This window comes from Silurus meridionalis, chromosome 28, assembly GCF_014805685.1.
Source record: "Silurus meridionalis isolate SWU-2019-XX chromosome 28, ASM1480568v1, whole genome shotgun sequence".
Lineage (NCBI taxonomy): Eukaryota > Metazoa > Chordata > Actinopteri > Siluriformes > Siluridae > Silurus > Silurus meridionalis.
In genome coordinates, this window is record NC_060911.1 from 14,930,768 (window position 1) to 15,031,825 (window position 101,058).

Sequence of the window (101,058 nt, forward strand, 5' to 3'; positions counted from 1 at the left end):
CAGTTCAGATTATTCTGTAATAATGTCTAATTGCGATTTTCATTATTTCATCTTAATGCTTTTTGAACTGACTTACTGTAGTGTATATTAGGATCACTGTGTCCACATTCAGCTTCTCAATTTTAGTTTGCCATTCTGGTATAAAAATAAGACGGGCTGCATTAAACTTACAGTGACAGAAATATTTAAAGCAACCACAAACGCCAGTGCAAAGACTTCAAGAGATAATGTACAACTTATACCAAAGCACACCATTACCGGGATTGTCTGGATTAAAAATATCAGGAGGTTTAAGGAAACAATTTCGAAAGCCTTTTTCCTGGCAACGCTCACTCCACCATCATCTCTTCCCCTTGCTCCTGGCCCTAGTCTTCTGAGACCTCTGAGGAGAGAGAAAGTGCAGAAGAGCATCCCGATCAGAATCGTAGCATACACAATTGCAAAAGAACTGAAGGGAAGTTCTAAAAGCTTGAGCATGGACATAGTGCCATTTATAATTGAGTAGATCCATGATATAGCTGAAATTGTTAAGCGATACTTCATCGCTTTATACTTGAGGAAGGTAACCGGGTGGACGACTGCCATGTAGCGCTCGAAACATATGCAGCACTGGAACAGGAAGCGAGCCATCAAACAGGTGGCATTAATAAATATTATTGGATTATAAAAGCAAAGATTGTCCACATTCACATAACAGAGGATGAGGAGCGGCGCTGGGATGGCAAAGAGGATTTCAGATGCAGATTGGCTCAGAGTGAAAATCAGAGATCCATCCAGTCCTCCAGCTCGAATTAGGTGGAACATGACACAGATGTTTAGAGGAAGTCCAACACAGAAGTTGACGTTCTCAATGGACATAAAAATGGGTGAAGAAAGACCTAGAATCAGTGGATTCAATCCGGTGTTATTCATCATCCAGAAAGTTCCAGGTGGCTAAATGTAGAGATGAAGTGGTACAGCATTAATCTCATGGTCAGTAAGGGTGTGTTGGTGTGATGTAGCTGTTACAGTTCTAAATAAAATAGTAATGGATCATTGATTTCAAATGAATGGTTTATATAAAGTTGTGGGAATTTTGCCATTTCAATCTCTTTTTTAAGTGCAGCTTGTGATGCATTATGGAGAAACCACTGATCTACTGCTTTTTTCATAGTTCAAGCCCCAGCACTGCCAAGCCACGACCATTGGGCCCTTGAGCAAGGCCCTTAACCCTTTTTGCTCTTGCACTCCTTCCTTCCTTTCTTTTCTTTCTGTCATAGCTGCTGTAATAATCTGGTGGTAAAATCATATATATATATATATATATATATATATATATATATATATATATATATATATATATATATATATATATATATATATATATATATATATATATATATATATATATATATATATATATATATATATATATATATATATAACTTATATAAATACTTGAGAACTACTGCACATTTGCCACTCTAGAAAAATTTAAAAGAATCATCACTTACCTGAGAGGAACTTGATGGTCTCAGATGTGAGGTTCTATATGACAGGAATGTGTAGGTTATATCTGCACCCAAGCTTATGTGATACACAACCATCTTACAATCATCGCTTTATACCTGATGATTGTCATCTAGTAAAATCTCTTACATGCAAATCAACATTTCAGAGATATTTATTAATACTGGCAGCACATGCAAATGAGTACAATTTGTTATTAACACTTTGAAAAGTTTGTGTTTTGACTGGTTTATAGCAGAGCATTCAAGATCTTCAACTCCATTCCATGGAAAGCAGATCTTAATGGAGACGGCTTTGTGCACTTTGTCTCATGGAACTGGTTTGGGTTTTCTAAATGTAGAACTTGCTAATATAGTCACAATTAATGATAATTGTTCTAATAATAAGAAGAAGAAGAAGAAGAGGAAAAGAAGAAGAAGAAGAATTTCTAATAATCTTTGCTTGTCTCATTAGATGCTTTCACTCTGGATCAGGATCAGCATATTTTCATGTCTGGATAATAAAAAGAATAAATGCCAGAGACTGGATTCTGATCTACTCTTCACGCTCCTGCATTAGGAGCATTATTCTTTTTTGTTCCATCAACAGTTTTTTTTGGACACTCAAGATCAGAGACACCAAAGTAAACTCCAATTCACTGTGAGAGGTCCGTCTCAGCCATGAGGTTCTGTATATCATTTGTGTTGGATGATGGAATTGTATTGAAGCATAAATTTGTCTCTCTCTCATTTTAGAGCTATCTATAATCTCTGACTATACAAACAAATGACCATGATAAACCAGACGGTGTGTCATATTCCTTTAAAGAATAGAATAAAGAAAAATATTGTTATGGTGTTGTAAATGTAGAATACTTAAAACCCCTTAAAAAAGCATTATACAGGACACTAAATTATCCAATAATCGTATCAACTACAATTCATTGAAATTGGTATATCTACATTGAAGGCTCTTTTGCCAGATTCCAGAGTGACTCAGCTGTTTGGAAATCTACTGGAAATTAATTTCACCTCCTTGGTTCCAGGACAGAGAAGAGTCTGGAGCGTGGCATACATTTAGCAAAATATTTCTTAATGGTACTTTAAAGGTTTGTTGGAAAACCAAATGATCCCAACTTCCCTAAAGGATTTAGGTTTTAATGAAAGTAGTTTAACAGAAATGTTTTTATGAAATACATTTTTTTAATTTTTTGTCTTAACGCAGTCATGGTATTTGAACTGTATTAGTATATATTTCGGTTGACATCTTTACAATTTTAACCCCTGTCCCCGTAATTATTTTTTATTTTCTCAGTTGGCAAAGACTGACAAAATGACCAACCACATTAAACACAAAACAAACATAAAAGTGCTTTTAAAAAAATATAAATAAAAAAGCGGTTGATCTATATGACCACAAATTAGCATGTGTGATATGTTGTTTGCACTGCCATGGAAATTGCCTATTTGCAGTCCCATTGCAAGTACAAATTATTACTTGTCTATGAATGATTTATACCTACTGGAATTTACTTAACAATTTGTTTACAAAGTGTTCTGATTTTAAAAAGGAAATATATATATATATATATATATATATATATATATATATATATATATATATATATATATATATATATATATATAAACAGATTGTGTGTGCTGAAGATACAGAACATATCCAGATCTGCAATTCAGCTGAGGTCTGAACTGCAATGACTAGCCCAGATATATTCAAACTCCACCATATACATGAACTCAGTACACTAGAGTAAAATATGTAAATGCCTCTGCTGATGACCGAATCCAGGTGTTTCACCCCCATCCACTGCTAACAGGTGCATACAATCAAAAACGTAGCAGTTTCACAGCAGAATGTTTTTTCCAAGCCTTGGGTTTAAACATATTTTGCTTGAGTAATTTTTTGAGCTCGAGCTTATTTGAAAACAGTTCCTGTTTCAGCAAGACGATGCTCCTATAGACAAAGCGACCTCCATGAAGCTCATAGTTGTTGGTGTGAAAGTTGGAGTGGGAGCACTTGAGTGTCCTACACAGAGCCTTGACCTTCTCAAACCAACTGAACCCCTCACTTTGGCATGAAGTGGAATTAGAGACCCCTTTCTTTCTGCAAAATCAGTTTCTGATCTCACTATTGCTTTTTGTAGCAAAATGAACACTAATCCCCCCTAACCATAAGAGAGAAATCTATAAGGACCATCCCAGGAAAGAAAGACCAAGAGCTACCTCTGCTGCAGAGGAAAAGCTTATTACAATTTCCAACTTTAGAAACCACCAACATACATAAATCACAGAGTTCAAGTGTCAGACATATTCCAACATCCACTGTTCAGAGAGTGTGTGTGTGTGTGTGTGTGTCAGGCCTTCATGATCAAATTGCAGCAAGGAAACCATTACTTCTGAATAACAACCAACAGAAGAGACCTGCTTGGTACAAGCAACACAAGTAGTGGACATTATATCAGTGGAAAATTGTTCTTAGGTCTGATTAGTCCAAATTTGAGATTTTTGGTTCTAACCGCCATGTCTGAGGGTAAATAGATGGTTCCTGAATGTGTAATTCCCACTGTGAAGTATGGAGGAGAAGAACAATGACACCAAACACACCTCTAGGTTATACAAGAACTATTTGTTCATAAAGAAGAGGGATAGATCAGATGATCTGGCCACCACAATCACCCCATCTTAGTTAAGATGGATTGGGATGAGTTGGACTGAAAAATGTGAAGAAAAAGCAGCCAACTAGCACAAAAGATCTCTGGGAACTCCTCAAGATTGTTAGAAAAATCTTTCCAGGTGACGACCTCATAAGGCTGACTGAGAGAATCCCAAGAGTGTGTAAAGCTAAAGGTGGCCACTTTAAAGAATATCAAATATAAAACATATTGTGGGTTCTTTAACACATATTTGTTTACTACATCGTTTGGATTCTTTAGTAATAATGTACAATGATGAGAATGATATAAATTGAGAAAAAACACTGAAGAAGAGGGCGTGTCTAAACTTTCCACTGCTAATGTATAAGCTTAGGTCTACAGTGATGTAGCGTTGGAGACAACTTTCATTAATGTGACCAAAAAAATTATAAATCAATTCTTTAATTAATTTTAAATTAAATTGTCTTGAGTGAATATTTTAAATACATTATTAAATACATATATTGCTCATTTGCCAAGTAATTTGTGATAACATGAAAAGCAACAGGAGCTGAAATGCAAAAAAGACTGTGTATTATATATATATTTGCATATTCAAAGGGCAGTGTATGGAAAAAAAGTCAATGGCATCAGTGAATAAGCATTCTTTACATCTCAGTACCGCGTTTCAGGTTTTTTGTTAGTTTGACTTTTATATTCTATATATTACACATTGAGTAAAAGACAGGAGGTGGAGCTGGAGGTAGCAGAGCTGAAGATGTTGAGATGTTCATTGGGATTGACGACGATGGACAGGATTAGAAACGAGTTTATTAGATGGACAGCGCATGTAGGACGTTTTGAAGACAAGGTGAGGGAGGTGAGATTGAGATGGTTTGGACATGTGCAGAGGAGGGACATGGCGAGGAACGCTGAGGATGGAGACACCAGGAAGGAGGGAAAAAAGAAGAACGAGGAGGAGGTTTATGGATGTGGTGAAGGAAGACATGCAGGTAGTTGGTTTGAAAGAGGCAGATGTAGAGGACAGGGGGTAGGGAGACGGATGATCCGCTTTGGCGCCCCCTAATAGGAGCAGCCGATAGAAGAAGAAGATTCTATATATATATTACACTAATGCGATATTCTAAAATCAGTTTGATTGATCCTTATAATTTTTGCCAAATTATAGTTTTTTTTTTAGAATAAAAATGTTCTGTAAAAAATGTAAAAAATATCTAAAAAAGCAAGCATGTATTAATTTTGACTATAATGAGAAAGATTCAAGATTATACACTATAAATAATATATTGTTAATGAATAACCTGTAAATTTTAATAAATTGTTCAAATTCATTAGTTTAATAAATGTCAACATTTATTAGTTTATTTAATTGCATTCATACAAAAAGCTAAATAGCTCAATCATTTATACTATGGCAATTAATAAGAGAAATTAAGAGTATTTATAAGTTTACATTTAAAAAATCCCTAGTAATCAGGTTTATACAGAACTATATATATAGAACACAATATATAGTTTTCTATCAGCGCTAATGTATATAGATCCATTTACTAATTCAGTGAAAACAGTAATAAGCCTTGTGTAATATCTGTAATATGTGTATTTTGTAGTTTAGATACTTCTCAACTGGTAAAACCAAACTCATACCTTCATCCTGTATAATAATCCTATTTTAAATCAATTACATTCGACTACAAATCATAGATCTTATAACAAAAAAATACCATATAAGTGAAAGTTACTCATGCACTTTTGCTACCGGACCATCGAAAGCAAACACTTGGTGTTTTCTTTTATGGGATTTAAACTTTCCTATCCCTCTGCAGATAAAGGAAAGCCTGAAAAAAATGTCCAAATTTGCAAACGGAGACAGAGAAAAAAACTAAACCACAGTAAGAGGAATAAGTGGAAAATGCATTCTGAAAAACGGAGAATATAATATAAGGCATGTAATTGAACAGCAGCTTTATCTGAAGAACAATGACAATAAAAAATGCCTTTTTCTTCGTGTCATTCTCCTGCTTTCGTCTGTTGTCTCCTGGTCCACTGCGCTTCAAAACTTTGAGAATGGAAAAGCTGAAAAATGTCCCGACGCAAACCGCCAGGATGAGAATCCCTAACAGAATATGAGGGTTAAAATATAAGGTGTTGATCACGGTTGCCACCAGTGTCACCACCCACAGTACAACCAGAGACATCAGTTTGTACTTCATCACTTTGTACTTCAAGTAAGTTAGAGGATAAACCACAGCCACGTAGCGTTCAAAACACATACTACACTGAAACAGTGGATATCCATTAAGATATATATTAGTTAAGAACATAATTGCTTGATAAATTAGTGAATTTTTCGAAAAATTTAACAATGTAGTTGTAATGGAAATTGGAATTAGAAGGATGCTGATTAGGTCGATGCAAAGAATATTAAATATGAACAGTTCTGTTTCCAAGGCCGAGTTTCTGATTACGATCCAGAGAGCCCACGGCAGTGTTGGCAATGACAGGATGATATCTAAAAGCCACATTACCACCACAATAAATGTCCACATGGATGAATCACAAGTTTTGCCAGCAGTGTTGTTGGAAAACGTGGCGTTTATGACATCAGTCATGTCTGTAAATAAATATTTAGCGCGTCAGTTTGGAAGACAGAAGAATTATTACAGACAAAATATCAAATCAATAACTATGTTAAAGAACATAAATGTCCACCTATAGAACATGTAATATTACTTATTTAGATTTACTATAGTGTATAAACCCTCCCTGAAATGACAAACTAACCCATCCATTTTTAAAGCACCACATTTGAATTTGATTAAGTGATTTCTTTTTCCTACTTCAACAAATTCACTTTAACTGTCCTGATTTACAGAAACTATTCCTATTCTATTCCTATACTATGCACAATTTTACTAACAAAATTCTTTTTCTATTATATAAACAGAGCTACATCTGAACAATGTAATCGTTTATTTTCAAAGTGATTTATTTTCATATTTCTTTTATAATAATTTCTACCGGTAAATAAATTAGAAATTACTTAACGTACCTGTTGGATTCATGTTCATTCTGCACAAAGTTTAAAAGTCTGCTTGTCCAAGTAAAGTGGAATAAATTTTGATTGACTCGGTATGGAAACATATCACTTCTGCGGTCGATGGAAAGCAGGTGACGTGACATAAAAAATATCCAAAGTACCGCAGTCAATCATTGTGACAATGTTTTTCTAAGCACACAACACTGAAGAGGTGTGAAGGAGGTAAAGATTAAATTCAAATCGGCATTTTTCCATTTTAACCACTGCTAATGTACACAGGGGCATTTATTACATTTACATTTACATTTGCGGCATTTGGCAGACGCCCCTAACCAGAGCGACACAAAAGTGCTTTGAGTCGAGTCTCTTATTACTTTAACCAGTGCTAATGTACATGGGGGCATTTACTTCTTTAACTAGATGGTTTGGTTTAAGATTCAGGTTTATAACCAGCTCTAGGAGAACTTTAGTACACTTGTGATTTTCTCAAACAATAAAACAAATGTCAATCAGCGGATTAGATATTCTTTACTTTTCCCCAGGACGCCTAAAAGGTTTTATTTTTGTATGTATTTTAAACATCAGCCTGAACTATAATTACCCTCACTGTACTTCACTCTGATCCAAGTCTTTTATTAAGATTAAGATTCAGTTTATCTTGATTCGGGTTTTCTCTTTTAATCCATAGCTTTGCCTTGTTCATGTTGCTTGGTGACCACCTGATCACTGCATGCAACTTGATCTTGTTCCTGGATTAATCTAAAACGAATATACATTTTTTAAAACAGTGCTAAAATGCCGCAATGGTAAAATAGTAGTCAGAAGTTGGTTGGTTTGGGGGTTTGATTCAGGAGAACAGCGACACCCAGTGTTTAAACCATGACGTTTGACTTCTTCTGTGAAAAAAATGGAGAAACCAGAATAAATCATGTTGCATCTTTTTCTAATTTTATTGTAATTTACAAACCATCAAAAGTTCAAGTAAAAGCATATTAATAGTAATATTTTCCTGACGTGGAGAAACCTGTACATTTTAGTAACCAGGCTGCAGTAATACATTGTTTATGTACCTTAATACAAAACTACAAATCACTGGATTGCACATCTGGAACTGCAATTTTGTAGATATAGATATATACAATATAAAGATCTCTGGTGCACAGCTGTGGAAGTCCTTCAAGAAGTTTTTAATATAATTAAAATTTGAGCATGAAGTTCTTGTTAGGACAAAAATGTCTAAATTGTCAAATATTCCTGATTTGACTTCAGAAATAGTGCTTGAATGAATATAATAGATATCAATTGAACATTAGTCTTTATGCTGTTAATTTAATTCACAAAAAACTGTTTAAAAAATATTAATAAAAATAATCATCTCTTTATATAAGATTTTACAAATTAGACCTAAAAAATTAAAAACTAAGTCATTTGTTTCAAAGAAAAAAAAAATCTGGAAATAAAAGTGATTGATAAAATGTAAAACATTTAAATATGAACAGAATTATTAAATATGTATCTGTTATTCCGTCAGGATTGGGAGGAGATCCTGGGGTATGAGGTAGGCTGCTTACTCAATCTTCTACTCATGGTTTTTTATCTCTGCGTTCCTCCTCACTGCGTCACCTTCACCCTCCTCAGTGTAAACGCTCTTCTTAAGACTTTAGGATGTTTTGTGGCAGGATTTTCGATGTGTGTTCAGTAGAGTGACGTAAGGAACCCCGATGAAAGCCCAGCGCTCACTGGGCCAGAACCGAAGCACCGGTTCTCTCTCAGGAACCTCGCTTTCAGCGTCGAAATATGCGAAACACACACAGCACAGGTAGGAGGCCACGCAGATGAGAATGTGCCTGAAATAAACACTCAGCAGTCAGACATGAGGATATTCAGACCTTTATATACACACACATGAGACTGGATTTTCTTTCTTTTCTCTGTTCTCTTTTTTCTGGCTTCCAAAACTGAGAATATGAGATAAATCACACGCACAATCAATAAACTGGAATGTAAACTGGAACGTACCAAACACTGTGTAAGTAGGGGAAGTTCATGTTGGACCAGATATCACAGAAGATCTTGTCACTGATCCAGCACAGTAGAGCGAGAGACCACCACATGGCTGAGATGAAACCCAGCGTAATCACACGCTGGTTCTCACACCTGAAGGGGTGTGGGGTGGTGGGTGGGTGGGTGGGTTGATAGATAGATAGATAGATAGATAGATAGATAGATAGATAGATAGATAGATAGATAGATAGATAGATAGATAGATAGATAGATAGATAGATAGATAGATAGATAGATAGATAGATAGATAGATAGATAGATAGATAGATAGATGAAAAGAGAAAGAACAGAGATTAATTGAGAGAACGAGAGATAGAAGGAGTGATGGGGGAGAAAGCGATGGAGGGAGAAAGAGATTTTTGATAATTGGTTTAGAAAAATACATGGTGCTCAAATTTTTATTTGCTACAGTACTCAGAGTGAACAATTAACAATAGAACAATTAACTCACTTCAGTTTCAGCTGTAAAGATTAGCATTTTTTGTTAAAGAAATTGCACCTACAAAATCGTTTTTTTAATTTAGCGATTACAGTGGAACCCCGTTGTACGAGCAAACGGAGATACGAGCAAACTCGCTCGCAAAATTTTACCCTGTTTCACGAGCACATTTCAAAGGCACGAGCAAACCCACGCTGCCGGTTCCCCGTTTTTGGCGGAGGGTCGCATCAGTCGCTTAGTTGATGACGTATCACTCGGTCGCTCTCGTTGTTCAGTGCAGCATAAACGTAACTGTGGCAGTGGGGGCGTGGCCAAACGGCGGTTTGTGAATGGAGGGAGGGTCCGGGAGCAGATAGGCAGGGGATTGCCTCACCTGAAGTTAATGTGACCTAATGATTGTTCTCTCTTTTCAAGTGATCAGAGGGTGCATTAAAGGAGGAGAGTGTGTGTGTGTGTGTGTGTGTGTGTGTGTGTGTGTGTGTGTGTGTGCGCGCCAGAGACGTGCTGCGTGGGGCACTAAGCAGACCAACACAAAAAAAAGTTTTATATTTTTATTTCACTAGAAATCTTGAAAAATGTCTCCCAAGAAAATCAGTGATGGTGCTGTGAAAACGAAAGTAAATAGAATTACCATGGAAACCGAGGAGGTTACGAGCGTGGGGCGTGTCTCACACTCGCAATCAACCACTATCACATGAGTAAGTGTTAAATTATATTTATATTACGGTCATTTGCAGTGTATTTGTTTTTAAAAATAGGCTACAAATACTTTTTAAGTGCAGAAATAAGCGATCGGATGAGATCTCGGAACGGATTAAATCACTTTTACATTCATTCCTATGGGGAAAATCAGTTCGATCATACGAGCAAATGGACACACGAGCAATTTTCAAGAACGAATTCTGCTCGTACAACGGGGTTCCACTGTATTATCAGCACTACTCTGCATGTAGCACTTTTTCACGTTTTTTTTTCTGTAGCGCCCCCTACCGTCAACCTTTAATTAGGCTGAGAACCAGGTTGGATAGCAGTTAATCCTACAGAGAATAACCTCAATCAACCAACATATAATAGCGGTTAAGCAATATAATAAATTCGTTTAAAAAAACTGTTGATAAATGAATTGTTTGAATAAATGTAACAAAGAAAAGAAAATCAATAAAGACAGGAATTAAATAATTTTCCAGGGTGTAATTCCTCTCCTGCGCAGATATTCGCCATGTCAAGAGTTGAGATACAGAGAGGGCAAAAACTTAATTCTGCTCCTTTCACCATCAGACTTCACATGATGGAGGTCAATAGAACTCAAACTGCCAACATCCCAGCATATTCCACACAACACACACCTAAACCTGGTGCAGGAAGTGTGGAGGCTTAAAAACAGCAAATGGCTTCATCACTCAAATTAACCAAAAAAAAGCAAACAGGTCACCTGAACGCCAAAATCTCCCATGTGATCCTCCCACCAAGCCGACGACTTTCCAAGCATCATGGGGTGCAAAGTCGTCCCTGGTTCTGCTCAGCAACGTCCCCCAATAAACCAACTACAGTGAGTCTGATAAAGCAGTCAAACGAAACGCTCTCTCGCGATCGGGTACTGAATATCGTGGCGTCAAGATTAGAAGAAACCAATCCAAATAAACTCTTGTATAAATGATTTCACGCAAAAACCTGGTGGTCACATCACAAAAGCGTCCAAAACCCCCCGTGAAAAATCCCCTTCTCCAATCAGCCTCCTCATTACACTCAAACAAAAACTAAACAAACCTGGACAGGCAAAGACACACTGAACCAATACATCACTCTTTCTTTCTTTCCCCTTTCTATCGCTCTCCTACTTCTCTTTGATCTTCTATTCAGATTTGTTTTTTTACTTCACTCTCTACATTTTCTCAACAAAATAATTCAACAACAGCAAAACATTCTTTTTATGGGTTTTTTTTTTATCTCTAATTCTTTTCTTTCAGTTAGTTTTATGTTTCTCTCTGTTGTGTCTCAGGAGGTTTATCAGTCAGAGGTCGAGACATTGGGAGAAGCTCAGAGTTGGTCGGATTGAGGAGAAATGAGTCACCATTCGCTCAGAGACTGGACATGAACACAGAACAGCTGGTCGTGTGTGTGTGTGTGTGTGTGTGTGTGTGTGTGTGTGTGTGTGTTTCACAATGAGTGATGAGGAAAAAGAAAAACACTGCTGAAGAACGAGGGCAGGAGTCAGAGCTCATGCAAAACAATCCGTGTGGCATTCAGAGAAATGACCACCATCAATAACACGAAGCTGCTGAGGTTCTGCTGCAACTCGCCACCGAGAAGTTCACGTGAAACGATGACTTTCACCAGGTCTTTATCTCGGATCAAAGAGAATATTTTAAACTCAAATAAATTCAGTGATGTTTTCATTTTTTTTAATAAAAAAAGAAATCTCATCTCCATCTCCCTTATCTATTTATATCTTTCACTCACATTTCTTTTCTTTCCACCGATCATTTTTTTTTTTACAAACTTTGTTTATTTGGTTTTTCTTTAATTTGTTCATTCATTTATTTGTTAATCTGTTCATTCGATTATTTACCCATTTATTGTTCATTCATTTATTCTGTCATTTTTTTTCATTTATACATTTATTCATTGGTTCATTTAATCATTTGTTTGTTTGTTTCTTCACTTATTTGCTAATCTGTTCATTCATTCGTTTATTGGTTCATTCTTGGAATAATTTGTGTTTACGTGTGTTTTTGTGTTGACGTGTGTGTGTGTGTGTGTGTGTGTGTGTGTGTGTGTGTGTTGATTCTCTGACCTCTGCAGTTCAGTGATGAGGAGAACCGTACAGGGGAACCCCAGAGTCATGAGACACACAGAGTTCATCACAGGCTTCATGAAGGCCAAACAGGTGAAGACGAGAGAAAGCAGAACCACCAGCAGCTTGAAACGACACCTGAGGAACCATTTCACACGTCACTCAAACTGGAGACATAAATATAAACCAATCAGAATGCAGTGCGAGAACATTTCTTTGTGTTTGTACCTGTCTCTCCGGAACATTCTGGGCAGGAACCGTTTGGGGAACCACATGGCTAAAGCGCACATTAGCACCCAGAGGATGGAAAGCTCGTCCAACATCTGGCCCAGGAAACTGAGCGTAGCGTGAAAATACGCCGAGCTCATGCCTACGGGAGCAAACCACATAACGACTAATATTTAGATTATAATTTAAAAATGACACGTAACTGATGGTGAGATATTTTTGCTATTTGAACTTCGAGAAGCTCTGATGTAAGTTGGCCGTTTCCGAGCTTGGGAATTCTTATGAACTTATCCTCTGCAGCAGAGGTAGCTCTTAGTCTTCCTTTCCAGGATCGGTCCTCAAAAGAGAATATTTCATCCCATCATTTGATGTATTGGAGACTGCGCTTGGAGATACATTTAACTGATGTTCTGAAGCACATTAAGAAGTGTCCAAACAGAACCAGCAGTGGAACAATGGTGGTGCTGGGATTTAAACTCAAACTTATGACTGGAATTTGTGGCTAAAATAAAGAGTTCAGGTTCAGCGCTGCCTTTTTGTCCACCTTTAATCATTGTTCTTTGTTGATGGTCTGAAGTTCAACGTTTGAGTGAAACCTGAGATGAAGCCTCCTATGCTTGTAAACTGAGAGACACTGTAGAATCTGATAATGATGATGTTGTTAGAGACACGGGTTATAAAAAGTGAACAATGAACAGTTGGGTTGTTGTCCAGAGCCTCCATGGAGATGTAGAGTTGGAAGTGGAGGTGGTCTCCTAGAACCCATTTAATGCTTGTGGTCTGATATACGGACATCTCCTAGTAATCCTGACTCCGCCCACCAGCTATACATTGTGTACTTTACACGTTTTCACGCTCTGGGGATGAATATCACAAACTGCAAATGTTTATCATCAGTGGAGGAAGCAGGAGGCCATATCTCAGAGGAAACGTCTCCAACAGTTACTGCATTATCTCCACACACACATACATACATACACACACACATACATACACACACACACACACACACACACACACACAGAAATTAAGGGAAAAAGATGTCCGACACTTCAAAATAAACCCAAAATAAGAGTGGAAATGGAGATCTCATCACATCTCCACGTTTTTACGTGGAATCTGATGGTGAGGTGAGGATTTCTTCTCGCTCAGCAGAATTCAAGCACGCCAATCATTTTATACAATATAAATTCTATCACATTGTACACATGAGAGCCTTGAGCGCCCACGTCAGCCCCACGTCAGCCCCACGTCAACCCCTCGCTCAGCGTAAAATATCGACTCCTGCTCATCACTTTTGACATTTAATCACATCTCTCTTTCTCTCTCTCTCTCTCAAACACCTGACAGAACAGATTTATCAGATGTTGGTGATGGGATTTATGGAAAATGAATCGATTTTATTTATGTAACGTTTATCTGCTTACCAACGACCATGAGCAGGAACCATATGACATAAATCCCACGGTTATAACACACAGCGTACTGGCGGAACAGGTGCATCAGGAGAGGAGGCAGGACGAAGAACAGCACGTTACTGATCTGAAATCACGAGGAGGAGCAAAGTTAATACAAGAAGAACAGGAAGAGAGAAGGAGATGATGAAGAAGAAGAGGATGAAGAAAAATCTCTCTGACCGTGTTGTAGAACTCAGCGATGTTGGGGTGGATGAGATAATTCCCTTCACACCAGTCAATTTCTGAGCTGCCAGGTTGGAGCTGATCTCTCCAGCTCTCAGAGCTCACCATCCTCATCATCATCATCATCATGTTCCTCATCATGTTCCTAATTTTCCCCTTTCTGCTGATTGTCTTTAAATCTGGATCATTTCTTCTCCTCCACCAACTCCTCCTTCTGCATGCTCTCAGCTCTCAAAACACACACACACACACACACACACACACACACAGTCACACAGAACAGAATGAAAAGTTGAACCCTGTGTTCTCTGTGTTCTCGGTCACTCCACTGCCACCACAGCGTCCACATGCGCTGGTCACGTGACCTCGGCTGCCAATCAAACACACGCTTTATTCCCTAAACAATACTACAGCAACATCTCCAGCGGCCTGCATGACCACGTGTTCCATCACAGCAGATCCGTTTATTTCAAACTTTGTCACACAAGTAAAAAAGATTAAAAATAAATAAAGTAATAATAAAATTTTATTTACTTTTAAAACTTTCCAGTTAGAGGTAGAGACAGAGGGGGCGGAGCCTCCCAGCCTTTAGACACAGTAATAATAGGATTTGTTCATTCGTAATCAGATTTTACTACATCATATAAAAACAGAATAAACATTCTTATAAGAGCTTTTTTATATTTATGACATCACAAGTATGATCGCTTTTTTATTAATTAATTAATTATCATTTAAAGGTTATTTATCAACCTTTCTGTCTAGGGACCCATTTCACTAATTAACAAAAACAAAAACAAGAATGTATTAATAATTAAAAAAAATAGTAAATAAATGTATTTAAATTGTCTTAATCAACCTTTCTGTCTTATTAACTAAACAAATAAACAAACAATAATCGCCACCATAATGAGTTTGTTCATTTTCTTTCAAACGAAAACTGTTTTTTTTTTTTTTTTTCTCTTTGGATCTGCACAAACCCTCCTGACCTCCTACCTCTGGAAGTTTCTCTTCAACTGGTGCAGCTGGAGATGGTTTTACATCTACAACGTGAAAATCCAAGTTCCTGAGCAACTGAAGAGTTTTGGGGGTTGATTTGGACTGTCTTCAGGACACTCTGTGCACCCAGATGAGGATGAGGGTCTCTTTGAGTCTGGTTTCTTCCTCGTGCCATCTGAGGGTTTTTTTCTTTCCCATATTCGCCACTGGATTATTCATTACATTTACAATTTAAAAAACTGTACACTCTGTAACACAACTCTGTAACACAACTCTGTAACACAACTCTGTAAAGCTGCTTTGGGACAAAATCCAATGTTAAAGTCGCAACACAAATAAAACTAAATTCCAATTAATTAAATTAATAAAAATAGCATGCAATTAATTCACCAAGTAAGCGATTCGTTGTTAATTATAATAATTGTTGTTTAATTAATTTGATGATAATAATAATATTATTATTATTATTATTATTAAGGCGACAGGAGCGTGTAAAACTGATTTGTAATTTGGGGTTAATTATAATTCAGGAAAAAAACAAACACGTGAGGGAGGAGGGCGGGGGGAGGTCTGGTGAAATCTCGCGATACTTGGATAGTCTATGTGAGACTACGCGGAGGATTTCCGGTCTCTTTCCCGTGGTGGACTCCTGTACTGACGGTCCTCCAGAATGAAGGTGAGCGTTCGGAAATCGGTGTTTTTCGACCCTTCTGTCCGGTAACCCGCGATAAATATGAGCGGATTCGGGGAGTTTACACTCTCCAGGGGCGCGATGGGGCAGTTAGAGGCGTGTGGAGGAAACCCGCGGGGAGGATGATGACGGATTATTATCCCGAGTGCTGAACACAACATGGCGGCTTTCTGCATATAGGAGTGTGTGAGAGTGTCGGTGTGTGTGAGAGTGTCGGTGTGTGTGTGTAAGTGTGTGAGTGTGTGTGTGTGTGTGTAAGTGTGTGTGTGTGTGTCACCTTCGGTGTGTTTTGGGAGAAAATGTTAAGTGTAAAGAATCGCCTTATATACGCGTCACATTTAGCTAGCAAGCTAACACACACACACACACACACATGGAGCTTAAACCGGGTTAAAGTTATCCTGAGTTAAACTGATCCTGGTTCAGACCTGAGGTAAGAAATCTAGAAGAGTTTTGAGTGTAGAACTTTAATTCTTCTCTCATTACTGAGTGTGTATTGATGTGTTGAGTTTTAATGAAGTATTTGGTTCCAGACCCCATGTTGTAGAAATCCAGGATATTTTGAATCGCAGCCCACATGCGCGCGCCGTTTCCCCTTTTTATATCGGTGTGTGTGTGTGTGTGTGTGATGGTTCAGGGTTCGAGTTGACCTCAGGATGCTCTACCTTCAGACAGGTTCTAGACCTCCATCATGCTCATTTATGTGATCTCTCCTCCAGCTGAATATCTCCTTCCCCGCCACCGGCTGCCAGAAGCTCATCGAGGTGGATGATGAGCGCAAACTGAGGACCTTCTATGAGAAGCGCATGGCCACCGAAGTGCCTGCTGACCCCCTGGGTGATGAGTGGAAGGTGAGGATCTTTAACAGTGGACCTGCGCGCGCACACACACACACACACACCTTGTTCATGTTGATAATTGTAGAAATGTTTGGTGCATACTTGAGGAACCAGAAGAACGTTTGCATGATGAGCAGCTGGGTGGATCTGTGCTCACCGAGCGAGTGTCTCCCGTGTGTTTCAGGGCTACGTGGTGCGCATCAGCGGAGGAAACGATAAGCAGGGCTTCCCCATGAAGCAGGGCGTTCTGACCAACGGCCGTGTGCGTCTGCTCCTCAGCAAGGGCCACTCGTGCTACCGGCCGCGGCGCACCGGAGAGCGCAAACGCAAATCCGTCCGCGGCTGCATCGTCGACGCCAACCTCAGCGTCCTCAACCTGGTGATCGTCAGGAAGGGTGAGAACCTGTGCTGTGGAGCAGCTGCTGATGTTCCTGCAGGGTGTAATGATGGTTTAGGAAGCAGTGAGAGATCTTTGGTGGGTTCTTTGGATCAGTAGTGTTCAGGGATTGGTGGAGGTGTAACGATACACAGGTCTTTTGGAATTTGTTAAATTTTTGGTTAGAGTGTTAAATTCCCGTATTTGAAACAGGGCCCATAGTTAATGACAGTGAGACTTTTCTCGGCTGTGTGGTTGCTATCAGAGATGATTTTACTGGTCACCAGTCTGAGCAGTGTTGGGAATCTGGTGGGCAGAGTGCAGGGTCATGGTACTGTGTGGTGGGGCAGACGGGGTTAAATGGCCCCAGTAAGAGCAGTTTGGTGTTTAAGGCTTAAACCCGACCTTATGATCAATACCACTGAACTGCTATCGGGGTTTTGCCTGAACTTTCATTCTGGAGGTTGTACTTTTTTTTTTCTGTACACGTGTGGAGGATTAACGTTCTGACTCACCGTGTGTGTTCAGGTGAGAAGGACATCCCCGGCCTGACCGACAGCACCGTGCCTCGCCGCCTGGGCCCCAAGAGAGCCAGCAAGATCCGCAAGCTTTTCAACCTGTCCAAGGAGGACGATGTGAGGCAGTACGTGGTGCGCAGACCCCTCACCAAGGAAGGTGAGTGACTTTAGAGACTGAGGTTCACCATGCTGGATAAACTGATGAACAGTTCAGCGTGAGGCTCATGATGGAGGGAGATCCTGGGCACACCAGTAGACCCTTTCTGGCTGGTCAGTAGCTTTAAAGGGGGGACAGTGTGATGCCATAGTGAGAGTGGAGCTGCAATCCGGATATCGGCCTGATTCTGTACACACGTGACCGGTCGAACTGAGACGCTCCCACACGCATTCTCATACATATCAGACTGTTGTCTATAATGCACAGTATTGTTCGTTTCATAACTCTAACTCTGCTTCCTCATCAGGTAAGAAGCCCAGGACCAAGGCTCCGAAGATCCAGCGCTTGGTGACGCCCCGTGTGCTGCAGCACAAACGCCGCCGTATCGCCCTGAAGAGGCAGCGCACCCAGAAGAACAAGGACGAAGCCGCAGAGTACGCCAAGATGCTGGCCAAGAGGCTGAAGGTACGAGATCAGAGCAGCAGATTTCTCACGCTCAGACTGGAAACGTGCACGTGTTTAAATGAGAACGGTTGAGTAGTAATGAGAGTTTGGGTCTCACCTCTGTGTTTCTGTTCTCTTGTGCAGGAGGCCAAAGAGAAAAAGCAGGAGAAGATCGCCAAGAGACGTCGCCTCTCCTCCCTGAGAGCCTCCCAGTCCAAATCAGAGTCCAGCCAGAAATAAAAATTCAGCGTTTGTACATCACAAATAAAACAAAATGGTTTTGCTCATTTCTGCTCTGGTGCCTTTTTTTCCTTTCATTTCTTCAGAACAATCTCAGGGTCAAATGTTTTGTCTGAACTATAAGACTTCAAGAGTGAGGTTTAAGATGAATTCTGGCTTTTCTTGGAGTTTCTGTTTTAGAATTTAAATTACTGATACCTCTATTTCTGGTCAGGATTTGGTTTCTTATGCAGGATTTTTTTTTTTAGATCCGTTTTCTTATTTCTGCTTGAAATCTGCAATGTGGCTGCAGAACTGGAAAAAAAATCAGTCATTTTGTCTTCACACCACAAGAGGCCGCCATTTCACGTTCTCAGTCTGAATTCAGGATAAATGACTGCGTCCACTCCTAAACTGTGTGACTGCAATCCGAATCCACGTGCAGTCACGCCCACGTCTCGCTAACGTGTATCCTGAGATTACAACTGGGTGTTACGCTGACTGGCAGCCTCTGAGCTGTGAACTTTGTGATGTCGGAGGGAAATGGTTTAATCAGGTTGTCTGACCCACAATAAAATGAGGTTGAGGGTCTTGAGCAGGTTTGGGATTGACTCGTGTCAGAATCCACCTTCATTCAATTTCAATGGGTGAAGAGCTTAACATCCCTGTTCCTAATAAAGTGGCCGGGCGAGTGTATACACAATCACGAACATTTTAGCACGTTTTTATATGTTGACGTGCGCGGGCGTTTGCGTGTTTTTTTTTTTTTCCTCCCAAATCTCTTACGTCACACACACGCCCCCTTGTTAAAACCGTAGCACTTATCCCAGACAGTGAGAGAGACAGCGATGTGATTTGGCCATAGCACGTGTACAAAGCGCGTTCACGTGGCGGGGGCGCGCGGACACGAGTGCGAGCGCTGGTGGAGAATGTGAGCGGTGTTCCTGCGGCTCCGAACACAGCCATGGAGCTGGAGGTGGAATCCGCCGAGTGAGTATCATGTACAGGAGTGTGTGTGTGTGTTTTTTCCCCCCATGATGGTTCTGAAGCTCCTGAAGATGTTCCTCAGTTGTGCGTGCGGGGTTTATAAGCCCTGAATGAGCTGGAATACAGATGTTCGTGCTCGTGCCGCAGAGTCACTCTGTCTCTTTACAGCTCTGCTTTTAATTGCTGACACTTTCAACTCAGCGCGCGCCTTCATTCATTCATTAGCAGGATTATAATTATTTTTAAAGCGCGTGCTGATTTACAGTTTATGGGGAAAAGCTCATTCATCCATGGATGGATCAGTTGATGGATGGATAGATATGTGAAATGATGGACAAATTGTTGAATGCATTAACGAATAGATCGATAAAAGGATGGATGGGGTATAAACAAAGGGCTAAATGGATGGAAGGATAGTTGGGTTAATAGATAAATAGAAAGGATGGGTGGCTGGGCATGGAGAGAGGGCTGAATGGATGGACGGATAGTTGGATAGAAAGATGGGTGGATGGGCATGGATAGAGGGCTAAATGGATGGATAGTTGGGTAAACTGATAAATAGAAAGATGGATGGATAAAAATAGATGGCTTTCTTTACCCACTGGATCAGCTGTAAATGTGAACATGATGTAGAAAGTTGTGTTTATGGATCTCTGCAGGTTCTTCTGCTCTCCTCATGTCTCTGTGTTGTGTCTCGGGCATCTCATTAACCTTTTATCCTCCGAGTGATCCGTTTGATTTTCCCACCTCCAGTGACGTGCTGAGGGAATGATCCTGGTCTGTAGAAAAGAAAGCTCCAGACTTCTGCATGAAGGAACACAGTGTGGGAGAAGAAACCTGTAGCTGCAGGGTTTCCTGAATTACAAATTAATATCAATGCATTAATCCAACAATCAAAAATATTTTATTTAGAATTTAAATCAAGAATATTAATGCTTAGTAACAGTGTGGGCAAATATCTGTTTATTTTTCAAATAAATATTTAATTAAAATTATTTTTAGATTAAATGTCATGAATTACACTGGCAGATCACTGGGATTAGTAAAAGCGAAATGTTTGGTAACAACCTGGACAGATTTTCTCTAACCAATTAAACTAAAATATTAAAAAACGAGTTTTATTATTATTATTATTATTATTATTATTATTATTATTATTATTATTAGTCTGATTGTTGATGTTTTAGCTACCTGAAGTTCAAGAAGTACATTTTGTAATATTAATAATATATTCAAATGAAGATTGTTTTAATTTGTTTTAATCTGTTTATTTTAATAAAAGTGCCTGGACCCCTATGATTGCTGCTGCAAGATGTTCTTGGTCTCGCTTATATTTATGATGATTAGAACTAACACACAGCTTGTGTGTATGGCAGTGTGATCCGGCTGATCATGCAGTACCTGAAGGAGAACAATCTTCCGCGCACTCTGGCCACGCTGCAGGAGGAGAGCACGGTGGTCCTGCACACGGTTGACAGCATCGAGAGCTTCATGGAGGACGTGAACAGAGGCCAGTGGGACGCGGTGCTGCGAGCCATCCAACACCTCAAACTACCCGACGAGCTGCTCATCGACCTCTACGAACAGGTGAGGATCTCCGAGAGGAGCTACAGGAGAGCTGAACGTGGTGGAAATCCATCATTTATGCAAATGACATGCGAATTCTCCGACTTTTTCGGTGAGCATACGATCACACACAGGCTCGGAATGCAAATGCAGCACGAGCCATATGGTCCAAAAACATCTCCAAGTTTTCTTTTCTCGTTTCACACATCCTTATTATTAATATCTGCTTACTGATTGACACCAAGGTTCAGAGAAATGTCTCAACCTTCTCAGAAGTTCAGGTCAGGTGGAAAACAGTGCTCATCTCACTTTTATTTACAATCTGAACGTCCTGTAAACATGTTGTTCTCCCACAAGGTGGTACTGGAGCTGATCGAGTTGAAAGAACTGGGAGCGGCGGGATGTTTACTGACTCAGACGGACCCCATGATCATGCTGAAACACACTCAGCCTGAACGATACGCCAAGCTGGAAGCTCTGCTTACCAACAAACACTTTGACCCCAACGAGGTGTGTGTGTGTGTACGCAACTTCTAGAACTTTTCCAGAACCTTGATCGAGTACCACAGCATAAGGTTTCATGAATGTTTGGCTCCACCCACTATGTCGCTGATGGTTTTACAACTGATTGGCTGCATTGATATTTGGTATGCCATTAATCACTTTACAGAACAATTTAAAATATTTATATATGCAAATAGAAGACACGATTTCACAATTGTCTTTTCGTTTTTCATTTGAATCGTACGTGGGATTTTTCTTTTGACCATTCACAACATCGTTCACCCATAAACAACAAAAACTCATTTCATGACCATCACAAGGCAGCATCAACGTATTACATTTATTTTACATACAATTTAAAATATGCATGAATTCGCAATTGTCCATATCTGGAAATTGTCCCACACAGCAACTGTGAAGAAACGAAAATAAATAAAAATGTACCTACTGAACGCGTTCCGAACTCGTGACTCTTTCATCAGTTTATCGCATTGGATCGTTCAGGTCTTTGATGTACACTTCAAAAGAATGAATGATTTAAATTGTGCGCGCGGTTTAGCGCTAAAAAAAAACATCCGGTCTGAGAGTCGCTGGTGATTAAAAGGCGTCGTAGAGGTGAAAGAATGGACAGATGAAGACCTCCCTGGAGTCGAGTCAGTAGACAAGCCGAAACTCACGTGAAGTCACAGCTTTGATGACATCATCATTTCCCAAGTTACATTTTTGCTTCAGTCCCGAGACTTCAATCCGTCCAGCCTTCACCTTCTCAAACTTCTCTCCATCACACACCTGCGCCTAATTTCATTATCATTTTCTTCCATGCCGTCCATCCTCCTAGACCTCTGACTCCTCCTACTTGCTGCATTGCATTTTGGGTTGTGTAGTTAATTTCTGTACAGTACTTTCTCAGTTTGTCATCAAAATCCAGCTTGTGATGTGTTTTTGTATTGTGATGTTGAAGGTTTACCCAGAAAACAGCAACAAGGAGACGCGCAGGTTGGCCATCGCTCAGGCGCTGGTTGGAGAGGTCAGTGTGGTTCCTCCATCTCGCCTCATGGCTCTGCTTGGACAGGTGCGTTTACAAACTCTAGCAATTAATCTACTAACAGATACAATTTATGGATAAAAGTATTGGGACATCTGACTTTCCAGCTGTATGTGCTTTGACGTAATTGTATAGAACATCTGTGGATGCAGGAGTATAATATTTTCCCAAACCATGAAGATCTGCTTTTAGGAGTGAAAGATCTCCTGCTGTGTTGAACATGGATGAATGTGAACCCCAGGCCTCCTCACCTCACCTACATCAGCCCCTGACTTTATTAACACCCCATCACTGTGCACAAATCTACATAAAATCTAGAACATTGGAGACCTAATGTGGAATGAGATGTTCAAAAAGAATCTTATGGTCAGGTGTCTACAAGCTTTTGGACATGTAGTGTATGTTTGATCAATTTTGTGTAATCTGACATGTAAAACTGGGCCGTAGGACAGGGTGTGATCGATCCGTCTAGGGTATGGGGTATTAATCCAGGTCATGATGGATCTTCATTTACAAATCCGACACTGTAAATAATCACCCAGATCGAAAGTCTCCACAATGAAATCAAATAATGAAGATCTGGAAATCTGCCTGAGCTTCTGTCTTCTCCACACAGGGGCGTCTGTGCGAGAGCGCTCTGTACAGGTTACAGGAGACCAAAGCACTGAGGCAGTTCGGATCATTAGCCATGCTGGTAAGTGAAGCCTGAAGAAGAGCTTCATCACACACCGCTGGTCTAACTCCTGTACGAGAGAGAGAGGAGGTTCATCTTTATCTCACCCTTCCAGTCTCTGAAGTGGCAGCAGCACCAGGGTCTTCTGCCCCCCGGCATGTCCATAGACCTGTTCCGGGGCAAAACCATGATGAAGGACCTGGAGGAAGAGCGCTTTCCCACCCAGCTCAGCCACCTTCTAAAGGTAAAGTCACCGATCGCTGCCAAGAAGCCACGAGCCAGAAATGCTATTATAGCAAACATCTGAGGACGTTCTTGGAGAGCCCGGAGAATGGAAATGCACAGGCCATCGATCTTTTTGTTTTTATTACGCAAATCAGACAAGAAGTGAGATGCAATGTTCAGTAAATACATGATGTCGAGACGGTTAGACGTGTGAAATTTAGGTGGACCGAACCATTTGGTGGTAGAATAAGGGGTGGAACAAAAATAAAATGGTCTTGTTGGAAGAGGAAGAGACCAGGGATGGAGAATTCTACAGTCCTTCAAAGTGTTTTTTCATCTCCTAACCACACACACACACCTGAAACATCTAACCAATATCTTCAGAAGTACTTTATAATGACTGGCAGGGGGATTAATTAGTGATTAGGACAATAAAGCCCCGCCCATCTTTGGTTATTATTGAAAAGGGAATGTGTTCGCTGGTCTTTTTTTCTCTCTCTCACATTCACACACACACACTCACACACACACACACTCACACACACACGCAGAGTGTAATAATTGGTTTTCGAGGCCCGAGGCTTGCTGTCAGATGGTCATCATGCTGACTCACTGCAGCGTCTGATTGACAGCCTCAGGGTGACAGTAACTCCGCCCACAAACATACCTGACCTTTCACCCTCTGTAGCATTGATCTCGTTACTGCGTGGGCGTATGCTGACTTCATGCTAAATTGCTTTCTCTGGTGGCCAATTCTCAGCTTCCCTCACCCACACACACCCACACACACACACACAGAGTGAGGATTAGGTGTGTGTGATTATGGTGTAGAACCGTCATTTCCCAGCTGTAATATTTGTACATATTTGATTTTCATATAAAGTGCAGCAGTTTCGGAACCCAAGAATGGATTATTGCACTGTGATATTATTATAAGAATATTTGCAGTAACAACATCCCAACAGTACATCCCATGTTCATCCCAACAGTCAAATAATTGGTGAAAGAATGAGATTTCAGTTCAACATAATTTAATAAAATTCTATTATTTTTTTCAAGACATTGTTGGACATTACCCCAAAGCCTTTGTAAAGCTGATTCAGCATAAAATCTTTAGAAATAAATAAAGTGAATTTATAATTGTAAGTTTGTCCCATATATGTTTATCTTTAATAAACGAGCCAGTGGCAAAGAAATATATATATTTTTTTACATTTTTGTATTTCAATTGTGTGTGTGTGTGTGTGTGTGTGTGTGTGTGTGTGTGTTGTAGTTTGGCCCGAAGTCGCATGTGGAATGTGCTCGGTTCAGCCCAGATGGTCAGTACCTGATTACTGGGTCAGTGGATGGATTTATTGAGGTGTGGGATTTTACCACGGGAAAAATCTGCAAGGTGAGTCCAAGCTTTTCTTTTTTATTATTACTACAAAAAAATAATTTCCTGTACACACACACACACACACACACACACACACACACACACACACACACACACACAAAAAGTCTAAATAGAGTTTATAAATAATGCTCTAAAAGCAGCTTAGCTCCTCCCACTGACTTTTGTATTATTTATTATTATCTATTATCATTTGTATTATTTATAATGTAGAGCTCTTTTAGAAAAGCAGATATATAAAACAATTATCCTCTAGAAAGAGGAAAATATTTAAAAACATTAAAAAATATGCAGAAATGAACTGAAACACAAAAAATAATAATTTACAGAGTAGCGATGGGAGGATCGGATCATTTTGGGACTTTGTTTTTCACGTCTACGTACACCAACGTTAACTACAGTGCATATATTTTAGGTGTATAGAAGAGTCGAGATATAAACTACTTAATTCTGTACATAACCTACAGAGATTTTGTGATGCTTTGCAGTAGACAATAATCGAGTCACTCTGAGACTCGTTCTTCTGAGTCAAATGAAAGATGAATGAATCGTTCATGAACGACTCCAGAGTTACAAACGAGGAAGCTGATGTGATGTGTAGGTTCCTCCTCATACAGGGACGTGCTCGAGTCCAGCATGTGTCTGTTCCAGGTGATTCGCACTAATATACACTAGGTGTTTGCTCCTCATGCCACTGAGCTTGGGGTCCTGAGTAGGAATTCCGACTTGAGATGACGTTCCTCAACTTTAATATTATATTTGTGGTGTCCTCCATATGAGTTAAATTACAGGAAGTGAAGTGAAGAACACGCCATCTCTTGGTGTCACGTATAAACCACAATGTCATGCACGTGCACTGCTTCCAATTCTCCGTGTCCTTCCAGAATCAGTGTAAAAAAAAAGTTGCTTTTATTTAAAAACCCAACACTTCTCCGTGCGGTACCGCGTACCTTTCTCTCTCCCCTGAACGAACACGGATCCAGCTGAACCTCTGAGGTGTGGAATGTGGGTCACCCCGAGCCTTGCTGACGTCCGTCCTGCACACTTGCGCACTCCAAGGGCCCAAAATAACGGCAACCGACTTACAGCGTGGAGTCGAGGAGGGAATCACTGTGGAGTGTTTACAGCCGTCACACTTTCACTCCGCGGCTCAGGAGTAAAGACTGTGTTCTTAATAAAAACAGTGAGCGCTATGTGGCAAAAGTTTGTGGACACCCGAACATAAGGTGGTATGCGCTTCTTTTTGAGCATCCCATTCCACATTTGTTCCCCAATGACTTTTATAATAAGCTTCACTCTTCTGGGAACATGTTCCACTACTTTTTGGACATCTGTGAGACCTGGGGTGCAGTCAGCGTTCACGTTCATCCCAAAGGTGCTCAAAACTGTAGGAGATCTTCCTCTCCAACCCATGTACAGTAAAGCATATCTTCATGGAGCTGGAACAAAGGCTTCCTGTACAATTGTGTGTCCAACAGATTGAAGGGGTCCGACATATGGCTGGGAAAGTCAAGTGTCCCTAAACTTTTGTCCGTATAGTGTATTAACAATTATAATACATTTCAAATAGAATTAAAATGTGCATTCAAAACTAAAGGCAACATCACATCATGAATATTTATTGTTCATGAAGGTTTAATGAATATTAATTAAAAAGTCATGGAGATTGAATATTCATTAGATTATATTAGCATTGTGTGTGTGTGTGTGTGTGTGTGTAGGATTTAAAGTACCAAGCTCAGGATAACTTCATGATGATGGACGAGGCGGTGCTCTGCCTGGCGGTGAGTCACGACAGTGAGATGGTCGTGTCTGGGGCTCAGGATGGAAAAATACAGGTACCTCCATTCCCACTTTTCACCTCCATCAGCAATCTTGACCTCCACCTTAAAACCCCATGTTGATATTAATTGGCAGCCACATGCCTTCATGTGTAAAAGTGCTTTCGAAGTGGTGCCTGGACCACGAAGAGTTCTGTCCAATTGATCGTCATTAGTGTAATGTCAGTTTCAACACAGTGCTTGGCCCCCTACGATCGCTACTCAGTCTGGTCCATTCTCCATCATCAGAGATGTATTCTTATTGTCGTGTGAAATGGATGTTCTCGTTTCTCCAGCTGTGGAGGATTCGTAACGGTCAGTGTCTGCGCAAGTTCGAACGCGCTCATGGCAAAGCCGTCACCTGCCTCAGCTTCAGCCGTGATAACGCTCAGCTCCTCAGCGGCTCCTTCGACCAGATCATCAGGTCTGTTTTCTCTTACACACACTTCTACGAGTCAGTTCTTCTGAGTTTAAAAGGACAAGCTGGCAGTTAATTTGCTTCTTGTAATTGCCTGCTGTCACAGACGCTCGCTGCCGGTGTGTGTGTTTTGTATAGGTTTTAATTGTGTTTGAGAAAAATGCCGTTCTTTATCTGAGACACTGGTGTAATGCTGACTCTGCACAAACAGAAAACTAGAGTGCTTGCAGGAATAAATGATTCTGGAACAGAATAAAAACCTAAATAAATTCTGGGCTATAAATTGAATAATTTGTTAATATTAATGGCAGCAATACCGGGGTTTTATTGGGTAATGAGTCCCAGCTTCTCTAATAGCACAATGTAAAATTTGTGATATATCCACAGCAGGGATCAGCTCCACAGCATGTGTTCACCAGACCATCCACTGTAGATGAATATCTTCTGGTTAGAGTTATGGAGGACGTACAGTGACACATGCATGTTCCTTTTGTTTAGGTAAAAGGCAAAAAAAACCACACAAGAATTGGACATTGAGTACAAATGTGACAATTGTGTTAGAAGGGGCAGGTGATGTTACAGACTGTCTCACTTCCACACAAACATGGAGGTGGAAGCTTAATGGTTTGGGGTTGTTTTGGAGCAGGGAAGTTTGGAGACTTATTCCTGAACCAACATGGCTCCTATTCCGGACACCATGCAATTCCACCTGGACTGCGGCTCATTGGAACCGACTTCACCGTACAAGAAGATGAGCCGAAGCGTACATACGTTCAAGCTCTGTAAGCGTTAGAGAGCAACGGGTTATCTGGAGTATCCATTATAGAATGGCCCAGTCAACACACACAACTGCTCTGGGATAAAATGGATCATAAAGAAATCTCCAACTAGTGAGGAACACCGCAAGTTTTCCAAAAGGCACGTGTCTCAGAAACCATGAGACTCGCCATTTCCACACGTTTCACAGGCAGTGTATTGTCTTAACAAGGATTTCTGGACCTGAGGGAACAAATCCAGTGAGACGTTCATATGTCTGTGATGAACAGTTCTTATATGGCGGACAAACCGAATGGGATCGACTCAAAGGGCAAAGTCAAATTAAATTACTACAGTGCTGATGAAGCGTCTGATCCAATATGGCAGCTGGATGAAACCGGGTTATGAGTGCAGAGGAAGAGTATGGTGACGAAGACTGAGGCACACATACCGACTTTCTCCCACTCTCACCGTCTCTCGCTAACCAACCTGACGATTGCATTTCTGCAGAATCGGCGCTAGGCTCCTGGTGTGTGTCTGTGGGTGGAAGGAATTCTGATTTTCCACGTGCCCTCTGGCAACGGAGGAGGCGGAAAGAAAGATAGCATGTTTCTATTCCTATTTTAGGCGAGCGAGATGAGTCTGGAGATGCAGCTGCAGCTTTGCTATGTCAGTTTCTCAACAAGACGGAGAGACAAAGAGCAGGAAGAAATGATGAGGGCTGTGATTAGCTTCTTATTGAGACCCAAAAGCTCTTTATTCAAGACGAATCAGATTTTCCTGGCGCGCGTCGCAACGCGTAAATGCCGAACAGGCACCAAAAGCACATGAATGCGTTTTAATTTGTAGCGAATGGTGAGGCATCTTGGGTTTTGAAAGACTAATCACTTTTTAAACCCATTAGACTTCACGGATTGAAATCAGGAAAGATGCTGAAGGAGTTCCAAGGTCACACTTCCGGGATAAATGATGTCATCTTCTCACACAATGGCCAGTTTGCTATCAGCGCCTCAGCAGATGGCACAGTGAAGGTAAATCTGCATTTCATTTGTATTCAGATCCTGATGGCGATTATACGCCTCCCGTTTCCTCTCCTCAGGGGCATTAACACTGGTTCTTTCCCGCTCAGATCTGGAATGTGAACACGGCTGAATGCACAATCACCATCAAAACTCCTGACGTTCCAGAAGGATCCGACATCACAGTTAACAATGTTGTTCTGGTACCCAAGAACCCAGAGCACTTTGTGGTGTGTAACAGGACCAGCACAGTGGTCGTCATGAACGTCCAGGGCCAGGTAACTACCAATGATTGCTGCATCAATGAGTATAATTGCACGTTTCTCTGGGTAAATCTACCTTTGTGACTTTACTGAGACCCCGTCAGCTCAAATGGACTTGAACTAAAATGTTGTCTTGAGATTTTGGATGAGAAAAAGGATGGAGAGCTGCTGACTTGACACTATTAGCTCTTAACTGGTGACTCGACTTGAACTCGTATGCTGCTGTCTCAAGACCTGTATGATCTACTGACTGTGAGACCAGATGTAACCATGGCGCATGTTTTGTTTCCTCATCACCTGTACCGGTGCTCTGCTGTGCAAATCAGAGATACCAAAGCAGCCGAATCCCCACAAACAGTGACAACAAAATCAAAATAGAGCAGCTCAAAATCCTGTTCAGGGTTACTGAGCTGAATTTAGAGAGTTCACAAATTCAGACAATGCTGTGGACTAAACCCGAGAGGAACGTCTCTCCCACACTTTCCACTGCTCGCTTGCTGACTCATTCGGTCTCTTAACCTCCTCCGCCTCCTCAATCTTCAATTCCATCCGCACTCTTGCTCTCGTTCTTCCTCTCTTCCTCCCTCACATTCTCTCTCTTTTTCTATTCCGTAGGTACTGAGGAGTTTTAGCTCGGGAGTGAGAGAGGGAGGAGACTTTGTGTGTTGCACGCTGTCTCCTCGCGGAGAATGGATCTACTGCGTGGGAGAAGACTACGAACTTTACTCGTTCAGCACCATCACTGGAAAGCTGGAGAGAACACTGCCGGTACAGTTGTGTCCTCTGGGCATCACTAGTTTCTAATCTCTAAAGTAAATGCATCTGTTCGTGAACTTTGAATGCGCCGCAGAACAATTTATTACCGTAAAGAAACTTTTGTTCCCAAATTGGCGCATGTGACGAGACACAGCAACAGTGAACCATGAGCTTCACCTCATTATTTCCTGCACACTGACAGTCTGGACAGAAACCCTCGCTTGTTAGGCGAATCAGCAGATTTAACATCGCTAGTGACCTGTCCATGTACGTGGCTCTCTTCATAACATGTTAGCATTGAGGGGATGAGGGGAGGAGTCGATGATTACATTTGAATTTTTTATTTACATTTAATTGTTTAGCGATTTTTTACATTATTGGAACAAAGTGGCTTCGTCGACATCCAGGTCTAGAACTGAAGGTGACACTCCCTTAGGCTATGTCTACACTAATCTGGATACATTTCGAACGGTATTATAGTCTGGATACGGCTTCGTGACTGAATGAATCTCCACAAAACCCAACGGAACATCTTCCTAGAAGAGTGGAGGTTAAAGGGGACATTTAAAAAGCATATCAATCTTTTGGTGTTTGTCCATATCTTTAAGTACTTTACATACAAACACAGCAGAAATTATTCTACTGCCAACTGTATAGATAAAAAAAATCACAAACCACGTCACATTGTAGAGCTCGAAAATTTCTCAGCCAGACCTCAACAATGTGTATTGTGAACGTTCCTCAGTCTCCAAGCTATATTAAGCACAGATGCCTTGAATTCCTCCACCTCCGCAGGTGCACGAGAAAGACGTGATTGGCATAACCCACCACCCTCATCAGAACCTCATCGCCACCTACAGCGAGGACGGCTTGCTGAAGCTCTGGAAGCCTTGAGCGTGAACTTTACAGTCGTCGTTCGTGCTGGTCTGTACATCCGAGATGTTTGGAATCATGTGTCAGTTTTTCAGGTTTGAAAGTCTTCCATTCCAGAGCCGATGAAGATCACTACAAACTTAATCTCCACTCTTTTAACACGTCTGAGTAACGCGATCGGACCGTGTCTTGTAACGTTAAAAATAGAATACGCCAAGACTTCTTTAGATGTCGTAAGAAAAACGTGGAAACACTTCACACTATTGGTGGTTCGTGACGTTTCTGAATTGCATGAAACCGGAAAATATAATTACGATCATTTCGCTGTGGAATTCAGGTACGATTGTCGATTGAATACTTCCTTCTAAAAAATCAATAAAAAAAGGGTTAGAAAACAAAAGAAGGAATTGATCCTTAACGTACATTTTAGAAACGGTCCCTCGGCTGTATAAACACTGCACGATCGTATCCACATGATGTGTGTGAAAACTTCTGTAGTGTCGGTATCTGCATGCCAGCAGTAAATCTCTCTGTATGAAACCTCGATCTAACACGGCATTTCTGCTCCAACCTTCACATTACTGATGCGTTTATCTCTTCAGGAAAAGCAGTGAAAGACGACCATGATGTAGCTAACACAAGGCACTGGGCTGCATTCACACGCTGAGGGTTTTTCTTTTGGGTTGCACCGAGATTCCTGACCAATCAGATTACAAAAGAAAACCAGCTGCCAAAAATCCGCATGTATTAAAAACAACCAAGGCAGCGCGTTTCTGATAAATCATTCACTGTATTCAACTCAACACTGTTTATTTCGGCCAAAGCTCAGTTTTTAACTCAATACACCGAACTAACGTCGACTATATACGTTGCTAAGTGCAACATTATTTCACCAATGCAGCCTCAAATGCAGATTCGCCTTAAAAACATGAACATATGATGGGGGGGGTGGGGCTTTCAGAGGTTCAGTTCATATTGGAGAGTTGGAAGCAACTGTCAATCATTCCAGAGTTTCCTGCCAATCGTTCCAAAAGCTGTGTTTATTAGAACACAACCATATTGGAGTTTTTAAGCGATACCTTGTACTGTAACTTGTCCCTCATTAACATTGTCAGGATTCTCTTGATTTTCCACCTTCAACACTACAGAGAAGACAATAACCCCCACCTCCTTACCCCAGTCCGCAATACTGAGGACAATTAAGCTCGTCGCTAGGCAAGTTAAAGAGCTCGTGTGGACTGCTAGGAGCGTTGTCGTGGTTACAGCGTGATTGAGCACTGATGGGGGAGCAGGAGGTTAATGCCAGCAATGATCTGGACATGCAGGGAAATGTTTTCAGGTGTGAAGGATTGGTGTGTTTTAACACTTGACCCACACTTGCATGAGAAATAACTGGTTCTGTAACCACGGGACTGTGTGTGTGTTTGAGCAGGGTTCTATTTCATTGTTTATTTCTGTCTAATTGCTCTGGTTTCTGTTGGACAGCAGGTTCTGGGGAGTTTACTATGTAAATGCGTCAGGTGTAAACGCAGTACTGTAATTCCAGCTCTCCACAGGAACCACTCTGTAACGCCTTCATCGGTGCATCATCAGGCTTCTCCCTGGCTATTTTTTCACTGCACACATTTCGTCTCTGAAATAAACTCTGTGCATGTCATGCAAAACTTCAACTGTCTTGTCGTTGTCTTCATTAAAGCCAAATTTTCTTTAACTAGAGCGAAACGATTTACACAGTCCTCTGAGGAGAGAGTGATTTTTTTGCACATGGGGGCAAAAAAACCCAGAAAATGTAAATTATTCAATTTGAATGTTAAGTATGATGTAAAAACATTTTTAATGCAAATTGTGGTTCACTGTAGATGTTTTGATATAAAAAAAGGAAAAATTTAACAAAATGGAAACTAAATTGCAACATTTCTATAAATCATTTCAAAAGACAAGTAAAGCAGAAAGGTTTAATTTATAAGTTAAAATACAAATAAAGTGGATTATTGGTCCTAATAAAATTGACCGTAAAAATGACAAGAAACAATAAACAAACAACAACAAAAAAGTTATTTTCCAAACAACACTTTTTTTTTTTTTTTTTTAAAGTTCCACGTGTCCTTTCTCGTGATGGAGTTGGACGTGTTTTTCTCCTTACCCGTTAAGGCCTCGCAGGTTACAGGTAACTGATAAAACAACATTTGGTAAAGTAAAAAAAAAGAAAAAGCCTGACCGTGTTGCATTTGATTGTTATTGTAAAATAAGCGAGTGCATTGATGCTGCATTTCTCTGCTGATCTGCATAACCAAGTAATGGATTAGTGTGAGAAAAATGCTGATTGGAACTAATTGGTATTCACATGAAAAGGCCGCAAATAAATACAATAAGTCAGTAATTTTACAGTGCAAACGCTGCTACACCAAAAACAAAACAAAAAAAAGGGCTTCCTTTTGAGCGGAAACCGTTTTTTTAGTTCACCGTGCCGTTAGAGCTCGTTATATAACCCTCAATGTTTTTATGTTTTTTTTTTCCTTTTCATTTCTGCACTTATTTATGGTTTCAGCTTTTGGCTTGTTAAATCACAGTATTGTTAAAATAGTACAAACAAATAAACAAACCCAGCATGGCTTTTAGTTTCTGCAGGTTCTCTAATATTTAGCAGCTTTAAATGAAATCTCGGAGCTCTGCTGTGTTTTAAAGGAAATTAAAAAAAAGAACAGAATAGATCTGTACCTGACTCACCTGATCCTGATCTTCTCCACACCAGACTCACTCACCTGGTCCTGACTCACCTGGTCCTGACTCACCTGATCCTGACTCACCTGATCCTGACTCACCTGATCCTCTCTACACCTGATAAACCAGATTCTCCCAGTGATAAAAAAAAAAAACCCTAATAATAACAATAATAAAGGTTTCATTTACTTGATAACGGTGATCTTTATCTTTCTTGTCGACAAATTCCGGTCACAGAGTTCGATCTAGACAGTGAGGTGTGTACGGTCTGAGTAGCGAAAGGAAGCTCTATGAGGTTTGGCACTGTACCCCTCCTCCGGGGTGGAAGTCGTCCTCGTCCTCCTCGATGTAACGCTGACGGCGGCGCTCCTGGGTCGGGTCACAGTCCTCGAGCTCGGCGTAGATGTACAGGTCATCGTCCATGCTCTCTGGCTCGCTTTTCTCCGACGCAGAGGGGAAAAACTGCTCCAACTGCTTCAGCTTGTTCATGGGGAGGAAGTTCGCCTCAGGGAAGACGACCTGCAGAAACACACAGGACACTTACTAATGAGTCGTGCCATGAGAGTGAAAAAACAGATCGGAAATAACGTATATGTAAGGTAAATGTTTTTTTTTTAGTTTGTATTAGCTGTCTATTAGAGGTCGACCAATTAATCGGTTTTGCTGGAACCATCGGCAAAAATCTATACCAATAGTTTTTCCAGGGTCCAGTCCTCTATCATTACAACAGCGGCCTCTAGAGGCGTATCTCTGATGCCACATGCTGTTTGTTTTAAAACCTACATTTCCCTACACTCCCTAAACCCTAAACTCCTGTTCTATAATGCTGATGATCACCTGAGATTCAGCCACAGAAAATAAATCACCTGGAGAAAATGCATTCATGTACAGGTATGTGGAATATTTGGAGTTCCTACAGAGATGTTCATCTCCCTTACCGCAACACTGAGGGAGTAAGAAACACATGGCTGTGTGGGCGTGACTTACTTTAAAGAGGATGATGAGTCTGCCTTTCTCGAAAGGGCGGCGGTGCAGGGGCATCCCCTCATTCAGCACACACTTCTTATCACCTGGTCTGATCAGCTCACCTGCTCCATACACCGAAAAACATTCAGGGAGAACGTTACACCGGAGTGTGTGAGGTGATGCGTGTAAACACGTATACACCAAACAACTGTAACACACCTGTCTTGAAGAACACTGACCTGGGTGTGAGGTGATGAGCAGAGTTCTGTTGTTCAGCGTTTGGACGGGTTTCTGGAAGCCACACAATGACTCTATGAGCTGAAGCTCCATGGTCATGATCAGATCCATGTCCTGTCTAAGAGAAGAAAATCAGATCCCACATCAATCAATCAATCCACTCTGTTTTGTGTTAATATCAGATATACCCCGTGTGTGTACCTGGTGAAGACAGGATGTGCCTTCTGCTCCAAGACAATAATGATGTCACCAGGTTCAAGTCCCGGTTCCTGGTCTCCTTCCCCATGGAAAACAATCTTCTGTCCATCTTTCATACCTGTAACACACCTCTGTGTCAGGGAAACCTCCTTTACTTCACTCCATCGGTTTACCTGTGTTAACCCTGCCCCCCACTCACCTTTATCAATGTGCACCTCTAGGATCTTCTTCTGACGCAGGATTTTGCGCCCGGTGCAGGCTTTGCAGCGGTCGCGGTGGCTCATGCGCTGGCCCTGACCCTTGCAGCTACCACAGATGCTGGAGAGCTGCTGCACCATCCCAGGGAGTAACTGATGCAGCCTCACCTGGACACCTGTCCCCCTGCAGGTGGGACACACCTCCACCGCACCTTTACGCCCCCCGCGGCCTGACAGACACACAACACACCGCTGAACCCTGCGTCTTTTTCACAGATGGACGTTTGCAGATGATCGTTTTACCTTCACATCGCTCACAGATGACGTTTTTCTGCAAGGCCAGTTTTCTGGTGGCTCCGTTGTAGAGATCCTCCAGTGGCACGGTCAGCTGATGCACGATGTTCTTTCCTGAAGACAGGAGACGAGGCTATCAAACCCTTCAGACATTTATTATACATGGTTCTACACCAAACCCTATTCAAAATATTTCAGGAGGTTCCTTTGAAAGTTCTTCTGGTAAAGGTATGTGAACACCAAAAAACCTTCAGGAGAGTGTGAAGGAACCAGATCGACTAAAGATGGTTGTTCTACCATAATTGTTGGGGTATTTTCATTTTTCATTAAAGGGGAAAACGTGTACCTCTCCTCTCCCGCCGCATGCGACCTCCTCCTCCGAAGAACATGTCGAAAATGTCCATTGGGGAGCTGAAGCCTCCAACTCCACCTCCTCCTCCTCCATTCCCACCCTCCTTAATGGCCGCCTCTCCTCCTCGATCGTACACTTCTCTCTTCTGCGTGTCAGACAGAACCTCGTATGCCTGAGAGATCTGTTTAAACTGGAGAGACAGGAACCACTCGCTGTGACGTCAGAAACAAACCCCGCCTACTTCCTGTTACCTCTCAGTGCGACACGAATAAATTAAACACACACCCACCCACACGGTGTGCAAAACTACACCAGGTCAAAATACATGCAGCATTGAAATATACTATATTATGAGCACCCCATGAATATTTAAGAGCATGTCATGAATATTAATGAGCAGAGTCAAACACGCAATTCCTGTTCACTACACAAATAAAAAGCAAAAAATACGTGCCGTAAAATAAACAAAAAAAATACAACACAAATGCTGGTGAAAGTCGATGGTTTTTAAATGCTCAATTATTTTATATTTATCATATAATTCATTTATTAATATTAATTTATTTTTTTACAACATAAAATGATTAAATAATATCATGGATAAAGATTTGTAATGATTTAGCATCAACTAGTTCATACATACGGCTACAGAAATAGACGAGGAATTAAATCCAGGTCAGATTTCGCCATCCTGAAACACACACACACACACACACACACACACACACACACACACACACACACACGTTCCTCACCTTCTCCCCCTCGGCTGGGTTTTTATCCGGGTGGTATTTCAAGGCTAGTTTGCGATACGCTTTCTTCAGCTCGTCAGCACTGGCGCTGGGATTCACACCCAGGACGTCATAAAAACCCGTCTCCTTCACCATGATGTCCACCAACAAGATTCACCTGCAGAGGGTAAAACAAAAAGACTTTTTAACACCAAAAACACAGCAGATCATAACTGCTTCGTTTTACTGCATGTTTCCAGGTAACAAAAACTAAAGTAAAACTCTCTGGTTTACATTTTATTTACATAAAGAACATGAGGAACGTTGCAGCTCCACCAGGAGAACGAAGAGATTGGGGTGGAGATCCCAGATTTGGTCAGATGATTGCTCAGGTGTGTTCGTCAGGGTACTACCTGAACCACCAGGAGATTTAGGGGGGATTTATATATATATATATATATATATATATATATATATATATATATATATATATATACACAAATATCATCAGAATCTTTGGGAAACTGACGATGTCAAATGGAAACTGTGTCACAAATCCAAATGCTGTTTGGTTTCTACCCCCTTCACCACATACACATGCCCCCTGTGATGTGAAGGAATGAGGGGGCATTTTATTTCACTTTATTCATAAAAACATCATTCATAAAGCAGTTGATCAGAAGGTTTAAATGGTATAAAAGCCATTTTATAGGGAAATAAAAGTGATTTCAATGAGCGGAGGGACCTGACTGGGGTGTGTAAACTTTTGCTCTCCATGGTTTAAATCTCTTGCTATTTGCAGCTCACTGTAAAAGCTGTTTTTTTTTTAGCAATTTTGTATTAAATATAAGAAATAAACCTCATTATATACAGAATAAAATCATTTTACTGAATATAAAGAGGATTTATTTCCCCGTGTGTAGAAAAACCTGAAACAATCAAATATCACACTGAAATTAGAACTGATACAAACCAGAATCGTGTTTATTTTATTGTTTTGTTTCTGTACTTAAACACAGAGATATAATAAATAAATAAAAATCACATTTCTGTGGTAAAATACACGAGTGTTCTCTGAAGCAGGCTAAATCCCAAGACTAGCAAAAAACGCGTTAACTAGCGAAGCAGGTCAAAACCATCCATAACCTTAACTACAGCTTTAAACATCATTATCAGGTTATTTTTCAATATCATTCCTCTTACTGTAAAATGTAGTACAATCTGTTTTCTCATCGAACTGGATTTTCTCCTCTATACCTCACACACACACTCGAAACGTCTGGAATCTTCTCAGAGGATTTCCAAAAGCGCGAGACCGGGGACGGATTGCGCATGCGCAGCCCTTTACCGGAAATAGAACAACACGTCAACCGAGACGCCATCTTGGAGAGGTCAATGATGCGACAGTTATACAACAATACACACACTGTGAGGTTCTTGTAAATAGACATCAATCACACAAAAACATTATAAAAATAAGAACCAAATTTTACATGCAACTCAGTTTTTTCCCCCAAGAGTAAGTGCTGTTTCCCAAACCTCTAGAACACAGGTTCCCCCTAAACACCATCACAATGCTTTGGAGAACTTTGGGTGACGAATGCTAGGCTAGAACCGCTTTCCTGCGGTAAGATAACAAAAAAAGGAGCTATCTCGAAGTGACATCTAAAGTTCATGAAGAAGACTGAAAGAGTCGGATTAATACAGTCGTAATGCACACAATCTAAAACTTGTGTTTAGGAATTTCACACTGCGCATGCATTTACTGCAGACAAAATAACACATTTTCTATGATTAATTTATTAATTTTTAAATTATAATGTCATAAATGTGTAAAATAGTGACATTTCTATTTTTAAGAGCATAAAGAAGGGGAGAAAAATTCGACTCCGGTGGGACTCGAACCCACAACCTTTGAATCACTTCTCCAGTGTTTGACTAGAAGTCCAATGCGCTATCCATTGCGCCACGGAGCCACCTGTTGAGTAGTTATGGAATTATTCCTATGAAGCTAAAGTTGCAGCGGTTTCTTTACTTAGGATGTTGTTTTATTTATTTATAGTCGATCTTATTATTATCTCGAAACCATTTTGTGCTCTTTATAGGTACAAGTGAATGTCCTTTATTACCGTTAAGGTTTTGCAGCGGCTCTGCAACGATACAAATAATAAAGCGGCTAAAATGTTGAATAAAATCAAATTCACAGCAAAAATAGAAAACTTTTACAGCAGCTGGAATCCTGTTTAATCAAACAAATACAAAACATATTTTCTCATATTTTTATATATTAAATATTGTATTTCAATTATATTTTATTGTTTAACCCTCTAGTATGAGACTTGTATCTATGTACCAGTATGACGCGGCTAAACTCTGAAGCCCGGATAGCTCAGTCGGTAGAGCATCAGACTTTTAATCTGAGGGTCCAGGGTTCAAGTCCCTGTTCGGGCGGAAGTTTTTTTTTTTTTTTTTTTCGCCCCATATTTTACAAACATTTTTAAAACTACGTTTTCACAATTCATAGAGAATGAGAAATAAATTTCATTGCGGTTTAACTTTCCGATTCTACGGTTTGCTTTCACAGATCTCAAACAGGGACTACACTAAAATAGGTAAAAAAATAAGAAAAAAATGGAAATATTTCAGTAAAACCTGCTTCTACTATATTCTTAGATCTCAATACAAAGCAAACAAACAAAGAATCAGGAGGAACCAGGACCATGAGGATGAGGAGGGCTGCAATTAAACAGTTTTAGATTCGAGTTTTACTCAGTGAACAGATGAGAACTGATAGAACTATAATAAAGAGACGCCCAGTTATGAAGATCTCCTTTGAGCCCGGTTCAGTAATGAGGAATTCATTTATAATAACTAATTTGTAAGGACCACCTCTGTCTTGTTCCTGTCAATCACCACATTAACATTAACAAACATCTGCACTCTGAACCATTGAAAGGGAACCAGCCTCTTGTGTGTGTGAGAGCGGGTAGAAACCATCTCAATCATGTAGTGTATATGAGATAGATAGATAGACAGACAGAGAGACAGAGAGAGAGAGAGAGAGAGAGAGAGAGAGAGAGAGAGAGAGAGAGAGAGAGAGAGAGAGAGAGAGAGGAGTATAGTGTCTGATCTTAATGAAGAATTAAAAGACTCAGATTTATACAATAGAAATACTTTTAATTTCAGGTTTTATCACAGGCTTCATGTCAACAACATATTTAAAAATGCAGATAATTCATCTCTGCCTTCATTAGACGCAGTCACACACACACACACACACACACCCACCCCTACCTGGAAAAATAGGAAAAAAAAAAAAAACACAGACAGTTTTATGATGGATTAAAATAATTATGAGCCCTATATATTCTCTCTCTCACACACACACACACACACACACACACACACACACACACACACACACATTCTGTGGACAGCGACACGATGATTGAAGTAACTTCTACCTGGACAAGGCAGTGATCCTGGGAAATAAACAAAATATTTATTAGCACAGACGCACCCAAACATCTGTATCACACCCACACATCTGCATCATCAGAGATGTGTATCGGTATGAACTATTATCAGGTATCCACCTGCGCTACAAACACACACACACACACACACACACACACACACACACACACACACACACACACACACACACACACACAGCTCTGGTCATCCAAATAACGGTAACAGTGTAACCATAGCAACCATCATCTTACTGGTTTGACCCAGGACAACTGAGGACTCACCCACACACATGACTCAGGAGCTAATGAAGCGGTTCTGATACCAAAAACCCAGAAAGCAGCTAATTTACATATTTACACTCACTATCAGGATTGCTGTGTGTGTGTGTGTGTGTGTGTGTGTGTGTGTGTGTGTGTGTGTGTGTGAGAGAGAGAGAAGCTCACTGTAGTTTCTCCTGCAGCTGCTCGAGCCTCTGGCGGTCGACGTAGCGAGAGAAGAGAGAGAGGAGGTTGGGCGGGGTGAAGAGAGGAGGAGACAAGGAGGAGGAGGGAACCTGGAGCAGCTCCCTCGTTATTGAGAACACCAACTCCGTCCTGAAACACCACAGCGTTACAGCGTTACTCACAACCAACAATGGAGGAGGAAGAGTGTGTGTTACAGGTGATAATGATGTAGTGATGATGTGCAGATGATGATCTCACCAGCGGTTATCATCCATGAGCTGACAGTTGGGATCGGAGCTCTGCATTCTCTCTCCCTCGCTCAGGATCAGGTAAAGCAGCGTCACACCAAACTGCAAAAAGCACAGTGTTACACACACACCTCTCACTTAGTAACAATAAAAACATTGTGTGTGTGTGTTACTTTGTTTTGCAGCACGCGGGGAAAGTGGCCGTCGCTCCCCTGCAGCTCCTGCAGCAGGTCAGTGAGGGCGGAGCTCGACATGGAATGGATCACACCTGCAACCGGCTCCACCAACCAGCACAGCACCTACACACACACACACACACACACACACACACACACACACACACACACACACACACACACACACACACACACACACACTTTTACTCAAAATGCTGAAAGTAATGGCCCCTATTAAAGAGTAAGGAGTTTGTGTGTAAAGAACACACCCAGAATGGTGAGGTCATAAAAAGTGGGTGTGGCTACCTGATCATGCTTGTCCTTCTTGGCCAGAGCAGGAAGATTGCGAGCGATTCCCATGACGACCACAGCAGCTTGGGATGAAGGCAGGAAGGGGAGGAGCCTAGCGATGAGGCGTTTTCCTTTACGCACAGACATGATCATCAAGCACTGCTCATCATTCACTCTACACACACACACACACACACACACACACACACACACACACACACACACACACACACGTTATCGAATGACGCTGGGAATTCCCCACATTGGATTAATTTTATTAATCAGGATCAGTCATGGATGAACTCCTCGTCTCGTCTCCTCACCTGTTGTCCCACTCCTTCTCTCGCAGCGAGTTGTAGAGCTGCAGCATGTTGGTTTTGTGCTGCTCCAGCAGAGCTTCTCTTTCCTCTTCTGGGGTTTGAAGAAACTTCTTCTCGAAGTCCTGAACCTCCAGAAGCAGACTGTACATCTACACACACCATCACACATATTTAAAGCACTGATGTCCACTCTAAATCTTTCTAAAACTTTGCTTACATCCTGTCGGAATGTTGACGTCCTGTAAATATTCTACAAAGCAGGATATGAAACTAAACTAAGCAACTTATGTCATATTCAAATGTAAAATTCGCATCTCATACTGGAAGTGAAAATCAAGCATTTATGCAAAAAAAAAAAAAAAAAAAAATCATACTGCCCCCTACTGGCAGGAAGCTGTTCTTACACCAGACTGCAAGACAAAAGCTTGGAAGGTAATAAACGGAATGTTATGTAAACTCAGTGTGACTGCTCACCTTCTCCACAGTGTAGAGGATCTGCCGTCTCTTATTCCACACCTGCTTCTCTCTCTTCTCCTGAGCAAACACAACCACATTCGTTTTAGAAAGAGATCAGACTGAACACACAAGTGCGAGCGAGACGTAAAGCTCTAACCTCGTCATCGGTGCGACTCGTCACCACGGCGTCTATCATCTTCCTCGGATTGTTCACACTGGACACGGTGAGCTTACCCAGAGAACCGGCGAACTGCACTGTACACACATACACACACTTATTAGGATGTTTCTAAAGCAAAACGCATTAAGGGAGAACCGTGCATGTATATATATGTGTGTGTGTGTGTGTGTGTGTGTGTGTTTACCTGGGCGGTAGGTGTGCTCAATCTTGGCCACCTGAGGAGTGATGAGTTTGGTGGCATGCTCCTTCCTGCTGCTGTCTCGATCTCGCTCCTGACGTTTCTCCATCTTTTCATAATAATTCTAAACATTCAGGTTAAATGAAAGTCAGGTCACATCCCGGGATTAGTGTGTGTGTGTGTGTGTGTGTGTGTGTGTACCTGGTAGTAGTAGTCGTCCAGGTAAGGATCAGTGCTCTGCAGCTGCATCATCTGAATGCGAGCCACCCATTCCTTCTCCTTCTGAGTCATCAGATTACTGTAGGGGTCCCTGATCCTCCTGTCCCCTCCTCCTCCAACTCTCGCACCACTACCGAGAAGATAGAAAGAAAAAAAAGAGAGAAGAATGAGACAGTCAGAAGGACACACAGATCACCGCCTCAGTAAAGTGGAAACCTGTTCCAGATACTACACCCTGCACACACAAAGCCTTCTGCTTGCATGTAAAGTGGGCGGAGCTAACCATAACATTCAACTAAACCTGACCTTCATGTTGAACTGCTTCTTTGCCACCCAGTTAACCCAGTTATCACAGCTACACCAGTACGGGGTCATTTCTAAAACACTTACTTAAAAAGCTGTCCTTTAAGCCTCCTCATTAGAATATCAGGCCACACCCCTTAACATTTCTGTGTAAAATATTCACTGGCCGTTTTCAGAAGACGTTGCAGTGTGCCCTCTATCATGTCGTGTATAAACACACCCTCTGCTCTGCATCCTCTGCGTGAGCATCCTGCGGTGCTGGGGGTGGAGGTGGGTGGTGTTGTGGCGGATAGGTGGAGGGGCGTGGTTAGGATGAGGGCCGTGAGGGCCGTGAAGACCCACTCTAGGAGGCGGCTGCCCAAAGTAAGGCCTAAAGCCTCCAGCAGCACCAGGCAGCATGGGAGGAGCAGGACCACGGGAAAATGGACCCACCTGAGAGAGAGAGAGAGAGAGAGAGAGAGAGAGAGAGAGAGAGAGAGAGAGAGAGGTAGAGGGAGGGGGTTTGAAGCCTGCACGTATGTGTGAGGAGGAGTCCAAGGAGCTTGAGGAGGTAGAAGAGTGAAAGAGCGTGTGTGTAAGTGTGTGTTACCTGAGAGTTGAGCAGTTGTGCTCGCTGTATCTGAGAGAGGACAGGAGCGACTCCAGCCGGGAACGGAGGACGACACAGAGGAGAGTTCTGAGAGTGAAAGAGAGAGATGGAGGAAGTCTTTTTAAAATAGTGCCAAAACAATACCAAGCACCTTCCTGGTCGTGTGTGTGTGTGTGTGTGTGTGTGTGTGTGTGTGTGTGTGTGTGTGAGAGAGAGAGAGAGTGTGCACGCGTGCGACTCACAGCCATGTTCAGCAGGGTGTTGGGTGAGAGGCGCTCGGGGAAGGGAGGAGGGAAACGGTGAGGAACTGGAGCTCTGACATGCACCGCAGTCGGATGGTGAATCTAAGGAATGAAGAAAAAAAAAAGTTAAGAAAGCGTAAAGCAGCAGCAAACTAGGCCCAAAACGGTCCTTACCATATTGTGGGCGGAGCTAATTTCAACTAACGAGAACACAATATTGTAATTATTATGATTTTATTTGCAAAGAAATTCACTTATTAGCAAATCAAATTGGGAAACTGAGCTACACCGAGACTTCGTGTCAGCAAACTGGATAAAGAGTCCTCAATGGCGACCCGCATGGACGGATCAGAACCGAGCACAAAAGCTCGTGTACCTGCTGATTCAGGGCGTGGCTCATGGGCTGTTTGGGCGGAGTTCCGATCGGTATCGCTCGGACAGGAGGACTTCCAATTACGGGTGAGGAGGAACGAGGGGGCGGGACTCTTTCAGACAATCACGCCCCTCCTCCCTGCTAATTGGAGGAGTCCGTTTTGGAAGTTCTTTCATCATGGACATTAAAGGAGAATCCTAGAGAGGAAGAAATCAAATATAATCCGGAAGTTATTACATCTGTTTTATTTCAATTAAAATAAGTTTTAGAGAACACGACTTAAATAAACTAATTTTACAGAACAAGTAGTGGGTTTTTCTTGTTTTATGTTTTTTACAGGACACAGTGTGTGTGTGTGTGTGTGTGTGTGTGTGTGTTTTACCTCCATGTGCGTGACGAGTCCATGTGTAACACTAACAGGACCAAAGCCTATGTTGTTCTCCCAAATACTGTGCGAGTTCATCTGCTAAATAATAAACAGTGAGTGTTAATGACCTTCAGGGTGTGTGTGTGTGTGTGTGTGTGTGTGTGTGTGTGTGTGTGTAAACCTGCTGCAGTGGCACTGTCCCTCTGTGCAGGAGGTGTTGTTGTTGCTGGTAGCTGAGCAGCGAGTGGGACATGCCACTCAAACCCGCAGGTAAAGCCTGATTGGTCAGTGCTGACGGGGGAAGGTGGGATCTGTCCAGCTCGGCCGCACCCACCTCTGCGATGGCAGGATCCGAGTCGAGGATGAGGTGAGCCAAAGACTCGGCCAAATCTCCCCCGGCCTTGTCCTCAGAGCCGAGCAGAGAGAGGGAGGACGTGGAAGGAGGGGGAAGAGAAGACGGGAGAGGGGGAAGAGAAGACGGGAGAGGGACGCTCTCGGGCGGAGGAGGGACCACGGACGACGCGTCGCCTCCTCCCAATAACCCGTCTCTCTCATCCAGCTCGGCCAGGCGTGCATGCTCCTCCTGCCAGTCATCATCTGAGGAGGAGGAAAGGTGGAAGAAGAAAGACAGAAAGAGAGAGGAAATAAATGTGCACTTTTTATCCCGTTTATTCACACTGTAAACGAAACCTTGTTGAAAGGCGCAAACGCTGCAGATTTACCGATGGCTCCGGCACCAAACGTGTCATCGTTGAACTGGTCGATTTCCTCTTCTTCCCCTACCAGACCCTCCTCCTCCTCCTCCAGGGTGCAGTCATCATCAAAGGACTAAAGGGAGAGGAGAAAAACAGAACATCGGTTAGAATCAACTCATCAGACCAAAGGACTGATCTAATGTCCAAGCACAAGTCTTATGGTTGTTGTTTTTTCTGAAGTAATGGTTTCTCTGCCACAGTTCGAGCACGAAGCCCGGACTCACGCAGGATCTTCTCAACAGTAGATGTTGAAACATTTCTGCGGCTTGAAGCATTTATTTCAAACGTCATGGAGTGTGAGATTCATCCCCACTGACATCAAACTCCTTTCACTCATTCATCTAACAGACACTAATAATCCTGTAGGGTCTCAGGAAATGTATAAATACAGATTTCAGATCAACTTTTACTTGTTTAGGTATTTGATGTTTAAGGGGTTAATTAATTAGTTCATTAATACCTACAATTATTCTCAGGATGAGGGTTTATATTAATATTTTAATTACAATATCACAGCTAGTTGTTTTAGCTGGTTTATAAATAATAATAATGTTCATTAGAACACTGGTTAGTGAGAAATAAGACTCGTTAACCTGTTTAGCTCGCTAACTAACTAGTCAGTCTATTACACGAGTTCACTCAGGGCTGGAAAGAATATAATTACGTTTAAAATGACTTTAAATATGAATGTATTATAAATATTAAATCATTTCCACTTTCGATATTCCATAAAAGTGACACCGGTGCTCTTAGCCTAGCTTAGGCCTTTTTCCCGCCCGTATTTCCGCACATCCCGCCTCCTGTGCAGTGATTGGCCAGCTCCTCAGGCTCGTACGCGCTCATTGGACACTCTGATTGTATGTAAAAACAACTAACCAATCAGATACTACGATACGGGATTTGCCTGAAAACGGGTAGTGGGAAAAATAAGAAAGGCCTTTACGCAGGGCCTTAGCCGGTCCTGTCGGTAAACAATGACATGGAGACGAGCTCGCGCGCCCGACAAAACGTCTCCGGTTCGCTCGCGCGGATCAGGAAAAAAAATCCCTGCAGATTAAACCGAAAACATAGAAATTAAAAAAGTGTTCTTTACCTGAAAACGGAACATGTATGGGGTCTAAAGGAGGTGTTCGCAAGCTCGATTCCCCCCCGCGCGCATGTTACGCAGCTCTCAGAATCTCCGCGTGAACGCGCGCGCCGCCGCCAGCTCGGGAGCGCGCCCTGCGCCGCCATTTTTCTACGTCACGCGCTCAGAACGTCAAACGCACAGGACTGTACCAAATAATAGGACTGTACCAAAACAAAGTCTATTAGATTATTCTTTATACATATTTATACTACACACAAGTTTGTAACATGAACATTTACATAAATTATATTAAAATTACACTGTTTATATAAGAAATATACTCAATCCTACTTAAAGGAAAAAAAATCTGTGTATAAAAAAATCATCTAGTTCTAAAAATTCATTTATTTTCCTAATTTAGTTCCAGCATTTGAACATCTACCTTCTGATGTGCTTCCAAAATCCAGTCCACATATCAATGCTGATATTATTACTGATACTGACCATGGACTCCTGGCCTCTGGAGAAGATCATCAGGTTCCTCCATTAAACCCAGCACCAGGTCATTCTGAACTGTGTACCAAACAAAAGGTCCAGCAGGAGCTCTGGTGCCTGTTCCAGCCAATGTGCACTCCAGCATCAGGTCTACCAGACCATATAATAAAAACATATATATATTTTCAAAATATATTTACATAAATATTTTCTAGAAATACTTTTTTTCCTCCATATTTTGTAAAATATTTTTAAAATCATAAAAAAAGATTTTGCCCTCCATATATTTCAATCCAAGAAAATAAATTCACATATAACAGTTTAAGAAAATATTTATTTTATGTCTAAAACATATACATATACAGTAACACACTTCACAAATCAAACAAGGAACATTATATATATATATATATATATATATATATATATATATATATATATATATATATATAAAATCTAATAAAAAATGTATTGATACTTTGATCTCCATCCTCTAAGGTTGGAAATGTAGTTCCTCGACCCTAAAATATATTTTGAAATGTTTCATCATTTTTGGTTTTGGTTTAAATGAAATATATATTAACATTCAACATATTTTTAACATATATTTTAAATATATTTTGTTAAAAAAAAAAAATGTACCGTATGGGATGGCCGTGCCTTACATCACATTGTCTGCAGGACAACCCAGGAGCGTTCATGAGAGCTCTTAGAAGATTCCCCAGAAACATGGGACTGGACCAAATCCCAGTGAGCAATCCACCTGCTGTTCCCCACGTTCTGGTGAAGCCCAGCTTGAGTTTGCAGACCTGCTGAAGTCCCTGAACCAGCCCTCAATAAAGTTGATAAACTAATAAAACAAAAGGTCTCATGGAGCTTTTTTTTGGAGTTTAATAGAATCTTTAAACCGACTCAAGGATTATTTAAAGGTTGAAAGGTCCCACAAGCCTCCACAGGGTCTCCCTCGTCCGAATCATTGTACAGACACGTACCTGGTGATGTTTTGAAAATTGTGACCTTAAACAGCAAAAGCAAAATTCATTTCTAAAACCTAAAACCACAAAACACAGAGCCAAAAGTGTGTTTTTGTTTGAAAGCAACTAATGAAACTAAAAGTGACAGTGAATTTATAAAAGCCTGCCTACCACCTCCTCATTTCCCTACAAGCTGTGTAAGACACTGATATTAATATTAACACTGGTATTATTATTAATATTGGCACCAGTCAGTTGCTGATAATGATCTAAATACTCATAATGATGCCCTCACCTGTTTCCTCCATCCCTGTCTGTCTGTTCATGTTCATGCTTCTATCTTCTCCATAAAAAGACAAACTCGGTGCTAATCATAATATACGAACCTCATGAAGGACTCCATGCACATGAGAAAGAAGAAACCAGATGGGCGTCACATGATCACAGTATACAACCACACTGACCGAGAGACAGACAGCAAGTGATCGTTAATCATCAGAGCCATGCAGGTAATCGAGTGCGAGGAAAAGTCCGAGAACATCTACGCCAACGTAGAGAGGCTGAGAGAACTTCAAATCAGAGCGAAATCTTTGACAACATCTACCTGAATACAATCACTGAGATTCCAGGTAAAAAAAGATATCTACAAATTCTAAAAAAAAAAAACCCAAACACATTTACAATTATTTTAATATTTAAAATGCAATTAAAATTATTCAAATTATTCAAATTATTAAATATTTATTTAAAAGTGAATTGTAATAAAAGGGAAAAAAAAGCAATCGTTTATTTCACTGTCAAAATGAACACAAAGTTTTTATAATAATGTAAATTATTCTTACGAAAGAATTTATATTTATATATATTAATAATATTTTATTTATACAGTACCAGTAGTTTTGACACCTTCTCCTTCAGTGGTTTTTTCTTTATTTTTTATTCTTTTTAACATTGTACATTAATACTGAAGAATTCAATCTAAGAACACGTATGAAATTAAATTGTAAACAACGACGTGTTGAAGATCCAAGAATATGTTTAATATTTTCGATTTTTTAAAGGTTTTGCTTTGATGGCAGCTTTGCACACACTTGGGATTCTCTTGATCAGATTCAAGAGTTCCCAGAGATGTTTTGTGCTTGTTGGCTGCTTTTCCTTCACTTTTCAGTCCAACTCATCCCAAACCATCTCACCTGGATTTAGATGGTGATTATTAAGGCCAGGTCATCTGATGCAGCACTCCATCACTCTCCTTCTTGTACAAATAGCTCTTACAGAACCTAGAGGTGTGTTTGCCCTGTTGGAAAACAAATGATGGTCTACACTAATGTTCTGTAGACATGTTCTGTCAGACTTTAGATTTTTTTGTTTTTCTGCCCAGGTTTCACATTGAGTTATTTTTGTCTGATGATCGATCATAAAAATATAACAAAACACCACGAAAGCAGTAGTGAGATTGTAACCAGATCCCTTTCGCAGGTTCTGCAGGTGCATCTGAAAGAAGAAAATCGAAGTTCCCCAGCCTGTCTGCAAGGCGTCTGGGGTTCCTGTGTGTTCTCCTGCTGACTGTAATCATTATACTGTGTATAAAACACAGCATTGACACGCATCAAATGTGGAGAGATCATGAGAACATGACTGTACAGAGAGACCAGTTACTGACCAGGTATAACATCGTGACTATAGACAAGAACATTTTACAGAGCAGTTATGACACCATAAACATGGAGAAAAACAGGTTACTGGACCTGAACAACAACCTGACTTTGGTGAGAGATGCACTGCAGAAGAAACTCAGTAAAATGAGTGAGTCGTAACTTCTAAAGATATCAAACTAACCGAGAACCCCAATCATTCCTCCACCAGTTTAAAGCTCTGATGTTATTGTTCCTGCAGGTTTTTGTTTATATCCATGGAAGAGTTTCTCATCCAGCTGTTATTTATTGTTCTCCAAGAAACAAAGCTGGGAGCAGAGCAGAAAGGAGTGTAAGAATGTAGGTGCAGATCTGGTGATCATCAACAGCAGAGAGGAACAGGTGAGTGGAACCCAGGGAAGAGATTGGAAATCAATCCATATTTGTGAAGACATCATTTATGTTTCCAGCTGTAGCAATTTGTTTCAGATTTCAAAATGAAAATGTGGATTGGACTGACTGACCAGGACCAGGAGGGACAGTGGAAATGGGTGGATAACACACCTCTGGAATTTGGGTATGGACCAGTCAAAAGTTATTGATTTAAGATGTGAGTCATAAAATCCAATATTTATCAGTAGCTGAACAGTGAACCTCTGGTTCTTTCATCTACTCAACATGAGGTTCAGAAAGGTGAAGATCTGATTTAAAAAAAAAGTAACAATCTGTGTTTAGATGATTATTAGAAAAGTGGTAAAAAAAAAAATCTAATCCCAGCACCACCAGCAGAAGAAGAATGTAAGTTTCCAATCCCACCACCACCACTGCTGGGCCCTTGAGCAAGGCCCTTAGCCCTCATCTGCTCAGAGTATAAATGAGATAATTGTAAGTTGATTGAAATAAGGGCATCTGGTAAATGTCATAGCTGGAAATGAATTGTAGAGCCTTTTCTGCATCTCCTGATGTTCACTGTGTCTCCTTGGGTTTTTTAGGTACTGGAGGAACAGTGAGCCGAATGACTCGGGTAATGAGGACTGTGCTGAGCTTGTATCTAATAATAACAACACACCAGACTTACTCAACTGGAATGATGTTCAATGCACTCATGATCTTTATGGGTTGTGTGAAAAGAAGATGCAGTAATGAATAACGGCTCAGACGAGTGTCTGCGTTCAGTCTGTAGATGCTGAAGTAATGTTGAGGGCTGCCTCTCTCTCTCTCTCTCTCTCTCTCTCTCTCCATTATCATCACTTGGTCTTTTCTTCCCTTTTGCTACGTATGATGCTACTCATCCCTTATGCTAAAAATCTCTTTAGGAAATGACCTTAAAAATAAAAACCCGTCAGAGTACATAAAAGTGATGCTTAAAAAACCAAACCAAACGAACGTGTCTTGTATATCGATTATTTTAGTGACCAAATTGTGATTGAGTAATTGGATAATAAGTACGTTTTCTTTATCAAAAAGCAATACTAAATATACAAGAGAAAATAAGAAGGGTCTCTTAAAAGAAACAAGTAATTTGTGTCCTTTTTAGAGAAAATTAAATTTTTATTGACTGCAGTACATAGATAAATCCAATAGGGGGCAGAAGACAGTCTCAGATTGTTTTCAACAGGTTTTTGAGAAAAGTTTTGTGCAGGTGGTGCAGAGGTTCTTTCTTATTTCTTGCTGAAATTGCAATCTGTGAAAACGAAACCATAATTTAATTGCCATATTATATCAAAATGCAAATACAAATATATAAATGAAAAAAAATCATAAATAAAAAAATATAAAAATAAAATTTAAATTACTCTAAAAAAAGGTAACTGCACTTTACAGTGTTTTCTTCATGTTTTAATTTAAAATGATCCCAAACATTGGAAACTGTCTTCTGTGTTACCTGTCCAGAGCGCTCCAGAGATTTTTGTATTTGAATCACTCGAGTTGCTTGAGGAATCATTTTAGCCCTACTTGTAATTAAATAAGGTTAGCCACTTAGCTACATGCTTCAAGGTGTTGCTATGCTAAAGGATGGCTAAGGCCGCAGCTAGTTAGCATGATAAGTGGAACAGAATAGTTCTGGATGTACAATTTTATGCCATTGCTTTTGTAGTTGCTGGTTATGCAATCTGACAGAATACATCATGATTATTGTAACCAAGATACATTTCAAATGTATTCATATTGTGTTGATAGTATATTTTTGATAAAAATAATGATATGCTAATTCATTCTATGTTAAACATATATGCTAATCAGTGTCATTTTACCCTGGAACACACGGAACCCAACTCTGGACCGACCTACCAAAAAATCACACAAGAAAACTGAACATTCAGGGGGAATTATCTTTATCTTTCTTCTCTTTTTATTTTCCCATTATTTTAAAGAGCTCTTCCTTTTATTGTTTTTATTATTTTTGTTGTAAATATTGATTATATTGATGATTTTGCACTGTTGTTGAAAAGGCAATAAATTTGTCTCAACTAGAGCTACTCTTGTGAATTGGCCTAATTTACATCTCATAGAAACTAAGTAGATGTTCGTGTTTTTCTTTACTGTATTGGTGCCATAAATGCTACAATAAATAATATCTATATTCATATATCTAACATGTCTATAGAGCTCGTCCCCAGAACATTCTTGTGACCCTGAAGCAACTCTTCCACAGCTGTTCCAGTGTTGGGTCACGACGCGGTGTTTGGGCACGTCTGGATTAAATCCCTAAAATTTTCTCCATAAAAGCTGTTGAGATATATCCTCGTAACGAGTTCCTAATGTGTTACTTCTTCCACAGCTGCTCCACACTTCCACTTGAGATCCATGTTTAATGGTGTACAAATTCGCCCAATAAAATATGACAGAATGTTATTTAAATAGATATTTATTATTTGAACAAGAGTAAAAGTAAGTATATTCATTTCACGTTTGATATCGTCTCCGGCCGCAATCGGTTCAACGCTCGATTCGAAATATTCGCTCTAGATCTGGAATCCGTGTTTAAAAAGTCTCAAAAGAAATACTGCGGATTCTGAAATGTGATTACGTGCATGCTGTGTTTAACACGTGGTGTCGAGAGGGAACCGATGCTGTAACCTGTTTTAGACACAGGGTTTGAAGAGTGTGTTCAGACAAAACCACACACACATTTGTGGCTTTTCTTTGAAATGCACAGGAAGAACCAGTGTGTGAAAATATACTGACCTGCTTGAGTTTGTCTGGTATCTGCATTAAACTGAAGAACATATGCACCATACTGTGTGCTGAGTGATTCTTCTCTGATCAAAAAAAAAAAAAAAAAACAGTTCAGTCCAAAAGAGAAGAATAAGTTTGAGGAGAAACAAATGGCAAAGTTTTGTACACATAAAGTTCCACATTTAGTCTCCATTTGCTGCTATAAGAAGCTCCACTCTGCTGGGAAGATGTTCCACCAGATTTTGTGAAGATTTTGTGGAGATTTATTCAGCTATAAGGGTGTTAGTAAAGTCAGGTTCACATTCATCACAAAGGTGTTCAATAGGGTTGGAGCTCTATAGCAGATCTTCCACTCCAACCCATGGAAAGCAGATCTTCATGGTGCTGGAACAGGTTTGGGTCTCCAAATTTAAGTGAAGTGAAAATTTCATGCTACTGCATAAAAATCATTTGAATTTGTTTCTAAACATTATTTTTCTTTCTGTCTCTCTGTACATGTGGAATGAGAGTGACAGGAGAAGATGAAACCATAATCAGGTCTTACTGTTCACTTTATCTTCTCTTTCTGATGAAAACTAATTGTCAGAGAAGATAAGCAAATCATCTGAGAGATCACTTGAGAACATCGTTGGCTCATACCACACTGTTGTGGTCACAGACAGAATCTCGTGTATTTTCCTGGATGGAGAAAAAGAATAGGAGAAAAAGAGAGAGAGAGAAATTAGTGTATCTGAGAGGAACACTGAGTTCATTCCAGCACACTATAGATGATGATTAAAGTGTCAACCATCATGTTCCTGAGAGCAGAAACAGTTACATTTGTTTCAAAAAAACTTCTTCAGACTGATACCTGTCTTCTGTAAAACATCTGGATTCATATTTCCTGCTCACAGCAATCACCACAACAGTCATCACTGACATCACAGCACACACCAGTGGCATTAACACTGTGCTCATCACCGGAGCCTCCACATCTGGAAGAACATCTGGAAAAACATCATTTTTTTAATTAGAATGATTTATAACTGAACATCTAAAGCTGCCATCAGTACACGTGTCCTGCAGAGGTGATCTCCTGTGTGCTCTAACGTGTGTGTGCTTTCTGAAACATGGATATAAGTGTGTGTGCAAGGAGAAGATCAATAACAATATTCTCACATGTTCAACCCGTCATCTGGTCTCGTACCTGTGTTCAGAGAGCAGTGGTGTGTGAGGTTGATTCTGGTTCTTTCATTACTGACTGGATTGGAGGACACACAGCTGAAGGTCTTTGATCTGAGATTATCGCTCTTCTTTATTTCTAGAAGAAGATTCAGTGTGATGTTGCTGCTGCTGGTGTGGTTTAATAAAACATCATCTTCATACAAAGACAGCATCAGTCCTCTGCTGTTCCTCACAGAACACAGCACTGAACAGAACTCTGAAGAAGAGGGGGTGGTCTTCATCACCTGAGGAGCTGAAACTCTCTCTGTACAGAAACATGAAGATCCTCATGAGTTAGAAATGTACTGTTCTTCACTGTTTCTCTCTAAAATCAAGAGAGAAATGAACTCACCGTACACCTCCAACTGATATTCCTGTATTCTCTTCGGGTCTCTAGTGCTCTCCACTGTGTAAAGTCCTGAATCATCTGTTCTCAGGTCTGAGAGAGTGAAGAGCCCAGTCAGACTGAGCCACTGAAGACGATTCACAAACTTCTCACTAGAATTTGTGTCACTCTGTTTATTAAACACCTGTCCAACTGTGTCACCTTTATACATTAATGTCCCAGAAACTGGTACACTGGTACTAAATGTCACAGATTCTCCTACAGCATGGATCAACTCCTGACCTGAAGATCCACCAACAGATCTGAAGATCTCTGAAAGAGAAAACAGAACCGAGAGTCTGATGAAAGAGTCGTAATAAATCACATACAAAGAAAACTGCAGAGAAATCTATAATCTTATAAATCACCCAAATTATTCACCAAAAAAATGTCTGATTCTGAATAAAATTATGATAAAAATTAGATCACAGGTACATCATCATCATCATCATCATCATCATCATCATCAGCCATAACAACTTACTGTTTCCTGTTGATAAATTGGAGTTTATTTGTGATCTCGGTGTTGTACATGTGAACACTGGATGTGGGTGAGGGAACTAAAGCTCATGTCCATGTTACATCTCATCTCATTTCATTTCACTTTCTCTCCTTTTTACTAATAAAATTTAAATGTAATGAATTTTCAATTCTGTTATTTTTCTCTGTAAATGTTGATCATCACAGTGAAATATTCAGAGCAGGAACCTGCAGCTGTGTACAGAATGAAACTCTCTCGGCGTGTGGTGAAGAATCTACAGCACACACTTTTCATTTATTTCTATAATCAGTAATAAAATCTCTGAGGAGAAAATCTTACCTGATATGAAAAGGAAAAGCAGACGATGAAAACATCTCCTCATTCTGCTCTACACTTTATTTATTCAGCAGGAACGCAAAGCTGGAGGATAAACATGAGGTGGAGCTTCAGACGACTGACTCACTTTTCAGACTGCTGATCTTTCAGATCTTTCTCAGTATTTCTCTGTTGAACTTCCCTTTTCTCACTCTCTTACCATCAGATTTCTCTCTTAACTATCTACCTTTTTTTATTTTTAATAAAAAATAATAATAATAATAAATAAATAACAGCACAGTACCAATATCACCACATGGTGTTTATGAGCAATAAAAATAACTTTTCACATAATTTTTAACTTTCAAAGCCCATCATGACCCATCATGAACATCATCACTGCCCCAACGATGATGATGATGATGATGGAATCCTTCAGTGTACTTTACATTCGATGTTTCCTAAATAAATCTTGGGAAATAATTATGTAGTTTAATAACATTAGGAGATCATGGTGCTGATGCTAACACACAAATACTGTATACTATTACACTATACGCACCAGTAGCAGTATCAGTACAGGACACCAGGTGGCAGCAGATCGTAGGTTTTAATCATATTTGAAAGAGCGGAACGGGTTTTTTACACCGACTCAATGAATGAATAAAAGTTAAGGATTATATCTTATATATGTCAGATTGTAAACTAATTTAAACACTAGATTGATTGTTTGTGGGGGATTTTTGAGTTCTTGGTGTGTGGTGTTGAATCAGGGAGCCGAGAGCGATAAAAAAGATGGCACGTGTTTGCAGGAACACACTGATACAACATGCAATTCTGAGATAGAAAATTCTGTTCAAAATGTATTCTAAACCAATTCCGTATTGTTCTGGTATCACAGTGTGTCATCATATTTATATATGAACAATTATTTAGTGAGGGAAATTTTGCATTTTGAGAGAATATATTGAAAAGATATTACAATAAGTATGGATTTTCATGGTTTCTCCTGGAGAACATTGCTATTTTTTTGTTAAACATTTCCACCCAACTCATTTTATCCAGTTCTGTTGAAGGGAGCCAATAAACCTGGGGTTTAATGTGATATTATATGCAGCAAAACAAATGAGAAATACTGTAATAGCACATGCAGGCCACATGGTTCTCACGTGGTGCACTGTGTGAAAAAATGTGAGACCATTAACCACACACACACACACACACACACACACACACAGACATACAGACAGACAGACAGACAGCGAGTCTGTGAGGACAAAACCACATATTTCGTTTGAAATGCACAGGAAGAGCTGAAGTGTGAAACGCCTGTCCTGCTACAGTTTAATGCTACATCCTGCACCACGTCTTATTATAATTATAAACTCTTAATCTCTTCATCTCTGCTACAAGTGTATTGATATGGTATTAGAGTATGATGTAGAATCAGCCCTGTGGTCACACTAGGAAATGATCGAGCTGCTGCTTGTAGTGATTCACTGCTAATGGTTGTGGGTGTGGCCAGTTTATTTAGTTGTTTTTATTTATGTTGATATATATATCGTCTATATCTCAAAAACTGATGCAACAATTAGATAAAAATCGCTTATTTGATTCACGCCACATCGAGTAGGATTTTATTGTTGTTTCAGCGATCTACAGTTCAGTACGCAGTGTCACGAAACAACGTTCCCACAGAACCAAGGTGCCACAAAACCAGACAAGATTACGCACAACACACACTGACTAGGACACTACATGAAGTGCAAAAACATTGTGTGAAAAACAACACAAAACAGAATAAAAGCAGAAGTTTATTAGTGAAGCAGTGACAAAACACAGCAAGCACCTTAGGTTCATCAGAGTCAAAAAGAACCCAGGGCAGTTCTTCTCAGATATTTTATACTTTCAGCTTGTAATGAAAATGGAGTTTCACTTTAAATTCATATTGAGTGTAAAAACTGAGTGATGGCCAAAATGGTCAGCTGATGTTATTGTTTAAATGGTCACGGTCACGTACACATTTACTGAGAAACGTTCCTTGTTTTCTAAAATCAGTATTCTGTGCGATATTTAAACCATTTTAGGATACAGCCCATTTGGTGTTTATCTTGCTGTGGGTCAAGGCAGTCTGTAATGTGGCAAATGAGTTTGTCCATATAATAATAAATACTCTACATGTTACAGTGTTTGTTTAGCGGGAATTTGAGAAAACAGTTCCAATGAATTTATTTATGTGAGTTCACACTAAGAATTCAACCATTACATCAACCAAACATTATAACTGGCTCATTTACTGTAATGTGCTGAAGACCATCACATTGATATCATCAACATGCTTAAAATGTTCCTGCTAGCCTTTGGATTTTCAGGAAATACAAAAAAAGGTTGACTAGAACTCCAGTGCTTATGTAACTCCACTGGCTCCCAGTCTCATGTAGTATTAAAGTTCTTTTATTTTTGCATAAGAGCCCACACGGTCACCATTCAAGGTTCATCCAGACCATCAAGGCTGTGGTCACGTCACATTATGTGAGTATAAGTCATGCTTTTAAACATATTGATTGGTATTCTATTAAAATCTCCATCAGTGAACAGTTGATAACCTAAAAAATGATGGAACTTTAATTAATAAATGATTGGTGTTGAGGATGAGGATGGATGTCCTTCTGAGGCTGGTTCCTCTCAAGGTTTCTCCTCATACCATCTCAGGAATAAACTTATTTATTAACTTAAAATTTTTTGGTACAAGACTTTGGTCATCAGTTGTTTTTCAGTGTGATTTATAGATAAATGTCTGACTGAAGACGAAGAAGAAGTCTGACTAAAATATTCTTCTTAATTCTATTTTCCTTCCTTGTCTCTGTATTAATGAGTGGTGAGCAGACACCTAAAATTAAAAAATTTTCTGCTGTTGAGTTAAATAGAAGAAATCAGGAAGTGGAGAAACGTGGTCTGCACGCACCTCATGTCCGCTCTAAACCATCATTCTGGCGTCAGTGTTTATTAATATAAACTGTTATATTTGATCTGTAAAGAAATTCAATTGCTGCTTGGTCGATAAAATCAACTGAATAATAATAAATAAATAAAAATCATTGAAGCCATTCAGAGATGTTGAAATCAAGTCGCTTGTTGCTTTATTGTGAAAATGTTGTGGAATTAATGACAGAACTTCAGGGGAAAAACATTAAGCAAATCTATAACCTCACAACAACATTTTACCACACACACAAACACAAATATAAGAATACACACAATACTCAGTGGAGAGATTTCCCCAGTAATACTGGTTATTCAAATTAATATGCAAAACGTGACGTGAGAAAAATCCAAATTCACAGCAGTGTATAAAGATATCTCAGGATTATGAGGGAAAAATTGTTACAATGGCAGTAAAACATAATAATGTGATGATCCGGGTGTAGGTGTGAGGTGTTACAGGTTGTTGGTGAACGATGTGGAGGTGAAGAACGACCCGAGGAGAACTGGAGAGCATTAAAATGGTGTAAGGCCACACCCCGAGCTGTGGATTATCACGTTACCATGGTCACTTCCCAGCACTGAGGCGTTAAAACTGTCATTGCTGTTTGCAGAGTAAACTGTGTAGTGTAGTTGTGCTGTTTCTCTACCAGTAATGAAGCTGTTGGTTTGAACGTCTGGTGTGTTTTTTGGTATTTTCTGTTCGATTTTGTAAATTTAATTTCTCCCGGTTGTCAAATTTATCTTGTGCTTTTACCCAAGTTGCCATATTCACCAATAATCCTCCATAGCTCTATAAAGAAATGCCTGTAATATCCGTGTCACTGGATGGAACATGTTTATAGGTTTGAACGCATACCTTCCAGCCAATCAGATTTGAGTATTTAGACTGCCTGTAATATAAAACCTGTCATTACCACCAAGCAGATGGTCTGATGATTGTTGCTTTAGCTATATGAGGATGGATTTATAACAATTGGACAGGATAATGGACAGGTACTGTGTTTCCCACTGGCCTATGAACCCTCACACTTGAATAAACGATGTCACGTGTATGTTTGTGCAGCTGTTAAATTTTCACACTACACGCATTGTATACTGATACTGTGAGCACAGAAAACCTGGTCTTTCTTTTGTACTCATCACTCGTTTCGTGATCGTCACCCATTTTCCTTTTTTCACTTCCATGTTATGTTTTTTTTTATTATGTGTGTTGCCTTGTGTTAATCATTTGTGTTTTTAAACAATTTACCCACTTTTATTTTCAGATTATTGCATGTTTGGTGTGACAATTGGACCATTTTGACCTGAAAGAGCCTGGCTTGATCAGAATGCTTAGGATTATGTTCTTCACAGTTTGTAATATAATAACTATAATTCATCTTTAACTTCTGTCGCATTTCTGCGCCAATAAACTTGAGGGTTCTTTTTTCCTGGATTCCCCTTAACTGAATTACCCGGACTCGCTCCCACACAATAAACAGGGAACTGAATACATTAATGACTTTTTTTTTTTTTACAACCACATCAGATAAAAGAACAGCTGCACACTGAGCTCTACATTCTGTACACCCGTGTGTTTACATTGGCAGAATAAAGAAGGTTGAAAATAATAATAACTCACTATTTATTCAAATAAATAGTATACATTATGAAACAAAGACATTGAAAATGAAAGAAGGCATTTAAGTACAAATGCTGTTTAATGGACAATTTAGATAAATTTTTAAAACTGATCTAAATTGAAATTGAAATTGTTGGAATTAAATATTTTTATGAAATGTCTGGGGCCAATCTTTTTATATAATACAGTAAAATACTTCAGTTCCGTTCAGTTATTTTCGGTGCCATCGGACGTTCTTCCAAATGTAACCCGGTCATAAACAGTTGTTAGTGGACATGCTTCTGAGACATCCTCTGAGGCAGGTTCTGGTATATTTGGCTGAGAAAGAGACAGAGAGAGAATTCAGTGCATTTATATGTCAGTAACAGTGACTGTTATACTGTAACTCAGTGTTTCTACTCTTTCTAATCCGACTCTTTCATCAGAACTCGTTACAGCACACTGTACACATTGATAATGGTGTGAGAGTTAGACATCACAGAGTGCAGAAACAGTCAAATGCATTCAGACCACAGACTAGAGGAAGAAGAGCTGTAACCACAAAAGTCTCCATCTTGTAAAACTCAGATGCTTTGTGAGAAGCACTACTGCACAGCACATTCTACTTCGGTATTTATAGTAAAATGTTTATCACTGACTGTCAGTCCATCGCTTACTGACCTGCGTGGGTTTTTTATGATTTATCACCGAATAAAAGACTTCGTCAGTCTGTCCTTCAGTTGCTAAGGAGTCTGCAAAGATAAAAATAATGTTTTGTATGGGTCAGTAATGAGAGACTGACAGACACTGACTCATACTGATCACATGATAATCAGCCTGGCAGACAGTAGATCAAGAAAATAGGGAAATTATTGAATAAATTATTTTTATGCGGCTCTGTGTGTATTTTCTGGTGTGTACTTTATTTATCTGAGATAGAAATAAATTCCTAAATAGCAAAACAGGAATCATCTACAGGGTTTCAGGTTCAATAAGACGTGCAAAGAGACGGAGAAGGACATTTCACTTCTGCTTTTTTGTTCCCTCAAAGGTGATCAAAAGACTAATACCTGCCTTGTGTTCGCCGAGGCGCTGCGTTCTGTTTTTTTCTGTAAAGAAACACTACCATCACGATCACCAGCAGCACTGAACCCAGAGAACATATGACAGCAAGGACCACATGGTTCCGAGAAGTTGTTTCAGGTTATCATCTGTAAAAACAGAACATTGATTAAAACACACACAAAACATGACGATTAGAGATGATCAAGTGTCATTTTACATTAATAACACTGTTCTGTGTAAATGCTTCATGATCACTGCTAATCCAGTTATTATTCATATTTATACCTGCTTTTAAATGAGACATGCGGCTATTTAACGTCTCTAAATTCAGCCTTTCACTGAAAAATCTCACATCCTAGAAGATTTAAAGTGTCCACAGGTGCGAAGATGAAACCTGGTGTGTGTACGTCAAAAGCTGATATTGGGGGAAAATGTGCCACTGTGTGATATGTCCTTTATAAAGCAGATGTATTGTTTGCATGATTGTTTTTATTAGTACCAAAAACCACCTACAAGTTTCAACTGAAAACGAAGCGTATTTTGATATAAACTTCTTGGACGTGAATCAACCTGTTCCTCAAGGGTATTTCAGCCACACCCACACCCACACACACACACACACACACACACACGATAATGCACTACATGGCACTAATGATTAGGGTGGTATCAGAGATACAGCTACAGGCATTATGGTGGATGAGATATAACTATTTATCTCACATATAACGGGTCACAGCACCGCATTTTCATCCGTCAGCAGTTTAAGTGATGATGGAAAAGTGTGTATATACAGAACTGAAAATAAGAGCAAGTAATGGGATATTAGGAGATGTAGATTATAAAGTGTGGTATCAGCAGTTCAATGGAATTCAATAGAGTTACAGGTTTATCACTCTTTGAGAGAACTTTCTCACTCTGCTCATTTCAGGGTTTTGTAATGGAGTCATAGAGGTTCATCTCATTTGTGATTGGCTCAGTTGATGAATGCTCTATAAAAGCAGTTCTGTGAGTAGTGCAGGTTTCTCACTCTGATCCATTACACATTATTTTACAGCTCATTGATTACAAAATCACCTTATAACTGACAGTGTTGTGTATTTTACAGTCTGGTCTCCTACCTGTGTTCAGAGAGCAGTAGTGTGTGAGGTTGATTCTGGTTCTCTCATTGCTGACTGGATTGGAGGACACACAGCTGAAGGTCTTTGATCTAAGATTATCGCTCTTCTTTATTTCTAGAAGAAGATTCAGTGTGATGTTGCTGCTGCTGGTGTGGTTTAATAAAACATCATCTTTATACAAAGACAGATTCAGTCCTCTGCTGTTCCTCACAGAACACAGCACTGAACAGAACTCTGAAGAAGAGGAGGTGGTCTTCATCACCTGAGGAGCTGAAACTCTCTCTGTACAGAAACATGAAGATCCTCATGAGTTAGAAATGTACGTTTCTTCACTGTTTCTCTCTAAAATCAAGAGAGAAATGAACTCACCGTACACCTCCAACTGATATTCCTGTTTTTTCTTTGGGTCTTTAACGCTCTCCACTGTGTAAAGTCCTGAATCATCTGTTCTCAGGTCTGAGAGAGTGAAGAGCCCAGTCAGACTGACCCACTGAAGACGATTCACAAACTTCTCCCTAAGATTTGTGTCACTCACGTTATTAAACACCTGTCCAACTGTGTCACCTTTATATATTATATTCCCAGAAACTGGGACACTGGTATTGAATGTCACAGATTCTCCTACAGCACGGATCAACTCCTGACCTGAAGATCCACCAACATATCTGAAGATCTCTGAAAGAGGAAACAGAACGAGAGATTAATGGAAGAGTCGTAATAAATCACATTATTTTATTTAATGTAAAATAAAACATAAATCATTCAAATGCACTAAAACCTTCCTATGTGTTTATTACCCATGGATTTTTCTCATATTCTCAATGTGAAATTTATGGATTTGCCTCAACACAAACTTTAACCTTCTACATCTTCCTAATTAAAAAAGACGACTGTTATTAGGACTAAACATCGAAAAACTCAGTAACATTTTAACTTAAGTTACAGTCATGCTTGAAAAATCCAGTAAATGATTAGCTACATTTTAGTGTGTTATCTTGAATTTTTTGTCAATGTTAAATAGTTTGTTGTAAAAAAAACACCTTAACCTCTCAGTTTTATTGATCAGGGCTGAAACAACAATTGTGTTAATTGTAATATTAAAACTTGTTGTGTAGCTTTTTTTCCCTCATGACTGTAACTGGTGTATTTGGGAAACAAAAAAGACAAAATGAAATTGAAATGTAGCCTGTATGAAGGTGAGACTGTAACATTATAGAAATTAAAAAAACATTTTAATGTTATATTCTAAATTATTATATGTTCAATGAAGCACAACAAATATACATGAAATCTTGGGCTAACAGATTGTTAGAACACAGGATCTTAACTCAAGTGTCCTAGTTCTTCAGAACCTGATACTGTCTTCATCTATATACTATAAAATATTATTATATTATTTATAAACCCAGGTGATGGTGCTGAGTTCCATCTGGCTTTGTTTAAAGAATGAAATGAAACTCTTAACCATCTCCACGCATCACCTGAGGATTAGAACAATCACACTTCTCATTTCCTCACCTGTACTTCTCTTCTCACGACACTGATCCTTCCTCATACGAGCGAATAAATACTTCAGTGTTTAACTGTCATCTAAATAATGCATGATGCTGAAAGAATAAAGTCACTTTAATGTGGTTTATTGTGGTTGTGTAGAGTTTTGATTTCGAGGTGGTGGATTTTGTTCAGGTTCCTGGTCAGTATTTAATAGTAGTTAATATACTTTCACTTCTCACTGATGAAGGAAACAGAGGGTTTGTGTCCAAACCAAACCTGAATATTTTGGGTCTTTAATGAACAAAATATCAGAAATATTGATTAGTGTTAATTGTATAATTATGTGTAATTCTGTGGTAATTATGAAGCTTTTTTGAACTTCAGTTAGCATTTCCGTTAGCATTAGCTTCTCAGTGAATAGGATAAACAGACTTTGGCGTGTGAGAAGACGGATAAATAATTGAATTAGTCGAAATTCATTTAATCTGTATAACGATTTTTACAATGGACATTGTCTCGAAGAAGCTTTACACAGCAGTTATAAGATTGTATAAAAGATAAAAATCTTCTCCTGAATCTTTTTGCTTTCTTTCCCTAAATGTATTGAACTTTGAACAACTGTTAGCACAGTTAGCATGCTAATCTCAACACTTCACCCAGTAACCCAGATATTTCATCTTCTACAGCATTAAATTACCTCAGAACTTTCACATACTCTGCTCGAGAACATGTTCTGCTCTTAATTTTTTTATATTTTACAGTTTCAGTCTGAGTAATGTGATGAAGCACTAGTAGTAATGTGACACCACTGTTTTCAATTTCACTTTTTGGATCATTTTATAATATATTTCTTTGAAATGTTTCCATCTCTTATGGAAATCCTAAAAGCCATGCGTTATAATATTTTTTTTCTTTAGAATTTTCTCATGTTTACGACTTAATTGTCTCGTGAGTGTTTTATCGCTATTACGAGAAACCATAGAAACGAGAAACCGCCATGTGCGCTGCCACAAATGGCTATAATTACTATCCACGATGCTGCTTATAGAACATGCTCTTACAGCGAATATACAAAATGAGGTACTCGTGAGGAAACAATGTTGTCGTTATGTCAAGATCAGGAGAAAATTTGTCGTAATAACAAGAAAACAAGAAAGAAAAATGTATTATATATAATGCACGGCATCTTAGGACTTCTGTAATTTCCAGTTCATTTACACTGTTCAGATTTATAACGCTAAAAGAAAAGAAAATGACTAATTGTATTGTTCAACTGTTAAATTAACTTTAAACGTTATGTATTTTTATTTTATTAAAATTGAAGCAGGTGGTTCAGTTTACGTCCATATGACACAACTTTCTGCTTTTTGATATTAAAAAAGCAGACTATGGTGTAAGTTGTCCAACTATTTAAGAGCAAAAAAAGATAAGAAAAGCAGACACACTGCCGCAGTAATAATAATAATAATAATCCATTGCTGCACAGTATAATACTGTATAATTCCTTGAGATTACAGTATGGGTGTGTATGGTGGTAATTACAGAACTCTATGGTGTGTGTGTAATTATAGTAAATCTGTCATAATACAGTAAAGCGTCTACTGAAAAAATCTGTATTTTTAAATCGCTTTCTACAGTAAGTTTCTCCTACATCATGTACTAATCAGGACTCATGTATACATCATTAAGATAAAAATCATCCACTTTCTGGTGAGTCAATTTTATAATGATATTTTTGTAGCTACTGGTTTACGCAAAGTCCTACTTTTATTCACTGCAGTGATTCAGCCTCCTGCGTCAGTTCATTTATAACCCATGATGCACTTCATACCTATTACACAATGTTTTCCACAGAGCGACTGATGCACTTTAATTAGAAATTTACTTCACAATTAAAAAATAGAAGAAATGAGTTTGACTGGTAGAAATATTGTCTCCTGTGTTCATCCAGTTTCAGACCTCAGAAAGTTTCACGCTCAGGTGACTGTGCAGCTTCTCCTTCAGCTTCCGTGCATTGTTTTAATGCAACTATGCAACAGAACCGAGACTTCATGCACACCGTGGTTAACCGTCTCCAATCCCACCATGATGTTTACTCGCCCACTGACTTTCCACTCTTCACGCAAGAAGTCTACATGAAAATCCAGTCTATAAAAGCTCATTCTTTCCCAGTCAAAAGAGAAATTGTTCTCATACTGTGCTTAGAAATACACAAAGCAGGCTTCTATGCTCTGTGGTGAACCATAACGATGACAACTTTTCACGTCCTATTTCAATTTCTTCACAAAACTCGATTCAGTGCCTCTTCTCACCCGCAGTGTGTACACAATTGGGTTCTTGGGTTCTTACTTGTCGCATCTGAGTCTGCATTCTCAGGTACTTTTGGGTTGCATGCACAATTGTGGCCGATGTGGTGTTTGATAAAGCACATCTGGAACAACTGATTCTGTCAGAATGTTAGCTGGTTCAAAAGTAAACTCTCACTCGCCCCATATTTATCTTCTTATAAAAAAGAAATGTCTCTTGTATGGTATTGTAAACACGACCGCTTCTTCTCAAAAGGTGCATCAATGCACTACCTTCATTTTCTTACTTTATTCTTTCTCTATAAGCTTCACAATATAAAATAAGTGTCTGTTGAGTGTGATTCTCATGACACCAAGCAGCTACGCTATTATTAGTGTAAAACTGGCTGCTTCTGGGGAAAAAGTCTACATGGTTGATGAGTTAATATAGAAAACACTTCGGAAAATATATGCAGAAGATTTTCCCCAAAACACTGAAATGTGTTTGTACGTGAAGGACTTTTTTTCAACAAGGGCGTAATGTGTTTACTGTAAACACTTCATTAGGAACTGTGTTCCATATCTGTTCAGGATGCAGCTTCATTTTTCCATTCTTTAGTGTTTCCTCTTCTTTTTTTTTTTTTTATCTCTCATAAATGATCTTTTCCTGTTAGTAATTTTCTTAACAGCACTACGCAAGCTGCTCAGACCCTCAGGAAATCCTGTTTGGATAAAGAGGCACCGTGTATAAAAGTAAAGAGACCGAACCTAAAAGATCAACATAATAATGTGGAAGCAAAAACGACAAAACGAAACCATTCCTTGTTACCCTCTGTGTCATTTGAATAGCAAATATAATGTGCATCCTTCAACTGAAAAAGAACAAAGAGAACTCCGATCCTGTTCACCATGCCATCTGATTAACGATTTTATTAAAAATAAAATGTAAAATAAATGTGTGAATATATTACATTTAATTTGTTTATTCATTTAAACCCCATAGTAGTTTTATCTTCATGATATTCACCCAAATAATAATGTTATAAATGTTATTGCTCTTTGATTGAATTCAAGGTTATTTTCTTTCATGTAGTTCTTTTATCTGACTATAAAGACGACCTCGTTGATATTGATACTGCAGTTTGTCTTGTTCGCTACTGTAACAGGAGCCAAAGCGTCAGTACAGAAGGTCAAATAGCAACCGGTTTTTATTTGTTTACAGGCGACTGAGAGACATTTTAGTTCTTACTTATCTAAAAGAAAAAAAAATAGGATCTAACCAAAGAACTCAAGTACTTCTAATGTATAAGAGAAGGAAAACACTTACGTGATAGAAAGAGGAAAAGTAGAACAAAACATGTCTTCATCTTGCTTTACAGTCCAGACTTCATTTTTACTTTTACACAACTAATGTCCACAACCGAACAATGAAATAAACACAAATATATTTTAGTTCATTTTAAGCAGTTGAAATAATGAAATGTGCTGGAATAAAGAAATATTCTGAAAGGATCGTATAGCACTAAAAGCATCACTAGTGGGTGGAGCCGTCGAGGGAGGGTTTTTTCCACTGATACAGATTTGCTATTCACCAGAGACAGAATCACATGTTTGGCCAATTCCAGACCTCAGAGCATAAAAGCCATGCGCTGATTTCACCGATCATCTATCTGTAGAGAATGCAGCCTGAAGGACTGTTTACATGTCCAGCAGAACACACAGTCAGCCATTCGAGCTTCTCCTCTACACTGAGCAGCTCCATACAGACATCAGCAAACAAAAACTCCTGCTGTTATAATATAGTGATGTACAGATATATTTTAAAGAGTTTTCATTTTGGATTTCTGAATTGATTTATTTGTATTGCAGTATTTACGCACTAATTGTTTATTAATTTGCTGTATTGAACGCTGATGATGGACTGGTGTAATTCAGAGAAAGCAGGGGACAGAAAAAGGACGTCCTCCTTACATACACAAGCAGCAAAGCCAAATACGCTGTTATTATACTTTATGAAATCTGAGCACAATAAATAGTTATATTAAAAGTTATTCCAAAACACAGAGTGAACGCTGAAATCTTCTTGCCTTTTACATGAAAAAGAAAAATCTGTGATGCATCAGTGGCACACTAGCAGTAGTTCTGTTTCTAGTTGAAAAAGGTCTACCAGTTGAACCAGGGGGATTCTTTTTATAGTAAATGGATGTTTCAGCAGGGAATTAAATCCACTGAGAGAGAGAGAGAGAGAGAGAGAGAGAGAGAGAGAAAATGGGAAAAAGATCCCCACTTGAAGTAAACACAACCATTAGAGTCAGTCTGTATCTTATCACTAAGGAAACACACACACACACACACACACACACACACACACACGAGTTTAATAACCTACAAATGAAAGGGAGTTAAAAAGATGAAATATTTCTCATCTCTCAGCTGTAGATGTGAACAACAACATTTACAACATTATTACACAATTATTATCTATTTGATTCACTGGCTAATGTTTCGTTCTTTTTGTAAACACTGATCTCTATAATTAAATATAAACAAAATAACGTCAATATTTTGGAAGCAGGGGAGACATTTGCAGACCAACATCGCCCTCTACCGTTCATAAATATACATCACGTGTCATTCATTCGCTGTTTCTCCATTTATTTATTTATCCATTATATACTACACATTTACAGCATTTACTGACCTCAATTATTGATTTTTTCAAGAATTGATTTTATTGTTCAAAAAATAGATTTGAATCATACATGTAACTTCTTCGTGATCGCAAAAGGGAAAAAGTAAAACTCTTCCGGAACGCGGAACAAAATCTCTCAGAAATACGGCAAAAACAATCAAAATACAGTCTTCATAGCAACACAAAAAACAAATTCAGAAACAAGACTTACACTGGGGAAACTCGACACTGGAAAAAATAAACTCGGAAACGAGCCACATGACATCAACAAACGCGCACCAAACAGACACACAGGGAAACTTAAATGCCCATCAGGGGGGTATTCCAGAAAGCTTGGTTAACTTACCATTTGATAAATCATAACCTCTGGGTTGATTTACCCCAAACAGGCATACCATGAGTATGTCGGTTCCAAAACACCTGAGAAGAGTTAGTTTAATCAACCTCCAACTGGTTACCCAGAGGTAATGCGCGTGCACGGTGCATTTATAAAGACATTCTCAATGGATCGCCGATTTCACGAGTCACCATGGAAACTCAAAGCGGAAAAAAGAGAGCAGTGTATTTCACAGAGGCGGAGTTTACAGAGGCGGAGTTGAAGGTTTTAATGCACGCTTATGAGGAGTTTAAGCCAATAATATTAAAAAGAAGCAATACAGCTGCATCAGCTAAAGCAAGAGAGTTGACTTGGCAAAAAATACCGGACAGAGTAAATGCGTGAGTGTATTAAATTACAAATTTGGTATTGGCTCCCGTTTTATTATAATGCAAAATAATGAAGTATGACTTATACATCCTTTTGAATATGTTATATCACTATGAAAGCATTTACTTTTCCTGCAATTTATTTTTTTAGTTTAAAATAATAATGTATATTTCTTATTTAATAAGCTGTAATCCTCCTGGAGCCACAAGAACTTTAAGCCAAGTCAAAATGAAACACAAAAACATTCTTCAAATAGGTAATATTTGATTACACAATTACTGAACTATTATTATAACAGGATTTAGTATATTCATTCTGTCATGTAGCTAATAAAAAGAAGACTGAAGCCCGTCTAACTGGCGGGGGTCCACCACCACCTCCCCTCACGCCCTCTGAGGAGCTGGCTCTGTCCCTTAATAAAGGGCGACCAGTGGTTGCTGGCATTCCAGGGGGCAGTTCATCACACACACCATGCACCACAAGTGATGGTGAAAAAATTGTGAAATGTAAGTTTACCTCTATGATTTGTTTTAATTTTTTTGTCCTAATAAATTACTATCTCTGTCACTTAAAGGCTTTTTGAACAAGATAAATTTTTATGTAGGGTTATTTTTTTTAACTGCATATGATGTATAGGCTACTGTGATCTTACTCTGACATTTTACTCTTTTCATGTATTATTTTCTTTGATAATATTGAGAATTTAATGGGTTGTGTGTTCTTATAGATACTGATGGATGTATTGTATTATTGGACCCTCCAGAAAGAACTGTCACAGTTGTAAGTGATTTGTTGTCGGGTACTTTTAGTTGCTTTTAGGTATTTTTTTTTGCCAGATAATGTATACTTTGAATATTTCTCCTGTAGGATGAAGATGATGATGAAGAGACCACATCTGCTGTGACAGAAGTGGACAATGCTGGTAGATCCACTGAGGTATGATGCATACCATTATAATGTATGGCCCCTTTTTGCATTAGAGTAACAAACTGTCATTGTCCCTTCACAGTACATACCTAGGGATTTGCCCACAGATGAGGGTCCTTCAACCTCAGCACACAATCTAAGCAGGGTAAGAATTTGTGTCCAGGTGTCCATATTTGAATTTTATTGTCTGACCAAACAATTTCATTCATTACATTTTTTCCACCTTCCTAGTTGCCAGCAAAGGAGCTGTATAAGGTCCATCTTTAAAAACAAATAAGAAAAAGTGACATGGAGATGGACCTTATACAGATTCAAATGGAAGAGAAAAGACTCCTCATTAAAAAAGCAGCACTGGAAATTGAATTACTGGAGCATCGCCTTAAGGTGAGAACTTGTCTGAATATTAATCTGTTGCATGTTAAAAGTGAGTGTGAGTGAGTGAGTGAGTGAGTGTGAGTGAGTGAGTGAAAAAAGCAATATAAAAAAACATTTTATTGAATTTTATTTTATTGTTTTTCAGGAAATAAAGAAATAAACTGCCTGGCAGACCAGTGAAAAAAATTAATAAAAGTGATTTTGACAGACCCTGTCTCTCAAAAGTCTTCTGTCTCTGTTGGCCTCTAAAATCTGTAGGTGTTCCTCTGGGCCATCTTCCTCAATACAAGGACGGTGGCTCTCTCCTCTTATAGTGGCAATATTGTGAAGCACAACACACGCTACTATAATGTCGCATGCCCTCTCTGGACTAACCCGGAGCCCACGCAGACTCTGAAACTGAGATTTGAGGATCCCTATAGTCATCTCCACCTTGGCCCGTATTCGGCTGTGAGGCAGGTTAAACCGTGTCTGTGGTCCAGGCTCAGGTTCAGGGTAGGGTGTCATTAAATAGGGCAGACAAGGGTATCCTCTGTCCCCCAGCAAAAACCATTTTACTGTCCTGTAATGATTGAAGTGTACAACACAAATGTAGTAAAAAGGAAAAAAAAAACAATTGTATAAAGCAAAACATACCCTGCTGAAATGTCTGGTAAATTCTGGCATCATGCACAGATCCTGGCTATTTTGCCTCAACATTGGTAATGATTTGGGTTGCCTCACATACACAGTGGCTGGGGATGGTTCCCTGACCGGGAATCGAACCCGGGTCGCAGCGGTGGGAGCGCTGCGTCTTAACCACTAGACCACCAGGGACCTATAAATAATATGACTAAATATTAAAAAAAAAAAAAAAAAAAAAAAAAAAAAAAAATATATATATATATATATATATATATATATAAAAAAAATATATATATATATATATATATATATATATATATATATATATATATATATATATATATATATATATATATATATATATATATATATATATGTGTGTGTGCCAGACATACTGTACGAACGGCTTTACACACAGTCGCCTTTCCCACATGCTCTGAATCGCCCACACTGTACAAAAATGTACAAACCGCGGTTTTTCACATTTGCGATATGCGGTTTTAAAAGACATGTTAAATAAACTAACGAATCTTTTGAGAAACGATAACGCTCTTTCAAATATTCATTAGGGTATGCAAACATCAATACGCGGTGTTATAACCCTCTCCCGACGAAAAAAACCTCGTATAATTTGTGCTTCTACGTCCAAAGGATCCTCATCAAAAGGGCACGCCGAAGTTACACTGAAACATAACCTGCTCCCGAGCAGGTTATCTTCAGAGAGTCAGTTGCTATGGTTACATACATACCCAGAAAGTTACCTCCGTTTTTGGAACCGAAAGTTGAGGTTATCCACGAACTTACCCTTAAACATACCCAGGTATGTCACATAACCTGCTTTCTGGAATACCCCCCAGGGTAACAGGATTCAGATATAAACAATTGGAGCTAATCACGGACACTGACAAAATGGCGACATCTGGTGGGAAAACTGGAAACACAGAAAAAAAAGAAAAAAAAAGATCCTGACAGCATCTTAAAATGCTTTTTTATTTAGATCATTCATTGGGTTCGTGACATCAACAAACATGACACAAATCTTCGATATTAACCAGACAGTATCAGGAGCCTCTTTGTGCCCTCATGAGCAAGTTTACAATCACTGCTGTCTTATAAATTTAGGGACCAATCTGTCCACTTTCACTCAAACACTGAAGTCAGTCAACTTTAAGTGTAAACAGATCAGTGACTTCCTCTAATATCTGAGAGAGAGAGAGAGAGAGAGAGAGAGGTAGGCAGAGTGACCAGAAAACCACACGATTTGAAATTGAAATATATGAAATAATTTACTCCAGATTGAGGCGTTTGCTCTGTTTGTTTTTCCACATAACATGTAAATTTGTCTTTAAAAAAATATAACAATAAAACAAATATTTCAGAGAGACGCTTGTCATAATAGAGTGGTTCATAAATGTTTACAATGTTTTTTTTGTGTGTGTGTGTGTGTGTGTGTGTGTGTGTGTGTGTGTTTATTCAGCAGATTTCAGATTTTCCATTTTCATTTTATCGTTCACAGATACAAGCAGCAATGTTAGATTTTATATGAATATTTCATATCAAACACACTTGCATATGTAGGCCAGGTTTGATGTTGCTGCTGGAACACTGGCCATTTCCTGTGGCTTCTGTGGGTTCTAAAGACTCTCGTTTTATAAACTGATGTGCATTTTGTTCTTGTGCTAGCTCAGGTGACCAATGACAGAGACAAGTTACTAAAGTGGACCGTTGAATAATCTTAATTTTGTTTTATGTAAAAATAATAAATAGAATAAAATTTGTGAGTTTCAGCAGATTTGATGCACCACTGGCAGGTGATGTGAACAACACTGATTATCTGAGCACAGTGCCACGTGTAATGAGAGTGGGATATACAGTATTTGAAATATCAGTTCTCAGAATTATTCAAACAATAACAATACTGTGTGTTAGTGTAAGTTCTGGGAGACTTGTTGGACCAAATTTGAATGACTGGACGACTGGGTCAGAGCATCTCCAAAATGACAATGTCCCAGAATGCAGGTGTTAGCAGTGCTCAAATGAAGGGGGCTGGGGGAATCCGGGAACCCTATAAGTCATTAGGGACCCCCCCTATCACAAGTAAAAAATAGACTTTATTTAACAGTTTATTTAGACGCTTCGTCATGTGTGTGTGATTATTAACTAGCAGAGAAATGAAAAGATGTGGCATAATGGCGGCCTCTAGTGGACAAAACTAGACATTAACACTGAGATATTATGGTATTATATTAATGTAATACCAGTTAATTTCATTTATGTAAACACTGTATATCCTGCACTTGCTGTTATTGCACTCTGGTTAGACCCAAACTGCATTTCGTTGCCTTGTACTTGTACGTGTGTAATGACAATAAAGTTGAATCTAATCTAATCTAATCTAATCTAATAATGTAAGTGGAGATGAGATGGTCACACTGCAGGAAGTGAAAAGAACCACTATAACTCTTCATACTGGGATTACTGGAATTCAGAGTGATGCTAAGATCCTGTGGTCGTATGGACATGAGAAAGCAGAAGAGATCATATTGAACATTCAGGTGTTTAATAGACAAAGAGAAATCAGTGAGAGTAAATTTGGAAATTTTCAGTCAAATACTCTTATGACAAAGTGTGATTATATTTAACCCCAGTTTGTTGTTTTCTCAGCTCCTGTATCTTCTTCATACATAACCAGGCACACTGGATCCCGATGTTCAGTGTTATGTTCTGTAAAGCATCACAGAAACATGAGTCTATCTTGGTTTAAAGGAACAGAGATATTAAACCAGACCAGTGATTCTCCTAATGACAATAAACTCACTCTTCCTTTGGATGTAAATGTGGAAGATAAAGATGTTTAAAGCTGTGTGTCAGCCAATCCCATCAGCAGCCACACCATCACACTGAACATCACAGAGATGCGCCCACAACACCCTGGTATGAGAACATGACTGAAATGTACAATTCACAAACAATCCCAAACATGAGAAGGAAGTAAAAATGCCCCGTGAGTGCTGCAGCTACATCGAGTTCCTGATTCGATCAGTGTGTTGTGTTCTAGTGCTCTTTTAGCTCCACTGGTGCACCACTTTTTAACTCCCAGGACCAGGAATCAAACTCTGTTCAACACCAAAAGATTTAGACACTCTGTCACTGATGGGAGATGAACAAAACTCTACAGACTCCAAATGGTAAAGGTTCAAGACTTTTAATCAAATCCAAAGTCTTAAATTACAAACATATAAAAAAGCAAAATAAATTCTCAATTTCTCACGTCACTCAAGTCGCTAACTTTCATTAACAGTTTATTTAGACGCTTCGTCACTCGCTGTGTGTGTGATTATTAACTAGCAGAGAAATGACAAGATAATGGCGGCCTCTAGTGGACAAAACTAGACATTAACACTGAGACGAACACATTCTGACAGAATAAAGACTATTTTAGTGTTTATATTCTGTTTATACATAAACTATTTTAGTCAATTAAAACATTTTAAGAAAAAAAAGCAAAATGAATATAATTATCTCACGTGTAGGGATTTCTTATTTATCAATAAAAATCATTAAAGTTTATTGGATTTAAAGTAAATCTCATATAATAATGAAAACAGAAGCTACATAGTGAAGCATAAAGCTCACAATCAGCATCATACTGGTTTAACTTGTCTACAGAAACCTCTGTTACTCTACACCCCAGTACATAAGACTGGAAATGACACTGCAGGTGAGTTACAGAAACCTGAGACCTGATTTTCTGCTTCAATCAGTGCAGAAGCCATTTAATGATTCTGATTAAAACCCGGGGCATTGTTTTATTTAATATCCAGTTAAAATACAGTAGATTTATTAAAATTAAATAATAAAATATAAAGAAATGCTGTAAATACTGAACTTTTCTACACTCGTTATTAATGTTCAGAAATAAAAGAGGATGATATTAAAGAGAAAACTGAAAGCTGTATAAATACTGAACTGATGTAGTGAAAGTGAAATAAAAGTCGATTGTGAATGTATGAAATGTGAGAAAAAGAGAAGTAAATAAACCATTGTTTTACACTGAATGCAGTTTTTCCCTCTCACGTGATCTAAACAAACTTATGGAAATATCATCAGGACACTGAGATTTCCTCATCTGATCTGAGCTCAGGACTGTGTGTTCCACTGCTCCTAGTTTTAGATTAAAATGAAATAAACATCTGCTTTCTCCTGAATCTCCTGAAATCTTTTCCTTCAGAATCTGTGTAATGAAACTTGGAGATGAAAAAGTCCAGGACATTTCCTGTGGGATTTGGTGAAACATCTTCCTCTTTATCACTCAGGCTTCTGAAAGAGACCTCATTTACCTGCTGGAAGTTTCTACACAGGTACGACTCTGTGCTTCTCCATTGTTCATGATGAACGTCATCGTCATCGTCATCGTCATGATCATCATCGTCATCCTCGTCATCGTCACAGGTTTTGCGCCGCCCTGCGTGTGGATAAAAAACCGATCGCTTCCTTCTGGTCCACCATTTCAGGCGGAGACTCGTGAAGGTCAGAGCTTTTTCTAAATAGACTGAAAGAATGAAAGTAATGTTGATGAACAACTTGAACATTCCTGAAAGCCGAGTTCCTGCTACTGAACAATGCGTCATGTTGACCATTTACACTCTGGTGTCCTCACATCGGTCCACCTGGAGGCTTCATCAGATCTTTATGGTAGGAGAAACTGTTTTCATCAACTTTCTCTTCTCTTCTCTTCTCTTCTCTTCTTTATTCACATTCTTCACTCTTTCATGATTTATTTCCATCTGCATTCCTGATTATAATAATATTCATGTGAAAGAGCTGATTAGAATAAATACTATAAAGTGAAAGTGGACTTACAGGAACATCTTCCAGTCCACTTTTATTCATAAAGTGAATAAAGTCTGAATTTGGCATCAATAATAAAATAAATAAGTGTTTAGGTGTAAAATTCCTTCCTGATTTATAATCAAACTGTTGATGCTTCATCAAGAAAAAGTCTGATTTTAATACTGAATTATTTCTGATTTACTCACATTATTTACCAAACTAATAAATATTCATATCATTTATAAATTACAGGACAAATTATTTAAACTTTTGTGTTTTAACTGATAGAATAAAAGATAAAGTGTAAATATAAAGTCTATCAGCTATAAAGTAAAAGCTCTGGGAGATTATTTCTTATTGTTTGGTAAAAATAAAAACTCTATATAATAATAACTCTATAGTAATATATTGTAGTATAGTATAGTATATTACAGTATATAGTAAATATAATAATAACTCTATAGTAATATTTCTACAGGAAACAGGAAAAGTTCAGGGTTTTAGTTGCTGATTGTTTGAAAAGATCTGAATGAATATTTCTGATTGAACTTTATCACTGTAACAGAACAGATTGTACAGTAGACTGTGTAAAAGTCCTCAAATATAATTACATGCTTTTACTTTTAATAAATGAAGTATAAACAGCAGTAAACTGTAATAAACTACATTAATATTTGTTATGAAGCTTTTAATCCTGGATCAGTTCTCTCAGGTTCAGGTTTTCTGCATCTTGGAGAACTCACGTGGTTCTTCTTAATTTAGATTAGTCTCCATGATATATTTATCAGAAACTGACTCTCACTAAACACTTCTAGTTATATTCTCATTTCCTCTCTCACTTTTATCATTAATGCAGAAAAAATAAACATCTCAATTTGTAGAAAAAATACCGCAGTGTGTGGAGACTTTTACACAGTACTGTATATAAACAGTAGGGGGCAGTGTAGAATTCTAATTCAATTCAAAGACAGCGCCTTTTAAAGGCAGGAAGGAGAGATCTGTGTTCTGAAATCAACTCATTGTTATTTAATGAGAACTGAAAATATATTAAAATCATGAAATTGTGCAGAATCTCAGCGTTTTAATGTTTCATAAAACAAAAAAGATCAAAAGAGGAATTTCCACATGTACATTTTTATTAGAAATAAAACACTTTTCTGTCTCTTAAAGTCCTGAAGGTGTTTGTTTGATCTACACACACTGAGAGGATCAACAGTGTTTCAGAAACAAGAACATAATCAGGTTTTTCAGGATCTACAGTCACGTGTTCATGTGAGGAGTAAAAACAACACTTAATAATATACCACACACACACACACACACACACACACACACACACACACAGCTCTGGATGTGTATCTGATCTGAACAATGTGCTGTAATGTGAGAAGCGTAAACAGATGGAAAACTGGAGCTGCTGATTTACTGAACTCCTTTTTTTAGCTGAACTTTTTAGCACATGAACTTTAATGTTTGTTAGTAAAAGCAGTAAATATTCAAATATTAGACACTGAGGCCTGAAGAGACGCCTGAACCCCTACAGGATTTCTCTCAGCACAGCTCAGATCAGATCTTCATCAGGGTGTGAACAGGTTTTAATGAGAGCAGCAGAAACACTCGTTCAGACACGACGCAGTTCAAATCCTCTGAAATCTCCTTCCTTTTATCTCAAACGCAGAATGAAGTAATAAATCCAACTGCAGCCTGAAATCCAATCTAACTCTGATCTTAACCACAACCAAGCTCACGTTACTGTACACAATCTACACACTGTACATGTGGAAATACTTTATATAATAATAATAATAATAATAATAATAATAATAATAATAAAGTGATGTATTGATGTGATGAATTACTTTGATCTCCTCACTTCTGAATACACCACTGGCTCCGCCTCCGTTTCATCTTGTGCTTTTCTGGAGTTTTCTTCCTGTAAAACACAGCAGTAGATTTCAGGATGTGAATATGGGGAGATTTTATCACTCCTGTGGAACAAATGTGATTTTACACCAAATCCTCAATCACATTTCACATCATTGGCAACATGATTGGATATAAAAAGAGCCTCTCAGAGTAGCAGTGTCTCTCAGAAGTCAAGATGGGCAGAGGATCACCATTTTCCCCAATGCTGCAGCAAAAAATAGTGGAGCAACATCAGAAAGGAGTTTCTCAGAGAAAAATTTAAAAGAGTTTAAAGTTCTCATCATCTATAGTGCATCATATCATCCAAAGATTCAGAGAATCTGGAACAATCTCTGTGTGTAAGGGTCACGGCCGGAAATCCATACTGAATGCCGTGATCTTCAGGCCCTTAGACGCCACTGCATCACATACAGGAATGCTATTGTAAAGGAAATCACAACATGGGCTCAGGAAGACTTCCAGAAAACATTGTCGGTGATCACAATCCACAGTGCCATTCACTGTCACCGCTAAAACTCTATAGGTCAAAAAAGAAGCCATATCTAAACATGATCCAGAAGCTCAGGCGTTTTCTGAGGGCCACGGCTCATTTAAAATGGACTGTGGCAAAGTGGCAAACTGTTCTGTGGTCAGACGAATCAAAATGTAAAGTTCTTTTGGAAAAACTGGGACTCCATGTCATCCGGACTAAAGAGGACAAGGACAACCCAAGTTTTTATCGGCGCTCAGTTCAGAAGCCTGCATCTCTGATGCTATGGGGTTGCATGAGTGCGTGTGACATGGGCATCTTACACATCTGGAATGGCATCATCAATGCTGAAAGGTATATCCAAGTTCTAGAACAACACATGCTCCCATCCAGACGTCGTCTCTTTCAGGGAAGACCTTGCATTTTCCAACATGACAATGCCAGACCACATACTGCATCAATTACAGCATCATGGCTGCTTAGAAGAAGGATCCGGGTACTGAAATGACCAGACTGCAGTCCAGATCTTTCACACATAGAAAACATTTGGTGCGTCATAAAGAGGAAGATGCGATAAAGAAGACCTGAGACAGTTGAGCAACTAGAAGCCTGTATTAGACAAGAATGAGACAATATTCCTATTCCTAAACTTGAGCAACTTGTCTCCTCAGTCCCCAGACGTTTGCAGACTGTTATAAAAAGAAGAGAGGACGCCACACAGTGGTAAACACGGCCTTGTCTCAACTTTTTTGAGATGTGTTGATGCCATGAAATTTTTAATCAACTTATTTTTCCTTTAAAATGAAACATTTTCTCAGTTTTTTTGTAGATCTTTACCTCTTGAACTCTCTCTGTGCTGTGAGCTGTAACTGTTATATCAGCGTAGGTCGGACCTTCAACTTTTTCCGAAACTAAACACACACAAAAAGAAACATTTTATAAAACAGGACAAATATAAAGATGAAAACACACAAGTGAGCAGAAAGACGTGTTACTCGCCTTGTTGCTTTTTCTTTTTTAGCCAAATCACCACAAATACAGATATTATTAATAACACAAACACTCCAGCAGATATCAGGGCAGGAATCAGAGAATGAGAACCTTCAGATTGTCCTGTAAACAATACGATATGTTTATTAATTATTTCTGTAAATGATACAGATATGAGACTGGGGCTGGGAGACGTCACATTTTATTTGTCACATACATACAGAGTACGACATGCAGTGAAATGCTTTATATACACCATGATACATGAAGGCAGATGATACGAATCTCAATACCACTGAATGATGAGAGTTTCATCTCTCTGATGTACCTGAGTTGTGAACACAGAGCTGTGTGATGCTGAGAGAAGTAGTTTTATTGCTGACAGGGTTTGCAGACACACAGATATACGTGTTCTTCTCATGGTGTTGTATTTGAAGTGGGAGATTGAGGGGAACACTGAGATCTGTGTTATTGGTGATGGAGATTCTCTCATTCTCTCTGTACCAGGATAATTTCACATCTTCTCCATTCTCCACAGAGCACAAGAGGGAACACGACTCTGTGGAGAACCCACTTCTTTTTCTTACATTTATTACTGGAGTTGATACTGGAGCTAAGAAACACAAACACACATTCAATAGAACAGATCAATAACAAGCTGAACAATTATTATAATGTGACAGCATCTAATCTGAGAGTTTTCCTTTTGAAGCACTGCATTTTTTTTAAGATTATCATTTTTTAATTTATAAAAAAATTATAAATACACCAGAATTTTCTGCAAATGGCTGGAAACTGTCACTTAATTCTCCTCAGTGCATCACTCATGATTTGTTTCATGATTTCTGCTTTCTGTACAGTTTCCCATCTGCTTGTTTGGTTTTAAATCAGAATTAACTCCGCCCCTGACATGTGATTGGCTGATTCCCCTGACACGTTCACCTGGTCTGTGATTTACTTTAATTAGTTGTAAATTAATTTTCTCTGTGAAGTTTTATTGATTGTACTCAGGTGATTCTCGCTGTTCCTCAGGTCTGATTGAGTTTATAGTAAATATAAAGTTGAAGGTCTGAACATGGACAGAAAGTAGAAAGGAGACAGTTTTACTCACCATGAACACTGACTCTGAAAGTCCTAGATGAGAGACGTCCAGTGATGACATGTAATAAATAAACTCCAGAATGGTTCCTGCTGATGTTCCTGATGGTTAAAGCTCCACTGATTCTGTCCAGCTGCAGTCTCTCTTTAAATCTCTCACTGATTTCTGTAACAGTTTCTCCTTTAAACATCTGACTGTTCAATATCTTTTCTTCTGCTTTCTCAGGTCCATAAAACCAAACAATATGAGCATCAGTCTGAATTCCAGTAATCCCAGTATGGAGAGTTATAGTGGTTCCTTCCACTTCCTGCAGTGTGACCATCTCATCTCCAGCTGCACTCAGTAAACCTGCATCACAGCTTCAGGTTCAATATTTTACTCACAAACAGTCCATTAAAACTTTACTGTAAATCATGTGTGATTTTAGATGATGTTTTTAAATTCACAATATAAATATATAATATTTTATGGAATCTGTATGTTCTGTATTGAATATATTATTATACACTACAGCAGAACATCTATTAATACAAGCACAAAAATATTGGGACACTTTGTTAAATGTAAATAAAACAGAATTCAATTATTTGCATATCTTATAAACTCATTTTATTTAGAAAAGAACATAGAAAATATACTAAATGAACTGAGGAAATGTTTTATTTTAGGGGAACAAATACGTTCATTTTGAATTTGATGGATTCAACAATTTTTTAATAAGTTGGGACAGGGCCATGTTTCCCACCGTACAGAATCTCTTCTACTTTTAACACCAGTCTGTATATATCTGTGAGCTGAGGAGACAGTTGGTAGAGTTTTGGGAGAGGAATGTTCTCCCATTCATGTCTGATACAGGATTCTAACTGCCCTACAGTCCTAGATCTTCTTTGTTGTATTTTTTGCTTTGTGATGCACCACATGGTTTTAATTGGTGAAAGTTCTGGACTGTAGACAGACCAGTTCAGCATCCAGACTCTTCTACTATGAAGCAGTTCAAACATTTAATATGTTTTCTGTCTTTTATTGTGAATAAAATATATATTAATATAATAAAATATGGGTTTATGAAGAAATTGTTCTTTTAATAAACATTATTGGACTTGGGGTTGTAAAAATCAAGGGATTTATCTGAATTATAAATAACAGATTGTTTCAGATGGAATTTTATTGCAAACTAAAATTCCTCAAAGTTCAATTTCTAAATTAATAATCTGTCAATTCATTTTTTTTAAATGCAGCTTGCAGAAGTTTTCACCGACTTTACAATAGTACTAAAAGTTATAATGTTTTAGCAACAGATTAGAAAATAGACATAAAAATTAAAGAAAATAAATTGTGAAATGATAAAAGTGGAAAACATCATCATCATCTGAAATCTGCACAATAAATCTATTAGATCATTTACTTCTTACCATTAACACAATAATTCAATTGATTTTATTCATTTATTAATTTACAAAAAAATTGACTAAACTTTACCCTGTTACTGAAATAGTATTTTTTTTGTAAAGTTAATGATTTTCTCTAATTTAAATAAAATGTAATGTTACACCCAGTTCTGGAGCTGAGGATCAGAGTTCATCTGCACATGGAGAAGACTTTATTCCCTCCAACACACCAATTATTATTATTATTATTCATTCTGTTTGTGTGTGTGTGTGTGTGTGTGTGTGTGTGTGTACACTTACAGCACATCAGAGAGAGAAAAGTGTGGAGAATCCTGTTTCCTGCTGAAATATTCACACCATTGTTATACTCCATAGTGCGCGTTTCTCAGATCAACATTTTCCCGTTTTTCCTGAACATCAGTGACACTGAAGAATTCCATAAACACTGCAGATTAGCGCCATGATGAAGGTTTCTGTTCTACACAAGTTTCCGATGCCGTGAGCTTCTCGTCTTCTGTGGCTCACATCCAGAAAACCACTGGAGCTCCGCCTGTAGCAGTGTTCAGTCTGTAAACACTCACTACATGCCTGTGTAGATACTCAGATCCTGAAATCTCACCATTTTACTCATCATTTATCATCTCATAATCATTTTACTATTATTTACAGTTCAGTGTGTTTTCAGTGAAAAGAAGATTGTAGAAAAAAAACCCTGGCATTGCCATGCGATTATCTGATGTCACATGACTCCACCTCCAACATCCTGAACATGTGGTTACATGTGGTGGTTACATGGATCAACGTCTAACACCACCAACCCTCATTTCTTCAGACTCCCAGATTTCTTTAGCATTCTTTATATAGATTTCTTTATATTTTTACTGTACTGTAGATAAATGTGTGGTATTTCATTCTAATGTCCTGATGGTCAGGAATCACTGTCAGTATTTATTCTGTGGATTCTGTTGTAGGAAGTTCAGCACTGGACTGGACTCCTGTCTACATTTCTGCATAAGTTTGTACACCCTCAGGTAGACGTTACAGTACATGCAGGTAACATGTTTCACTTCAGTCTGTATTTATAAGCAGAAATTTACATTTAATAAAAAGCTTTGAATATAAAGTGTGATCCTGCTTCGTTTTTCTATGTGACCTTTAATAAGTGTTATGAGGTTTTAATGATTCACTGGTTCTCAGTAAACACATTAACACTCAGTGTAGATCGAACAGAACGAACACTTCAGCACTTTCAGAACTTTACAGGTTCTGTGTTAAAGATAAATATGAAGTTGATCATTTCTGCAGTCTGGTCGTCCATCACCACTTCCCCCTTTACTGTCTGTGAGTCAGAGATCTGAACACTGAACCCACCACAAACCTCTGCACCAGCTAGAACAAATGTCACTGTTTTATCATTTCCTTTCTCTGTTAATTGTTCATTCACTGTTTTTGGATGTTGTTCAGTGTAAAGATGGAGACAGTGAAGAGATCTGAGTATTTCCATAAAACCAAGAAAAACAATCAGAGAGTCAGAAGATTCCACAGCTGAGGGTTGGAGACCTCACAGGCAGTTTTCATTTCCTCTCTGATTCTTATTGTGCTGAAGAAGTGAATGCATCATCTCTTAATTTCTCATCATCCTCAAATCAATATGAGTGAGATATCAAATGCTTTTGGGATGTAAAAGCCGGTGTGTCTGGGAGTGATAACAGCACACTGTACAACACAATATCCAGGTTACTAAACTTTACACAACTGGAGTTAGTTAGTGGTGATGAGAGAACTAGTTAGCTAGTTAGCACAACAAGAGAACAGCTGTAGCTGCTTGGAGAAAGAAATGGATGGAGGGTGAAGGACTGGAGAGAATATGAATCTATATCCTGGTGATATATTATTTATATTTGGTCTGATCTCAGGTTTTTCAGGTTGTTTCCCAGCTCAGATTTCACTTCTTAATTTTGGGTTTGTCGATTTTGCGTTTCCTACTAATTTCATAAAAGAACCAAAATGCACTCGTCTTTTTCAGTGAACCACATCAATACGCCATTTAGGTTCAAGGCTGAAGATAAAATCTCAGATATGGAGAGAGAGAGAGAACAAGAGAGGGGGAGGGGAAGAGAGAGGGGGAGGGAGGATAGAGAGATAGAGAGAGAGAATCTGAGCAAAGCATTTAACTGAACAGACTCCAGTGTTATAAGACACTACTGCATGACTGCACCCTGTAATATTCTCCCTTCATGCATGTGAGAGACTTTTATTTATTCATTTCCACAGAAGAAGCACTCACAGGTTCAGCTGAACCTCATGAAGTTATTATGTCTGTATCATGTTTATAAAGAAAGAAATTCCTAGCAGAGGTTTGTAAACAATGAAGATTGAGTCAGTTACAGAAAGCGGCTGCCTGGAACAAGCTGGAACATGTTGAGAGAATTTTTCATCATCAGTTTGTTACTTTCGGTTTGTAATATTCCTGCACTCACACTCTGTTCTGACTGGAATCCTCACTGTGAGTCTGGACTTGTTCCTCTCATATTAAAACTGGAGTAATAAGTCACATGGCCCAAACATAAAGACTGAATAGAGTATTGAATAAAACAGGATAAAAACTGCTTCAAACTAAAATCCACACGAAGCCTTTTAGTGTAGAGTAACAACACCAGTTGATGATTCAGCAAAAACACGTGTCCAAGCCAAGTGGTTTTCTAGTTTGTTGCTGCTTCCTCAAATAGCCAACAGTTTAACACGAATCTAATCCTAATGCACAGACAATATGTAAATAATTGGTTCATTTTAAAAAACACCATTAAATCTGTTTCTATGGTTTATTTCTCATTCTCTAATGGAATTGTAGAGTGACAGAAAACAGAATTGACATGCCGTTAGGAGAAACTCGCTAGACTAGTTCATGATATGGGTGTGTAACTGTATGAAATGATGAATGATGAAAGAGCAGAGCAGATGTTCTTCATTTTATAAAGCACATCATGCTGCCATTTCAGACTCCATATTATATCTGTGTAGGTTCAGGATCTGAGCTGGACTCAGTTTATCTGCTGCACTGTAATGTGTACAGCATTGAGATGTAACATCAACCACAGCGTGTCAGGAAGAACAAGCTGAAAGCAGAAGATTTAACTGCTTTAACAACAGTGTATTCATGTACAGCAGAACATTCAGCTTTATAACTCCAGTTATAATGATTCCTGTCCTGCTTTAACAAATCCTCATCACTTCACTTCATCATCACAACATCTCTCTCTAAACTAGAACTCTTAACATATCTGACATCAAAGTGACTCATGAGTCAGACAGAAACACTCTGCTTGGTACTTTACAAGGTTTTTTTTTCTTTGCTCAGTCTTATGGAATTTTTGATTGCCACCATCATGACTGTGTTTTTACCAAACTTCCTGGGTTCCTCCTCATTGATGTTTGTTTTTGTAAATAATTAATGCAGCTTTGTTTGATTGGTTGATACGTTAAGACACTTCTTGGATTGCACCAGTTTATATCCTGAAGGTGTTTACTAAGTGGGTGGGGCTTCCTCTTTCTTACATATCAACTAAAGGGATACTAAACACTCATGGGTGTGTGTGAGCTGATTCTTGTAGAAGATACCACTTTTCAAATATACACAGTGATGTAGCATGAGCAGCAGATTGAACAGATGCAGATGTTTGGCTTCAAGAACATGTTTTCACCTTTCCAGTTGTTTGCTGGTATATGATGGGGTATGTAACTGGTGGGTTGAAATTGGCATGTGACCAAACATCAAACTCTTCAAGCTTGGCTACACCAAAGGTTAACCAGGCCAGCTTTATGCTATGTGCATTTTCTCCAGTAGTTTACTGGGTACCTGCCAGAATACCTTCATTGGCCAAAAGAATATCCTGAAAGGATTTTTTCTTCAGAGCCTGATTTATTTTGAAAGCACTTGGAACTCCAAGCCAGAGAAACAGCACGGATTAAGGTACACGTTGTCCCAGGCCACCATCTGAACCCACCAGTGGGCTGGGCTGTAGGTTACCACTAAAACCAGAAGGTTTGTCACTGTAGCCAATTTGTTTGGCGTATTGATAAAGGTGTTTGAGGATCCCACCTTTGACCTTGACCTGGAGGATTTTTTTTTCAGGAGCTATCAGTCTGTTACTGTCTATTGTATAAACACACTTGGCTTAATTTAATTCTAAGTATAGAAAAGGGCTTGAGACGAAGTAAAAGCATCGTCCCCTGCAGAGCTTCTTTCTGAGCCCAGTGAGGAGGCCCATCATGAAGAGCTCCAGACTGTGGCTGACAGTGAAGTCTCCCCCATTAAGCTCTCTCTAGAGGCCATTAATGTTTCAATTAGGTGCCCTCAAACTTTTCTGTGGCCTTTAATGCCATACTGCTGTCTGAGTTTGACAGCCTGGCTTCCAATGAGGAGTTCCAGTTAGAGGTCTTCAAGTTGGCCTCCCACGCCACTTTAAGTCACTGACAGGGCCAAACCCTGCTCCTGCCAGAGGCTGATAACTGTTCTTCTACAACCTGTTCATGCCTGAGGATAAAAATGGGGCCTCTCACAACTTGTTAATTACATAAGCCAATGACATAAACTCTCACCACCTGCTAAAACCTGAGGCCTCCCACATCCTGCTCATACCTGGGGCCAATGGCGTGGCATGAACTGAGACCGACAGTGTGGTCTCCTACGCCATGACAATATCTGCAGCTGACAGTCAGACCTTCCAGACCTGTCACATGGCTTTACAATTAATTCTGTAATTTAATCTCTGCTTCTTGCTAGGAGGCCTCTGCTTGCTCCCAGCTCCAGTGACCTGGGTGATCTACAAGCTGAACAGTGTCTTCCTTGGGAGTTTATTTGTAGTTTATGGTGGATGTTCTATTTCAGATTTTATGTTGTTTCTGTAAATTTACAGTAACATGTCCATTAGAAAGAATCATTTCTAGGTGAAATTCAGATCTTAAAAATTGATGTATTTTTTAATAGTGTTCTTTTACATTTAGCTGCAGCTGACAAACACATGATTCGGTCATGATTTACTGAAGTCTTTGAAGATGTTTTGGTGTCTGCAGAACTTCAGAGTGAACAGGAAGTTACAATGGCCAGCTTGTGTACACTCAAGTGGTCTAAATGAAGCGCTGTACTCCAATATTGTCTAATTTTAGTCTTTTATACACACACTTTAATTTAAACATGTTTATGAGTTTGTGTTTATCTTCTTTGATATTTTGTGTTTTTTTTTCATTTCCTCTGACTGTGGTAGAATCTTTCTAAATTCATCATCAGACTTCCTGTTGAACACTCACGTGAGTAAGACCCTGAATGTGTGCCATGTTTATCTGATTAATGTGTCAAATGAATGTTCATTCTGTAAATAAACTTTAATGTCCTGTGACCTTAAATAAATAAATAAACAAAAAAACAAATCATCTCATCAATATATTGAATCCACCTGTACTCCACACCTCTTTTCAGATCGATGGTTGAGCTTCTACACGTTTAAATGCAGGATTGAGAGCAGATGCCACACAAGCCAGATGTTGAACAGCAGAACAGCAGCTGGTCTGTAATTACTGACTGTAGAATAACTGCTGTTTTTAGAAATCGACTCGGCATGTTTGCTGTCAGCTGTTTGTTTGTTAGTTGTGCCTTTGTGTTGATCTGTAGATAAGAATCAGTTAAATATTGATCTGATGCTTGTGGTTGGTTGTTATGGCAACACATTAGATGCAGTAAATCTGCTGATGCTGCTGTTTATCTATGAATGGTGTTGAATTATAATCTCCATTTGTTTCGCTTTATAGAAATATATCAACAATAGCACACGAGAAATTGAATAAATTTTCTTTTACAGATGAATCGAAATGGAATGTTGAATTGTTTGATTGAGGATGAAAATGTTTTGTTTTGGTGGATATGCGTTTGTTTATGCTAACGCACAGCATAGTGTTATTTCTGAGTGTATTTTCACATCAGCGTGTTCTACTTTTAAAACCTAGCTCTTTACTGCATGTGGGATGAAGCAGTCCATACACCACACACACACACACACACACACACACACACACACACACACACACACACACACACACACACACACACACACACTTTCCACACTTTCACACACCAGCCTTTCTACTTGTGTTCCATCAAACAGCACAAACCACATTCACACACACACATTGTACTGCCCTACATACAGAGGCCACAGGTTCTATTATGAGTTGCAGTGGCACAGAGATGCACGAGACCTTGTGCTGGTTTTCTTTGAAAAACATTTAAAAGTAGTGACACATGATTTTGGGTCAAACGTTTTGTTGTTTTTTATTACAAATGAACCCAGAACATGTCTTTAGTCTCTGTAGCATTACATCACACTGACCTGAAGATCAGTCTACACATCACACACTAGTTTCTACATCATAACCTCTAACATACAAAGCTGAACTTGTATCTTTTGAGACCTTCTTTTAATTCTTTCACACATTTGCCCACTGTATTCTCACCACTTCCTTCAGAGCTGTGACAGAAATAATATGAAAGATGTTTGTGATCTGGTGTGATTTATTTGAAAGCCGCTTCCATGATGGAAAACCAGATAAACCACAAGACCAAGAGCTTCAAGCATCTTAGCTGCAAAAATGAATGAAAGAAAGCCAAAGTTTATTAATTGGAGCATCAGATACCACAAGAGTTTCCAAGCAGTAAATATCAACATAATTACCATGTTAGTCATGTGGTACAATATCAGTAAGACAGAGTGTAAAAAAAAAACATTTAATGTAAGATATTGGAGTCATGGGGATCTGACAATAATAATATCTTCTGCTCAAGCAGTTTGTCAAGTCGAGGTATTGGGTAGACATCAAATTAAGATACTGTGCTGATGTTTCTAAAGTCCACACGGAACCAACAATCACCTTTGGGTACAGGACCACGAGGCTGAACCTGTCACTGTGAGACTCCATGATAAAGAAGCGTAGCTCATAGATCTTACAAATAGAGGTACCTGTGCACCATAGGAGCATGTCAGTGTGCTGTTCTAGAAAGTTCCTGCAACTGGGCAGAGGCAAAAAAAACGTTGGAAAATCCCTGCTGTAACTTAAGAACCTTTAAAATAGTTAACATTCCCAACCTGCCAAGTGACCTTGAAGGTCCATGACCCGTGTCTTGAACTGTCAGGATCACTTTCGGGAAATAACACGGAACAGTTACACTGTGTGCTGAGATGCTGTGGAAAGGCAGTGCTTCCGTATATCGCATTGTGAAGTCGACCAAAACTAGCATCAAGTGATACCCTCGTGCAGTCTGCTTTAATGGTTTAAGGAGGTCCATACCTTTGAAGGAGCACATCACCGTGAATGCCCGGCCAAGTGAAGGGGCAACAGACGTTCTTGTGTTCTGTCGTGTCCCAAGTGTCCATTGGCATCCCCGTGCGGCTCTTTGGGATCAACAACTGGGTCGCCTCCTCTTTTCTGTGAGTGTCCTGGTCATTTGATAAAGCTTGTCTTTAATAAGGACAAAGTTAGGGGTAGGAGAGTATAACGTTTTATTTGCTGACCATTCATTATTCTCACTTGGTCCAAAGTGTGCCGGAGGGTTTTGTCTCATGTCTGTACCAGTGGAAAAGTTCCAGAGCATCTCCTTTACAGCAGGTCTTATAAGATGTACCTAAAATGCAGTTCTTAGGACCTACCAAAGAGGAAACCAGGTAATGGTGTCTTGAAAGCAAAAGTAGTTTTGGGATAAAATTTGTGTTTTTGGGGAGAAAATTCATGCACAAATTGAAATATCATTGTATAAAAGGAGTCTGATGTGTTGCTTGTGTTGGTATTCAAGTCTGCTGAATGTAACTGGAGATGAGATGATCACACTGTATGAAGTGGAATGAGCCACAATAACTCTTATACTGGGATTACTGGAATTCAGAGTGATGCTCATTCAGTGGTTTTATGAAAGCAGAGGAAAAGATATTGTTCAGTAGGTGTTTAAAGGAGAAACAGTTACAGAACTCAGTAGAGATTTAAAGAGATACTGCAGCTGAACATAACCAGTGGCACTTTAACCATCAGGAACATCAGCAGGAACCATTCTGGAGTTTATTTATTATTTATTAAATCCTGAAATAAGATCTTTTATCTAGCAAAATCAGTTTTTATGGTGAATAAATATTACAGTGTTCACCCAAATATTCTTATAAAAATGCACCATTATGATAAACCCCAGTCTCTTCTTCACACAGTTCCTGTTTCTTCTCCATACATGACCAGGCGCACTGGATCCAGATGTTCAGTGTTATGTTCTGTGAAATATCAGATACATGAGTCTTTCTTGGCTTAAAGCAGGGGCGTCCAAACCTTTTTTCCTGAGGAAAACATATATTCCTGAATATTGTTAAAATCAATCAAATGAAGGTAAATCACGTTTGATAAATGAACATGTTTAAAGAAAAAAAGCCTCCATCACAGCTCTCCATTAGTACATTCTCATTTTATTTTTTACAAAAAAGTTGGCAGGTAATTCTCTCAGTTACAGCCTCAGGTTGGCAGTCCCTTTTGTTCCACCATTTCTGGTGACAATGAGCACTTTTTTTTTTTTACTGCTTTCGCTGTCTAGATTCTAGACAGTACAGCTCCACCTAGTGGTGAAAAATAAAAGTTACTTTTTTGATTGCATGCGATCTGGAGGCGCTTTTAAGTGTAAATATTATGTGAGGTCTATAAATCATTATATTTTCAGACTTTGATACGGGCCAATTAAATTGGGTGGCAGGCCGCAGTTTGGTGACCCTGAGCACCTTTGATTCTTTGATTGCTTGAGTTGTGGAGGCGCTGCCTTGTTCGAGGCAGTACAGCTCCATCTAGTGTTAAAATTCAGAACTACAGTACATTTAGCCATAAATATTATGGAAAGGCTATAAACCATTATATATTTGATACGGGCCAATTAAAAATTTATTGCGGGCTGGAGTTTGGACACCACTGGCTTAAAGGTACAGAGATATTAAACCAGACCAATGATTCTGCTGAAGGTGATAAAATAAATATGCCCTGTTTCTATTGTAGAAAAGTGTGAGTGCTGCAGCTACATCGAGTTCCTGAATCAATCAGTGTGTTCAACAGGATAAACATCAGACAATCTGTGACTTATAGGACATGAACCCATAAGACTGTTAATCAAATCCAAAATTACAAACATATAAACAAGGCAAAAGAAAACTTTAAAATTTTTCACATTGCGGGACAAAACCACATCTAATCCTCATTGGTCGATGTCACTCAAGTCGACAACTTTCATTAAAACAGTTTATTTAGACGCTTCGTCACTCGCTGTGTGTGTGATTATTAACTAGCAGAGAAATGACGAGATGTGGAATAATGGCGGCCTCTAGTGGACAAAACTAGACATTAACACTGACACGAACACATTCTGACAGAATAAAGACTATTTTAATGTTTATATTCTGTTTATACATAAACAATTAGTACATAAGACTGGAAATGACACTGCAGGTGAGTTACAGAAACCTGAGATCTTACATTTCCACCAGAAATTAAACTAAATTAGAAATCAGCAGGACGTGAAGTGTAATTTACATCCTTAATGTGTGTGTGTGTGTGTGTGTGTGTGTGTGTGTGTGTGTATGTGTGTTTGTGTGTGTGAACAATGTGCAATGAAGTTGATTTTTAAGTTGATTATTATTAAATAAATACTATAAAGTGAAAGTGGACTTACAGTAACATGTTCGAGTCTGATTAAAGTCTGAATTTGGCATCAATAATAAAATAAATAAGTGTTTAGGTGTAAAATTCCTTCCTGATTTATAATCAAACTGTTGATGCTTCATAAAAAAGGTTTTAATTCTAATTTTAATACTGAATTATTTCTGAATTACTCACATTATTTACCAAACTAATAAATATTCATATCTTTTATAAATTACAGGACAAATGATTTAAACTTTTGTGTTTTAATTGACAAAATAAAAAAAAAAATTGTAAATATAAAGTCTATCAGCTATAAAGTAAAAGCTTTGGGAGATTTATATTGTTTGGTAAAAATAAAAACTCTATATAATAATAACAACTCTATAGTATAGTACAGTAAAGGACAATATATAGTAAATTTACTAATAATTCTATAGAAATATTTATACAGGAAACAGCACCTTTTAAAGGCAGGAAGGAGAGATCTGTGTTCGGAAATGAATTTATTGTTATTTAATGAGAACTGAAAATATATTAAAATCATGAAATTGTGCAGAATCTCAGCTTTTTAATGTTTCATAAAACAAAAAAGATCAAAAGAGGAATTTCCACATGTACATTTTTATTAGAAATAAAACACTACACACGTCACTCACATATTATATGTTCTGTCTCTTAAAGTCCTGAAGGTGTTTGTTTGATCTACACACACTGAGAGGATCAACAGAGTTTCAGGAAGAAAGACATGATCAAGTTTTTCAGGATCTACAGTCACGTGTTCATGTGAGAAGTGAATACAATGCTGACTAATATACCCCACACACACACACACACACACACACACACACACACACACACACACACACACACAGAGCTCTGGATGTGTATCTGATCCGAACAATGTGCTGTAATGTGAGAAGTGCAAACTTTCTTTCGGCTTCTCCTGTTAGGGGTCGCCACAGCATGTTTGATTTGGCACATGTTTTTACGCTGGATGCCCTTCCTAACGCAACCCTCCCCATTTATCCGGGCTTGAGACCGGCACTAAGGCTTGTGCAACACTAATGGCTGGGGCTGGTTGCCTGACTGGGGATCGAACCCTAGCCACAGCGGTGAGAGCGCCGCATCCTAACCACTAGACCACCAGGGAACCTATGAGAAGCGTAAACAGATGGAAAACTGGAGCTGCTGATTTACTGAACTCCTTTTTTTAGCTGAACTTTTTAGCACATGAACTTTAATGTTTGTTAGTAAAAGCAGTAAATATTCAAATATTAGACACTGAGGCCTGAAGAGACGCCTGAACCCCTACAGGATTTCTCTCAGCACAGCTCAGATCAGATCTTCATCAGGGTGTGAACAGGTTTTAATGAGAGCAGCAGAAACACTCGTTCAGACACGACGAAGTGACATATTGATGTGATGAATTACTTTGATCTCCTCACTTCTGAATACAGCACTGGCTCCTCCTCCGTTTCACCTTGTGCTTTTCTGGAGTTTTTTTCCTGTAAAACACAGCAGTAGATTTCAGGATGTGAATCAGGGGAGATTTTATCACTCCTGTGGAACAAATGTGATTTTACACCAAATCCTCAATCACATTTCACATCAGGATCATTTTCAGGAGTTTCATGTAGATCTTTACCTCTTGAACTCTCTCTGTGCTGTGAGCTGTAACTGTTATATCAGCGTAGATCAGACCTTCAGCTTGTTCAGGAACTAAACACACAAATCACAGGAAATTGTATAAAACAGGACAAATATAAAGATGAAAACACACACGTGAACAGAAAGACGTGTTACTCGCCTTGTTGCTTTTTCTTTTTCAGCCAAATCCACACAAATACAGATATTATTAATAACACAAACACTCCAGCAGATATCAGGGCAGGAAGATGATAACGAGAAACTTCAGATTGTCCTGTGAACAATACGATATGTTTATTAATTATTTCTGTAAATGATACAGATATGAGACTGTCACATAAATATACACCATAATATATGAAGGCAGATACAAATCTCAATATTTATTTGCTTTCTGTAAAAAAGTAGAGAAATTTCCTCAAAATATCTCAGAAAAGTGTAGTGAGAAATGTAAACATCATAAGAAACCTGTAACATGATGATGCCACTTATTCTGTGCATACATACATTTTCACAGTATTGTTGATATTGACACCACTGAATGATGAGAGTTTCATCTCTCTGATGTACCTGAGTTGTGAACACAGAGCTGTGTGATGCTGAGAGAAGTAGTTTTATTGCTGACAGGGTTTGCAGACACACAGATATACGTGTTCTTCTCATGGTGTTGTATTTGAAGTGGGAGATTGAGGGGAACACTGAGATCTGTGTTATTGGTGATGGAGATTCTCTCATTCTCTCTGTACCAGGATAATTTCACATCTTCTCCATTCTCCACAGAGCACAAGAGGGAACACGACTCTGTGGAGAACCCACTTCTTTTTCCACTTAGATTTATTACTGGAGTTGATACTGGAGCTAAGAAACACAAACACACATTTAATAAAACAGATCAATAACAAGCTGAACAATTATTATAATGTGACAGTATCTAATCTGAGAAAGTTTTCCTCAGTGCATCACTCAGTATCATGATTTCTGCTTTCTGTACAGTTTCCCATCTGCTTGTTTGGTTTCAGAATTAACTCCGCCCCTGACATGTGATTGGCTGATTCCCCTGACGCGTTCACCTGATGATTTAATTAGCTGTAAATTAATTTTCTCTGTGAAGTTTTATTGATTGTACTCAGGTGATTCTCGATGTTCCTCAGCTCTGATTGAGTTTATAGTAATTATAAATTTTGAGGTCTGAACATGGAAAGAAAGGAGACAGGAAACAGTTTTACTCACCATAAACACTGACTCTGAAAGTCCTAGATGAGAGATCTTCAGTGATGACGTGTAATAAATAAACTCCAGAATGGTTCCTGCTGATGTTCCTGATGGTTAAAGCTCCACTGGTTCTGTCCAGCTGCAGTCTCTCTTTAAATCTCTCACTGATTTCTGTAACAGTTTCTCCTTTAAACATCTGACTGTATAATATTTTTTCTTCTGCTTTCTCAGGTCCATGAAACCAAACTATATGAGCATCAGTCTGAATTCCAGTAATCCCAGTATGGAGAGTTATAGTGGTTCCTTCCACTTCCTGCAGTGTGACCATCTCATCTCCAGCTGCACTCAGTAAACCTGCATCACAACTTCAGGTTCAATATTTTACTCACAAACAATCACAAACAGTCCATTAAATCTTTACTGTGATTCATGTGTGATTTCAGATGATGTTTACAAATTTACATTGAAAAATATTACAATTTATGGAATCTGTATGTTCTTTAGTGAATATATTATTATACACTACAGCAGAACATCTATTACTACAAGCCTAAAAATATTAGGACACTGTGTTAAATGCAAATAAAAACAGAATTCAATTGTTCCCAAATCTTATAAACTTATATTTTATTTAGAAAATAACATAAAAAATATACTAAATGAACTGAGGAAATGTTTTATTTTAGGGAAACAAATACAGTTATTTTGAATTTGTTGCTGCAAAAGGTTTAAAAAAAGTTGGGACAGGGCCATGTTTCCCACCGTAAAGAATCTCTTCTACTTTTAACACCAGTCTGTATATTAGATTAGATTAGATTCAACTTTATTGTCATTACACATGCACAAGCACAAGGCAACGAAATGCAGTTTAGGTCTAACGAGAAGTGCAATAGCAGCAAGTGCAGGATATACAGTGTTTACATAAGTTACACAAATTTAATAAAATGGTATTATAGCAGTAATTTACAAATGTGTATGTACTACGAACATAATATACAGATGCTATTACTATAAACTGAAATTTACAGAAGGATATGTGCTATAAACAAACATATATATATGTGAGCTGAGGAAACAGTTGGTAGAGTTTTGGGAGAGGAATGTTGTCCCATTCTTGTTTGATACGGGATTCTAACTGCCCTAAAAACTAGACTAAACTTTACTTTCTAAAGTTAATGATTTTCTGTAATTGAAATAAAATGTAATGTTATAAAGAAACAGTACAGTAATAGATGTAGTGCACAGAGCACCAGTCCAGTGACAATAACTCTTACTGTGAGTGTTTTTAGGTGTAAAATGTAACAGAAATAAATGTGTTTGTTGTAAAAGTGAGAGCAGTGAGAAACCTGATCTCCTCAGAGGACTCAGTTACACCCAGTTCTGAAGCTGAGGATCAGAGTTCATCTGCACATGGAGAAGACTTAATTCCCTCCAACACACCAATTATTATTATTATTATTATTATTATTATTAATAATTCTTTTTGTGTGTGTGTGTGTGTGTGTGTGTGTGTACACTTACAGCACATCAGAAAGAGAAAAGTACGGAGAATCCTGTTTCCTGCTGAAATATTCACACCATTGTTATACTCCATAGTGCGCGTTTCTCAGATCAACATTTTCCCGTTTTTCCTGAACATCAGTGACACTGAAGAATTCCATAAACACTGCAGATTAGCGCCATGATGAAGGTTTCTGTTCTACACAAGTTTCCGATGCTGTGAGCTTCTCGTCTTCTGTGGCTCACATCCAGAAAACCACTGGAGCTCCGCCTGTAGCAGTGTTCAGTCTGTAAACACTCACTACATGCCTGTGTAGATACTCAGATCCTGAAATCTCACCATTTTACTCATCATTTATCATCTCATAATCATTTTACTATTATTTACAGTTCAGTGTGTTTTCAGTAAAAAAAAGAAGAGTGTAGAAAAAACCCTGGCATTGCCATGCGATTATCTGATGTCACGTGACTCCAACCTCCTGAACATGTGATTACATGTGGTGGTTACATGGATCACCATCTTACACCACCAACCCTCATTTCTTCAGACTCCCAGATTTCTTTATCTCCTATATTACCTTTATTTAACCAGGTAGAAACTCACTGAGATTAAAAATCTCATTCACAGGAGTGACCTGGCCAAGATGAGCAGCAATACATTCAGTTACAGACTTACACATCACAAACACAGTTAAAACAATTACATTTCACAAACAAAGTTTAAAAACAGTTACATTTCACAGAGTCATTTTCCAGTTGCCAAATAGCTACTTTGAACTGGTCCATGGAGAGAAGATTTTGCAACTATAATTTTGATTGGATAAGATTCCAGTCAAACGGTGCTGCATACGCAAAAGATTTCTTACCCAGTGCACTCTCTATCATACGTTTTCTCTATTATATGGAAAATATATGTATTTATACCTAAGATAATTGTGTAAGTAGAAAAAAACCCCTGCAAAATGCATTTAGAAACAGCGGAGTTCCCCCCTCTCCTTCCTCACAGTGGTTTGGCCCACTGCCTGCTTTTCTCCAGTTCAGCTCACCTTCACTACACACACGAGTCAGGTGTGTGTCTGCGGCCCAATTAATGTTCAACTCCACTAACTCTTCTCTTTAATGTAGTTGATGCAGACTCAGTCATACATTGCGGCAAAAATGCTGATTACCGATTGTAATTTTCCATGAATCTGCTCTATTAGCGATTAAAATATCACTTATCTAGTGAACGTTAGCTTGTTTATGATAGCTTGTAGCATAGTGCACTGACACTAACACACCAAAGCCGTTTTCCATGCAGTGTTTTATTTGGGACGACTTGGCATAATGTTCATTTAACATTAACGGACACAATTATCATATTGTTTATCTGTGTATTTACTAAATGAGCACTGTGCTACATCTGAACTGACCACACTGTATTTTTTTGTATCATTAATTTCTATTCTGTTCTTAAGTGTCTGGTAAATAAAATAGTAAACCTTTTTTTAATTCCTTGTTTTTATTGTTGTGAATATCTTTTATGATTATTTTTTCACTGCGCGCTGATTTCAGCCGAACAACTGATTTCCTGTTACTGCGCGTCTTTTTCACTCCGCTGGTGTATAAAGTCCTGACTCTCACTCTTTACGAAGATAAGAATCAGCAGGCAGAAGCAGTAAGAAGTTTGGGGTTAATGTTGATGAGACAGAGGAAGTCAGTGATTAAACATGACTGAGAACAGACACATTCCTGATCATCATCATCTTTTCTCTGCTTGTGTTCTATATGTAGATCTTCAGTCTGGACACATTCATTAGGTAACAACATTTTTAATTAGTTTTGTATTAATATATATATATTTACAGTGAGGAAAATAAGTATTTGAACACGCTGCTATTTTGCAAGTTCTCCCACTTAGAAATCATGTAGGGGTCTGAAATTGTCATCGTAGGTGCATGTCCACTGTGAGAGACATAATCTAAAAAAAAAAAAATCCAGAAATCACTATATATGATTTTTAAACTATTGATTTGTATGATACAGCTGCAAATAAGTATTTGAACACCTGTCTATCCGCTAGAATTCTGACCCTCAAAGACCTGTTAGTCTGCCTTTAAAATGTCCACCTCCACTACATTTATTATCCTAAATTAGATGCACCTGTTTGAGGTCGTTAGCTGCATAAAGACACCTGTCCACCCCATACAATCAGTAAGAATCCAACTACTAACATGGCCAAGACCAAAGAGCTGTCCAAAGACACTAGAGGCAAAATTTTACACCTCCACAAGGCTGGAAAGGGCTACGGGGAAATTGCCAAGCAGCTTGGTGAAAAAAGGTCCACTGTTGGAGCAATCATTCGAAAATGGAAGAAGCTAAACATGACTGTCAATCTCCCTCAGACTGGGGCTCCATGCAAGATCTCACCTCGTGGGGTCTCAATGATCCTAAGGAAGGTGAGAAATCAGTCCAGAACTACACGGGAGGAGCTGGTCAATGACCTGAAAAGAGCTGGGACCACCGTTTCCAAGGTTACTGTTGGTAATACACTAAGGCGTCATGGTTTGAAATCATGCATGGCACGGAAGGTTCCCCTGCTAAAACACATGTCCAGGCACGTCTTAAGTTTGCCAATGACTATTTGGATGATCCAGAGGAGTCATGGGAGAAAGTCATGTGGTCAGATGAGACCAAAATAGAACTTTTGGGTCATAATTCCACTAAACGTTTTCGGAGGAAGAAGAATGATGAGTACCATCCAAGAACACCATCCCTACTGTGAAGCATGGGGTGGTAGCATCATGCTTTGGGGTGTTTTTCTGCACATGGGACAGGGCGACTGCACTGTATTAAGGAGAGGATGACCGCACCCATGTATTGCGAGATTTTGGGGAACAACCTCCTTCCCTCAGTTAGAGCATTGAAGATGGGTCGAGGATGGGTCTTCCAACATGACAATGATCCGAAGCACACAGCCAGGATAACCAAGGAGTGGCTCTGTAAGAAGCATATCAAGGTTCTGGCGTGGCCTAGCCAGTCTCCAGACCTAAACCCAATAGAGAATCTTTGGAGGGAGCTCAAACTCTGTGTTTCTCAGTGACAGGCCAGAAACCTGACTGATCTAGAGAAGATCTGTGTGGAGGTGGGCCAAAATCCCTCCTGCAGTGTGTGCAAACCTGGTGAAAAACTACAGGAAACGTTTGACCTCTGTAATTGAAAACAAAGGCTACTGTACCAAATATAAACATTGACTTTCTCAGGTGTTCAAATACTTATTTGCAGCTGTATCATACAAATAAATAGTTAAAAAAAATCATTTATTGTGATTTCTGGATTTTTTTTTAGATTATGTCTCTCACAGTGGACATGTACCTACGATGACAATTTCAGACCCCTCCATGATTTCTAAGTGGGAGAACTTGCAAAATAGCAGGGTGTTCAAATACTTATTTCCTCACTATATATATATATATATATATATATATATATATATATATATATATATATATATATATATATATATATATATATATGTATTTGGCTGTCAAAATTAAAATTATTGTAAACGGCACTATTTTATTAACACGCCATCAATTCAGCGCACATTTCTGTTTTTACCATTTTTTAAAAAATTTAAATACATACATAAATAAATAAATATAAAAGAGGTGAAATTAAAACCTTTGGCAAAAAATACATTTATCCACGATGTGCCTTCTTTACTTAGATATAAAATAAATAAATAAACTCCAGCTAAAAATATTTTTAATCAGTAAACTTTTGTTTTATTTGTGCGCCAAGTCTCAAATCAAACACCAAATCCGCCATGTTTTACACAATTAATCCTCTGGGTGGCGTTTTGTGGGTTTTTCCCTCATAATGGAGACACAAACTTAAATTACTGTCTTTATTGATCGTACAGATAAAAACAATACATCATTCAAATCTGTAAAATGTCTTTAATTTATATATATAAGCTTCCTGACTTGACTTGAAGAGGTGCAGTTTCTCCGGTATCACCTCATTAACTGTCCGTGTGGAAACATAGCAAAGGCTCTTAATGATGTCCACACGTCTCTGCACTGTTATAGCCTTTATATTTAATCATTGTACATATGCTACATGTTTATCTGCACTATTTGCACGATTGCTACTTTTTGCACTTTTGGTAGATGCCAAAATGCATTTCCATGCTGTGTACCTGTACAATGCAATGACAATAAAGATCGATCGATCGATCGATCGATCGATCGATCTATCTATCTATCTATCTATCTATCTATCTATCTATCTATCTATCTATCTATCTATCTATCTATCTATCATCTATCTATCTATCTATCTATCTATCTATCTATCATCTATCTATCTATCTATCTATCTATCTATCTATCTATCTATCTATCTATCTATCTATCCAATTAATATGATGTGAGGTCCAGTTAACAGCTAAAACAGGTAGAAGTAATAACTACTTTTTACTTAAGTACATGTCTGAGCCAAGACTTCTTTACTTTCACTTAAGTAAAAAAGTTTAATCAGTACTTCAACTTTTACCCGAGTATTTTAAAACATGAGGATCTGTACTTCTACTTAAGTAAAGGATGTGTGTACTTTTGCCACCTCTGCAATTTGACTGTATTATTTGTGTCCCCCTTCAAAAAATGTTCATGAGAAATTTTATATTTATTGTCCCCTAAATGAAAATTCACTGGTTCTCAGTAAACACATTAACACTCAGTGTAGATCGAACAGAACGAACACTTCAGCACTTTCAGAACTTCACAGGTTCTGTGTTAAAGATAAATATGAAGTTGATCATTTCTGCAGTCTGGTCGTCCATCACCACTTCCCCCTTTACTGTCTGTGAGTCAGAGAGCTGAACACTGAACCCACCACAAACCTCTGCACCAGCTTGAACAAATGTCACTATTTTATCATTTCCTTCCTCTGTTAATTGTTCATTCACTGTTTTTGGAGGTTGTTCAGTGTAAAGATGGAGACAGTGAAGAGATCTGAGTATTTCAATAAAACCAAGAAGAACAATCAGAGATTCAGAAGATTCCACAGCTGAGGGTTGGAGACCTCACAGGCAGTTTTCATTTCCTCTATGATTCTTATTGTGCTGAAGAAGCGAATGCACCATCTCTCCATTTCTCATCATCCACAAATCAATACGAGTGAGATATCAAATGCTTTTGGGATGTAAAAACCGGTGTGTCTGGGAGTGATAACAGCACACTGTACAACACAATATCCAGGTTACTAAACTTTACACAACTGGAGTTAGTTAGTGGTGATGAGAGAACCAGTTAGCTAGTTAGCACAACAAGAGAACATCTGTAGCTGCTTGGAGAAAGAAATGGATGGAGGGTGAAGGACTGGAGAGAATATGAATCTGCATGACTGCACCCTGTAATATTTTTCATTCATGCAGGAGTGTGAGAGACTTTTATTCATTCATTTCCA

The 101,058-nt window shown here is 38.9% G+C and overlaps 8 protein-coding genes and 3 non-coding genes across 26 annotated transcripts; 4 read left to right on the plus strand and 7 right to left on the minus strand.

Annotated features, from left to right (window-relative positions):
• Positions 1-7,726: 7,726 nt before the first annotated feature.
• Positions 7,727-16,740, minus strand: LOC124381217 (alkaline ceramidase 2-like). Of its 4 annotated transcripts, none has more exons than XR_006924809.1 (8): positions 15,364-15,800; positions 14,365-14,597; positions 14,155-14,269; positions 12,728-12,869; positions 12,500-12,637; positions 9,222-9,359; positions 8,774-9,049; positions 7,727-8,098 (listed from the first exon to the last, which is right to left on the minus strand). XR_006924809.1 is itself a non-coding variant. In XM_046842643.1 (8 exons), exons 3-8 carry the CDS (start codon positions 14,506-14,508, stop codon positions 8,863-8,865), a joined length of 864 nt encoding a protein of 287 aa, XP_046698599.1. In that variant the 5' UTR covers positions 14,509-14,597; positions 14,902-14,953; positions 15,364-15,800; the 3' UTR covers positions 8,129-8,862. The 4 variants fall into 4 exon arrangements, 3 of the variants coding, with proteins under 3 accessions (XP_046698599.1, XP_046698600.1, XP_046698598.1); XM_046842643.1 differs by lacking the exon at positions 7,727-8,098 and adding an exon at positions 14,902-14,953 and having other exon boundaries at positions 8,129-9,049; XM_046842644.1 differs by lacking the exons at positions 7,727-8,098; positions 15,364-15,800 and adding an exon at positions 16,723-16,740 and having other exon boundaries at positions 8,129-9,049.
• On the plus strand, positions 15,893-18,678 carry rps6 (ribosomal protein S6). The gene is made up of 6 exons (XM_046842645.1): positions 15,893-16,042; positions 16,777-16,908; positions 17,081-17,291; positions 17,801-17,947; positions 18,255-18,412; positions 18,536-18,678. Exons 1-6 carry the CDS (start codon positions 16,037-16,039, stop codon positions 18,629-18,631), a joined length of 750 nt encoding a protein of 249 aa, XP_046698601.1. The 5' UTR covers positions 15,893-16,036; the 3' UTR covers positions 18,632-18,678.
• Positions 18,679-19,032: 354 nt separating this feature from the next.
• Positions 19,033-32,581, plus strand: smu1b (SMU1 DNA replication regulator and spliceosomal factor b). 4 transcript variants are annotated; one of them, XM_046842635.1, is made up of 13 exons: positions 19,033-19,617; positions 20,974-21,184; positions 21,521-21,673; positions 22,629-22,739; positions 23,329-23,406; positions 23,501-23,629; positions 24,884-25,003; positions 26,728-26,844; positions 27,123-27,250; positions 28,905-29,031; positions 29,130-29,297; positions 29,898-30,050; positions 30,834-32,581. In XM_046842635.1, the coding sequence occupies exons 1-13, from the start codon at positions 19,610-19,612 to the stop codon at positions 30,930-30,932; spliced, it is 1,602 nt and encodes a 533-aa protein (XP_046698591.1). In that variant the 5' UTR covers positions 19,033-19,609; the 3' UTR covers positions 30,933-32,581. The 4 variants fall into 4 exon arrangements, with proteins under 4 accessions (XP_046698591.1, XP_046698592.1, XP_046698593.1 ...); XM_046842636.1 differs by having other exon boundaries at positions 19,034-19,600; positions 22,629-22,694; XM_046842634.1 differs by having other exon boundaries at positions 19,035-19,600.
• Positions 32,582-32,852: 271 nt separating this feature from the next.
• Positions 32,853-37,948, minus strand: dnaja1 (DnaJ heat shock protein family (Hsp40) member A1). 3 transcript variants are annotated; one of them, XM_046842639.1, is made up of 9 exons: positions 37,878-37,948; positions 36,632-36,785; positions 35,871-36,066; positions 35,534-35,638; positions 35,233-35,460; positions 35,037-35,151; positions 34,838-34,953; positions 34,620-34,720; positions 32,853-34,151 (listed from the first exon to the last, which is right to left on the minus strand). In XM_046842639.1, exons 2-9 carry the CDS (start codon positions 36,761-36,763, stop codon positions 33,921-33,923), a joined length of 1,224 nt encoding a protein of 407 aa, XP_046698595.1. In that variant the 5' UTR covers positions 36,764-36,785; positions 37,878-37,948; the 3' UTR covers positions 32,853-33,920. The 3 variants fall into 3 exon arrangements, with proteins under 3 accessions (XP_046698595.1, XP_046698594.1, XP_046698596.1); XM_046842638.1 differs by having other exon boundaries at positions 37,811-37,946; XM_046842640.1 differs by having other exon boundaries at positions 37,865-37,919.
• A 543-nt stretch (positions 37,949-38,491) lies between these two features.
• trnar-ucu lies at positions 38,492-38,583 on the minus strand. The gene is given in 2 exon segments: positions 38,492-38,527; positions 38,547-38,583. It is a non-coding gene; the product is annotated as a tRNA-Arg (tRNA).
• Positions 38,584-38,985: 402 nt separating this feature from the next.
• Positions 38,986-39,058, plus strand: trnak-uuu. Its single transcript has one exon. It is a non-coding gene; the product is annotated as a tRNA-Lys (tRNA).
• A 705-nt stretch (positions 39,059-39,763) lies between these two features.
• On the minus strand, positions 39,764-46,471 carry patl1 (PAT1 homolog 1, processing body mRNA decay factor). The gene is given in 19 exon segments (XM_046842633.1): positions 39,764-40,089; positions 40,528-40,677; positions 40,786-40,877; positions 40,949-41,074; positions 41,258-41,417; positions 41,566-41,711; positions 42,037-42,096; positions 42,176-42,273; positions 42,384-42,501; positions 42,579-42,726; positions 43,120-43,331; positions 43,489-43,575; positions 43,731-43,832; positions 44,107-44,225; positions 44,228-44,300; positions 44,486-44,566; positions 44,652-45,067; positions 45,193-45,298; positions 46,319-46,471. Coding segments are annotated over 19 exon segments (2,331 nt in total). The 5' UTR covers positions 46,334-46,471; the 3' UTR covers positions 39,764-40,067.
• Positions 46,472-48,333: 1,862 nt separating this feature from the next.
• Positions 48,334-50,540, plus strand: LOC124381220 (hepatic lectin-like). Its single transcript, XM_046842647.1, has 5 exons — positions 48,334-48,392; positions 49,243-49,576; positions 49,637-49,799; positions 49,874-49,974; positions 50,390-50,540. Exons 2-5 carry the CDS (start codon positions 49,377-49,379, stop codon positions 50,538-50,540), a joined length of 615 nt encoding a protein of 204 aa, XP_046698603.1. The 5' UTR covers positions 48,334-48,392; positions 49,243-49,376.
• A 2,485-nt stretch (positions 50,541-53,025) lies between these two features.
• Positions 53,026-68,736, minus strand: LOC124381519. 8 transcript variants are annotated; one of them, XR_006924860.1, is made up of 6 exons: positions 68,550-68,725; positions 62,102-62,407; positions 61,733-62,014; positions 60,617-60,757; positions 60,228-60,298; positions 58,079-59,885 (listed from the first exon to the last, which is right to left on the minus strand). XR_006924860.1 is itself a non-coding variant. In XM_046843233.1 (5 exons), exons 1-5 carry the CDS (start codon positions 68,599-68,601, stop codon positions 53,153-53,155), a joined length of 879 nt encoding a protein of 292 aa, XP_046699189.1. In that variant the 5' UTR covers positions 68,602-68,736; the 3' UTR covers positions 53,026-53,152. The 8 variants fall into 8 exon arrangements, 3 of the variants coding, with proteins under 3 accessions (XP_046699189.1, XP_046699191.1, XP_046699190.1); XR_006924859.1 differs by having other exon boundaries at positions 60,621-60,757; positions 68,550-68,724; XR_006924863.1 differs by lacking the exon at positions 68,550-68,725 and adding an exon at positions 66,839-67,054 and having other exon boundaries at positions 60,621-60,757.
• A 2,219-nt stretch (positions 68,737-70,955) lies between these two features.
• On the minus strand, positions 70,956-71,027 carry trnag-ccc. The gene has a single exon. It is a non-coding gene; the product is annotated as a tRNA-Gly (tRNA).
• A 5,759-nt stretch (positions 71,028-76,786) lies between these two features.
• LOC124381221 lies at positions 76,787-96,034 on the minus strand. Its single transcript, XM_046842648.1, has 11 exons — positions 95,629-96,034; positions 94,126-94,461; positions 93,466-93,753; positions 93,056-93,169; positions 92,894-92,967; positions 92,678-92,753; positions 80,165-80,500; positions 79,382-79,666; positions 79,063-79,176; positions 78,901-78,974; positions 76,787-77,601 (listed from the first exon to the last, which is right to left on the minus strand). Exons 1-11 carry the CDS (start codon positions 95,699-95,701, stop codon positions 77,524-77,526), a joined length of 1,848 nt encoding a protein of 615 aa, XP_046698604.1. The 5' UTR covers positions 95,702-96,034; the 3' UTR covers positions 76,787-77,523.
• Positions 96,035-101,058: the final 5,024 nt, after the last annotated feature.

Coding starts and splice junctions, on each gene's coding strand:
- LOC124381217 (XM_046842644.1), bottom strand. CDS start 14,508: ATGATGAGGAACATGATGATGATGATGATGAGGATGGTGAGCTCTGAG. Junction 12,638..12,727: donor AGAATGTTCCGGAGAGACAG/GTACAAACACAA, acceptor ATGGTTCCTCAG/GTGTCGTTTCAAGCTGCTGG. Junction 9,360..12,499: donor CTCATCACTGAACTGCAGAG/GTCAGAGAATCA, acceptor ACACCCCTTCAG/GTGTGAGAACCAGCGTGTGA.
- rps6 (XM_046842645.1), top strand. Junction 16,909..17,080: donor CCCTGGGTGATGAGTGGAAG/GTGAGGATCTTT, acceptor CGTGTGTTTCAG/GGCTACGTGGTGCGCATCAG. Junction 17,292..17,800: donor CCTGGTGATCGTCAGGAAGG/GTGAGAACCTGT, acceptor GTGTGTGTTCAG/GTGAGAAGGACATCCCCGGC.
- smu1b (XM_046842634.1), top strand. CDS start 19,575: ATGGAGCTGGAGGTGGAATCCGCCGA. Junction 23,630..24,883: donor AGCTCAGCCACCTTCTAAAG/GTAAAGTCACCG, acceptor TGTGTGTTGTAG/TTTGGCCCGAAGTCGCATGT. Junction 29,032..29,129: donor CAGCAGATGGCACAGTGAAG/GTAAATCTGCAT, acceptor TTTCCCGCTCAG/ATCTGGAATGTGAACACGGC.
- dnaja1 (XM_046842639.1), bottom strand. CDS start 36,763: ATGGTGAAGGAGACGGGTTTTTATGACGTCCTGGGTGTGAATCCCAGC. Junction 36,067..36,631: donor ACCCAGCCGAGGGGGAGAAG/GTGAGGAACGTG, acceptor CTGTCTCTCCAG/TTTAAACAGATCTCTCAGGC. Junction 35,639..35,870: donor CATGCGGCGGGAGAGGAGAG/GTACACGTTTTC, acceptor TCCTGTCTTCAG/GAAAGAACATCGTGCATCAG.
- LOC124381220 (XM_046842647.1), top strand. CDS start 49,377: ATGTGGAGAGATCATGAGAACATGACTGTACAGAGAGACCAGTTACTG. Junction 49,800..49,873: donor TCAACAGCAGAGAGGAACAG/GTGAGTGGAACC, acceptor TTCCAGCTGTAG/CAATTTGTTTCAGATTTCAA. Junction 49,975..50,389: donor AACACACCTCTGGAATTTGG/GTATGGACCAGT, acceptor TGGGTTTTTTAG/GTACTGGAGGAACAGTGAGC.
- LOC124381519 (XM_046843233.1), bottom strand. CDS start 68,601: ATGGTATGCCTGTTTGGGGTAAATCAACCCAGAGGTTATGATTTATCA. Junction 53,564..53,763: donor CCACTGCTCTCTGAACACAG/GTACGAGACCAG, acceptor ATGTTTTTCCAG/ATGTTCTTCCAGATGTGGAG. Junction 53,256..53,427: donor AGATGTTTTACAGAAGACAG/GTATCAGTCTGA, acceptor TTCTCCATCCAG/GAAAATACACGAGATTCTGT.
- LOC124381221 (XM_046842648.1), bottom strand. CDS start 95,701: ATGGAGTATAACAATGGTGTGAATATTTCAGCAGGAAACAGGATTCTC. Junction 94,462..95,628: donor TTTTCTCTTTCTGATGTGCT/GTAAGTGTACAC, acceptor GTTGTGATGCAG/GTTTACTGAGTGCAGCTGGA. Junction 79,177..79,381: donor GCTCTGTGTTCACAACTCAG/GTACATCAGAGA, acceptor TATTGTTTACAG/GACAATCTGAAGGTTCTCAT.